Source organism: Panthera leo, chromosome D3, assembly GCF_018350215.1.
Source record: "Panthera leo isolate Ple1 chromosome D3, P.leo_Ple1_pat1.1, whole genome shotgun sequence".
Taxonomy (NCBI): Eukaryota; Metazoa; Chordata; class Mammalia; order Carnivora; family Felidae; genus Panthera; species Panthera leo.
In genome coordinates, this window is record NC_056690.1 from 30,791,149 (window position 1) to 30,935,327 (window position 144,179).

Genomic DNA, 144,179 nt, shown 5'->3' on the forward strand with positions numbered 1-144,179 from the left:
AGAAAAGGAAGGAAAACTTCCAAATTCATTCTGATGAGGCAAGTATCACTCTGATACAAAACAAGATAAAGACACTACAGAAAAAGAGAACTACAGGCCATATCTCTCATGAATATGCATGTAAAAGCCCTCAACAAAATATTAGCAAACCAAATCCAACAATACATTAAAAAAAATCATACACCATGATCAAGGAGATTTTATTCCCAGGATAAAAGGAAGAACAATCAATGTGGTATGTCAGATCAGCAAAAGAAAAGATAAAAACCATATGATCATTTTAATATATGAAGAAAAACCATTCAAAAAGTATAGTATCCATTCATGATAAAAACCTTTTGCAAAGCAAGTCTACAGGGAACATACCTCAACATAATAAAGCCCTGATCTGAAATCTCCACAGCCAAAATCATACTCAATGGTCAAACACTGAAAGCTTTTCTCCTAAGGTCAGGAACAAGACAAGGAAGTCCACTCTCACTACTTCTATTCAAAATAGTACTGGAAGTTCAAGCATAGCAATTAAACAACACGGAGAAATAAAAGGCATCCCAACTGGTAAGGAAGAAGTAAAACTCTATTTATAGATGACATGATAATATATATAGAAAACCCTAAAGACTACACAAAAAAACTACTTACTAGAACTGATAAATGAATTCAGTAAATTTGCAGGATTCAAAATCAATGTAAAGAAATCCTATACACTAATAATGAAGCAGGAGAAAGTGAAATTAAGAAACAATCCCAGGGGCGCCTGGGTGGCTCAGTCAGTTGAGCGTCCGACTTCGGCTCAGGTCATGATCTCACAGTCCGTGAGTTCGAGCCCCACGTCAGGCTCTGTGCTGACAGCTCAGAGCCTGGAGCCTGCTTCAGACTCTGTGTCTCCCTCTCTCTCTGCCCCTAACCCACTCACATCCTGTCTCTGTCTCTCTAAAAAATAAATAAACATTAAAAAAATTAAAAAAAAAATCCCATTTACGTTTGTACCAAAAATAATACCTAAGAATAAACCTAATCAAACAGGTGAAAAGCCTGTATTCTGAAAACTATAAAACACTGATGAAAGAAATTCAAGATGACACAAAGAAATGGAAAGACATTCCATGCTTATGTGTTGGAAGAAAAAAATATTCTTAAAATGTCTAAACTACCCAAAGAAATCTACAGATTTAATGCAATCCCTATCAAAATACCAACAGCACTTTTCACAGAACTAGAACAAACAATCCTAAAATTTGTAAGGAACCACAAAGACCTTGAATAGTCAAAGCAATCTTGAAAAAGAAAAACAAGACTAGAGGTATCACAATTCAAGATTTCCAGTTATATTCCAAAGTGGTAGTAATTAAAACAGTATGGTTCTGTCATATAAAGAGACATGGAGATCAGTGGAGTAGAGTAGAAAATTCAAAAATAAATCCACAGTTATATGGTCAATCTTCGACAAAGGAGGAATGACTACATAATGGGGAAAAGACAGTATCTTCAATAAATAGTGCTGGGGAAACTGGACACCTACATACAAAAAAAATGAAACTGGACTATTTAATACACAAAAATAAACCCAAAATGGAATAAAGATCTAAATGTGATGAAAAAATGCTCAACATCATTCGTTATCAGGGAAATACAAACCAAACCCACAATGAGATACTACCTCACACCTGTCAGAATGACTAACATTAACAACTCAGGCAACAACAGAGGCTGACGAGGATGCAGAGAGAGAGGATCTCTTTTGCACTGCAGACGAATGCAAACTGGTGCAGCCGCTCTCGAAAACAGTATGGAGGTTCCTCAAAAAATTAAAAATAGGGGCGCCTGGGTGGCTCAGTCGGTTAAGCGTCCGACTTCAGCTCAGGTCACGATCTCGTGGTCCGTGAGTTCGAGCCCCGTGTCGGGCTCTGGGCTGATGGCTCAGAGCCTGGAGCCTGCTTCTGATTCTGTGTCTCCCTCTCTCTGTGCCCCTCCCCCATTCATGCTCTGTCTCTCTCTGCCCCAAAAATAAATAAACATTAAAAAAAAATTAAAAATAGAACTACCCTATGACCCAGCAGTTGCACTATTAGGTATTTATCCAAGGGATACAGGTATGCTGTTTCAAAGGGGCACATGCACCCCAATGTTTATAGCGGCACTATTGACAATAGCCAAAGTATGGAAAGAGCCCAAATATCCATCAACATATGAGTGGATAAAGAAGATGTGGTATATATATGTACAACGGAGTATTACTTGTCAATCAAAAAGAGTGAAATCTTGCCTTTTGCAACAATGTGGATGGAACTAGAGGGTATTATGCTAAGTGAAATTAGTCAGTTGGAGAAAGACAAAAATCATATTACTTCACTCATATGAGGACTTTAAGAGACAAAACAGATGAACACAAGGGAAGGGAAGCAAAGTAACATAAAAACAGGGAGGGGGACAATACAGAAGAGACTCTTAAATATGGAGAACAAATAGAGGGTTACTGGAGGGGTTGTGGGAGGGGGGGATGTGCTAAAAGGGTAAGGGGCATTAAGGAATCTACTCCTGAAATCATTGTTGCACTATATGCTAACTAACCTGGATGTAAAATAAAAAAAAAAAAAAGCTTTCCATAATACTTAAAATACCTCTAATGGTTCTAATAAATTAAACCTAGAAACAAAATTAAATATAAATAAATAAATAAATAAATAAATAAGACCTACATGTGAGACCCAAAATCATAAAAATCCTTGGAAAGATCTGAAAGGCAGTACTTTCTCTGACATTGGCTGTAGCAACATTTTTCTAGGTATGTCTCCTGAGGCAAGGAAACTAAAAGTAAAAATAAACTATTGGGACTACATCAACATAAAAAAGTTTCAGCACAATGAAGGAAACAATCAACAAAACTAAAAGGCAACCTATGGAATGAGAGAAGATATTTGCAAATGACATATCTGATAAAGGGTTAGTATCCAAAACGTATAAGGAACTGATACAACTCAATACCCCAAAAATGAATAATCCAATTTAAAAATGGACAGAAGACATGAACAGACATTTCTCCAAAGAAGGCATCCAGATGGCCAACAGACACAGGAAAAGATCCTCAGTATCACTCATTATCAGGGAAATGCAAATCAAAACTACAATGAGATATCACCACGCACCTGTCAGAATGGCTAAAATCCAAAACACAAGTAACAACAAGTGTTGGTGATGATGTGGAGAAAAAGGAACACTCTTGTATGGCTGGTGAGAATGCAAACTGGTGCAGCCACTGTGCAAAATAGTATGGAGGTTCCTCAACAAATTAAAAATAGAACTACCATATGATCCAGTAATTGTACTGCTGGGTATTTACCCCCAAAATATAAAACACTAATTCTAAGGGATACATGCATCCAAATATTTATTGTAGCATTATTTACAATAGCCAAACTATGGAAGCAGCCCAAGTGTCCATCAATAGATTAATGGGTAAAGAAGATGTGGTGTGTGTGTATGAAATATTATTCAGTTATAAAAAAATGAAATCTTGCCATTTGCAATGACATGGATGAAGCTAGAGAGTATAATGCTAAGCAAAATAAGTAAGTCAGAGAAAGATAAATACCATATGATTTCATTCATATGTGGAATTTTAGACACAAAATAAACCACCAAAGGAAAAAAAGGGAGAGAGAAACCAAGAAACAGACTCTTAACTAGAGAGAACAAACTAATAAGGTTACTAAAGGGGAGGTGGCTGGATGAGGGATGGCAGGAATGGGTGATGGGAATCAAAGAGTACACTTATCATGATGGGAAAATATAGTAAAATAAAAGGAGAAAAAAGAAACAGATCATTTCTATCTTACATAAACCCTTGCAGAGAAGAGAAAAAGAAAGCTACCCTTATAAGGCTGGTATAACATTGTTATCCAAATCAGACAATATAAGAAAATTATAGGCCAATCTCACCTATAAACATGAATGCAACCATGCTATATAGAAACTTTAGTTAATTGAATCCACATTATATTCTTTTTTTTTTTTTTTTTTTTTTTTACAGAGCAACCATTCACTCTCTATTCATTACTGAAAAACCTTTTTACCATGTGGCTTAATTACACTTTACTTAATGCAACTTTAATTAATTATGAGAAACCATTTTACACATATGTGAAATATCTACACAATCTTCATCAACTAGAACACTGGGTGACATAGACAATTAGATGTTAATGTTGAAAAGAAGGTAAAATATTTGCAGGAGACAAAGCCATTTTCAGGAAGAGAGTATTTTATATTCCATAATTATTTGAAGCATCCAGGAGAGCGAGGCTTCTTTTTTTCTGTAAGTATGTATGGGCCTCTTTCTTTGCTTGGCAAAATTCTCAATATTCTTCCTGAATGAGGTTTATTCTGGCTTCTTGGGCAAGCTGACCTTCTGCCACAGATCTAATTACTTCTTTCACTAACTCTAGCAGGAGAGAATTCAGATGAAAAAGTTCTGTATTTGGTGTATGTATGCTTTACTGCTTCTTATTTCAAGCCTGATTGTATTAGAATGGCAACATGATGTCTGTGCTGATAGTCTTACTATTATGAATCCACATTATATTCTGAAACTTAGGGTTTTAAAGCATTTTCTAGGATTAAAGAATAGTAATACTATTTGCCACATACATAAAGGAAGGAGAGACTCCACATGATCTTCCCAATAGATTAACACACATGATTTGATAAAAAGTTTAACTCATTGGGGCACCTGGGTGGCTCCGTCGGTTGAGAGTCCAAGTTCAGCTCAGGTCATGATCTCCCAGCTCGTGGGTTCGAGCCCCACGTTGGGCTCTGTGCTGACAGCTCAGAGCCTGGAGCGTGCTTCGGATTCTGTGTCTCCCTCTCTCTCTGTCCCTAACCCACTCACATTCTGTCTCTGTCTCTCTCAAAAATAAATAAACATTAAGAAAGTTAAAAAAAAACATTTTAACTCATTCATGATAAAAATTTAAAAGACCCACTTGATAGCAAACTCTCCTTACCTTCAAAAAGGTATAAAACTAAAACAAACAAATAAAAAATCCCACTCGGGGTGCCTGGGTGGCTCAGTCGGTTAAGCGTCTGACTTCAACTCAGGTCATGATCTCATGGTTCGTGGGTTTAAGCCCCACATAGGGCTCTTTGCTGACAGCTCAGAATCTGGAGCCTGCTTCAGATTCTGTGTCCCCCCACCCCACCTCTGCTTCTCACCCACTCGTACTCTGTCTCTCTCTCTCTCTCAAAAATAAACATGAAAAAAAAATTTTTTTTTTAAATCTACCAGAGGAAACTAGAGTAATGTTCCCAGAGGGAGCACAAGCCCAGGAGATAACTGAGTAACTGCAGGTGCTCTTGGAGATATTCCCTTTAAGGACAGGAAAGCTAGTCAAAGTGGTTACAGAAAAACTGAATAGACTTTTAAGTCAAGAACTTGGGCAATTAGAATAGATGCCTTCGGGGCGCCTGGGTGGCGCAGTCGGTTAAGCGTCCGACTTCAGCCAGGTCACGATCTCGCGGTCCGTGAGTTCGAGCCCCGCGTCAGGCTCTGGGCTGATGGCTCGGAGCCTGGAGCCTGTTTCTGATTCTGTGTCTCCCTCTCTCTCTGCCCCTCCCCCGTTAATGCTCTGTCTCTCTCTGTCCCAAAAATAAATAAAAAATGTTGAAAAAAAATTAAAAAAAAAAAAAAAAAGAATAGATGCCTTCACGTATTATTAAGTCAGTGTCCAGGTAAAGATTTTTGTATCTCCTGAGCCCTAGGGAACCAAGAATTTCTAGAGTTAAATCTCAGAAGAGAAGCACAGAAAAAGGAGAAACACTAAAATGAATGAGGGAGGACCAAAGTGATTGACCCTAAGTCCATGTGGGGTAATGGGAGAGAATGAATTCATCCAATGGAGGTGAAGGTGGGCAAGGTTAGGTGAACAGTTGGTGGTTTGATAATTCAATAACTCCTTGGCTTCATATTTCTGCCTGTGGGAGCCTTCCCAAAACAAAAATAGAATCTGTTAGGGAAAAAACCAATGTCTGAGCCCTAAATCAAGGGGAAGTAATAGAGAGAGAGCAGCCAGTCCCACCAAACAGGGCTGCTTGCAGGTTTTTGAGAAGGAAAGGAATCACTGTGAGGGTCAGGATAGGATTTATAAAACTAAGGGAACCTTCCTGAAAAGAGTAGAAGAAATGTAGCCTGGAAGAGTGGGTAGTTTTGCCATGGATCTCCACCACAGAAATCAGTGTGACAGAGGAAAGAGTTCCATCCCATTCATGTGAAGTAAGTTTTTAGAGTATAGAAAATCCAAAAGCTGAAAAGGGTTAGTTTTTTGCAAGAGAGAACATGGCAGTAGGATTAGTCCTCACTAGGCTCAAGGGGTAAATACTTCAGTAGTGTGAATAACAGATTCTGTTCAGAAATCTGCTGAGGATGATTCTACAACTGAAACGGATGTGGGGACCTCAGGGTAAAGCGTCCCTAGGACATAGATTCTAGGGCCTACACAGATTCTGCTCAAATAGGACTAGACAGAATCCACACTCAATCCAGGAGTACATGGTCTACACAGGCAATGGAAGTTCAGCGGTATTGGATAATTTTCAAGGCATTATGGCATGTTAGTTAAAAGTATGGACTTTGAGGCCATTGTGCCTGGGTTCCTATCCCAGCTCTACCTCTTACTACCTGTGTGATTTTGGGCAAGTTTACTTAGCTTCTCTCAGTCACATTTTCCACTTGTCAAAGGGAGAAGATAGTACTTCGCTCGTGGAGTTCTTAGGATTAAATTATTTAATATGTGTGAAATTATTTAAAACACGTGAAATTCAATAAGGGCTATTATTATTAGAAATATTTTCACCATTGAATGGGACTTTAAAAATGCTTTTAATGTTTACTTCTGTTTAATGTTTTTTTTATGTTTATCATGACCTGAGCTGAAGTCAGATGCTTAACCAGCTGAGCCACCCAGGCACCCCACCTGTTAGATTCTTTTTAAGACTCTAGTCACTCTCTCCAGCCAATTAGTTACTAAATTATTTCCCTCCTTATAAAGTCCTACTCCATAAGCTGTCCAGTCTGGTTGTTGTTGCTGTTTTATCCTTTCCATATGTTTAGCGTGACCTTCAAGATCTCCTTTTTCCTCTTCTGTTTAATGTGTTCTCCCAAATTCCAACACTTCCATTAAGGAAATCTCTATTTCTCTTTTCTCCAGCATTTTCCAACTTGTCTTCTGCTGTTTCCTGAGCCATCTTTTTAGGTATTGCTATACTACAGAAAAGGAGAAATTCATCTTATTATATAAAAAGGAATTTAAGGGCACCTGAGTGGCTCAGTCCGGTGAGCATCTAACTCTTGATTTCCGCTCAGGTCATGATCCCAGGGTCGTGGGATTGAGCCCCACATCAGGCTCCACACTGAGCAAAGAGACTGCTTAAGATTCTCTCTCTCTCTCTCTCTCTCTCTCCCTCTCTCTCTTCCTCTGCCCCCTCCCCTGAGCTTTCTCTCTAAAATAAAATTAAAAATTTTTTTAGAAACTTAATGAAAGCCAATGATAAAGTAACTACTTCAAAGAGTTTTACCATCAGCATTATGAACCCCAAGTCCATAAAAACCTGAGCTCTCTTGCTTCCAAGCCAATTTCAATGTACAAGAACTTATCAACTTTCGGCTGTGTCACAGTTGCTAATGTCCCATTGGACCAAGTAAGTCACATAGCCAAACCCAGAGTCAATGTGGGAGGGAACCATGACAAATCATAAATTCTTGGAGCCATGATTCATTGGAGACCATCAATATAAGAGCCTACCACCCTACCATAATATGTACATGCACCTTAACAATATGTTTTGTCTGCAACACTACATTCATGGTCAGTTCTTTCTGCTGCCTTTTCTTCAGTTTCTTTCTTCATTACTCGTGTTTCAGTTTTAGAGCTTCTTCTCAATGACCAATCAATTTATTAAATCTTTACATTTCAGTTTAGAAAAGGAAAACTGAGTGACCCCATAATGCTCTGTGACAGATTATTATACAAGTTAGGAGAAACAGCTATACTGTGTTAATTTTAACAAGGAAAAAAGGAAATGGCAAAAAGCTTAAGATAGGGCAGGGGAAACAATGCAAAAAGATACCTCATGTCTCAGTGAGAACACAGGCATCTGAGAAGACCCTATGGGATCTACAGAATACATTTCAGCCATGATGTCTGCCATATTTGAATTAGATAATTTCTAGAGCTATGGAAAGATAAACAGGACCACCTAAGTTATGACTAACATTTGAGTGTCCTCTGAGTACCTCTGAGTAGGCAGGGATGAATGAGACAGAGCTTCTCTGAGGAGCTCATGGTCAAGTGTAGGAAACAGATTATCATATAACTAAAATACACAGTTAAAACAAAAACATCTTATAAATATTAATGGGCAAAATTTTTAATAAAAAATAAAATTCCCTTTATTTATATCAAACTCAGTTTGGCTAATGTGAGAGAATAGGTGTTAGAAAAGGAGAAGGGGTGGGAAGCAAAAAAGAAGGGAGGAGAAGAGAAAAAAAATGGAGCACAGGGGCTGCTTGAGAAGGACTGGGGAACAGAAGGAAATGGAATCTACATGGTGATAGAAGATAAAAGGAATGCTTTGTCTGCTTCATTTTATCTAGACTGAAGGTGGAGAAGTAGACTAGATAAAATTTTAAGTTCTAAACTATATTCTTGAATTCCCAATACCCATCCTCTCCTCATACAAAAGGCATTTTCTGAAGTATGGAGAATCCTATCTTGACACAGTAGACACCATTCTCAAATTGAAGGCCAGAGGGTCTTCCTGAATTGAAAGGAAGAGCCTTTAGAGACTTCCTTAATTAGAAGCCATGTCACTTCTAGGCCATGTGACAGCTTCACCTGGAGAAATGTAGAGTTCTGAAAACAATCTTTCAGAGCCTTTCAGGCTTTTATAACTCAAAAATAGGCAATGAGCTCATTTTGGAAATGCTACATTCCTTTTATGAAATGATACAGGAAAACTGGTGGAAAATAACTAACAGTGGTATTTTTGATTGACATTCTAGACCTGCACAAACATTAGTAATCTAGATAATGAGATTAATAAAATAATCTGGAATCAATAATCTATAATTAAGAAACTAGATAAAATCAAATCCCAGGGTACATATTTTACTATAGAATTTATTCGCACTTCACAGTGCCTGATTTAGGAGAAATTGTAGAAATGTACTTGTGTTTTGAGGTGAAAAACACACACTGATGTTGTGCTAGAGAAATACTTTATAAAGATGGGCAGGAAGAGGCCCTGTGTTTGGATGTGTACATTATAGAGTACTTGTGAACACCTTCACCCTACCATTTCCTCTTAAATGTTTAGGAGAACAGCTGAGCCATTCTCTCCATAATGTAGACATGGTTCAACAAATGGAATTCTCAGGTCAGTTCCTCTATCTACAGACTTTAAATGTGATACAGAAGCCACTAGCTTTATAGCACACCAGCGATGAACTCAAGATGTAGCTATAATTAGGACTTGGAAACACAGACGAAAGAGAGAAGGAATCTTCAGTTTCCTTTACCATAACTTTGAAAATAGAAAACGGGTGCCATCTTGTGGTTATTTTAATAAGGTCGGTCTTAAACAATGACTTTCTGGAGAGGCAACTTAACAAAATCTCCTATTTCTTTCTCCTTGAAAATACTGTTAAAGATATCTTTCTTAAACTCTTGGACTTGGTACGCTTACAATCTGGAGATTTCATTAAAACGCTAGACCTACCCACATAAAAACACAATCACAATAATATTAGGTGACTACCAACCATGAAAAACATGGCAAGCAATTTTCATAATTCTTAAGAACCGCTGAAGACCTGCCTCTCAGTTGCGTGCATGTTAAAAGGTGGGTAAAGGTTTTAGTAAAAACGGTGACATGAACACAGGGGTCCCTCCATCCTGGGAACTGCGGGTGGAATAGATCCAAGATAAATACCCACTTTTCAGCCCACTTATTTACTTCTAACTTTTTACAAGAAGAATATACGTTACGTTTGTAGTTAGCAAAAAGAATCACTAAACCAGGGGTACGAGGTTCACCTTACCCGAGAACTGTGTTACTGGATGCTCCCCGGAAAGGTGACACCACGTGTGTGTGTGTGTGTGTGTGTGTGTGTGTGTGTGTGTGTGTGTGTGTGTGTGTAAGTCTTGTAGAAGAGGCACGCATCTTACCGTTAAGTAGTGTTTGTGTACTAACTTCCTGGGAGCATCAGGCACACCACAGACAAATTTGGGGCTGGATGGGCTATGAGTCAAAACACCTGCTCCCCAACGGAAGCCTCCGGGATCCGGGCGCGAGCCGCCAGAACTCAAACAGACTTCCGCAGAATTTCTCCAGGAAACCGTCGTGTGGGGCGGAGACAGGCGCTCGGTCCAGTGGCTGCTTTCTAATCTGTCACGTTTGAGACCCTGGCCTTTCCTTCCCGGAAATGAGCCTTCATCCCTGCAAGGTGGCGCCAGAGGCCTGGCCAGAGGCGGAGGCGCCGGCGGAGTGGGAGCCCCCAGCGGAGGAGCCGGAGCCCAGGTCGGAGGCGAGGGGTCAACCCAAGGCAGGGCCGGGCTCAGAGCCGCTCCCGGCCTCTAAGCACGAGTCAGAGCAGTTCTTCGGTGGAAGACAGGAACCCGAGATGACCTGGGCTTCGGGGCAGTTGCCAGAGCCCGCTGGGGCGCCCCATTCACATCCGGTGTCAGTGAGGGGGGATTCCTCGCTGCCCGCATCACCGTCGGAAAACCAGGTGTCCGAGAGACCCCGTTGCCACACCGACTGCCTGGAGGCGCCCCTCTCCTGCCTCTTCCGAAGGCTGGGATGCGAAGTGGGCGCGCACCCCTGGATCTTCCTGCTGGTGCCCATGGTGCTGACGGCCACTCTGGGCACCGGTTTGATTTACCTGCCCAAGGATGTAGAAGAAAACCTCAAGGAGTACACCCCAATAGGGAGCCCAGCCAAGGCTGAGCGGCGCTTTGTGCAGGAACGCTTCACCGCCAACAACTCTTACCGCTTCTCCATCTCCAGGAAGAGCACCGAGGTCAATTTCGCTTGTATTCTAACGGTCTCCAACACCACCTCCCTGCTAGAACCAGCAATCTTATCAGAAGTTAGTAAAGTGGATGACGTGATCCAGGATCTGTATGCGAGGGGGGAAAACGGAACCCAGATCCACTACAATCAGGTGTGTGCCAAGCACCAGGGTCTCTGCGTGCCTTCCAACCCACTCCTGTATGCCTGGCAGATGAACAGGGACCTCGACCTGAAATGTCACTTTCCCAATCTACAACCACACCGGTCAGCCCATCTACCTGGCTGGCACCATTGGAGGAACCTTCTTAGGTGAGAGGATGGGAATGAACCAGTTACTCCTGGAAGCCAAAGCCGTGAGGCTGCTCTACTACCTGAAAACTGAGGATGGAGAGGACAACGAACGTGGTAAGAAATGGTTGACCCATTTCTGAACCAATTTAGCAACATTGAAAAGAGTCTGGCCTCAAAGAGGATCCAGGTATCTGGTGGCTGAGTTTTATAGGGAGACCAGGAGAAGGTGGGAGGGGTAAGAACACGTTTTCCAAGTAGTAGCACTCCTGGATTATTTGTTGGAGTCCTTGACTTGCAGCTGGGAGTGCTCTACTCTGTTTGGCACTTAATCCAACTTCCTTAATCTCACACACCAAAGGATGCCACACAGCATAAATCCTTAATAATATTCTGGTGGAAAACACAAATCCTACATCCTTAAGGTAGGTCTGCTCAGTGCAGACATTGATCATCAGGTTTTCCAGTCAAATTACTTTAAAATCCTTAAAGTCTTTGCTCTTCGGGGGAACCCTCTGAAATGTGTTTGGGGTTCATTTGAATAAAAGCAACAAACTTTTAAGAAGTTCCATGGTATTATTGAAAAGAGAATTAGCTCACTGTTTACCAAGTAAGTTATATAGCCTAGTGCCAGGCACATGCTAGCTATTCTGTAATAATAGTTGTGAATAAGCCTGGTCAAAGTGAGACAACTATTGGAAAAATACCAGATCCTTCTGAAATATCGATGAAATTAAAATAGTAAAAGACAACGACCTACTAAAATATTAGAAAAAGCCACAATTTCTGTAATTATGAATTGTTTCACAATCTTAGGTAGATCTCAGATTTTGTGTATTCAGGAGGTTTAAACCTTGGGTTTCTGAAAGAAACTTTGGAAAGCGTGCCACAGATTTGTGGGAAGAAGCACACCTATGTTAATCTTTATTCTAAAATCACGATTCACATATTTTGATCTTTTACTTAATCTTAACATGTTTCAATCAGTAAGCTATAGTGTTTCAATAGTGTTTGTAACTCACACAAATATTGGAATGAAAAGTTATTTACTTGACTAAACTTTTGTGGCAGGTGTTCTACTTTACATCAATTTCTACACAACTGGAACTTGAAGCAACTTTGATGACAGTGATCCCTTTGTTTCACTTGGCATACCTTCTAATCATATTATTTGCAATCATATGCTACAGGTAAAATGGTTTCATTGTTTCTTAACTCTTTTTAACAGATATTTTTGGGTGGCCAAATACATATAACTGATATAAAATATGCCATTCTAATCATTTTTAAGTGTATATTTCAGTGGCATTAATTACATTCACACTGTTGTGCAACCATCACAACTATCTTTTTTTTTTTCATTTTTATGTTTCTACGTTTATTTATTTTTGATAGACAGAGAGAGACAGAGCACAAGTGAGGGAGGGGCGGAGAGAGAAGGAGACAGAATTGGAAGCAGGCTCCAGGCTCTGAGCTGTCAGCACATAGCCTGCCGCGGGGCTCGAACCCACAAACCGGGAGATCATGACCTGAGCCAAAGTCAGACGCTTAATGAGCCACTCAGGCGCCCTACAACTGTCTGTTTCTAAATCTTTCCATCTCCCCAAACAGAAACTGTATAACACTTAGGCAGTAACTCTCCATGGCCTCCCCCCTGTCCCGGCTAACCTTCATCTACTTTCTATCTCTATGAATTTGGTTATTCTAGAGATTTCATACAAGTGGAATCACACAATATTTGTACTTTTGTGACTGGCTTATTTCACTTGGCATAATGTTTTCAAGGTTCCTCTATATCCTAGCATGTATCAAAACTTCATTCATTTTTATGACTGGTATTTCACCGTATACATACAGCACTGTTTTTTTATACACTTAACTGTTGATGGGCACTTGGAATGTTTCCACTTTTTGGCTTTTGTGAATACTGCTGCAATGAACATTGATGTACAAATATTTTCTTGAGCTCCTGTTTTCAATTATTTTCAGTATATACCTGGGAATGGAATTGGTGGGTGGAGTGATAATTCTATGTTCAGTTCTTTGAAGAACCGCCAAATCCTACCAGCAACGTATAAAGGTTCCAATTTCTCCGCATCCTCACCAACACTTGTTTTTTGTTTTATTGATAATAGTCAACTTAATAGTGACAAAGTGTGGTTTGATTTACATTTCCCTAATTACTAATGATCTTAAGTATCTTTTCATGTGTTTATTGGCCATATGTACATCTTTGGAGAAATGTCTATGCAAGTCCTTTGCCCATTTTTTAATTTGGTTGTCTTTTTGTTTTTGAGTCCTATTGTTGGTGAGTACTTTGTATATTTGGTTTTAAGTTTATTTATTTTTTTTTATTTCGAGAGAGAAGAAGTATGAATGGGGGAGGGTCAGAAAGAGAGGAGAGAGAGAGAATCCCAATCAGGCTCCACGCTGCCAGCACAGAGCCTGATGCGGGGCGTGAACCCACAAACCATGAGATCATGACCTGAGCTGAAGTTGAAGTCAACTGACTGAACCACCCAGACACCTCAGTATTTTGTATGTTTTAAATATTAAACCTTTATCAGATATATGATTTATAAATATTTTCTCCCACTCTGTGTATTGTCTCTTCACTTTCTTGATAATGTCTTTAATGCACAAGAGTTTTTAATTTTGATGAAATCCACTTTATCTTATTTTTTTCTTTTGCTACTTATACTTATATCTAAGAATCCATTGACAAGTTCAATGTCATGCACATTTGCCCTGTGTTTCCTTCTAAGAGTTTTATGGTTTTAGCCCTTTATATGTAGGTGAGTAGGGGTTTAACTTCATTCTTGTGCATGGAAATCCATGTGGAAATCCATGCTTCCATGTTGATTGCTGGAAATCCAGTTTTCCAAGTCCCATGTGATGAACAGACTATTCTTTCCCAGTTGATTGGACTTGGCATCCTTGTAAACAATCAATTGGTTGTAGATGTATGGGTTTATTTCTGGACTCTAAATTATATGCCATGAGCCTACATGTCTGTTGATGTGCCAGTACCACAATGTTTTGATTCCTGTGGCTTTGTTATGAGTTTTGAAATCTGGAAATCTCAGCCCTCCAATTTTTATCGTCTTTTTCATGATTATTTTGGATATCTAGGACTCCTTGCAATTCCATATGAATTTGAGGGTTGACTTTTCCATTTCTGGGGTGGGGGGAAGGTCACTGAAATTTTGATAAAGATTGTGTTGAATCTGTAGGTTGTTTTAAGTGAGATTAACATTTTAACAATACTGTCTTCCTCCCTGTGAACTAAGGTTGCATTTCCATTAACTTAGGTCTTCTTTAGTTTCTTTCACTAGATTTTTGTAGCTTTCCGTCTTTCACCTCCTTGGTTAAATTTATTTCTAAATATTTTATTCTTTTAGACACTAAATGGAATTGCTTTTTTCATTTCATTTTTGGATTGTTCATTGCACGTATATAGAAACACAACTGGTATTTGTGTGTTGATCTTGTATCCTGCAGCTGTGCTCAATTTGTTTATTATCTCTATTAGTTTTATTGTGGTTTCTTGGGAATTTTCATATATAGAATCATGTAATCTGTGAAAAGGGATAGTTATACTTCTTCATTTCCAATTTGGATTCCTTTTATTTCCATTTCTTATTTAATTCCTCTGGAAAGCACTTCCACTTCAATGTCAAGTGTCATTGGTGAAAGTGGGCATCTTTATCTTGTTCCTGATTTTGAAGGGAAATCTTTCAGCTTTCACTTTGGATTATATTGTTAGATATTCAGTTCTTATAATGGTCCCTATCATTTTGAGGAAGTTCCTTTCTATTCCTTGTTTTTGAGGTTTTTTTTTTTTAATCATAATTGGGTGTTGGATTTTGTCAAATGCCTTTTTTGCATATATTGAGATGATCATGTAGATTTTATCCTTTGTTCTATTAGTGTGATATGTCACTTGATTGATTTTTCCCATGTTGAACCAGTCTTGCATTCCTGGGATAAATCCTAGTTGGTAATGATGTATAATCTTTTTAACGTGCTATTGAATTGGGTTTGCAGAATATTATTAAGGACATTTGAATCTACATTTATAAGATATTGATCTATAGTTTTCTTCTTGTAATCTTTGTCTGGGATTGGTATCAGTGTAATGTTGGTCTCATAGAATGAGTTAGAGAGTGTTTCTTCCTTTTCAACTTTTTGGAAGGACTTGAGAAGGATCGGTGTTACTTCTTCTTTACATGTTTAGTAAAATTTACCAGTGAAGCCATCTGGTCTTGGACTTTTGTTTTTGGGTGGTTTTTGATTACTGATTCAGTCTTTTTACTTATTCAATGTCTGTTGAGATTTTCTATTTCATCTTGAGTCAGTTTAGGTCATTTATGTGTTTCTAGAAATTTGTGCATTTCATATAGTTTGTTGGCATAAGTTGTTTATAGTATTCTTTATTTTTTTAATGTTTATTTATTTTTGAGAGAGAGTGCACGAGAGGGAGAGAGGTGGCAGGGAGTGGGGGCAGAGGATCCAAAGTGGGCTCTGCACTGATAGCAGTGAGCCCCATGCAGGGCTCAAAACCATCAATCGTGAGATCATGACCTGAGACAAAGTCGGAGCTCAACCAACTGAGCCACCCAGACAACCGTATAGTGTTCTTTTATAATCCTTCATATTTCTCTAAGGTTAGTAGTAATGTCTTCAATTTCATATCTGATTTAGTTATTTCTGTCTTCTTTTTTCTTTGTCACTCTAGATAAGAGTTTATCAATTTGTTGATCTTTTTAAATAATCAATTTTTGGCTTTGTTGGTTCTCTCCATTGCTTTTCCTAGTCTCAATTGCATATATCTCTATTCTAATCTTTTCATTTCCTTCCTTGTTAGCTTTGGGTTTTGTTTTGTTTTATTTTGTTTCTATTTCTGCGATATGTCTAGTACCGTAAGGTGATTGAAGACCTTTTTTTTTCTTTTTTAATGTAGTATAAATTTACCAATGAGCACTGGTGTTGCTATATCCTGTAAGTTATATTTTGCTGTGTCTTTATTTTCATTTGTTGCTAAGTATTTTCTAATTTCCCTTGTGATTTATTCTTTGACCCATTGGTTATTTGATAGTGAGTTGCTTAATTTCCATACATTTTGAATTATCCAGTTTTCCCTCTATTATTGATTTGTAGCTTCATTCCATTGTTGGTTAAAAAGATACATTGGGTAATTTCAATATTTTTACATTTTCAGACTTGTTTTGTGACCTAACATATGATCTATTCCAGAGAATGTTTCATGTTCACTTGAGAATAATGTATATTCTTCTATCATTGGGTTGAGTGTTGTATATATCTCTGTAAGGTCTAATTTATTTAGTGTTGTCCATTTCTTCTGTTTCCTTATAGATTATTGGCCTAGATGTCTTATACATTATTGAAAGTGGCATATTGAATTCTCCATCTATTTCTGTCTACAAGTCTGTTAATATTTGTTTCATTTTTGGGTCTCTATTGGCAGTGCATGTATGTTTGTAGATGAATCTTCTTGATGAATTGTTCTTTTTATCAATATAAAATGCCCTTCTTTGTCTCTTTTAACAGTTTTTAAAATAAAATCTATTTCGTCTTATAGAAGTATATTCAATCCTGCCCTCCTTTGGTTATATTTATATGGAATATCTTTCTCCATCCTTTAGCTTTCAATCTATTTATGTCTTTGGATCTATAATGAGTCTCTTGTAGACAGCATATAGTTGAATCATGTTATTTTATCCATTCTGTCAATTTCTACCCTTTTATTCAAGAGTTTAATCCATTTACATTTAAAATAACTTCTGACAAGGAAGGACTTCTGCTATTTTGCTATTTGTATTCTGTGTATCATACAGTTTTTTTGTCCCTCACTTCATCCATTATCCCTTTTTCTATGTTTAGTTTCTATTTTTCTAATGAGTTGTTTGATTCTCTTCTCATTTCCTTTTACAATGATTTTGTGAGATTTCTTTATGGTTACCATGGAGATTCATATAATTCTAAGTTTAAAACAATCTACATTAAACTGATACCAACTTAACTTCAAAAACACACAAATGTGCTGCTTCTATACACCTCTGTCCCCCACTCTTTATGTTGTTGTTGTCACAAATTATGTCTTTGTACACTCTATGCCCAATAACAGAGTTATAATTATTTTTATGTTCTAAATTCTGTAGGTAATAAAATGTAGGATTATAAACCAAAAATATAATAATACTTGCTGTTATACTTGACCAAGACCTATGTTTCCTCATATGACTTAGCATTACTTTTTATTGTTCTTTCTATTCAGCCAGAAGGATTCCTTTTACCATATCATATAGGGCAGGTCTAATTAACAAGCCCGCTTAGCTCTTGTTTATCTGGAATGTCTTAATTTCTCCTTCATTTTTGAAGGACAGTTTTGATGAATACAGAATTTTAGTTGATGTTTTTTTTTCTTTAAGCACTACAAATATCCCATTGTCTCCTTGCCTCCATGGTTTCTAATAAGCAATCAGCTTTTACACTTATTAAGGGTCCCTTATATTTGGTGAGTTTCTCCTCTCTCAGTGCTTCCAAGACTCTCTTTGCCTTTGGCTTTCAATGATTTGATTATCATGTTCTCAGTCTGGGTCTTTTTGAGTTCATCCTATTTGAACTTCATTAAGCTTATTGGATTTGTAGCTTCATATCTTCTACCAAATTTGGGAAGTTTTCAGCCATTATTTCTTTAAATATTCTTCCTGCCTCCTTTTCTCTCTCTCCTGGAACTCCCATAATGTGTATGTTGATCTACTGGCTGGTAGACCCACAGATCTCTGAGGTTCTTCTCACTTTTCTTCATCCTTTTTTCTTTGTGTCTCTTAGACTCCATACATTTCAATTGTCCTATTTTCAGTTCACTGATTCTTCTGCCTATTAGACCTGCTGTTGAATGCATCTAGTGTTTTTGGGTTTGTGTTCTGTCATTTCAGTTATTGTATTTTTCAGTTCCAGAATTTCTGTTTGGTTCCTTTAAAAAATTTCTACCTCTTTATATTATTTTGCTCATACATTGTTTTTCTTATTTCCTTGTCAGAGCTCTTCTTTAGTTCTGTAAGCATATTTAGAAAAGCGTTTATAGTCTTTGTCTAGTAAGTCCTAGCTCTGTCTTTCCTCAAGGATGATTTCTGTCTATTTATTTTGTTTCACACATATTTTGAACCACACTCTCCTCTATCTTTATATACCTTGTGATTTGTTATTGGTGGTGGTGGTGGTTGTGTAGAAAACTGGACATTTGGCTAACTGGAAATCAGATTCCACCTTCCCCAGGGTTTTCTGTTGTTTTCCTATGTGTTTATTTAAGATTAGTGGTCCATTTTCTTTGTGATTTTCCGAAACTATTATTGAAAGACTGTAATTATTGTTTTTTGTGGTCACTGAAGTTTCTGTACCTTAGCTAGTGTTTTGACATAGATTTCCTTGGATACCAGGAGCTCTCCCAGTGTTTGCAAAATGGTTCTGTGCCTGGAACCTCCAACACTTACCAAGGCTTACACTGTAGGGATCAGCCCTAGGTGAAAGCTTAGGGTCTTCTTAGGTCTTTTCTGAGCATACATCTTGCCCTGGGTAATTTTCTAAATTCCCCAGTATAACTGAGTGCTTTTTAATATCCTAAATTCCCAGAGAAATGCTCCTCATCTTTTTCCATAGGCAGTCTTTTGTATTTTTGAGCTATAATCTTTTGCTCTATGCACATGAGGTTTGTTAATTCAACTTGTGGGGTTTCCAGCTTTCTCAACCTGAGTTTTGAGTTAGACAAAACAGAGGAGTGCCTTGCATCAGTCCTTCAGGTAGCCCCCAAATAGGTTAGAACAGACATATAAAATATTTTAGGAATAATCTCTGCTCTGCTTCCTCCAAAAACAGGGAAATGGCTCCATCATGGTAACATGAGCTGTTACCACTTTAAGATCCCTGCTGTCTTAGGGACAGTTTGGGACTGGGGCCACTTTAACACATCTGTCACATTATGATCACTGCCACTTTAAGACTACTATCACACTGGAGAGGGAGACAGGGCATGTAAAATCACTACAAAACATTCCTACTATTTTGAAGTACTCCCCTGATTTTCTTTCATTTAGCGCTTGCTTAGTTGCTGTAAGCTTTTGACTGCTTTCCAGAGTTCACAGAATTCTGAAAATATATGCCCGTTTTTCTATATTTCTTTGTCGGGATGAGACTTGGGAAATTCCTATGCCATGTTTTGCTGATATCCAGCACTAAACTCTTATTTTTTAAACTTTCTTTTCTCCCCACCCCCCATTAGCAATAGTGTGCAATCAGATGGAATAGTAAAAACAAATAAAGAAATTATGGCCAGTTTTGTTTGATTTGGCATATGTTTTTTACTTTACATATTGAGCCAATTGTGAGTAATTGTTCCATTTGGAAGCAGATATGCTGATAGTATTAAACAAGTCCTTATTTCTGTATAAATTTGAACTAGTACTTTTAACTATATAAAAAATTAATCTCTAATTTAATTGACTTGGGTGTCCCCATTGTTCGGATGTGGGGTTTACCTTGTTAAGCACTTAAAAATTGTTATCTAGGCATTAGGATTAGTTTGAGCTCTTGTAATCAGAAAGCTAAAATATTGAAAATATCAGCAAACACCAGTATTTAGTTGTAGAAGTAACCCCATAGAATATATTAATTTAGTGATTCTCACAGAAGAGTTCCAGAGAGGACTCTACACCTACTTATTCTGGAGCCACCTATTGAATCAAGTCTCTGGGGTTTCAGTCTGAAAATCTATATTTCAAAAATGTCTTTAATTGATTCTCCTTTATAGGTAGGTTTGGGAACAGATGATATAATTCAACTCTCTAGATTTTAAGGTAGAGAAACATAAGGCCCCAGTAGGTAGAGGGAGTTAACCATGATGGGTATCTCGTTAGAGTTAATAAACTGCCTCGCAACTTTGTTATTTTGGAAAGAAAGACCACATTCCCTAGAAAACAAACAAAATCAAAAAACTAAGAAGGAAGGGTGAGAGGGAGGGAGGGAGAAAATAGGGGAGGAAGGATGGGAAGGAAAAAAAGACCAAATTCAGTCTTGTTAAAGTCATTAGAGTATAAAAATAATGTTAACCTAGTGTGGAATCTCCAAGGTACCAACAATTGGCTTGACAAAACTTTCCTACTAGGTAGTTGGTTCTGAAGATACACATTTATATCAATTCTTGCTTATCTTTACTAATAATTATGGACAGTAGTACAGAAAATCTTATACTGAAGGCAATTAGAAAATGATTTTTTAAATATTTAATTTGAAAGAGAGAGCATGGTTCAGTGAGCAGAGGAGAGGCAGAGAGAGAGAGGGAGAGAAAGAATCCCAAGCAGGCTCTGCGCTGTCAGAGCAGAGCCCGACACAGGGCTTGAACTCACAAACCAGGAGATCGTGACCTGAGCCAAAACTAAGAGTTGGATGCTTAACCAACTGAGCCAGCCAGACACCCCTAGAAAATTATTTATATTTATTTGTCTTTGAAGACTTTATGTTTATGTAACCATCATATGAAACATATAGGACTCATGAGGTATAAAGATAATGCAACTTTATTTTTGTCTCCCTTTTTTCCCTTTAAGTTTTGTGGGTAAGAGCAAGATCTTCCTCTGCCCCATGAAAGCTCAGACAGGCTATGTGACTTTTGTGGTCATTAGCAGGTAGGACAAAATCCTCCAGTCAGAGTTAAAATGTCCATGTCCATGTCCATGTAATAAACAAAATTGGTAACTTGATTTAAAGTTAAGGTGCCCTTCAGCACCCTTTGCTAGAGCACGCTGCATGGGATAGCCCTTAATGGGGATAAAGGAGCTTACCAGTTCTCTTCTTCTTTTTTTTTTCCTGAATATAATTTATTGTCAAGTTAGCTAACATACAGTGGACACAGTGTGCTCTTGGTTTCAGGGTAGATTCCTGTGATTCTTCGCTGACATATAACACCCAGTGCTCATCCCAACAAGTGCCCTCCTCAATGCCCATTACCAATTTTCCCCTCACCTCACCCCCCCAAATCAAGCCTCAGTTCTCTGTATTTAAGAGTCTCTTATGGTTTGCCTCCCTCTCTGTTTGAAATGATTTTTTACCCTTCCCTTCCCTCATGGACGTCTGTTAAGTTTCTCAGATTCGACATATGAGTGAAAACATATGATATCTGTCTTTCTCTGACTGACTTATTTCACTTAGCATAATACCCTCCAGTTCTATCCATGTTGTTGCAAATGGCAAGATTTCATTCTTTCTCATTGCCAAGTAGTATTTCATTGTATATATAAACCACATCTTCTTTTTTAAATTTTTAAAATTTAATTTATTTTTGAAAATTTACATCCAAGTTAGTTAGCATATAGTGCAACAGTGATTTCAGAAGTAGATTTTTTAATGCTCTTACCCATTTAGCCCATCCCCCCTCCCACAACTCCTCCTACAACAGTAACCCTCTGTTTGTTCTCCATATTTAAGAGTCTCTTATGTTTTGTCCCTTTCCCTGTTTTTGTATTATTTTTGCTTCCCTTCCCTTATGTTCATCTGTTTTGTATATTAAAGTCCTCATATGAGTGAAGTCACATGATATTTGTCTTTCTCTGACTAATTTTGCTTAGCATAATACCCTCTAGTTCCATCCATGTAGTTGCAAATGGCAATATTTCATTCTTTCTCATTTCGAAGTAGTGTTCCATTGTATATATAAACCACATCTTCTTGTTTTTTTTGTAATTTTTTAACCTTTTATTTATTTATTTTTGAGGCAGAGAGAGACAGAGCATGAATGGGGGAGGGTCAGAGAGAGAGGGAGACAGAGAATCTGAAACAGGCTGCAGCCTCTGAGCTGTCAGCACAGAGCCCGACGCGGGGCTCAGACTCACGGACTGCGAGATCATGACCTGAGCCGAAGTCGGCCGCTTAACCGACTGAGCCACACAGGCGCCCCATAAACCACATCTTCTTTATCCATTCATCAGTTGATGGACATTTGGGCTCTTTCTGTATTTTGGATATTGTTGATAGCACTGCTATAAACATTGGGGTTCATGTGCCCCCATGAATCAGCACTCCCGTATCCTTTGGATACATTGTTTTCCAGAGCAGCTGCACCAGTTGTGCATTCCCACCCACAGTGCAAGAGGGTTTGCATTCCCACCACAGTGCAAGAGGGTTCCCATTTCTCCACATCCTTGCCAGCATCTGTTGTTTCCTGAGTTGTTAATTTTAGCCACTCTGGTGTGAGGTGGTATCTCACTGTGATTTTGATTTGTATTTCCCTGATGATGAGTGACATTGAGTATCTTTTCATGTGTCTGTTGGCCATCTGGATGCCTTCTTTGGTCTAATCATGTCTTCTGGTTATTTCTTCACTGGATTATTTCAGGTGTTGAGTTTGGTAAGTTCTTTATAGATTTTGGATAATAAGCCTTTATGTTATATGTCATTTGCAAATATCTTCCCCCATTCTGTTGGTTCGCCAGCCCTCTTCTATCCCTTCTCTTCCTGCTTCCCATCTTGCTAAGTTAGTTGGAGCATGTCCAAGGAGAAAAAGAAAGGGAGGAGGGAAATCCTTAAGGCACAGTTGCTGCCACGATGCTTCAATACATGCCTTTTCTAGGCTTTAAAATAAAACCAATTCTCCTTTGAGTGTGTTTGTGAATTCCTAGGACATCTCCCACTCCTACCTCTCTGTTATCACTGAGAATCTCTTATCTCTGGTCTGGACAACAGCCTCCTAGACAGTCCCTAAGACATTGCCCATCCTGCCTCATTTACACTTACATATGAAGGTTATCCTTGCACATATGCATTTACCTCACACAGAACCCTTATTTGCACCTATTTTAGGGTTCCGTATTTATTGTCTGATTGTGAAGTCATATGAACAAACTTTTTCAAGTATATGCTCTGGCCTGAACCTCATTCTACAGCAAGTAGTGGTATATTGATCTTCTTGTCTCCTTCAAAATTGTCTCACATTTTGGACATGACAACATTTACACCAAATATTAGATCCGTTTCTGAAACAAGCTTGAAAATCTTTCCCTTCTCAAATACACTGTAAACTGTTGTTTACTTATGAGAAAAATCATTACCTTTGAAGGAAGATGTGGATCTCTTACCAAACATATAGATTGTTGTCTAAGAACAATAAGTTCTAATTTAGCCCTTCCCTGTCAGGTAAATAAAAAATTCAGAAGGTTGGCCATCTTGCTGCCTGCACTGGAGTCATATGGGGAAAGTTTTAGACATAAAGATTCTACAGCTTCCCTACCAACCTACTGAATCAGGATCTGCATAGCCAGATTCCAGGAGATCTAAAGTTCTAAGACTTCCCTAGGTCATTCTGATAAACTGCTTAAAACAAAATCCTCCTCAGGGGTGCCTGGGTGGCTCTGTCAGCTAAGCATCTTGACTCTAGGCTTCGGCTCAGGTCATGATCTCGTGGTTCATGGGTTTGAGCCCAACTTCATGTTCTGCACTGACAGTGTGGAGCCTGCTTGCCATTCTCTCTCTCTGTTTCTCTCTGTCAGCCTCTCTCTCTCTCAAGAGAAATGAACTTAAAAAAAAAAAATAACTTTCTTGGAGACCGGAATATCTGCAAATGTATTCACCAAACTCCTACAGTGTTCCATCTTAAGATCTTTCCTTCCATTGTCTATTGCACATTAAAGGAAAGATCATTTAGACAAGGTCAACTCAGCACGTAGTCAATAAAGTCACTATAGGCAATAATAAATATACTTCACTCCCTCCCTTACATCATCTGAAAATTTTATACCAAAAAATCCAGAAACTTGAAAGATGGAATGTCATATGTAACTCATTCATCTTTCTGATTTCAAAGTTCATCTTTGTTACTTTCTTATTTCAAACTGCTATAAACCAACATTGTTGTTTTAAGAAAGTATTCATTATAATCAAATTTTATTCTAACAAGGAATTTTACTTTTGCTCTGGAATTTTGCACATGTGGTTGGTTTGGGGCCCTGAGTTTAACTCATAGCGCTGGGGTGTTGAAAAAAATAAATAAATAAAACCATGGTGTAGAAATTTTTTTGCAAAATAAGAAAGTTTAGCTATTTTACTGTTGTCTTGCCTAAAGGTCATGGTCATGTTGCTGTATTAGAATCAGTGCTTCTATTTCCATAGTTGACTCTCCTAGTCTTCCATCCAAACTTAGTTTCTCTCTCCTCCTAAAAATATCTAGAGACAAGTATCAGTCATTTGTTTTGAAGCAGTTAACAAAAAAGCAAAATATAAAACCAGAGGTGGTTGTCAATATTTTCAAATGTAATATTGTGGTTATTGGGTAGGCAAAGTGCTGAATCCATACTTTAAAATGCTGCCTATATATTCCCATTTTTCTTGGTCCAGCAAAGAAAAAGGCACAGGCTGTGTTATTAAAAATGGACTAGAGGGGCGCCTGGGTGGCTCAGATGGTTAAGTGTCTGACTTTGGCTCAGGTTATAATCTCATTGTTTGTGGGTTCAAGCCCCACATCAGGCTCTGCACTGGTAGTGTGGAGCCTGCTTGGTAGTCTCTCTCTCTCTCTCTCTCTCTCTCTCTCTCTCTCTCTGCCTCTCCCCCACTTGTGCTCTCTCTCAAAAATAAATAAGTAAACAACATTTTTTAAACATTTATTTATTTGAGAGAGAGAGAGAGAGAGAGAGAGAGAGAGAGAGAGAGAATATGAACAGGGGAGGGGCACAGAGAGAGGAGACAAGTCCAAAGCAGGCTCCCAGGTCCAAACCATCAGCACAGAGCTGAACATGGGGCTCAAACCCACAAACCATGAGATCATGACCTGAGCCAAAGTCAGTTGTTTGACTGAGCCACCCAGGCGCCCCATAAATAAACCTTTTTTTTTAATGGACTACATTTCTAATTCTTTTGTAATTACTAGCAACTTTCCTAGAGCCCTCTTCACCAGTAGACAAGAATCCTGAAAACGTTTTAGGAGGAGACTTTCATACATTTTGTTAATCACAATACATATTGAACTGGTTTTGAAATACAAGAGCTGTTTAGAATTGCATCTATGGCTACTTGGAGTCAAGGGTGGGTGAAAAGAGCACTAAATATGGATACTTTCTCTGCTAGAGCTTGCCCTCCCTTTGCTGTTGTATTCCATTTACACCCTTTGAAGATCAGGGTGTAATTAACCATCTGAAGTATTTGGTATATCTTTATGGCTCTGAACTGGTGGTGAGTGAATTTGTACTTGCCCAGCTGCAGAAGAATTGCTCAGGAAGTTTGGTAAAAGTACTGATTCACAGCTTTTCTGTTCCCTCCGCCCTTTTTCCCACTTGGTCTGGGACAGTGCCTGGGAATTAAAGGTCTTCAGCAGACAGGTATGGGAATTATTGCCCAAGAGCTTTCTGAACAGATGTCCAAGTAGAGAATGTTATAACCTGATCGAATTTCAGTGTGGAAGCTACCACCACAAATTCCATGATTTTTCCCTCCAAATGTACAGGTGTGACCGTGTATGAAACAAAATGTGGGCTGCAACCTTGGGAGTGATTTCTGCTGCCTTGGCAGTGGTGAGCGGCTTTGGCCTGATGTTGTACATTGGGGTGCCATTTGTGATCATAGTTACAAATTCACCATTTCTTATTCTAGGTGAGTAAAACCAAATGTGAAGCTACACATTGTATATATGGGGGTATGGGGTAGATAAGGGAAGGAATTTATGTTAGATTAAGCAAAATAATTATATTCAGGTGGCTCCACAGATCCAAAATGAGGTGACAGGAGAGAAGAAAATCAAATTGAAGTGTGTGTGTTTAGAGGCAGAAAAATCTAGTACCCCAAATGGAAAAACACAGACAAGAGACATGAACGGGCAGTTCACACATACACACAAACACACACACACACACATCCCTCACTGGAAGTAGAGGGAAAAAATAATTTGACTTCTCAATTAATGAATGGATGCAAATTAAACCAAAAGTGAGATACCTTGTCTTCTTATTAAATTAATAAATACTAGCAAGATTGAAGATATGAGGAAGGTTGTATATAAATGAATACTCATTCTGCTGGGAGAAAATTATAAATTGTTACACACTTTTTTTTATTATTAAATTTTCTTTAACGTTTATTTATTTTTGAGACAGAGAGAAACAGAGCATGAATGGCAGAGGGTCAGAGAGAGAGGGAGACACAGAATCCGAAACAGGCTCCAGGCTCTGAGCTGTCAGCACAGAGCCCGACGCGGGGCTTGAACTCATGGACCATGAGATCGTGACCTGAGCTGAAGCCGGTGCTCAACCGACTGAGCCACCCAGGCGCCCCTTACACACTTTTTTAAATCCAATTTTGCAGCAAATCAAAAGATTTAAACATCAAACAGCAAATATCTTTGGCTTAGCAATTCCATTTTTAGAAATTTGTCTTAACAATTAGACAAGTACTCAAAGAGCAGAACGAGTATGTTCACTTCGGCATTATTTAGAACGGAAAAGTTTTGAAAACTTAATTCCATATCAACATGGGATTGGTCAACTCAAACACAGCATATTAATACTTTTGAATCATATCCAGTCTTCAAAAGGAGGTAGATATATAATGTTAAATGAAAAATGCTGGTATTGAAACCAGGTGTTTGAAATAGAGAGATACAGTTATATGTGCATATTTGTATCGAGCAAATTCTCGATGGATATACATAAAAATGCAGGGTGGAATTACTGTTGTTTACACTTTTTGTCTGCATTTTCTTGTACTTCCAGAATTTATTTGACAATAAGCATGAAAAACAAAGGTGTTTATATTATATTTTATTTTTTTTAATTTGAAGAGATACGAATTATTTTTTTGTTAAATATAATTTATTGTCAAATTGGTTTCCATACAACACCCCGTGCTCATTCCAACAGGTGCTCTCCTCAATGCTCATCACCTGCTTTCCCCTCTCCCCACCCCCCCATCAAACTTCAGTTTGTTCTCAGTATTTAAGAGTCTCTTATGGTTTGCCTCCCTCCCTCTCTGTAACTTTTTTCCCCTCCCCCCTCCCCTGTGGTCTTCTGTGAAGTTACTCAGGATACACATATGAGTGAAAACATATGGTATCTGTCCTTCTCTGCGTGACTTACTTCACTTCGCATAATACCCTCCAGTTCCATCCACGTTGCTGCAAATGGCCAGATTTCATTTGTTCTCATTGCCAAGTAGTATTCCACTGTATATATAAACCACATATTCTTTATCCATTCTACATTTTAGAAAATAAGGAACTTAGAAGGAATAGTATTTGGTTTCCATGGGGAGACAGTGGAAAAGCTGTTTGCTGGATGTAAACTTATTTACTCTAACTCTTCAGGACACACCTACCTAGTACGCACCCACGCTTAGCCACTCAGTATTCCCCACAGCCATAAACAACTATAGTTAAAGTGTATATAATTGATTTAATATAAACCAGCACTGAATAGTCCGTGTGTACATAGGAGTGTGTGTGTGTGTGTGTGTGTGTGTGTGTGTGTGTGTGTGTGTGAGATTTAAGCAACTCAAGCAAGAAATGTTCAAGGAAAATTTCTGAATAAGTTTCTATAAATCATAAAACTAGTTTTTCAATACCTAATACATATCAAGAGTTCATTCTTGGTCCCTAGTACTTCTGATTCTTCCCTTTTGTGCTGCTGAGCCCAAGTGAAATCCTCAAAGCTGGTAAGCCATGGGATGTCAGGATGCAGTTTATGACAGAATGTTTAGACTTGTGTCAATACAGATTCTTCTATCTTCTTGATCATACCTGTAAAACATCAGAGGCAAAGTTGCAATTCCCAGTACCCTCCCATGTAACCCATGCACAAGATCCCCCCAAATTGAAATTAGATCAGCATTTTATTGCAGTTTATTTCCTTATTTATTTTATTGAGTTTGCATCAATATACATGGGAACAAAGGTATACATGAGTGAAAGTAGTGTCAACTCTAGTAGAAATCTTGAGAGAGGTGCAAACATTGCTGGTTAGATGCTAACTGTAGAATAGATAAGTCCAGTTTATATTTTAAGCAACAGAATGTTGGCTTCGTGTGTTTGTGCATTCATTAAGATGGTTTATGAGAGAAAATGGTCTTTCAAGTCATCCAGTAGAATCAAAGATACAATGCTAATCCTGCTTCGACTAACACCTACAACATGTTTCCTGACTCATCATTACAACACCCTAAATGAAGAGTAGGAGTAGAGTATCCTGTGCTATGTACAAATAATAAGAGTATGAATAAAGCACAGAGTTATTACAGAGGAAGGGGTGGATTCTGTTGTGGATTCAGAAGCAACCAGAGAAAAGTGACAGAGAAAGTAGTAGTATCAAAGCACAGATCAGGCAAGACAAATAAGATCTAAGAGATGGAAAAAGAAGATGGTTCGAGTTTATGTGTTTAATTTTTCATAGATATTAATATGTATGCAAATTGTTTCTTTGTTTTTTTAACACGTGTTGGGGTTGATGACATGTTTATAATGATTTCTGCCTGGCAGAAGACCAGCCTCATGGATAACATCAAACAGCGGCTGTCCAGTGTCTATTCCAAAGTGGCAGTGTCCATTACAACCACCACTATCACCAACGTCCTGGCCTTCTATACAGGGATTATGACCTCTTTTGGGTCCGTACAATACTTTTGCACTTATACAGGAACAACCCTGCTCTTTTGTTATTTTTATAACATCACCTGTTTTGAAGCATTTATGGCCCTGGATGGTAAAAGAGAAGTAGTCTGTCCACGCTGGTTGAAAAAGCCAGAAACTCCTGACCAAAAGTGTTCTTCATTTAAAAAGTCCTGCTGTGTCCCATGTGATTCTCTCCCAGATGAACAAGAAACTGATGTCCATCCAATGAATTTGTTCTTCAGAGACTATTTTGGCCCTTTTCTCACAAGCACTGAGTCCAAGTTTTTTGTAGTGCTTCTATACATTTTGTACATCATTAGTAGTATATATGGGTGTTTCCAAGTGCAGGAAGGGTTAGACCTTCAAAATTTGGCAAGTGACGATTCCTACATCACACCATTTTTTAACGTAGAAGAAGACTATTTTTCGGATTATGGCCCCAGGGTTATGGTTATTGTTACTGAAACTCTTGACTACTGGGATAAAGATGCTAGGCAAAAACTGGAAAAATGTCTGGCAGATTTGGAAAACAGTGACTATGTAGATAAAAATGTTACAGAGTTTTGGTTACGAGAGTATGTGCAATATATGGAAAATAGCGGGCAAGATGTAAATGATAAGAATACTTTCATAAACAGTTTGCCCAGTTTTTAAACAAATTTTACACTTTTTATGTATGATATTAATATTTCATCTTCACATGAAATCATTGCTTCCCGGGGCTTCATTCAGACCATCAGCGTTTCTTCTTCAACCAATAAGAAGATGATGTTATTCCAGTTACGAAGCATAGCCGAAAAGTGTGAAATTCCCCTAATGGTGTACAGCCGGCATTCACATATTTTGATCATTACACTGCAATACTAGAAAACACTGTTCGGGGCGCCTGGGTGGCTCAGTCGGTTAAGCGGCTGACTTCAGCTCAGGTCATGATCTCGTGGTCCGTGAGGGATGTGAGTTCGAGCCCTGCATCGGGCTCTGTGCTGACAGCTCAGAGCCTGGAGCCTGTTTCAGATTCTGTGTCTCCCTCTCTCTGGCCCTCCCCTGTTCATGCTCTGTCTCTCTCAGTCTCAAAAATAAATAAATGTTAAAAAAAATTAAAAAAAAAAAAAAACCACTGTTCGAAATGTCATTGTTGCATCCTCAGCTATGTTCATTGTTTCCTTATTGTTCATTCCTCATCCACTGTGTTCCTTGTGGGTAACTTTTGCTATTGCTTCTGTGATTGTGGGAGTAATAGGGTTCATGGTATTCTGGAATGTCAATCTTGATTCCATATCCATGATTAATCTTGTCATTTGTATAGGGTTTTCTTTCGATTTTTCTGCACACATTTCTTACGCATTTTTTTCCAGGTCTGAGCCCTCAGTAAACCAAAAAATAATTGAGGCATTGTATCTGCTAGGCTACCCAGTGTTACAAAGTACAGTTTCAACAGTAATAGGGGTGGGTGTTTTATCTTCAGCTAAAGCATACATCTTCAGGACATTTTTTAAGATTATGTTTCTTGTTATGGTATTTGGGGCTGCTCATGGCCTAATTTTTATTCCAGTATTCTTAACCTTTTTTTGAAGGTTTATTTGAATATCCACTAACAAATCAAAGACCAATTATAGAATTCCTGCTTGCCACAATCCAATCTGGTAAAAACACACTACTTGAAATAGTCAATAAACTAAAAACAAAGGCATGTTTCCTTGGCTTGGAAATCCCATTTAAAAATGGTTTTAAAACTGAGGGTTGATGGGGGGTAGGAGGGAGGGGAGGGTGGGTGATGGGTATTGAGGAGGGCACCTTTTGGGATGAGCACTGGGTGTTGTATGGAAACCAATTTGACAATAAACTCCATATATTGAAAAAAATAAAAATAAATAAAAATGTTACTTAAAATATCCTGAGAAAAATTAATTAGTCTTACATTAAAATATCTTTACTAGGGGCCCCTGGGTGGCTCATTCGATTAAGCATCCGACTTTGGCTCAGGCCATGATCTCGTGGTCCATGAGTTCAAGCCCCGCGTCGGGCTCTGTGCTGACAGCTCAGAGCCTGGAGCCTGTTTCAGATTCTGTGTCTCCCTCGCTCTCTGCCCCTCCCCTGCTCATGCTCTGTCTCTGCTGTGTCTCTCTCTCTCTCTCAAAAATGAATAAACATTAAAAAATAAATAAATAAAATATCTTCACTAAATTAGGAAGTGTTATCATCTTTATTATAGTCTATACAATCAAGCATAAGGTATAACTCTCCAGTTATTTTTTCCTTTTGTTTCATTGTTAGAAGTTTATGCCTGGAATTCAAGTATTTTATATATTATAATATAAATGGAATATTAATTTCATTATACTTCCTATATCATTATTATGTAAAAGTACAACTTATTATTAATCCTCCCAGTGTGGGGCTTTGTATGCCTTTTCTTAATGGTGTATTTTGACAAACTGAAGTTTTTGAAGTTTTGAAATCAAATTTATATTTTTTTTTGGCTAGTGTTTTCTGTGTCCTCCCTAAGAAGTCTTTGCCTATTCTAAGATCACAAAAAAATCCATCCATGTTTTCTTCTCAAGGCTAATAGTTTAATTTTACATTTGGGTCTATGATCCATAGATCTATATTTGTTGAGAAGTGTGGATAAAATTCATTATGTTCCCATAATAATTATCCATCCAGTTGTCCCAGCATCATTAGTAAAAAGACTACATTTTCAGCACAGGATTAATTTGGGACCTCTGTCAAAGAATCAATTGACAATTTGTGTGTGGCTCTGTTTCTGTGCATTGATCTGTTTCTCTGTTCTAAAGCCAATGCCACAGTGCCTTGATTACTGAAGTTTTATATTAATTCTTGAAGTCAGGTTGTATAATTTATCCAGCATTTTTCTTTTCCAGATTGCTTTGGCTATTCTAGGTTCTTCCCATTTAGATACTCATTTTAGAATCACTTGTCAATTTACCAGAAAGCCTTCTGGGTTCATGATTGGGTTATGGTGAATCTACAGATCAATTTGGGGAAAACAGGTATCTTAGCCATTTGCAATATTCTAATCTGTGAACATGGTTATCTCTCCATTTATTTATGTCTTCTTTAATTTCTCTCAGGAATATCTTACAGATTTAGGTAGATTTACTTCCAAATATTTTTATCTTTATGGCATTGTAAATAAATTCCTTTTCCATTTTGCTTTTACTACTACATAAAAATACAATGGAGTTTTGTATGTAATGGATTTTTGTACCTTATATGTGTAACCTCCTTAGGTTCATTTATTAGTTTGTGTGGATCTTTGTAGTTTCTGTAGTTTTTATCTGTGCAATTATGTAAAGGTCACAGAAAGGCCATTTTATTTCTTCCAATATAATCTTTCTCTCTTACTTGGCTTACTGCTTAAAACATCCAGTAAAAGGTGGGAAAACATTCTAAAGGCCACATCTCACTGCCTTGTTCCCAACTCTACAGGAAATGTTCAACATTTCATCACTAAATATGATGATTACCTGAAGATATTTCATAGTTATTTCTATCAGTTTGAGGAAGGTCCTTTCTAGTCCTAGTTTGCTGAGATGTTTTACCATGAATAGGTATTGAATTTTGTCAAATAATTTTTGTCCATCTGTGAAGATTATCATGTCATTTTTTAATTTTAATCTGTGAAGGTGGCAATTTATGTTGAATGAATTTTTAATATTACACCATTTTGCATTCCTAAGTTGACTTACATTTGGTCATGGCATATTATTATTTTCATATGTTGCTGTCTTTGTGTTGTTCATATGTTGTCAGTGATATTTGTTCCTATGATCATGAGGGATATTGGTCTACAATTCCCTTTTCTTGTAATGTCTTCCTCAGGTTTTGATATCAGGGTTATGCTGCCTTCAGGAAATGAGCTGGAAAATATTCCTCTTCTGTTTTCTGAAATATATGACATATGGTTGGTACTATTTCTTACTTAAATGTTTGGTAGAATTCACCAGTGAAATCATCTGGGCACAGAGTTTTCCTAGAAAAGTTTCTTATTTAAAATTTACTTTTTTGGGGGTGGCTGGGTGGCTCAGTCTGTTAAGGGTCTGACTTCGGCCTCAGGTCATGATCTCATGGTTTGTGAGCTCGAGCCCCACGTGGGACTCTGTGTTGACAGCTAGGAGCCTGAAGCCTGCTTCAGATTCTGTGTCTCCCTCTCTCCCTGCCCATCCCCCACTCACACTCTATCTCTCTCTTTCTTTTTCTCTCTCTCAAAAATAAATAAAACATTTAAAAAATTTCTAATAAGTAAATAAAATAAAATTTACTTTCTTTAACAAATATAAGGGCATTCAGATGTTTTCTTCTTGGATCAGTTTTGGTATGTTTTAATGACCACTTTTTATTAAGTGGCCAAATGATTATTTTCTTATTATCATTTTAATGTCTCTAGTGATGTCCCCTGTGTAACTCTTGATACTGCTAATTTGTATTATATCCCTTCTATTTCTTTTTTTTAAATTATTTTTATTTAGAGAGAGAGAGAGAGTGAGCAGGGGAGAGGAGCAGAGGGAAAGAGAGAGAGAATCCTAAGCAGGCCCCACACTCCGCATTCAACATGGAACCCAAAGTAGGGCTCCATTCCACGACCCCAGGATCATGACCTGAGCCAAAATCAGGATGCTCAACCAACTAAGCCACCCAGGGCGCCCCCCACCTTCTGTTTCTTGATAGAGGGATTCTCAATTTTATTAAATTTTTCCAAGAACCATCTTTTGGCTTTATTGATTTCCTCTATTATCTTTATCTTTCTGTTTGCTACTTCATTGGCTTCTTCTTTTTGTTCTCCTCTGGTTTCCTTATTTATTTATTTATTTTAAAGTAAGCTCCTTGCCCTATGCTGCACTTGAATTCTTGATCCCAAGATCAAAAGTTGCATGCTCTACCAACTGAGCCAGCCAGGAGCCCCATGTTCCTCCTTGTTTTCTACTTTAAGTTTAATTTTCTCTTAATTTTCCAGCTCTTAAAGGTAGTAAGTTAAATCACTGATTTGAAATATTTAAGAAAACATTTAATACTATAAATTTCTTTGTAACTACCATTTTAACTGTATGCACAAATTTTTATAGGATAGGTGTTTTTCAACATTTCTTTTCAAGATAAGTTTCCATTTCTTTTGTGATTTCTTCTTTGGTCATGGAACAAACAATGCCTTTGCTTTCTCTTTAGTTTTTTGTTTTTTTTTTTTGTTGTTTTTTTTTTTAAAGAATTCTTTAACTGGATATAGAATTTCAGGGTTTCTTCAGCACTTTAAAAATGTCATTGTAGAGGCACCTGGGTGGCTCAGTCGGTTAAGCGTCCGACTTCGGCTCAGGTCATGATCTCGCGGTCCGTGAGTTCGAGCCCCGAGTCGGGCTCTGTGCTGACAGTTCAGAGCCCAGAGCCCGTTTCAGATTCTGTGTGTGTCTCTCTCTCTCTGACCCTCCCCTGTTCATGCTCTGTCTCTCTCTGTCTCAAAAATAAATAAATGTTAAAAAAAAAATTTTTTTTTAAATGTCATTGTATTGTCTTCTTGATTAGAATTCAGCTTCCATTGTTACATTGTTCATATGGAATATGTCTTTTTTCACTAGCTGTTTTTAAGATTTTTCCTTTATTGTTGTTTTTCAGCAATTTTACTATGATGTGGTTGTGTGTAATGTTTTTCCTATTCAGCCTTCTTGGGTATCTTGAGTTTTTAAGACCTGTAGCTTGATGTTTTCCATATTTGGAAATACTTTAGCCTTTATTTCTTCAAATGTTTCTCTGTCACATTGTCCCTTCTCCTTCTGGGACTCTAATTACAAATACGTTCTTGTTATTTTTAGTTGGTACATAATAATGTAATGTTCTTCAAGTTTGCACTTCATCACTAATAAATTTGTTGACACCTTCAACAGACTTTTCTCTGTAGCCCATATTGTATTGAAAAAATAGTCTTTCTACATATGGTGAGATTCCTGGTAAGCTCAGAAAAATTCTGCTATGTGAAGGTTATTGATTATGCCTTTGTGTATGGAAATATTGGAATATTTCAGTCAATATATGTTCATCGTTACTGTCCTTTTTTATTTCATTGAGATTGCCATTCTTTGACAAATATTTTATTACAAAACATTCATCAAATAAGATGTCTCTATTTCTGATTATCTTGAATGTTTGGCAAACCAGTTGGAGATGTTGTAAAATAATAAGTCTTTTCCATTTAATTCCATTCATTACAGAATGTAAATTTTTCTCCAAAATTGAAGATCATCAAAAAATTCTTTTCCCAACTTAAGAAATTACAATGTACAATTATAAAATTGCAAAATTAAATCAGGTACACTGTCTGAGCTCTCCTTGTTTGATTTGTTCCTTTCCTTCCTTATTTTTGTAGTGATAAATTCAATGGCTTCCTATTCACACACTTCATTTCCAATAATTCCAGTTTGCTAAAGGCTTCAAAACTTTAAGTTTCTTTGGTGTTCCCTTCATTGAACATTTAATTAAAGATTCACAACGAATTTTGAACAAATTGCAACAAGAACAAATGGTGGACTCACTCACAAACTAGTTCAACACCGTTGTAGGGCGCTAGATTGATTTTCAAAGTAGTTTTTCAAAGAGTCAAACATTTGTAACATCTGGCTGATGGTGGACAGCTGAGAGGAAAAAGTACATACTGTCATGCTTGAATATTTTTAAATTCAACCTCAGCTTAATCACCAACTATTTGTCGTTCATTTACTTTACATATTTTATCAGCTCACCTTGTTCCTTCTGCATGTATTCCTCAGATGTAATCTTTGGTTATCCATTCACATTTACAAATGAAACCTATTTTGCTGAGTATAGGTCATTATTAATTTGCCTATGTGATTGTTAACTCTATCTCCAGCAGCCAAAAACTGGTTTTCCACTGTTGTCTTGGTATGCCACCTAATTTAAATTTGGATGTCTTATTTTAAATGAAGTATTAACACTAACAGTTCAATTAAAATAAGCCTGGATTGGTTTGATATACCTCTGCTTTTTGCTTTCAGATTCTGCCACGTATGGTCTAGTGATGTGGATGACACAGGAGCAATAAATAGAATTCTCACTTTAACATGTAGTTAACTCTGAAAGTTAAACTACCTCCCTTCCAGAGCCTTTACAAATGCTGTGTAACTAACACTTCCCTTTCACTGGAAGTTGGCAGAGTACTCACTGAATAAAACAAAGTGAGCTCAGACATGAGCGGTCAGGGTCAGCTATCTCTTCATTGGATGCCTTATTGGTAAAGCCATACTAACCACTTTAATAATAGGTTCCAACACTTTAGTGGCTTATCCCAGTGGAAGTATATTTGTCACTCATGTACCAGTCACAGTGGATGTTCCTCATCAGTGAGTAGCTATCCTGATCATGGTGGTTCAGGGACCCAGATTCCTGCCGACATATGGTGTCACAATTTAAATAGACTCCTCTGTTGTGTGTCTAGATGGCAGATGGAACAGAGAGCCTCTTAAAGGTCTTGACCTGTAGGTGACACACATCACCTCCACTTATATTCTGTAGTTGATTACAGACTACATGTCTACACATGTAGGTCAAAGGGACTAGAAAATGCAGTCGTTAAATTGGGCAGCCATGTTTCAACTGCCATTCCTTATCGTAGAAAGATAGCACAATTTTTGGTTGACAGCAAGCACTCAATGTCATTGATTCTTAACCTCTTACATTGTACTAAAACAAATTCCAGATGGTTATTAAAATTTTTTTAAGTAGATAATTATAATCAAAGGGAAAAGTCTTTGTATTATGACACAAAATGTAGAACTCATGAAACCAAAACATTAATTAATTCACCTAGAAACATACACCAAGGTAACCAGCAAGTTGGCAGGGGTAAGTAGGTGGAGGGAAGAGCTCATGACTCAAACCACAGGTAAAAGTGATCACTTCTTTAATATATGAATGGTTCCCATAAATGAAGAAGAAAACCCAACAGCCCCAAAGGTAAACCAGAAAAACACATAAGGTGATAGTTCACCCAGGAGCACCTAGGTGGGTCGGTCAGTTAACCTTACAACTCTTGGTTTCGACTCGGGTCATGATCTCACAGTTTGTGAGCTCCAGTGCGCTCATGGCCTGGAACCTGCTTGGGATTCTCTGTCTCCCTCTCTCTCTGCCCCTCCCCTGCCTGCTCTCTATCTCTCTCTCTCTCAAAATAAATAAACTTAAAAAAATAACAAAGCCTATGCTTTTTTAAAAAATAAAAGATGATAGTTCACCCAAAGAGGAAATATGATGATTCTAAGCAATAATTTAAAAATAAAACCAGCAGGGTAGCCTGGGTGGCTCAGTTGTTTAAGCTTCCAACCCTTGATTTCTGCTCAGGTGATCTCACCGTTGTGGGATCAAGCCCTGTGTTGGGCTCCATGTGAAGCCTGCTCAGGATTCTCTCTCACCCTCTCTCTCTCTCTCTCTCTGCCCCTCCCCTGCTCACTCTCTCTCAAAATAAACATTTAAAAATAAATAAATAAATAAATAAATAAATAAATAAATATTTTTAAAAAGCTGTTAAAATTACTAGGATAAACCATTTAAAAAATTTCCAGGCCTCTCCAACCACATATCCTTCTCCTCTCCACCTTGCTAAGCTGGCTCCTGGCCTGGAGCACAATGTAGGAGGGGTTACACAGCTTCTCAAGGTTCTCTGATTAGGTGTCCTAGTGATGTGGGACTGGGCTATAACCTGCAGTACACAGGCTTTGAATTAACTTCCTTGCCTGGGTGTAGTGGTAGAACAGGCTCTCCAAGACTGGTATGACTGGATGGGTATTGGAATCAGGAAGCACTCCCCACCAAGTTCCCTGACCCGACAGACAAGTGACTCAGCTCTGTAGGTTGGCAAAACCACTGGCTGGGCTCTCTGTGCAACTCCTACTATGTATATATGGGGCTGTAGGATTGTCTGTGCAGCTTCCCCGGTAATCTGGTTAGGCTTCCTGTTCTGGCAGGTGGGAATATTAGGCAGGGCTTTGAGCCGGATTCCCTGCCAAGGCATGAGTATTGAACAGGCTCCAAGATGTGTATGGCTTATTTGCTGTGGACCTAAATCCCCAACCAGACTGGGCCACCAGCTCATCTCAGCAGATGGTCAGAGCCCCTGGCTACCATCTCTACTTGGTTGCTCCTCCAGGGAAGAATGCTGTCAGCCAAGCTCTGAACACTGGTTGCTGTAAACCCCACCCCCACTCCTCCATCTCAATATGATCCCCAGGGATCAAGCCTCACAGATTTTCCCTATGATCCTTATGAGATTAAGACCCACGTGGGCCTCCCAGAAAGCATTCCACGGTGCTGGGAGAGCTGGATGTTCAGCTTGGGTTCTTTTTTCCCCAGTGGAAAAACTGTAGGTCTGGGCTGGGGTGAGGTGCCTCTCAGTGCAGTGCTGTGCTAGCCTGTGCAATCTGAGCATAGCTGCTCCTCTTACCCTGCTAATGTGATCCTTTTCAGTCTCTGTGTTGTAGGGGGGTGCTTCAACCCTACCCCCATGCTGTGGGATTTTCAAATGGTGACTGAAATTGGGAACGATCTGTGTTGCCATCTTGATGACATCCCTCCCCTGCATGCCTGGTTTCATCTTTAGACCATTCTTCCATAACAGTTCCTTGGATTTGATCTTTTCCTGGAGCCATTTCTTAATATTAGCATTGTTAGCTATTTGAAGATGCTGTTTGAAGAACCTTCAAACCTACAGTTTCTCGTGTTTAACAACTTCTCTCTCTCTCTCTCTTTACTTTACATTGTGCAATAAACCGCACCTTCAACAATCTGCTCAAGAGGATTCTTAGTTTGGGGCACCTGGCTGGCTTAGTCAGTTGAGTGTCCAACTTCTGCTCAGGTCATGATCTCTCAGTTCGTGAGCTCAAGCCCTGCATGGGCTTGCTGCTGTCAGCACAGAGTCTGCTTCAGATCTTCTGTCCCTGTCTCTCTTTGTCCCTCCCCCACTCCCACTCACTCTCTCAAAAATAAAACATTTTAAAAAGTTAAAAAAAAAAAAGATTCTTAGTTTAATCATCCAGTCAGTGTCTTTTCTAGTTTTCATGATACCCCATGGAACAGTGCCTCTCAACTTTTTGCCACCACAGAGCAGGGATTTTCTTTTCACCAGTCTCCAATAATATTCTTCTCACTTACCTTATGGCCTCTGTGGCAACCTCCTTGAGGGCCACAGAGTTGATGATAGCAATTCCAAGGCCTTTTGCCTTTCACTAAAAGTCTCCTTAACACGTTCTAGCTTATGAGGCGCCTGGGTGGCTCAGTCGGTTAAGTGTCCAATTCTTGATTTCAGCTTAGGTCATGATCTTATGGTTTGTGGGTTAAAGCCCCACATTGGGCTCTGTGGTGACAGTGCAGAACCTGCTTGGGATTCTCTCTCCCTCCCTCTCTCTCTCTCTGTCCCTCCCCTGCTCACTTTCTCTCTCAAAACAAATAAACTTAAAAAAATTTTTTTGTAATATTAATGAAAGTTTTTTTAAAAAAGATGTTCTAGTTTTTCCCTACTTGCTCAGTCCCAAAGTTACCTCTACATTTTTTGGGTTCTGTTATACTAGCAGTACCAATGTCTATACTAAGTCCCCTATTATCCCCTAACAAATTACCCCCAAACTTAGTGGCATAAAACATAATCACATTTATTGTCTTTCATATTTTCTGTGGTTAAGGAATTGGGGAATGGCTTTGATTAGATATACTATCTTGCAGTTCTCATGAGATTTAGTCAGAGGTCATCTGGGGACATGTATATCTGAAGGCTTGACTGGAAATTCAAGGTGGCTAACTCATGTGGCTGGCAAGTTGGGCTGCCTATTTGGGAGAGGCCTCAGTTCCTCTACATGTGGCCCTCATCACAGGGCTGCTTGTGATGTAGCATCTGGCTTCTCCCAGAACAAGGGATCCAATTGTGCTAGCCTAGAATGTCACACAAGAGCACCTCTAATGCACCCTACTGGCTGTAACAACTAATTCTAACTCAATGTGCAAGGAGACTAAAGAGTGTGAATATCAGGAGGTGATGATACTTGAGAGCCATCATTGATTCTGGCTACTATTTACCATTTGTTGATTTTTACCATAGCTATGGGTCATATTTTCCTTCTTTGCATGCCTAGTAATTTTTTATTGGATGCTGGACCTTGGGAGTGTATATATGTTGAGTACTAGATTTTTTGGCTTCCTTTAAATACTACTGGACTTTGATCTGACAGGAAGTAATTTATACCAGGTTGATCCTTTCAAGACTTGTTTTTAAGCCTTCTTACGGCAAGTCTAGAGTAGTCTTTAGTCCAGGGCTAGTTGTGCCATAGTATTAGGCAAAACTCTCTGGAATTCCTACTGAAAGCCCCAAGTGGTCAATGGGGACTCTGCAGTCTGACTGGTCAAAACTTAAACATCTCCCAGCTCTGAATGAGCTCTGGCAACTTTTTGGCATATATTTCTCTAATTCTGTTTTGCTCATGGAGTTTTATCCCATGCATGTGTGATTAAGTATTTAATAAAGGACTCCAGACAGGCTTTGCCTGACTGCATGGAAGTTCCTCCTCCAAATCTATGACTGAGTATTTAAAGACAAACTGAAGGGAACCCTGTGCACATTTCTGAAGCACTTTATTTCCATAGTTTCCTCCTCTCTGGCACTCAGCTTCACATCTTCCGGCCACCTCATTCCCCCTTAATTCAGCTTGGTCTCCTCAGCTTAGAGAAAATGCTGTGCTTTGCCTAGTTTCTCCTTCCTGAGCTGCAGTCTGGGAAATGTCTCCAAGAAGAAGGTCAGAATGGTTCTATGCTTCACCTCATTGTTCTTTTTTTCCAGAGATCACAGTTCTCCACTGTTTGTTGTCCAATTTCTGAAAACAGTGGCTCAACACATTTTGTCCCACCATTTAGAATAAGAAGACCATCTTTCTCTCAATTATCTCATTGGAGCTGGAAATAGAAGCCTCCTATTCTTTTTCCTATTTATGTCATTCATTTTGCTATCGAAGTTTCCAGTTTGGGCTCACTCTAGTTCGTCTCCTTGAAGTAAGCTTTGAAGTAATATAGGACTTCAACATATCTGGGAAATCCCTTTACTCTCTCTTGATAAATTAATAACAATGTAATATTTTTAAAAAAGATCTTATAATCCCCTTGATTGGCTCTTACACCTTCTAAAATAACAACAGAAGGACTCTGCTTTAACAAATAGGTTTCCAAGGAAATTGCAAGAGAGACTGATGTATATACTATGCCAATTGCCTGGAAAGTTCAGAAAAGTTCTTCCATATAACATTTTTGTCTTCAAATTTCAAAGAATAAGTCACCACTGTAAATAATATCCTTTTATGCTGCAAATCTGCAAAACAGTATGACTCTCAACCTCTATTCTTGCCTCCCCCACCCTACTTTTTTCCTTTTCTTTATGGAGAAAGATCTTGGGGGTGATATAAGTATAACTTTGTTAGTTAGTGTTCGTCAAAGTACATGGTCATACCGCCTAAAGTTAAAGAATTTGTTGACCGTATAAAAAAACTACAGGGGCACTTGACTGGCACTTTACCATGCTTGGTAAAGCATATGATCAGTTGATTCAGGTTGTGAGTTCAAGTCCCAATTGGGTGCAGAGGTTACTTAAAAATTAAAAAAAAAAAAAATAGGGGCGCCTGGGTGGCTCAGTTCATTGAGTGTTTGACTTTAGGTTAGGTCATGATTTCATGGGTTTGAGCCCCGCATTGAGCTCTGTGCTGACAGCTCAGAGCCTGGAGCCTGCCTCAGATTCTGTGTATCTCTCTCTTTGCTCCTCTGCCACTCATGCACTCTCTCTCTCTCTTTCTCTCTGTCTCAAAAGTAAATAAACATTTAAAAAATTTAAAAAAAAATTTAGGTATCAGCTGAGAGTATCTAAAAAGAGAGAGAATAAATCACAACACAGCTATACTTATAATGAAGAACATATAAGCATTTATAATTATTTTGATTTGATATTAAATTCATAAATGATATCTGTTATTGTTTTATGTGTGTGTGTGTGTGTGTGTGTATATATATACATATATATATACACATACCTTGAAAATACCATGTAATAAAATACTTATTATCTGATGCTGTGCAGAGAAGAGCTGATATTCCTGGAAATTGTAGGTTTAAAATGATTTTACTGTTTTTCTAATATCAATAGAGAATATTAGCATTCTTTTCCTCTTTTGCATAAATAATTGAAAAGAATATATGATGTTCTATGAAAACAAAAAGGCTTTAAGAATTCTAAAGTTCAAGATTTTCTCGAGGGCATCTGACCTGAATCACACACTGGAATTACTGTAGGTCTCATCATCTTCACACTTCCTGGATGATGCCTTGAGACACAATCCTTCAGCCCAGAATTTCTTCAAGAGGCAGGGCACGGATTGGCAAATGGAGTCAGAATCCAGGAAGAGCCATTAAAACCACATTTCTTGTTAGCCATTTTGGTCCTGATAGGAAGAACAGTCTCACAGATTACCCTACGAAAAGAGGGAGGGTAGAAAAGAGGTGGATGTTAACACTTCTTTCTTTTTGACAACAGTAATAATAAGCCTCCATTCTGGTGTTAAAAGTGTGCCATCAGTTCTCTCACTTCACAAGTACTTTTTGAGCATTTGCATTGTGGCACACACTCCTCTGGGCACAGACTGTAAGCAAGGTACGAAATAAACAGAAGTCGCTAGCCCCATGGAATTTACGTACTAGTGGCTGAGGAAGAAAACACACAAGATAGGAAGTTAGGAGGTGATCATCATCATGGAGAAACCTCACAGCAATTACCATGAAGTCCAGCAAAATAATGTGAGACCTCATCACTAAAGAAGAATTTGTGTGTACTTGCACCCACAAGTTAGTGTCCACGCATGCATACACATGTGTTGGTGGGCGGGGCAGGAAATTGCCACAGTGGTATATGACCAAACTAGGCTGATTCTTATAAGTATATTAACATACATTAACCTGGAAAGTAAATTTAGGTAAAGTAAGTGCAGTACTCCTACATAGTATCAATCATGATTATTGTTTTATTCCTTTTTCTAAGATGGCTTGGGATCAGCATCAACTTTCTGGATATCAACAAGAAAACTGATTTTGAATTATAAAGTATGTACTTTATTTTAGCAGAATTTATTAGATTTAAGAGTTCACTCTAAGGTTTTAAGTAAGTAGAAAAACAATCAAATAGAACTGACATTCCAGGGGGACTCCATAATAAAAAGCCCACACCTCATTATTTTGCCATAACAAAATTCTTCACTCACTGGACACTCCAGCCAAGCCCTCAAGATCTTCAACACACTCTGGTGTGTAGAATACTCTAGTAAATGCAGGAATTGTTACATTTGTTTTATGGACGACTACCTTTTTGAAAGTAGAAGAGAAAAGGGAATGCCATAATGTGACACAACAAAATCCAAACAAAGGTACATTTTTCTCAAGTCCAGTGCAATATCTGTCCCCTAAACTTTTGTGGAAAATCAGCATATCAGACACAACAAAGCATGTGGAGGTAGACTGACTTCAGAGTTATACAAAATTCAGTATCTAGCAAGACAGAAATATAGCGAAAAAGCACTGATATATGCTTTCAGGCAAAATAGGAGATTATGTTTTGTACAGACATGTCAAATGTCCAGAGCCTTTCTTAAGGGGTTCAGAATGGTACAATTTTTTTTCATCCTCTGTTCTAATGTTGGTCCAACAAAATAAAACACACACTTAAAGTTTCAGGTCGGTGGAGCCCATATGACAGTCAATTCATTCAAATAATAACTGTCATCAAGAAAATAATGGGGAAAATCATTAAGGTCATGATGTTAAAAGATCTTGAAAAAAATTAATAAAATGAAATAAATAAGTTTTCCTCCTCCAAAATAAAAACTATATTCCAGGTGTTAAACTGCTACGGAAATCATAAAAGAAATGTTAATAGGAAAAACACACAACTCATCAATAAAAACCTAAAGCCAACAAAATCTTGAGCCAAGAATCAATTGCAAGCCATGATAGAGCTATTGAGGTTTTTTTTTAGGTCATTTATTGAAGAAACAGATATTTGGCATAGAGCTGGTTGAGCCTAAAACACCCTTAGTAGGTATGCGTAGTTTTTGAATAGATGTTACCAAGAGAGGTAGCAGCATTATTTTCTCTCTCTCTCTCTCTCTCTCTCTCTTTCACACACACACACACACACACACACACACACGGGATTGCAAACCAGATTCCCAAATATATTAATCCTTTAAGGTTTTACTTTCCATTTTTCTCTTTGTATTGAGCTATTTTCCCCACGATTATTTTCTCAATAGGTAATCTCTGAGCTAGACAACTAATGAAATCATACAAATATACACCTACACAGACAAACACAGACTTTTTTCTCAGTTTTTGTCTTCTACACATACTGCTTATATCTCTAAAGCAGTCTTTTACAATGTTATTTATATAACAGGCCACCAGTTATCGTTCCCTCTAAAAGCACACCTGTATCTTTCATCAACTCTAATGGAAATTCTGTGAGCACACTACTGCTGCTGGGTTCAAGAGTCAAAGACGGGACAAGGTTTTAGGAATTTTTCAGACTGCTGACCAAGAAATATAGTTCATTTCCTCCATTATCAATACTATTTCAAATGAAGCTCATAATATTTCTGGAAAGGAAATTTGGTACCTTTAAAAATAAACAACAACTTCCTTTTATTTCAATACTCTCTCTGGTGCTTAAAAGGAAATACATTATTGATGCCTTTTGCCAACAATTTGTTAGTAATAAAATGAATAAAAAGCTAGTGCGTCACCCAGTTCCTTCACCAGTAATGAATAAATATAATCTATAATTTCAATACCCTTTGTAATAACATTTACAGATTTTCCACACAACTGATGGCTTCTCTCATCCTCACACAGACAAATATGTGCAAAACAGGCCACTGTCCCCACAGCTCTTTCTTATTTTCTTGCTGAAACGTGGTGAAATGCAGACAGTTTCAGGTGACTTCAGGAATGTTGAGAAATACTTTGTCCGTTCCCTGAGAAAAGGCTTCATTATTTCTTCATACGAATTCTGCTTCCAGTTGATTCACTCCTGTAATAGCGTTTTGAGACCAAAAACTTTTCAGCAGATTGGTTTTCTGGGGTAAATCTCTCCTTATCACATGCTGTGTTTTCCTCACTTTGTCCTCATTGCCATTCATTAGAAGGAATAGGTGATTTTGAAAGTCTCTAATCAACAATGGCTACTTGCCTCAGTTTGGCCAAGGCATCCTCATCCGACCAAAGGAAGAATCTTCAAATCACTGATGGTTGGCAGCGTAAAAGTGTGCGTATGTAAGATCCAAGCTCAACTTAGGATATGTTGTACTGTATATTACTTTACATTCATTCTGGGATCTGTTGTGCTGGGAAAGCAGTTGCCTAGCTACTCTTACAAATGAAGTTTAGAGATCCCAGATTTGCATGTACCTGTTCAGAAATGCAAAGATGATAGCCCTGTCTGTGCCTTTTGAAAAGAGCAGAGGTAGTCATCCTACATAAGGGTGATCGTAAGGGCTTTCCTCCCTTTATCACCCCCTCTCCTGGCCATTTCCAGCCATGGGTCTCGACAGACCAATGCCACTGTAGACAGAAACAGTGCCCATCACTAAGAGAAGAAATTGTTTTATCTACTGTGACACCTCGTTTTATTTCCTAAAGATCAGAGACCAGCTCTGCAACAAATCCCCAAAGCAAAATGACAAAACCCAAAGTGTAGGATCATGCTATGTCTATTCACAATTATGAGACACAGATCTTGACATACTCGTGTCAAGGTACGAGCCTCCCCAAGTCCGGGTTATTTATTTCAAACTATGGATGTGACATCTTGTGTTTTTTTTAAATGCTAATGGATATAGCCTTTTAAATACAAATTATTATACTGAAAGTAATATCATGAAGAAGTGAGGAATCACGTGAATAACAAAGTTTCTAAGGCAGGAGCCTGACCTCTAAGGTACAATTTGAGCCTAATTTAGACTTAGAAACCCACAGACCTGAGTTTGAAATACAATGCATTTAAAATGCAAAGTTGTCCTTTAGAGGACCATTTAGCACAAAGTTGGTCATGAAGACAAAAGAAAATGCTGGCACTGAAATTGGGGAGGGCAGTGGGGTAGAGGGTTGTGTCTGGTCTTTCTTCTCTCCTCTGCTCCTCCCCCACCCCCATCCTGCTGCTGGCTCCAAGAAGGGGCAAAATCACATTAATTGTCAGCTTTCCCTTAGATCTCATTGGTGGGGTGTTTGTATCCCCCAACACAGATACTCTTCCAGCTGGCTTCTTTTAAAATCCCTTTTGTGGTTCACTCCACACAAACTCCTCCCCTGCCCTCCAGAGAGGGACCTGTCTAGCACACTCAAGGGTAGCTCCTCTGTGCAATAGCTACTGATCCATGAAATCGCATATCCTTCCTTCCCAAATGGTATGTTTTTCTGCTGCCCTTCCTCTTTACCTTTTTAACAGATAACTCCTGGCAAAGTCCTGCCTTTAGAATTCTTTTTTCTTCTGCTATAGAAATTCTTAAGACAAAAGTCATGCACTAGTCTCTCCACCAAGAGAAGAAGAGGCCACTCACATACTCATATACACTCATATGTATGTATTCCCAAGGCATGTCAAAGAAGACTTGAGAAATCTTTATGCTCTTTAGACTGTTGGAAATGACAGCCACTGAACTTTATGGATGCAGTAAAGATTCAATCACCTACTGTTCCCAGCTGAAATTCTGTGAGAAGAGGAAAAGCCCCACTCCTATTTTGTTTTACGTGCCTGTAAGTGATTGTAAAACAAAAACAAGACCTGGATTCTTCATGCATAAAGCATTCACTGATATAGAGGAAAAACCACTGGACAAGCAAGAAAATCACAGCTCACATACTGTCTCCATTTCTCTCCAGCTGTGCACCTGGATAAGAGGAGCTTTACCTCGGTACACTTCCAGTTACTTTGCTATAAAATGAAAACCATACATACACATACATACACCTAGAATATCTGGAACAGAACATCCAGGCTTTTTAGAATAATTCCTCTCTTATCATTAAATCCAATGCTAAGAATTATAACATTTTCTGAGAAAGCAATCACTAAATGATCACCTCCTTAAATGCAGGGACCCTGTCTCGTTTACATTTCTATAACAAGTGCTCAAATGTTAATCAAATGGATATATTTTTTAATAAACTCAAAACGGAAGAAATCTTTAAGATGGCAAGGATGTGAGTGACACCCAAATAGGTCTATGTCCTAATCCCCAGAACTTGCCCATATGTTTGTTATGTTATGTACAAAAAGGGAATTAAGGTGGCAGATGGAATGAAGATTGCTAATCAGATGACCTTAAAATAAGGACAGTAACCTGGATTATCCAAGTGGGCCCAATGTAACTTCCAAGTTCTCTTTTTTTCCTTCATTTTTTTCTAAAGTTTATTTCTTTACTTTGAGAGAGAGGGAGGGAGAGAGTGCACGCACAACTAGCAGGCATGCTGCGGGGGAGGGGGTTAAGGGGCAGGGAGGGACAGAGAGAGAGGCAGAGAGAGAATTCCAAGCAGACTCTGCACTGCCAGCGCAGAGCCCGACGTGGAGCTCCATCTCACAAAACCGTGAGATCATGACCTGAGCCACAATCAAGGGTCAGATGCTTAACCGAATGAACCGCCCAGGCTCCCCACCAATGTCATCTCCAAGTTCTTAAAAGTGGAGAGACCATGACAGGCTGGGAAATGTTTCAGCATTTGGCATTCCACAATTTTTCTTTCACCTGTAAATGAAATTGATGAAAATGGTTAATTTTCACTTTTATTCCCGAAGCCCAGCACTATTAGATTCTGTTCCATGATGGGGACAGTTTGTACATATATGCACGCAGCAGTAGAAGGAAACTGAAGCACAAGCTGCTTTACCAAGTTCGGTGCTTTACATATACAAACATGTGATTTTATGTGTGTGCATGTCCAGCAAAATGTGTGTCTACCCAGTCACACCTGTGAGGAGGACTAGCCTGCGGCCCAGTGTTTCTATCTTTCCTCTCTGCCATACTTGGTATGCCTCTCGTCCGCAGACTAGTTCTCATGTCACAAGCTGGCTGCAGCCTTCTCAGGAACACATTCAGACACAACTGCATTGAGAAGGAAAGCGACTGCTTATCCGTGTGCCTCTTATAACGAGTGAAGAGCCTTTCCTCCAAGAACCGAAGACTTCTCACATCTCACTGGGCACAAATGCAGTGGCATGCCCACATCCGATTCAATAACTGGCCAGCAAAATTGGATCACAAGAACTGGCTTAGATCAATTAGAATTTATTCCCCGGGACGTGGATAGTATGATCCTTCTCAAGTCACATGAGTTAGGACCACACACTGCAATGCAATAAAGGCTCTACATCAAGAGAAAAGGTAGGAATGACTTTTAGGTAGGCAAACAACAAGATTTTTTTCCAGTAACACTCCTTGAAACTTCAACATGTTTCCTAATGTGTAGGGAAGAAAACCAACTGCTCGTATCCATAGCCGATCTTAGATCATGTTAACTATCCCATAATGGTAGCCCATCCCAGGAATAGTGTGAGACTTCATCTGAAAGTGTCCTAAATAAACTTATTCCATTTAGTATGTTTTTTCCTTTGGCTATAGAGGAAAGAAAGTGGAAGCAACAATCGATACTTGAGAAATTGTGCTACTATATCCACAACCTCCTCTAAAAGAACATTCACAATAGCCGGCTACACTCCCTTTCATGTTTGCCCATCAAAATTTCTGTTGGTCATTTCACAATGACACTCAAAACAGCCCAAACTAAACAATAATGACACGCAGCTTTCTTTTAGATAGAAAAAATATGTTGTAAAGTAACATAAGCCATCTTTCATCTAATAAATACTGAGCTCCTTTTATATTCTCTTGTTTGGGACTACAGTAATAATAATTGGCAAAAACAGACCTAAAGCACGACCTCGTGGAGCTGGAGTCCAGTAGGGAAGACAGGCATTACTGGCTAACAACAGTAATAAAAACAAATGTCAAATTGTCGGTGATAAGGGCCAAGAAAGAGAGATGCAGTGAGGTCCAGGAAGGCAGACTCAAGGAGGTGAAGCTTAAGCCTGTATTGTGGGTAGAGAGAAGCCACCTTGGTAAGCAGTGTTGGGGTAGAAGAGTGACCCAGAAAGAAGGAACAGCATGTGAGAAGGCTCTGTGTCAAGAGAGACACTGGCTAGAGAGGTTGTGCAGGGGAATTTCTGAAATGTCTTATCTAAGGAGTGGTATAATCAGATTTATATTTGAAAGGGTTATTCTGCCAGGGTAAAGGTCAGATGGCATGCAAGAAGGCCACTTTTAAGGTCAAGGTAATACACCACATAAAAAAAAAAGGTACTCCCTCAGATTAGGGTAGAAACTGACAGAAGAATTCAAAAGATTTTCAGGAGGTAAAAATTTCAGAATTCAGTGATACATAGGATGAGAGATAAGCTAGCACATTCAATGATCGGTGGTACCAGTCAGTGAAAAGAGAACGTACAAATAGGACTTGGGGCAGTCAGGGGGGACATCCAAAATACGTAAACATCTCATATAACTCAATTATAAAACAAAACAAGAAATAATCTGATTTTAAAATGAACAGAGGCACTGAACAGACATTTTTCCAAAGAAGACATACAGATGACCAACAGGTACATGAAAAGAAGTTCAACACCACTCATCACTAGGGAAATGCAAGTCAAAGCCACAGTGAGAAACCTATCATCTCACATCTGTTAGAATGGCTACGAACAAGAAGACAAAAGATAACAAATGTTGGGGAAGATGTGGAGAAAAGGGAACCCCTGTGTACTGTTGGTGGGAATGTACATTGGTGCAGTCGCTGTGGAAAACAGTATGCATTTGGCATTCCGCATTAAAATAAAATTAAAAATTAAAAATAGAACTACCATATGACCCAGTAATTCCACTTCTGGGTATTTATCTGAAGAAAACAAGAACAGTAATTTGAAAAGATAGATGCACCCCCTTGTTCATTGAAGCATTATTTATAACAGCTGAGATATGGAAACAACCTAACTACCCATTAATGGATGAGTGGATGAAGAAAATGTGGGATAAGTATAAAATGGAAAATTATTCAGCCATAAAAAGGAACAAACCTTTCCCTCTGCCATGACGGATGAGACTTGAGGACACTATGCTAAGTGAAATAAGTCAGAGAAAGACAAATACTGCATGATCTCACTTATATGTGGAATCTAAAAACTGGTGACTTCAGCAACAAGTGTTGAGAATACTTCTGTTGAGGCAGAGGCTAAATGGGAATGGATTGGGCAGTACGTGGAAGGTGAGAAAATGGATGCCGTGACTTCAAATCATCTCTGAAGGAGTTTGAGTGTGGAGGAGAGAGATACAGAAGGATAGCTCGAACGGTGTATGAGAACCAAATATAGTTATTTTAATGAGGGAGTCTTTAACATATTTAAATGCTACCAGGAGGATTCAGTGAGTAGAGACTGACGTTACAAGATAGAGAAGGAGTTATCAATACCATAAAGAACTGGAGAAAAAAACAGGAAGATGGAATCCAAAATACAAGTGGGGGGACTGGCCGCTGACAAGAGAGAAATCGAAGTTTGGAATGGTAAAAGGAGAGGCTGGTGCACTGGGAGGAATAGAGCGTGAGGAACTTGTCAGAGCCAGTGAAGTTCAAAGTGCTGGAAAGTGATGACCATGTGATCTGGAATAATGGGCGGTTGTGGTCAGAGGGTAAAATGCCATCCCTTCTGACTCTGGAGGTGAGGTTAATGGAATACGCTCTGTCTCATTTCCTTAAGACCCATAAGGGGATTTACAGGCTAAAAAATTGTGTTTAAAAGCCAGGCTTCTTCTTCTGCTTTTTGGTTCATAACCAATCAATCGGAACCTTTCTTTCCACCGTTTTGCTGTCAAAGTAGATGTTAAATATTCTGAGGATGCTGTCCAAAATAGCATAGAAAATGTCAGTGTGAGACTTGCAATAACCCAGATTCGATTCTCTCAGAACTAAAGCGACCTAGTTTTCATAGTAGGTGGAAAAATGTATTATTAGTCTGTTTCCAAGATTTCCACAAGAAAAGCACAGTCATTATGTTAATATAGTGGGTTGAGCTTTTATAAAATAGACTTGGAAAGCGTAAAATATACGAGTATATAATTAATCTTTGCATTATGCTGTTGAGCTCTACAGAAGCTTCCAACACCTGGCACCAGGAATCTTTTACCCAGAAGAACTCTCCTCTTCACATATTCATCTCCAGATATGGTGAGAGCCATCCTCCCAGGCACTCACTACAGAACACTCATTATACTTTGTGAGATGGAACTTAAAGGAAGTCAACACTAGTAGCTATATCTAGAGCTTTTGTTATCAGCACAATTATATGACCACACATCAGTCCAAGGCAGCATCCCCAGGCCCCACTTTGAGCACAAAGATTTTAGACTGAAGATTTCTGTTGAATGCCTCCATTCCAGGCTTCTGAGCAAGTACCATATACAGTGGGTCAAAGGAAATCCAGTCACATTTGGTGACTGGGTGGAAGAGGTATGGAGGGAGAGACAGAGAAAGGGAGAAGGAGAGGGAGAGCTATCGATTTTAGGTTAGGAGGCTCTGAGTCCAGAAATTTTTCTGAATTCAACCTGCCCACCATTAGGCTCACCCATAGAGGTAAACGGCTAAAAGGAACAGGAAATACTGGAGAGTAACAACAGGTCACGTATGTAATTCTCTCCATGAGACTTTCCTCCTAAGATGAAGATCTCCAGACTTAGATCTAGTCCTCAACCATAATTATAAGCTGTGCATTTTCACTGCATTTAGTAATGTAGTTCCTACTGCATTGGGAACATTGGCCTGGGGCCATGCTATAGTCTTGATACTTTCCTAGGAAGATCTAGTGGACATGGGTTACATTTAAAATCTGCCCATAAACCTTTTCTGTTGGTAATTGCACCTTATATGGTCCATATAATTCTTACACAGCTGCCAGTCAAGTGGACACATAACCCAGATCAATCAATGAGGGTCCTTTATAGGAATACCAGGAGAGAGACTAATGGCTTCTGGTTTGAGGGCTGTGAATATCATGAAAATCTAGTGCTGCTGGGGCAAGCTTTCCTGGAACATGGACAGATGTGGAGGAGGATGAGGACAATACAAAGAAAAACAGAGCCAACAGTGGAGCATCTATATGGAACTGTTTGAAGTCATTCAAGTCCTGAACTTTTAAGTCTCATGAGTTGATAACATTCACTTTTGCTTAAGATAGTTTGCACTGGGCTTCTATTACTTACAACAAAAAGGGATCAGACTGACGAAGAGGAGGAAAACACGTGGTAAAGGGAGGGAGAGGAGAGGAAGTTCCCAGAACTAGAGCTAGACAACAACTTTACAACAGCATTTAGAACGGGAAGATAGCTGGTTCCCCACTGGGATCCCTTCCTTTGTCTTCTGTAGGCCCAGGATGATATGCTAAACCAGAATATGTTAACAGAGTCAGGTCGGAGCTGAGATCTCTTCCTTCTCCTTCCTCAAACACCTTCAGTATGCCTCTCACTTACAAATAGCATTGCTAGAAGAGCTTAACTCTAAGCACAGCTGACATTCTTACTGTCTTTCTCATCCTGCCTGTATTCTCAGCCAACTCGTACCCTTGGGCCAGACAGGGAACCCTGGCCAAGATCACTTTGTATCTGACTTCTCCTCACATAACCCAAATTAGGTTACTCAATGCCCGTTCACTTGCAAAACGCCCAGAGACACTCCTTTCCCTCCCACTGCAATTCCAGCCATGTATATTCCACCCCTATAACCAAAGAGGCTTCCATACACCATCATAGCATTTGCCTTGACAGCATTTGTGAATTCTCATTATGCACACACTTAAGTGGATCATAGCATTTGTATACTAAGGAAAATATAATTTAAAAATGACATGGCCCTTGTATATATTTGGGCAACATTATCTCCTCTCTAAACCTTTTGAGTAAATTATAGACCATATCTGATATTATTTATTATTCTCAATTAGATACGTTCGGACACTTTCTCACTAATCTAACCTTACTTAAATGGAACCAACCACACTTCACTCCCTCTCCTCTCTTTACCAGGACTGGACCATTCAATACCCACAATTGACAGTAATCGCACGTAGTCACATTTCACCTATGCAGCCCTTTCTCTTTCTCTGGCACAAGCTATTAGTTCATCCTCTGATCCAGAAAAAAAAAGAAAACTCAGAGAACACATACTGTTCTGCCCCAAATTATTTTGAGAGTGTAGTAAATAGCTAATATGGTCCTCAACTACCTCTAAAGAATGAACAAAATAACTAAGAAGGATTAACATGGCCCAGATAAGGAAATACAATTTGACAAGCACCAAAACAATACTTCAGTAGTGACTTTTACATATGGGCTACAGTATTGGCCTTAACCACCACACGCTATAATATTTGAAGATCTATAATTAGGCAGGAAGATTAGGGATTCTTTGTCAGAAGAGGCAGATGTTTCCAAGCTCTGAAAAGCACAAATTGCTGGTCCCATCTCCCTTAAGTTTTAAATCTTTATTATTCCTTCATTCATTTTACTGACATATATTGAGAGCTAACATCAGTCACAGAGAAGGATAAAACACATTCCACATAATAAGTTTACAACATAATAAGTCATACAGGCATGCACAGAAGTACTCAATATTATTGGTCATTTTTTGAATTAAAGCATTAAAAGTCCAGGAGGTAATATCTAGCACTTAAATTATACCAAACACAGAATGGTATTCTGGAAAGGTGAGGGTTTTTTTTGGCAGGAAGTAAGCAAGTTTGGGGACACACAGGTATGCAGAAGTCTAGGTAACTGATACCTCCACAAAATATATTCAGAAGCATAGAGATCTCCTCTGCATCCAGTACTGCTTTACCTTAGGCTCAGGGCCGTGTAAGACGGTTCAAGAGTAAGATCCTGTCACCGCACCCATTTTCATAACAGCCCCCTATTTCAGTCTGGGGATTACTCCTCCCTCAATCTAGTCCACGTACTCTGGGTGGGTTCTACCACTGCTCCACTGGTGGACCATATGTCTCAGATCCACATTCCCCTACCCATGGAGCTTGGTTCTTGGGTGGGCATATGTGTGATTCCCAGATCTCTCAGTAAAGGGTCTTGTGTTCCCGCTAGGCTTAAATCTTGAACTCATCTGAGTCTAGAACTGATGTAGTCATTTTGCCATGAAGAGGGAGACTCTAAGTCCCAGTGGCCATGAAGGGGAAGCTCGCATATAAAGCCAGCCCAGTGCAAGGCAGAGAAGAGGCATGGAGGGGCTGGATGTCAAGCCCTAATGATATTGAGCCCAGAATCCAACTGTCCTGGAAGCCAGGTTATCTGTGGACTTTTCAGTTGAATGAGAAAATTTCATTTCTGCTTTATGTCCTTTGGAACAGTTCTAACACTTGTAAACTAATGTGGAAAACAATTATAACATACCTGCTTTGTCAATGCCTTCTCACCATCTTCTGGGCCCTATCCAAGGTCGCCAGGGCTTAGAGTCTAACAAGGATGTCACAACTTCCAAGTTGCTTTAAAAGCAACATCATAGAAAATGTGATTGTGGAGTGTTTAGCCCAAATCTATTTTGTAGGTGTTTTGAGAAATCCCAATTTTATTTATTGGATAATCTACAAAAGCTAGCAGGAAGCAATTAGATGCAATATACTTTGATTATTGGTCTTGGCCATCCAAACTCTTAAATGCATTAGAATTATGGTAACAAAGACAAGACATATAGCCAGATCCTGAAGCATGTAAATAGATTTCTAGTATTTATTGCTTTTTAGTAGCTGGTCTGTAGTCATAGATATGAGTTTGTATGAGAAAATGCTAATAAAATTGCCAATATGAGGCTTTAAGTTTGAAACTTACTCTGTAATTTAACATTTGTGAGCAAAATTACTGCAGTGTTCCACCTTATTCATTAGTCACTCCCTCCACATTGAAGCTTTGTTGCAAGCAATGAAAATTACAAATCTTATTCTACCTACAAATTCTTATTTAATGCAGGAACTCTAAGTCTTATAATCTATGAGCCCATATTTGAGGGAAAGTTATAACCAAACATCACCCAACAGCTTGTAATCTTAGAAAAAAATGTAAAAAATGAAAAACAGCAGTGTCAAACTTTAAAAAAATGGGAAAATGGTGCCATCTTGTGGTTATAAAGGAGTAAAAATAAAAATTTTATCTTCCTTTTTTCAATATTTTAAACAATCATTGCCAAAATCAGGCCCACCTTAAACAATTATTTCCCTCAGTGTTCTGAAATACCCAGATAAAGACTCTTGATTCCTCCTTTAGAATATTGTTAATGTGTAGAATTTTCCTTGACAATCAGATTCATTGCTATCTCAGCCAGGAAAATCTAATTTCCTGAAAAAATAGTTCCCATGACTATACTTTGATCTTTGAATTGGAGACAGATCTAAATCCCAAATGCTAAGGTAATGCACTCATAGAAAAAAGCTCTAAAACAGTTTTTAGGCATTAACATGGTAATCAGCAAATGTCTTTGAGAGATGCTTCCAAACACCAGAAACAGCATGTGATTTGATTTTTAAGAGTCCATGAAAGTGCAGGTTGACTTCAGAAAACACAGTGCCGTAAGAAGCGTTAAAATACTTCTTCCCAGAAATATTTGGATTGACCAAAGAGATAAGATGAGCATGAGCCAAAATATCCCAAATGCCCCACATCTTATATACCAGACTGAAGGAAAATGCCAAGAGCTGACTCATATGCATCCTTACTTTGAATACAAAATGGTGCCAGGAGAAGCAGAAGCAGACCTTCCTCCACATTATAAATGCAATCTGGTACATCCATGGGCACATCAGTCCATGAAGACTCTAAAGGAATCTCCTCGTAAGTGATAATATTTGGGTGATATGCATTTGTGCTAGCATAAAGGACCTCCTAGTCTAAGTTGATATAGTAATTTAAATAGTTATGCTTAAATTTAATAATATACTTCAATAGGAAAGACATTTGAACTTTATAGGACTAGGAAGTAAATATACAAATTTGCACTACTTGCCTGGTACAATTATTGATGGGAACAGTGAAAATAGAAATAGCAGCAGACTCAGGGCACCTGGGTGGTAAGCATCTGGCTCTTGGTGTCAGCGCAGGTCAGGATCTCAAGTTTTGGGGGTTGGGTTCAAGTCCTACATTGGGCTCTGAACTAACAACGGACAGGATGGAGCTTGCTTGGGATTCTCTCTCCCTCTCTCTCTCTGCCCCTCCCCATCCATCTCTCTCTCTCTCCCTCCCTCCCTCCCTCCCTCCCTCTCTCAAAAATAAAAAAAAAAAGTTTACTTACATGTTAGTTCTTAGGCTCACACACATAACTTAGTTGCGCTAAATTCTTGGCCTTGAGACCTGGTTGAAAGTCAACTTGTAAAAACAGTAAATAATTATCCCCAGTCAAGATGCTCTTGTCCTTTTGAATGAATCCCTTGCTTCAGAAGCACTTGTTACTGAGACGCCAATGGCCCACTGTCTGCAGAGACCCTGTAAGGCTATTAAACACCAGCATCATTCAGAATAAAACTGTAGTAATCCAAATTCTAAAGCCAATCTCTGCTAGGTACCAGGACCAACCACTATTAGCTTAAGACCAACATCTGTAACACGGGCTATATAAATAGCCACTTCCCCGTGGTCAAAGTGGCCATAATTACAGTGACTCACCAGCGTCAAAATCTCACATTGCCCAAGACTTTAAGTGTTTGCCAGGGGTCATGAGAAGTTAGAAGAAAAAAAAATTATCACAATCACATCGCACACAATAGGCCACTGCAAACTTCTAAAGACATGAATCCTCATGCCTGGCTCTACAAAAGCCAAGTCTGAATATTATTTTCTTCCTGATACACAAACAGAAATGGATGAAATATCTGTAACTTCCTATGTAACCCAAAGCCCTCAAACCTTAACTAAACACAAAGCTGTCTATATACAATGATCCCAATGGCTTTAAAAATATGCATCGAAACCCTACAATCCAAAACAGAATATACAAAAATGGTGGTAACACCTGTCTTTAAGTGATTGCATGATGAATGATTTTTATTTTCTTTTTAACCTCCAAAACTTTTCTATAAAAATTGTAATTATTTACACAATCAGAAAACTGACTAACTGCCTTTATAAAGCCAAGGGAGAGACACCCTTCCTGCTCTCACCTCCAGAAGCAAAGAGATGGTTATAATTCTGACATGTTCTAGAAAGTGTCTAGAAAATGCAGCCTCCAGATATTGGAATGAGTCTGGATCTCACAGCTGTATCACTGCTAGCCTAGCAGCCTCTATTTGTCCCATAAAATTATGGAGTTTAACATAGAATCCCTGAAATTATAAGCAAAACAAAAATAAAGCAAAGTGGCCAATTATTTGGTTTTTATCTCCAAGTACCAGATAGGCAGGAAGTTCAGGAAAGCCTTGACTGTCTTCCAGAGACAGTCTTAAGAGAATAGAGAACACGCCCTGGTTGCACCTTCACTAGCTAAACAAGTCCACAAGGTAGGGTTGTGATGATTTTCAATGTAAAACATTAGTGGTACAAGGAGAAGAAATCTGAAGCAGGCATTAAACAGCTGCAATGGTAAAGTCTGTAAAGATACATTTTAAAGTAAAAAGAACACATGGCCAAACTAAATCAACTGCTAGCATGATGAAAAACATGCCTGTGTATGCAAGTACAGAGCCCCCATCCCTGGAACCAACACTTGGCAATGATTCTCAATGTATGGGTTAAAAAAAAAAAGTGGGCACCTGGGTGGTTCAGTAGGTTAAGCATCCAACTCTTGGTTTCGACTCAGGTCATGATCTCATGATTCCTGATTTCGAACTCCACATTGGGCTCCGCCCCTGATTTTTTTTTTTTTCCTGCTTCTTTCTTACCTCAGATCTCTGCACTTTCTCCATTTACTTCAAAAACTACTTCTCAGGCTCTTTGGCCCTTTCTCAGGCTGGCTGTCTTCTTCTCATCCTTCAGGTTGTTCCTAGTGAAAGTAGCATGTATACATACCTTAATTACTCTGTTGCATTACATTGTTTTCTTATTTGTCACAGTGGATATTATAATCCGCAATCATCCTGTTGCCTGTGCCTCACGTATTGTATATCAACCCTGCCAGACTCTCTACCCATGAGGTCCTTTATCGTGTTGATCTTCTTCATGCCTCTGTTTCCAATACCTCACATAACAAGTCACAAAGCCAATTGTCAATACATATTTGTTAAATGAAATTAATACACATCCATAAAACATCACAAGTTATTTATAATAAAAAATAAGTTCACAATAAAAATCTAAGTAGATAATTGGTCTGTTATACCTCAATAAAGCTAAAAAAATATATATCATATACATTCAGTATTTATACATTATATAAATATAAATTATATATATATATATATATATATATATATATATATATATATATATATAAAGACAGTTGCATACAAAAGAGTAAAAGGATGTCAAAACACTGACAGTAGTTCTTTATGAGCATGTGATTTGCAATTGACCTTCGTTTCCTTCTTTCCATTCCTCAACTTATTTTTTGTAATAGCAGGTATAATTTTTACACACAAGAAAATTTTAGGGGTGTTTGGGGTGGCTCGGTCAGTTAAGCATCTGACTTTGGCTCAGGTCACCATCGTGTGGTTCATGGGTTCTAACCCCACGTAGGGCTCTGTGCTGACAGCTCATAGCCTGGGGCCTGTTTCAGATTCTCTCTCTCTCTCTCTCTCTCTTCCTTTCCCCCCCTCATGCTCTCTCTCTCTCTCTCAAAAATAAATCAACATAAAAAACTTATGAAGAAAATTTTAAAGGAAGAAAAGGAGAACAAAGAAGAGGAAGACAAAGAAGGCTGTTAATCATTGTATTTTCATCTCTCATAATAGGCATCAACTCTTCAAGGCAGTAGCATTAAGGTTGAAGATACTTTGGCTAGAGGTTCACTCCCATTGCATCCAATGAATTTATCCCTTGCAAAGCAAGGGAAAGAGCTGTCCTAGTTAAGAATGGTCTCTTTTAGCAAAGCAGAAAGCTGATCTTCAATGGGATTTTGGATGTGTAAAGATCTACTGACTGTAGAGAGAGCATTTAGAGATTGGCTGGTCTTTATCTGTGATAGTGTAGTTACTGGAGTGCATCTGTTTGGGTTTACTGGCTTCCAGAAGCCTGGGGCTGCCACTGATTGGCTAGTTCTCAGATATGTGCTTATTGATGTAAAGTTGTCATTAATCAAGTGAGACAGGTTTCAAACCAGTTCTGGTGGTTAGTTCTTGCCGTAGCCGAAAACAAAGAATAGGAACCACGCATCCTTAGTATCCCCTATCCACATCCTCTCAGCCAAAGCTTCAGGAATTGTCCACATTGCATCACTATTGTTGATTCCCCTTGAAGTGAGGTTTTGTTTGTAGAGGGCTGGTTCTCAGTTCGAGAATCAATCAGCATGATTTTATCCTGTTTTGTCTTCGTATCATCTGTTGATCCATTGGCAGAATAGTGTCTGTGCATGAACATTTAAGATTCTGGACAGCAGATATTGATTATGAGACATATAAAAGTGTTATTAAAGAAAAAAGTATTGGGGCACCTGGGTGGCTCAGTAGGTGAAGTGTCCAACTCTTGATCTCAGCTCAGTTCTTGATCTGAGTTCAAGCCCAACGTTGGGCTCCGGGCGGGGCTTGGAGCCTCCTTTATTTGAAAAAAAAAAAAAAAAGGTATTAAAAAAAAGTACCTGAAAGATACTCCAGAACCATGACCCAATATTTTCCAGCACTGGCCAATAAAACAAATCCCACACTTACCTGAGTCTATCTTAGTATCAAGTTGCCCTTTTCTTTCTTTTTTCTTAAAATGTGGCTTGTTCCATCTTGCTGGTGGTGTTAACCCAGGTACGATAAAGTGTGCTGGCAATGGCAAAGACACCTTCCAGTTTAAAAGAACGCTAAAGCTGATACTAGGATCTATAATATCTTTAGCGAAAGACGACAGCCGGATTCGGTGTGCCTCTGAGCATGAGCTGCACTGTCTATTAGATCTGCTGACGTGAAGGACAAATATTTGATGACTTCTCCAGTTGCCCAGCTACATGGATGGAATCAGTGTGCTCAGGAGTCTGTTTTTCCTTTTATCGCCTATACCCCCAGGGAAGATTTTGTCCCTTTACATCCTTTGTAAGGAGAGATAGTCCTCCCAAGAGGTTGGGAGCCATGCACTTGGAATGGTCTATTAGCTCCATATAGAACAACTAGTTTTGGCCCTGGATTAGCATTGACAAGTCTGGTTTCTCACAGGAAAGAGAACCTAGAAGCACACTAGGGAGTTGATCTTTTGTGTCAGTGTTGTGACAAAGTCATTGTTACATTACAAGGATATTTATATCTATTTCTTCTAATGTGAGAATATTTTTCTTCACTTATGTGTTGGTCATTTTGATGTAATATACCTTCATACTATGCTCAGTTAGTTCTAGGCATGAATATTTTTAACTTTTGTTCATCTAGTTTGAATGACTCATGGTCTCAAATGTCTGATTTATAGTACTGCTACCAAGAAAACCGCCAACAATGGTTAAGCCAGTCTTTATCAATTTGAGCCATGGTGTCTACATTAAGATCATTGTAGCAACTCTGTCTTTAATGTTATCAAAAGATACAAGTCCATCGTTTCTTAAGATTATACGTTATTGTTATTGAAAATCATTTTAGTAGCAGATTTGGCCATTGTTTGGGTTTTCCAAAACTTGGCATGGGAGATATATCCAATAATTCTTCAAATGTGCTGTGCTAGCAATAGCTTGGGAGAGCCAAATGATCGGATTATGTTGGAGGGTGTCTCTAATAAAGCCTAGACTTAAGTAAGTAATTAGTTACTGGCAACAGAAAAAATAAACTAATACAGACTTGGATAATCATACACTTATTAAAAGGAAAATTGTGGCCAAGAAAATCAAGAGCAAATGTATGCCAAGGAGAGTGTGACCATCAGTGGTTCCATTCATCTAGGAGAATCTTGTTCGCAATGATCTTGAATGGAAGGTATATGCTTCCAAGAATATTTCAGTCAGTAGTTGACTTCCAAGGACTGTGTGCTTCTGGAGGTGCTTTTAAGAACCTAAGTTTAGGATCCATAATGGCTATAACTCTCCAATTATTGCATTTGAAGATGACGAGTGATGTTGTTTTAGTTGAGAAATATGTTCCCAAGGATCGATTGATTGTGATTTAGTTTCTGTAATGGAAGCCAAGAGTACCTGGAAATCATTCCAGCAAGTTTCATAGAAAGGGTTTCTCAGGTGTCTTTTGCAGAACATCCAATCACTCTGTCTTAGGTTATGCACAATGTATCAAATAACTGGCAAGGAAAATAAATCTGTCACTGTTGATGAAAGGACTGAGTGTATAGTCCTTTACAATACTTACCTAGATCAGCTTGTGAAGGATTGAAACCAAGTATGGATAGAACTATTATCAGTCTCATAGGGAAACAATCCATGACTTGCTGAGGGGAGGAGGCTAAATGTGAATGATAGTTTAGGTAGTTTGGCTTTAATATTCCATTTGTTCCTTTTGTTTTTCTAATCAATCAGTGATGATAAGGCCAATGAAGTTTCTAAGTAAGAGGCAAAACCTTGCACAATTCGCAAATAACTATCCCAGTAAAATGTGTTCCTATCAATGGATAGATAAGTCAGAATTACCCATGTAAGATAAGGGACATAAAATCTGATACTTTTTACCCTTGGAGAGTACTGTGGCCTTTTTACAGGGGAATGTTTCAATACATTCCTCCCCACCCCCAAATATATATTGCATTACTAACAGATATTCAACACCTATAAAAGGAGGAAATTGTAGGAAATTCATTTGGAGATGCTCAAGGGGTCTCTTAGACATGGTTCGAGTCCATGACTCACAATTCTCTGCTTTTCCAGAATTGTATCGGTTTACAGGTGTGACATGAGTGGTCCATATCCTCTATCCTCCTTACAAAGTGTCCCCATCATGGGGCACCTTGGTGGCTCAGTCAGTCGTGTCCGACTTCGGCTCAGGTTTTGATCTCATGGTTCATGGGTCTGAGCCCTGCATCTGGCTGTGTGCTGACAGCTCAGAGTCTGGAGCCTGTGTCAGATTCTATGTCTCTCTCTCTCTCTCTCTCTCTCAAAAATAAATAAATGTTACCAAAAAAAGTGTCCCCATCAATGTTTATTTTGTATCACAGCCAATTTGTCCCTACCATGATGGGTTATCTAATGGAAAATCTTAGCAAATAGCCATTTACATTTATCTGGTACTACCATATGGCCAGCCTGGCTTTGCCAAAACCTATAATCATGGATATTATAATCTAATTGTTCCCAGTACGACTGTCCAGAATTGCAGGCCACTTTTTGTGTGTTTCTGATGGAATCCTTGAAGACCTTCATGGATTTTTCTTTCAGTTCTTATGAAATCCTTGCAGGCAGACTTTTATCAGGGCAGCCTATTTAGCATGATGGCTAAGATTTAGAATGTGGACCTGGGCATGATTGTTACCATTATGCAGTAATTGCTGTAGAATGCAGACTGGTATTGGTCACATAGGAAGACAGCATCTAGAAGCATGGAAGGCCAGTGAGTGTTTCTTTGAAGAAACACTCTAGAGTTTCTCTAGAGGTGACTGAAAAATAAGTGCTTGGTAGCATTCTACCTTTTGCCATAGAAGAGCAAAGAGGGAGAGAAGAGCGCCCCACCTCCAACCTACTTCCCTAGCAGCCAAGGTCAGCACATCAGCTAGTACTGACCCTGGCTGTGGGGACATAACCTAAAGTATGGAGAGACAGTTGGCATTTGGTAATATCTGGGTGAGAATTTTCCCAGCTACTATAAAGTATGATGTACATGGTACATTTCTAACTGGAAACTTTTTTGCTGTGAAAACACACGATGTCAGGAATTAGACCTTTGATGATGCCACAACAGGAAAAGAGGTGGCAATATGATCACCAATCTTCACTTCTCTAACATCCTGGCTTATGGCTGTAACTGTACCACTAAAGTTCAGCACCAGTAATTTATGTTTCTCCATTGTGTCATCAGCCCCATATAAAGTATTGCTGAAATATTAGCTGGAGGTGCTGACAGGAAAATAATCTTCTGGGGCGCCTGGGTGGCGCAGTCGGTTAAGCGTCCGACTTCAGCCAGGTCACGATCTCACGGTCCGTGAGTTCGAGCCCCGCGTCAGGCTCTGGGCTGATGGCTCAGAGCCTGGAGCCTGTTTCAGATTCTGTGTCTCCCTCTCTCTCTGCCCCTCCCCCGTTCATGCTCTGTCTCTCTCTGTCCCAAAAATAAGTAAACGTTGAAAAAAAAAAAAAAAAAAAAAGAAAATAATCTTCTGAGTGGACACATATTTTATCAGTCTCAGCTTCCACAACGGATCATTGAGCAATGTGTTTGTGCCTTTCTGTCTCAGCTGTCACCTCTACTACACTGTAGGGATCCAAGGTGTAGCGACTAGACATCTGAGTTCTGTTTGCCTTTGTGAGGTTTGCTATCATAAGCCTTTCCAAGGAGAGTACACCTGGATTCAGGAGTGAATAATTTACTCTGATCAATAGAGAGTTCTGGATAATCCTTCCCCTTACATTTAATAACAGCTTCTGCTATACTTGCCATGTCCTATGGGCTTGTATCATCAATATGTATCATCTGAAATGTGATTCTTGGCACTTCAATCAAAGAGACACTTGTCAGGCTAGAGAGGACAAATCCTGGAATAATGTCATCCACATTTCTCATTGTTTTATAAGAATAGATTACTATCACAAAATAATCAGCACTTTGGTCTTTTATGGCCAAAATAAGTTGCTGAAATGCCTCACAGCACATTGGTGGGTACTGAAGACGTATACCTGGGATTTCTTCGCTTAGTTGTTTAATTCCTCACATGAATACAGATGACACAGTCTTTTATTTCAGTCTTTATCTTATCACCTACTCTCATCTCAGAATCTTGGCTTGCTTCCCGTTCCTGAAACCTAACATACTCAGAATCATAAGGCAAATATTTTGTAAGCTCTTGAGCTATTGCAAATATGTCAGCTAGAATTCGTAATAGAAGCACTTCACCAGCCCCATGCATCTCAGTGTGCGATACGTGTTTCCAATGGCTTCTAGAAGAAAAGTATCATTAGATTGTGTTTTGTTTACTATACATGAATCCCATCTCTTCTAGTTTTGCTAAAACGTAACCATATTTGTCCATAAAGAACCCACACCCTTCCAAATAGTTTTCTCTACATTCGGTGACCTTTATGTATGTATTCATTTCCCCTTCCAGATTTTTGAAAACTGTCAATTTGTCTATCGTTGATGAAACACCAGTTTTCCTCCAATATTTCTCTCTTGTGGCCATGACAACTGTCATTCCTAAGAAAGAGTCTAACAGTATTGAATGTATATGATATTCATACGTTTCTCTCTACAGACCTTTATTAACTGTGATGATTGTTATGGCTTCCATTATTTCATCAGAAAGTAAAATGGAAGGCTGCTAACCCAGAGAAAAAGGTAGAGAGTTAGCCAAAATGCCAAGACAGAGGAATATATCCCAAATGAAAGAACAAGATAAAGGACATGGACAGAGATCTAAGCAAAACATATAACTAACATGTCTAATGGAGAATGTAAAGCAACAACCATAAGATACTCACTGAACCTAAGAAAAGAATGGAAGACATCAGTGAGACCCTTACAACAGAGATAAAAGAGTTAAAAAAGAATCAATCAGATTGGGGTGCCTTGTTGGCTCAGTCAGTTAAGCGTCCAACTCTTGGTTTCAGCTCAGGTCATGATCTTACAGTTTCATGATTTCAGGCCCCATCTGTGCTGATGGCATGGAGCCTGCTTAGGATTCTCTGTCTCCCTCTCTCTCTACCCCTCCTCAACTTGTGCTGTCTCTATCTGTCTCAAAAATAACCTTTATGAAAAAAGAATCAATCAGAGATGTAGAATGCAGTAAATGAGACTGGGAACAAGCTTGATGTAATGAACAGCAGACTGGAAAAAGCAGAAGAATGAATTAGTGGCCAAGAAGATAAAAGAATGGGCAAAAATGATGCTGAACAAAAGAAAGAAAGACGAATATGCAACACAACAATAGACTTAGGAAATTCAGTGACTCCATCAAAAGTCATAACATTCATATTATAGGATTCCCAGCAGAAGAGAGAGAAAAGGGGGCAGAAAATTTACTTCAATGAATAATAGCAGTAAACTTCCCCCCGCCCCCCATGAACACTCATAACATCTGCTCTTGTCTTTGTTTTTTAACAGTTTGACTCTGATATGTCCAGGAGCAATTTTCTTTGTGTTTATCCTGCTTGGAGTCCCCTGAGATTCTTGGATCTGTGGGTTGGTATCATCAATCCAAGAAATTTCTCAACCATTATTTCTTCAGATTTTTCCCAAATTCTACTCTCTCTTTTCTCCCTCTGGGACTCAGTTACATGCACAACATTTAGTCATTATTGTTATTGCCCCACAGAACTCAGATTCTCTCTTGTTTTTAACCCCCTTCCACCCCTCCTCACCTCCGTTTAGTTTAATTTTAATAATTTCAATTGACTTGACTACAAGCTCACTGGTTTCTTTTCCTCTGCTGTGTCAAGTCTGCTGAGTCTCATATCTGTTATGTTTTTATTTCTAACAATTCTATTTGTTTCTTATAATTTCCTGCTCTCTGTGGATATTGCCCATGTATTTATGCATTGCCCAATTTTTAATCACTAGATCCTTTTACATATTTTTATAGTTATTTTAATATTGAGAGAGACAGAGACAGAGACAGAGAGAGAATGTGTATGAGGCAGAGGAGGGACAGAGAAATTGGGAGAGAGACAGAATCCCAAGCAGGCTCTGTGCTGTCAGGGCAGAGCCTGATGTGGGACTCAAAACCACGAACCATGAGATCACGAGAGAGAATGTGTAACCCACCTCCAAAACAGCAGGGGACAAGCCCACAAATGGAGTAACCCACTTGCCAGGGGCTTTCAGGGATGGGGGGCGGGGGGAGTCTCTTGGCTCCTGGGGGTGGCTCCAAGCACTGAGAATTTGCGGGAAAGGGGAGATCTGGGATGAGGGGCATTTTTCCACAGTGAACCTTTCCCCTCCGAAGTTTGGTCTTCCTTCTGCAGCTCCATTCAGACCCCACCACCCAATACGCCCAGTCAGCAGCGCCAGGCGCTTGCCTCACCTTACTGAGATCCAACCACCGGCTCCTCCACAAGAGGAGGTCCGACCCAGACATATCCAGGGGTGCCCCACACCCGGGGGGGCCCTCCCGCTGCACCCGCCCCTGCACACAGCATAAAAACATCCAGAGTCCCCCTATACTCCAACCCCCAAACTCACCCGCCTCCAGTTCCGCGGGAGGTAAATACCCAGCTAGGTGAGCCCCAAACCGGCAATGGCCGTCCCCGCCGCCGCCACCGGCCACCTCTCCTTCGGAGACCCTTCCCTGGGGGCTTGAAAGCCCCCTCCCCCAGGATCGAGACCCCGCCCCCCCCTCCGGCACCCACCTCCTTCTGGACGGTGCGCAGCAGCCTCTGTGGAGTGTCCGCCTCTGTGGGACGAGAGGAGGGGGCAGCCGGGCAGCCAAGGGCTGGGGGCGGGGACCTGGGGCTGCCCGGCCGCCGCTCCCGCGCCCTGCGCCGGCTTAGCCGAGGCGCCAGAGGCCATGGCCGCGCGGGCTGCCTTCTCAGCCCAGACTGCGTTGGTGCCCGCTCTCCGGCTGCGCAGCCGCAGCCGCGGGGGGCCGGGGCGAGCGCCCGGTGACATCAGACCCCCGCCACGCAGCCGCCACGCGCAGCCACCCCGCCCCTCTGGCCAGCCGTCGCCACCGCCGCCAAACGCCGCAGCCAAACGCCGCCGTACACCGCAGCCGCACACCTCCGCCGCAGCACGCCTCCGTCGCACGCTGCCGCCGCTCGACGCTGCAAGCCACCGCCGCCGCACGCCGCCGCCGCCGCAGCCGCACCCGGTCGTCGTACGCCTGGGTAGCTCAGTCAGTTAAATGTCCCACTTCGGCTCAGGTCATGATCTCGCAGTTTGTGAGATCCCCCATCGGGCTCTGTGCTGACGACTCAGAGCCTGGAGCCTGCTTTGGATTCTGTGCCTCCCTCTGTCCCTGCCCCTCTCCTGCTTGTGCTCTGTCTCACTCTGTAATATATAAACATTAAATTTTTTTTTTTAGAAATTATCCAAATAAGGAGAGTAAAAGGAAAAAAGAATGGCAAAGAATAAGGAAAACCTATGAAACTTAAGGCCCCACCAAAAAAACCAAAACAAACAAACAAACAATGTAAGTATCATTGGAGTCCCAGAAGGAGGAGAGAAAAAGGGATAAAAAAGCTTATTCAGAGAAATAATGGCTAAGAACTTTCCAAACCAGGGGAGAGATTTGGACATCCAAGTTTATGAAGCTAATAAATCACCACGAAGTTTCAACTCACAATAATCCTCTCCAAGACACATTATAATAAAACTGAATAAATCAAAGTCAAAGAAATAAGTTAAAAAGCAATGGGAGAGAAAACAAAACAAAACTCCCATACTAGGTAAACCCCATAAAGCTAAAGCAGATTTCTGAGCAGAGAGCTTGCAGGCCAGGAGAGAATGCAGTGATATAGTCAAAGTACTACAGGAAAGAAACTGCCAACCAGGAAGACTTAACTGGCAGGGTTGTCTTCAGAAATGAAGGCAGAATAAAGACTTTCCTTCACAAAGAAAAGCTGAGGGAGCTCACCACCGCTAGACCTGTCTTGTAAGAAATGCTGAGAGGAGTCCTTCACGCTGGAATGAAAGGATGCTTATTACTAACATTAAAACACATGAAAATATAAAACACACTGGTAAAGACAAACATACTCTGATTCAGAATACTCCTACTCCAATATGATGGTGTGTTAACTACTTAATTCTAGTTTAAAGGTGAAAGGACAAAGTGTTTACAAAAACAGCTATAGGTACAATAATTTATTAATGAATATACAACATAAAAAGAAGTAAACTTTGACATCAAGAATATAAAAGGAGGAGGCAAAAGGGTAGGGTTTCTGTATGTGATTGAAATTTAATTGTCATCAGTATGAAATAGACTGTTATATATGTAAGATGCTTCGTGCAAGTCTCATGGTAACCAGAAAGCAAAAACCTACAATAGGTTCACAATAAACAGAAGAGCACTGAAGAAAAACATCAGTTCAGAAAGGAAGGCAGCAAAAGAGGAAGAAAGGTAGAAGGGAACCACAAAACAACCAGGAAACAATAAGATGGCTTAAGCAAGTCCTTACGTATCAGTAAGTACTCTAAGCGAAAATGTATTGAAAGGATTCCTGGGCAGCTCCGTTGGCTAAATGCCCAACTCTTGATTTCCTCTCAGCTCACGATCCCAGGGCCATGAGATTGAGCCCCACGTCAGGGGCTCCATGCTCGCCATGGAGCCTGTTTGAGAGTCTCTCTCTTTCTCCCTCTACCCCTCTCCCCCCATCTCAAATAAAACTTAAGAAATGCATTAACTTCTCCCATGAAAAGACATAGAGTGACTGAATGGATAAGTATATATAAGACCCAAAGTATGCTTCCTACAGGAGATTTACTTCAGCTTTAATGTACATAGTCTAAAAGGGAAGGGATAGAAAAAGATACTCCACGCAAGCAGAAACCAAAAGAAAGCAGGCAGGGGTAGCTATACTTACATGAGACAAAATAGACTTTAAGCCAAAAATAGTAACAAGGGCAAAGAAGGTCATTATACAATGATACAGGAGTCAATTGATTAAGAAGATATAACACTCAAATATATACACACCCAACATGATGAACACCTACATATATTAAACAAATACTAATAGACCTGAAGAGAAAAACAAACAATACAATAATGGAAGACTTTAATACCCTACTTTCCACAGAGGATAGGTCATCCAGACATAAAATCAATGAGTAAATACTGGAAAAGAAGGGAAATAATAAAGATCAAAGCAGAAATAAAGACAGCAGATGGGGCACCTGGGTGGATCAGTTGGTTAAGCATCTGACTCTTGATGTCATCTCAGATCATGTCCTCGTGGTTCGTGAGACTGAGCCCTATGTCGGGCTCTGACAGTGCGATGCCTACTTGGGATTCTCTCCCTCTCTCTCAGCCTAGATACTTAGATAGATAGATAGGTAGGTAGGTAGGTAGATAGATCAATAGATTAGATAGATAAACAGCAAACAAAAAAAGAAAGAAAGAAAGAGAAGCCAGAAAAGCAATAGAAAAGATGAACAAAACTAAAAGCTGGTTTTTAAAAGAAAGGGTTGAGGAAACTTTGCACTGAAAAGAAAACAAAAGAAGACTCAAACAAACAAAATCAGAAATGAGTTTCTATTTCTTCCTGATTCAGTTTTGGAAGATTACATGTTTCTAGGGATTTATCCATTTCTTGAAGGTTGTCCAATTTGTTGGCATATCATTGTTCATGGTATTCTCTTATACTACTTTGTATTACTGTGGTGTCTTTTGTGACTTGTCCTATTCGATTTCTGATTTTATTTATTTGGGTCTTTCTCTTTTTTTCTTGATCACAATGGATCTGAAATAACTAAAGCAATCTTGAGAAAGAAAAACAAAGCTGGAGGTGTCACCATTCCAGATTTCAAGATATACTACAAAGCTGTAGTGATCAAAACAAGATGGTCCTAAAAAAGAAAAATAAATAAAAGCAGACAGACTCTAAAGTTAAAAGGAAGAAAAAGAAATAACAATGAGAATATAAAAAGTAAAAGAAATAAACACAACAGTATGGTGCCGGCACAAAAAAGAAAAATAGATCAATGGAACAGAGGAGAGCTCAGAAGTAAGTATACACTTATTAAGTCAACTCATCTATGACAAAGGAGGCAAGAATATAAAATGGGGGAAAAGATAGTCTCTTCAATACATGGTGATGGGAAAACAGGACAGCCAATTGTAAAACAATAAAACTGAGCCACTTACTGAAACTATACACAAAAATGAACTCAAAATAGATTAAAGAGCCCAATGTGAGACCTGAAACCATCAAAATCATAAAAGACCACATAGGCAGTAATTTCTCTAACATCAGTCATATCAACATTTGTTGAGATGTATCTCCTAGAGCAAGGGAAGTAAACATTCAAAAAAGAGCAAAATCTTGCCATTACATGGATGAAACTAGAGACTATAAGGCTAAGTAAAAGAGAGAAAGACAAATACTCTGATTTTACTCATATTTGGAATTTAAGAAACAAACCAAATAAGCAAAGGGAAAAAAAGAGAGAGACACCAAGAAACAGACTCTTAACTACAGAGAGCTGATAGTTACCCGAAGAGAGGTGGGTGGAGGGGATTGGTGAAATAGGTGATGGGGATTAAGGAAGGCGCTTGTTATGGTGAACTCTGGCTCATTAAAATAAAAACTTTTTATTTTATTTTTAATGTTTATTTTTGAAGAGAGAGGGAGAGAGAGAGAGAGAGAGAGAGAGAGAGAGGCAGAGCACAAGCAGGAGAGGAGAGGGGCCGAGAGAGAAGGAGACAGAATCTGAAGCAGACTCCAGGCTCTGAGCTGTCAGCAGAGCCCAGTGCAGGGCTCAAACCCACGAACCCTTGAGACCATGACCTGAGCCAAAGTTGGATGCCCAACCAACTGAGCCCAAAAAAAACGTTTTTCAAAAGGCAACTTATGAAATGGGGAGAAAATATTTCCAAACCATAACCAATAAGGGGTTAATACCTAAAAACATATACGGAACTCATACAATGCAATAGCTACCTAGAAAACTCAATTGAAAGATGGTCAAAAGACCTGAATAGACCTTTTTCCAAGACATAAAAATGGCCAACACATACAGGAAAAGGTATTCAACATCGCTGATTAACAGAGTATGAGACACAACTTTATACTTGTTAGGATGTCTATTATCCAAAAAACAAGAGGAGAGAAGGAAACACTCATATGCTGTTGGTGGGAATGTAAAGTGCTCCTGCTACCACTAAAAACACTATGGAGGTTCCTCAAGAAATTAAAAATAGAACCACCTTGGGGCGCCTGGGTGGCTCAGTCATTTGAGCACCCGACTCTTGATTTCAGCTCAGGACATGATCTCAGGGTCATGGGATCTAGCCTTGCATTGAGCCTGCTTAAAGATTCTCTTTCTCCCCTTCTGCCCCTCCTCTCTCTCTCTCTGTCTCTCTCTCCCTCTCTCTCTCTCTCTCTCATAAAAAAATATAGAACTACTATATGACCCATCAGCCCCATTTCTGAGTATATTTATCCGAAAGAAATTAAATTATTATTTCAAAGAGATATCTGCACTCCCATGTTCACAACAGCACTATTTGCAATAGCCAAGGTATGGGAAAAAAACCTGCTTCCATTGATGGACTGAGGGATAAACTAAATGTTACACACACACACACACACATACACAGTATGTATATATATGCACATCCCTGGTTGCCACGGATTAGAGAGTGGGGAAAATGGGTAGAGGTTGATAGAAGCAGATAAGCTTTTGTTATAACATGAACAAGGTTTGAAGATCTAATGTATGCCATGGGAGCTATACTTGATAATTCTGTGTCCTATAATTGAAATTTGCTAGCAAACTAAAACTTAAGTGTTTTCACCAATATATACGTATATATATACGGATATATATACGTATATATATACGTATATATATCCGTATATATATACACATATATATATATACATATATATATGGATTGAATATATTAATTGCTCAGCTCATGGAAATCCTTTCAGAATGTATACATATATCAATTCATCACATTGTACACTTTAACACTGAAAAACAAAAAAGGAGCTAAAGTGTAGTCATTCCCATTTTCTGACTTGTGATCCCTACCTTATCCTTTACATCTTGTTAAAAGCACGTCCTCAGTAAATGATATAAAAGATATATTCTTCACAGAGTAAAAAACTATATTATTTGAATAGATTTTTAAATAAAGTTTACTTATTTATTTTGAGAGAGGGAGCATGAGCAGGGGAGAGGCAGAAAGAGAGTGAGAAAAAGAATCCCAAGCAGGCTCCATGCAGTCAGCCCAGAGTCCCACCCAGGGCTCAAACCCACAAACTCTGAGATCATGACCTGAGCTGGAATCAAGAGTTGGATGCCTAACTGAGTGAGCCACCCAGGCACCCCTTTAGATGTGTTTAAAGACCCAAAGAAAACTGTTTTAAAGATGCAACAACCAAAATTTCCATAGACAGTAGATTGGATACAGCATAAATGACAATTAACAAGGAAAATAGAAGAAATAATTGAGAATATAAGAAAGAGACCAAAAAAAAAAAAAAACAAACAAAAAAACAAAAAAAAAACAACCAACCATGGATACACGAGAGACGTTAAGTAACAGGGCAGCTAGATAAGAAAGCCTAAATATATTTAATCTGAGACACCAAATCACAGATTCAAAACGCCAAAATGGATTCAAATTACAAAATATTCATTGTTTATTAAGATAAATGATAAGACATCAAAACCTAGACACATAATAACATAACTGCAGTAAACCCAAAACAAGTGTGGCTCAGTCAGTTGAGCATCCGACTTCGGCTCAGGTCATGATCTCGCGATCCGTGAGTTTGAGTCCCACGTCGGGGCTGTGCGCTGACAGCTTGGACCTGGAGCCTGCTTCAGATTCTGTGTCTCCCTCTCTCTCTGCCCCTCCCCCACTTGTGTGCGCGCGCGCGCGCGCGCGCTCTCTCTCTCTCTCTCTCTCACTCTGTCAAAAATATGTAAACACTAAAAAAAAAAAAAAACCAAAAAAAAAACCAAAAAAAAAAAACAACTAAAATCCTAAAAGTAACCGAAGATTGTGCAGGAAAGGGGCATGGTGGGGAATAAATTATGTTCAAAGGAGAAACAGGTAGACAGCTACTTTCTCAATAGCATGAGAAAGACAAAGGACAGTGGAATGACCCTTCCTATATGATCAAAGAAAATAACTACCCACCTAGAACTGTCTATTCAGTGAAAATGAATAGACAGTAAGAAGAAATAAAAACATTTCTTAAACAGAGATTCATTACCAGGCCATTCTCACTCATGAAAAATCTGAAGTATGTACATAAACCAACAGAAGAAAAATGGTCCCAGATAGAAATTCTAAGATGCAAGGAGAGGAAAAAAATAATTAAATATATAGGTAAGTTGAAACGAACATTGGACGTATCATATCAGTTACAAAAATGTTGAGTATTTTTTAAAGACCCAAGACAGATTTAAAACAAAGCAACAACACACATAAGTGCAGAGCGATGTTAAGTCAAGTTAAAGTGTTCAAAATTCCTTGCATTATTATTATCCATAAATAGAGACAAGAAAATCCTCACCAAGATATTAGCATATGGAGAGTAGCAATGTATAAAATCAACGAATGAGGCGGAAGGAACTTCCAGAAGGGCGGGAAGCGCGTGGGGGCCGCCTGGGAGCCCGAAGCAAGATCGTGAGGGGCCAGAGTGTGAAGTGGTGGGCGCTTGGAGAACCGCTGGTGGCCAGGTGGCAGGAGAGGAGACTCAAGAGGTGGGTAGAGCGACGACCATGGGAGTTTTAGTGCCCGCTGAGGGGGGCGAGGGAGGGGGAGGTTTACGCCCTGGACTTCCAGGGCCAGGAGTCACGGGGCCACGATGACTCTGGGCATATATAGCGATGGAGGGAGTCAGAAGGATACAGGTGGACAAAGCCCGTGGACCAGTGGCGGTATACTCTGGCCACCTGCACAGACACAGACGTGTGTAGACTCGGTAAAAGGCCTAGCGCCATGCACGCACCACAATAGAAGCCCAGGCCTCTGCACACGATCATGGATGGGTGTACACGTAAGCACAGCTGCCCAGAGCCACGCACGCATACAGGCCCCAGAGGCCTCTCCACGCGGTCACGTACATGTGCACACAATCCCGGCTCAGGTACACGCAGGAAGGGCCTCCAAGACCGGGCACACACCATACCACAGATGTACACGCCCATGCACTCCCGGGAGCTGTAGGTCACACAGTCCCATGCACACAGCAGAACAGGGGCGCACACATCCACGCACACACCAGAACCAGACACGCGGACCCTGGCACACGCCACACACACACACACACACACACACACACACACACACACACACACAGACACATTTGATCGCACACGCGGGAGGCGCGGAGCTGTGGCCAGAGACTGCGGCCAGAGGCGCCCCCCGGACCTGCGCAACGCGGCGAAAGGAGTGGAGGGGGATCCGGTGGGGGATGGGGCAGGGGCCTGAGACGCCAAGCCCAGCGGGAGCCTGCACTTCTTTTTTTTTTTTTTTAATATATGAAATTTACTGTCAAATTGGTTTCCATACAACACCCAGTGCTCATCCCAAAAGGTGCCCTCCTCAATACCCATCACCCACCCTGTCCTCCCTCCCACCCTGCCCTCCCTCCCACCCCCCATCAACCCTCAGTTTGTTCTCAGTTTTTTAACAGTCTCTAATGCTTTGGCTCTCTCCCACTCTAACCTCTTTTTTTTTTTTTTTTTTTTTTTTCCTTCCCCTCCCCCATGGGTTTCTGTTATGTTTCTCAGGATCCACATAAGAGTGAAACCATATGGTATCTGTCTTTCTCTGTATGGCTTATTTCACTTAGCATCACACTCTCCAGTTCCATCCATGTTGCTACAAAAGGCCATATTTCATTTTTTCTCATTGCCACGTAGTATTCCATTGTGTATATAAACCACAGTTTCTTTATCCATTCATCAGTTGATGGACATTTAGGGGGAGCCTGCATTTCTGCTCGCCGCGCTCGGGCCTCACCTCGGCACCCCTTTCCCCCCACGCGCGCCTCCCGGGGGGCCCCTACCCCGCGCCCCTCCGCTCGCCGGCCCCCCGCCGCGGCCCCGGGGTGCAGCCAGGCGGCCTTGCCTGAACCGCGGGACGGGGTGGAGGTGGGGGTGTGGGGCGGAGGTAGGGGCCGGGCCGGGCCGCGCCGCCCGCGTTGCCGGGAGCCCGCCGAAGCCGCCGCGGGACCCCGAGATGGGGCGAGAGGCTGCGGCGGACTCCAGCATCTCACCGCCCGGGGCCGCGGAGCCGCCGCCGCCGCCCCAGCCGCCGCCCCAGCCGCCGCCGCTGCTGCCCCGCGCTGCTGAGACGCGGTGGGAGATGGGTGAGTTGACCCTGGCATCCTGGGGAGCCCGCGCCGCAGCCCCTGCATCCCCTCACTCCTGGCCCTCCGCCTCCATCTCCGGGCTCGCGGCGCACCAACCGCCCCCCCACCACGCCGTCACCGCTCGCACAGCCCCCTCCGTCCCTGAGCTTGACCATAGAGGCGGGGACGGGAGTTCCGGGCCGGGGGTTTGGGGACGTCCAGACAGGGAGGGGGGCGGGATGCCAGGGAGACTACTGGGCTCCGACTGCGCTCTCCCCCAGCCCGGTTGCCCCCAGGACCTTTCCCAGGCCCCAGAGGGCAAAGCCTCATGCCTTGGATCCCCTCCCTCGGCCTGGGCAGGGGGCGTCCCCAAGGCGCTGGGTTCAAAAGGCGCTTTATGCGCTGTGCCCCCCACCACCCAAGCCTCAGGCGCGGTTCCAGAACAGGACGGGTGCGGAGGCTGGGAATGTGGCTGCTTGTGGGGACCAGGCGGAGGGGCATGGGGAGAACACCCTTAGTCCTTCCATTGGGGTTGGGGCGGGGGGGGGGGGGGGGGGGTGGTGTCTCAAGGCTCAGGCACTTTTCACTGCACTGCCCAGGGTGGGGAAGGGAACCTGGCTGGGGGAGGGAGCTATCAATATCTGCAAATAGTGAGTTCTGGAAGCTGGGGTGGGGAGGGGTGTTTGGGTGTAAGTGGGAACCGTGGCGCCTGAGCTGGGGTGCCACGAGAAGCAGAGGTGGGTCTCAGCCAGCCCTGGTAGCCTGGTAGCGGGAGGTCAGGTGACTCTCCTGGCTCTGGAAGACTCCTTAGAAGGCCTGTGGGCAGGAATACTACCCCAGAGAGACCCCTCCATGGCCCCCCAGAACTGGCACTGCCCCATCCCCATAGCACTCCTTGCCACTCCTGGGACACCAGTCCTGACCTGCCTTGATGGGAGCTGTGGATACTGGCGGGTCACCTCCCCGGGCAGGACAGGTACTGAAGATGCAGGCCTCCGGGTGCTGAGGAGATAGGCACAGGGTCTTGGGAAAGTTTGGAAGAGGTTCTGGCAGCCCAGGGAGGAGAGAGAAGTTGCTGGAAGAGTTGGCTTGCTCAGCACTGAAGGGAAGGGCACTCCAGGTAGAGGGAATGGCTGGAGCAGAGGCTGTGAGATGTGAGCGCCTGGTCAGGGTGGAGAGTTGTGGAAGGTGGGGGGGGCTGGTCAGGCACGGGAGTGACCCACGTGAACTAAGGGAAGGAGGGCCCGGTGGAGGTGAGGTGTCAGGCCATCCCAGTGAGCTGGCACAAGCAAGCTCCCAAGGACAGCGAGGCACTGATGGGGCAGGCAGTGCTGGCATCTGGCTCAACAGGCCCTCTGGAGTCTGCCCAGGGTCCCTGCTGTGGTCAGGACTGCTTGGCCCACATCTGCCGGTGGCTGGACCACCCCAAGCAAGTCCGCTTTCTGAGTCTCAGTGTCCACATCTGTCAAATGGGGGGACTCCTCCACAGGGTTGTGGGGAGGTCTGCATAAGGTGATGAGTGTAGGGAGCCCAGCACCTGAGAAGGCCTCGGGAAATCCTTGGCCGCTGTGCCAGTTTGTGTACCTGGAAAACGGGGGCGTTGATGTCAGCTGGTGGGCCAGGCTCACTTTACCCGGTGACGATGAGGATCCCGTGAGGGCTGGATGTGAGCCGGGGAAGCCAGGGGCTGGGGGCACTGCAAGTCCGTGTGCTCATGCTATTCTGGAAGAAGAGAGAAGCAGTGGGCGGTGGCCGGGGCGGGGTGGTCCTCCTTGTGCCCCCATGGGCACCTTAGCCATGGCATTCAACGGACCCTGCTGTGTTCCCCAAGGCCAAAGCCTCTTTGTTCTCCATGCTGCACGATGCACCCCTTCCTCCTAGTCAGCCCTAGCCCTGCACATGGGGGACCAGGGCTCCCTTTCAGAAGGGTCTTCAGACACTGAGACCAACAAACACAATATCTTCCTGTGAGGGGCACTGTCATGGGCAGCTGGGTGGAGAGGACACAGACCTTAGCCCCAGGAGAATGGAATGTAGTTGGGCAGCAAAACCAGTCGTGTCTCCATGGTCTTGCGTAGCCCTGTGCTGGCTGCTTAGGGGTGTGTGTGGGGGGGGGGGCGGGGGTAGAGGGGTGGGGGGTTGGGAGTTGCAATAATTGCACCATGGGACAGTCAAGGGCAGAAGTGAAAAGCAAGGACTCCAGTTCCAGTGGCCCAGGTTCAAATCTCAACTCTGCCACTTCTCACTGTGTGAACGTGCACTGGTGACTCCGCCTCTCTGTGCCTCTGTTTCCTTGCCTCTAGAATGGGAACGAGGCACACTAGTGCTATTTGAACAGCTTGGTTCAGTTTCTAGTGGGCATTTACACCCCCTTTTCCAGAATGGGTCTCCCAGTTCACCCCTGCCTCCTGGAAGACTACACAGTCTGCTCCAGTAGGCTATCGTCTTCCTTTTGTGTGTGAGTCCCTATAGGCGGGGGCCTGCCTTTCTGTGTCCGTTGCTTGGGCAGGGGGCAATGGTGTGCTGGCAACAGGCCCTCTGGGAGAAAAAGGTACCTGATCAACAGCGTTGGCAGGTTTCCATGGTGCAAATCTTCCAACAAGGCCCATTTGAGGCTACCAACAGCTTCACCATCTCGCAGTGGGAGCTGGTCCATGCCAGCTTTAGCACCCAGGCATTCAGCAGGTGCTTAATAAATGATGGTTGAATAAGGAGAGAAGGCTCCAAAGACTTGGAGAGCTGCCAGGCCATACTGTAGCTGAGAGAGGGAGGCATCAGACAGGCTGAGGCCAGGACAAGAGACCACTCTGAATAAGTAACCCGTGGTGAGATGGAGGGCAGAGGGGAAGGAGGACCGATGTCCTCCCTTCCTGGGAACCTCTGCACCTCTGACCCTGCGTCACTTCTGCTCTGGATCCTCTTGACCTTGGCCTGGTTTGGGCTGTCTGTCTGCACAGAATGACCTAGCTGGATCCCAAGCATTAACCTGACAGAGCTCTGAGAAATGGTCCAGACGGGCCTCAAACATCAGATTCTGTTCCCTTGCTTATGCTGTTCCCTCTGCCTGAATGTCTGTTCCACCCACCTCTTCCTATGTGCCCTGAAACTCTGTCACCCTTCAAAAGCCTCCTCCACCCCAAATCCCACAGACCCTTCTCCCCTTCTGCTGTTTCTCTGGCCTTACAGCCCCTCTCGTGTGCACCCTGCCTGCCCATAAAAATATTAGTAGCTAACATTGCATCTGTACAGCAACCTGTGATAGAGGTACCGTGATAATCCCTTTTGTAGATGGGGGAATGGAGGCTCTGTCTTGTTAAAGACCACCCATCCTTTGCCTCTCGGCTTGAGCATCTGTTCGTTGTGCAGGGAGGCTCCTTGCTGTGGGCTGGGCAGAGCACCACTTCTCTTTCTTCAGTGTGTTTGCTGTGGCGTGTTCCACTAGGCCGTGAGTTCCCTATCCTATAGGAGCTCAAATGAATGAATGAATGAATGGATGAAAATGAATGAGTGAGTGACTGACTTTCAGCCCCAGGGAGCATCCCTGTTCTTTTACCCATTCCTCCTCCCTTTCCATCCCTGTGGGAGGAGACTGACCCTCCAGAGGGCAGCCTCACACCATGGAGGGATGGTCACAGGGACCCTGCTTGGCCACACCTGCCAGAAGGGAAGGGGAAGTGAGGCTTTGGGCGGGGCCGAAAGCAGGCATGGTAGAAGGGTAGTGGACCACCCTCCTGTGGCCTAGAGCAGGGCAGACATGGGCCCACAGCCCTGCCTGTAACCCAGGAAGTTAACGAGGTCCCAAAATACTTTTTCTTGCACCGACCCAAGTGGAAATTCCCCTGTTGGCCCACTTATTTTCGTTTTATCTAGAGAAACAAAGTTGGAAATAATCATTCACACACCCTAATTACCCCGTTGCTTTCTGAATTTAGAGCCGTTTTGGCTCTAGACTTTGGCTTCTGCTGAAGGAGGAATCCCCTGGGAGGGGCAGGGTGAGGGCCAAGGCAGGTGGCCAGAGTCTGCGCTGACACTGGGGCCTCCTCGGGGTCTGCCCTCCACTTGCCCTCTCCTAGCAGGCTGGGAACTTCCCAGAAGCAGCAGCCCAGATGGGGGTCTGAGCGAGGGAGGGTGGCCAGAGGCAGTCTCCAGGATTCTGGTTTACCGAGACCCATAATGGATGACTTCCCAGGCTGTTCTACCCCACCTGGACCTCTGAGTCATAATAATTTGCTGCTATTTATCGAGCACTTACTATGTGCTGGGCGCTGGGCCAAGCACTTTGTCTGCATCATCCCAGCTATGCCTGCTAACTTCCCTTGAAGCAGGTACTATTATTCTCCCCATTTGGCAGTTTGAGGGTGCCTGGGGGCCGGGGCTCAGGACCGGGAAGTGGTGGGGCTGGGATTGTGCCCAGCCTGTAGGACCCCCAGAGCCCGAAGGGGCCCCTCGGATAGGCCCCTCAGCCACTCAAAAGGGAATGGTCTCTGAAGCCTGGACGCCCGAGACAACCACATCACTGGTGTCCCGGCCTCCAGGCCACCCTCCTTGTGGCCCTGACTGCCACTCCCTTCTTCCCCATACTCCTGGGGCTCTGCCTCTGGAAGCCCCATGTAGCCTCACCTGGGTGGCTTGGGGAAAATACAGATTTCCCAGGCCCTGCCACACCCCGCTGAGTCAGAATTCCACTGTGGGAGAGGGGGCTGGAAACGCAGATTTTAAAATGTTGTCCTGGGGATACAGAGGCCTGCAGACTCCCAGAACCACTGCCAGGCCCAGTGGAGTTCAGGCTGCTTTAAGAGACTCCCTTGCCCTTAATCCAGATCCCTATGACCCTGCCCCCACTTGTGTTCTCAGCCTCTGCCCCCTGCTACCCTAACGCAGCTCTGCACACACCACACCACACTGACCCCCCACGCCCCAATTTGCCTTTATACAGGCACCTGCTGCCACTGTTTCCTTCTGGAAACAGGTCCCAGCTGGCCACAGACCCCACAGAGCTTGTGTAATACTCTGGACCGGTCGATCGCGGCCCCGCTCTTGCTAGCCAGGGCCTGGCACACAGCCTGGGGGAATCGTGGTGGGTGAGCGATGGTGGCCGGGGAAGGCAGAACAAGGGAGGGCTGCCCATGACAGGTGGGGCTTCTAGGCTGGGCCCACAGGCACTCTCTGGGGGCCGGCACCTTGCCTAGCATGCAAAAGGCAATTGATGACTGTTTCTTAACTGCTTAATGAATGGTGATGGGTCGTGTGACAGGTGAGAGCCACTTTCGGAAGCAGTGCAGATTGGCCGGTTCAGGCAAAAGATGGAGAAGGTGCCTTCCGGGCCATCTCTGAGGACCGTGAATATTAATGGTCCTAACTCATTTATGTCTCGGATGGGAGTGAGGGGCTGGTGCTTTCTTGCTTGATTTCATTTCAGTATCTCAGGAGCCCTGGGAGGGGGTGCTGATGTAATCCTTATTTCGTTCAACAGAAACTGAGCCCTAGACAGGTGACTTAGTAGGGTCACACAGCTGGGAGGGGGTCCTGCAGAACAGAGCCTTGCCCGTTGTGTGAAAAAAAAATCAATGAGTCTGCACTCTACAGTTTATGAAGCAGTAACATATTATCTCAGTTGATTCCAGCTGTGGCTTGGAGGTGTGGCTCTACGTTTTCACCTATGCCCACATCCCAGGGTCAGAAAACCTGCATCCAGGGGCCTTCTGTGTCTGTAAGGGGCGGTGGTGGGAAGAGGTCCCCGCCTCCGCGCTGGCGGGAGAGAGAAACAAAGAGGCAGTGTTGGGGCTCTGGCACATAGTAGGTGTTTGGGGACCCCTGTGGTCAGTTCAGGCAGAGCCAGCTCTGGTCCCATCTGGACCTTGGAACAGCCCAGATCAGTCTTCAGTCTTTGAGCCAAGGCCCACAGGGTGTGGGTGACGGGTCCAAGGTCATACCTGCCATAAGGACTAGAGCAGAGGGTGTGAGGCTCCTCCACCACGGCCGAGAGGTCCAGGGAATGGGTCAGGGGGATTCTGTCTGTGCGGGATGACCTCTGTCAGAGCCAATAAACCACAGAGCCTGGCCCCAAAGGGTCCCCAGGCAAACCCCTCTCGGGGGTGTCCAGGACTGCTGTGGGGCCTGGCGTGTTATTGCTGTCACGGAAGTTCGGGGCCATACCTGAGTAGGGGCAGTGGTCCTGTAGCCACCAGTGGGGGATGTAACAGACTCTGTGGTCTGCCTCCAGGCACTGGCATGTAGGGATGGCAAAATGCACCAGCACCGCACCCAGACTAGAAATCCAGGTGCTGGCTTCCCCCACACACACCTCCCTCACCCCGCCCCGCCCCGCCGCCGGCCTTTGCAGATGCTATCCCTCTGTCTGCAGTGGCCTTCCCCTCCTCTCCTGGCAGGTGCTGGCTCATCCTTTAAGACCCCTCCAGGAAGCCCTGCCTGACTCCCACCCCAAGGGCCAGGCTGATCCGCCCTGCCAGGATTTCCACCTGGCTGCTCCACAGGATGCTGAGAACCCTGAGGGCCTGGTCTGAGATGCCAGTGGAGTGGACAGGGAAAGCAGCTGTAAGGTGCAGCCCAGTTCAGGCGACTGTCGCTGCAGCCCACAGAGGAGACCAGGCTGGGGAGCCTTGAGGCCAGATAGCTAGCCAAACATGCCCATTTCACGGAGGGAACGTGGAAGGCCCGAGGTGCTTGGGACTGACCTAGAGCACTCTGGGGAGTGGTTGGTAGTCCCTTTGTGGCTTGTAAGAGGAGGCTATGTGGCCGTACCCCTCCCCCACTCCGGTCCCCAGCTGGAGCATTTGTCTGCAGGATCCAGGTCAGGTCTGGGGGGGATGGGAAGAAGCCCAGGAGAGCAAAGTCCCCAGGGCTCAGGTCTGCACTCGGTCTTCCCATGGGGAGGACAAAGCTCCTTAGAGAAAATGCTTGCTGTCCAAAAGCTGGCAGGAAATGCACATCGATAGCTCATTCCAGCAAGAAGGTGCGCGGGGGGAAAAAAAGCCTGTGAGAACTTAGGCCAAAATGTTAGCCCCGGGGATGGTGGGCGATATTAGCCTTCTTACGCTGTGATTTTCACATTTCCTAGGTTGTAGGTGAAACCTTTATAACCAGAAAAATGAAGTTACCATGGAAAGGAGAGAGGTCTAAGAAAAGGTGCCCTGAGAACAGCCAGCTCCCCATTCATGAGACTCTGGGGTCACCATGTGTGAGTGGCTTCCAGAGGGACCCTGGCCCCGGGCCCATCCCCCGGAACAGGCGCGCCTGGGGCAGACAGCTTAGCCCGTGTGTCTCTCTTTCTCGGAATTTGGGTCAGCGAGAGTCCAGACCTGGGGCTACTGGGATGTAGCACAGCCAGAATGCCATTCAAACCTCTGCTGTCCTTCCTGTCGTGTGGGTTAGGCCTCAGGGCCCTCGCCTTCCCACCTCCACCTGGAAAGCCACCCCACCCCACCCCACCCCAGGCTGTCCTCTGCCCCTCCCAGCCAGAGGTGGCCCTAGGGCTATTTGCTTCACCTCCATCCGGGTGCCCAGGTGGGTGCGTAGCACTGTTGACTGCCTTCCTTACCAACTCCGGCCCCGAAGTGCCTTTCCAGGGGGTCCTCCTACAATGTAGTCAAGTTCGACCTCGTGCAAATGGTCTTTGGAATCACAGCTGAGCCTTGATCCTGGGTGAGGATCCGATCTCCGTCTCCCCCATATACCTAGTACAGAGCACGCATTCATTCGGTCAGCTGTTATTCAGCCAAGTGCCAGGGCCCAAGCTAGGTGCCAGGGGCACAGATCTGCTGACTTGAGGGTGTGACGTGTCTGTGTTTTTGAGCACGTGTTTTGTGCGCATCACCTGCACGCACACACAGCGTGAGCATCTCTGTCATATGTGAACTCTGGTCTTTGAGGCTGTGACAGTGTGTAATCCTGCCGGGACTCTGGGCACACCTGGTTAATTCATTCTGCAAGTGTTTAACAGACACCCACTAAGGAAGTACCAGGCTCTGACCCCAAAGAAAAATGACCCAAGGTCTCTGTCCTCAGGAAGTGCCGTCTTGGGGGCTGTCGCAGTGCGGACTGGTGGGGGCAGAGGCCGGCAGGGCTGGGGGTGGTCAGAAACGTGGTCCTGGAGACACGGGGAAGAGTGGGGAAGGGTGTTCCTGCCCAGCTATGAGGATGATCTCCAGTATCCCCTTCAGCCCAGTGATCTGGGGCCTGGGACAGGCCTCCCCAACCATTTTCATGCCCTAAAGCACCCCCGAGGGCCGACGGAACCGGAGCTCCAGGTGGTGACCCGTGGGCCCCGACTGCTGGGGGCTGGGAGAGAATACAGGGAATGAAAATGAAGCTTGTTGGCTGGAGAACCTGCCTGGGCTGCAGACCTTTCTGAGAGGCGAACTTGGGGACCAGGCACCAGAACACAGCACCTGGAAAGTAGAACCCCGTGATCCAGACCAGAGAAGCGGGATCATGGAACTTAGAGGAGGAAGATGGAGCAGCAGACCTAGAATGTGGGCCTTCTAGAACCTGGAACACTCAAGTCGGCCAGAAGCTGGAAGATCCAGTCTGTGCCCCCGGTGGTCAGTGCGGGGAAGGTGGAGGTCCGGCAGGAACGGGGAGGCCTTGAGCATTGGTGAGCTGCAGTGGCACGCACGTGGTCTCTGGTGAGCCAGGACCTCCCCACAGCTCGCTGCTGCCTGACCTCGGGCAAGTCCTGTCCCCTCTCCAAACCTCAGGTTGCCCCTCTGTGAAATGGTCACGTGACGGTGAGACAAGATGGAGCACTTCACCTGGTGCTCAGGCTCTCCCGGCAAGCTAGTGGCATGGCTAAGGCCTGGACCCTGGCCACCTGACTCCTGAATGACTCTGTCCCCTTGTGGTGATGGTCTGGTCACTGCTGTTCCTTTCTCTTCTTTCTCACACTCAGTGGGACATTTGGGCACTTGCGGCCCTTTTCCGGAATGCTCTCGGGATCTAGCAGAGGGAAAAGACTAATCAGAGGAGCAAGAACAGACCGGTGGCTCTATAGGAAGGAGCAGGGGCCGGGTGCCTACAGCCCTGCATGGTGCCCTGTGCCATTTGGTGAGGGCTTCTGGAGTGTCCCCCGGTGGAGACGGTCGGGTCCTGAGCCGAGGGCGCCGCGGACCCTCGAAGGCAGGGGTGGGCAGAGGTGGGTTGGGAAGGGAAAAGAGAAAGGACTCATTGTTCCAGCTCCACGGAGGCTCCCCAGGTGCACCTGCTCCAGGCCACCTCTCCTGAAGGAGGTGGATGACCTTGCTCGGGCTCCCAGAGAGCTGGAGCTGTAGGATCTGGGCCAGGAGCAGCCCGGTCACTTCCCCAGATCCCTGTGAGGCAGGGCTACCAGCCCCCGCTTTTCTGCCTCCAAGAGAGCAGGATTCCAGAGTTGGGGGTGGGGGGGCGTTGGAGCCAGGGTTCCAGCCCATCCTTTGAGGCAGCAGCAGCCTGGCATGGTGCCAGGCACTGAGCACCCAGGGGGGAACCGAGATCCCTTCCTGTTTCCCCTCCTTCCTTGCCGGGTCTCCTCCGGACCATCAGCCATCCTGCTCAGAGCGCTTGGAGGGCTGGAGTCCTTCCCCGTGTCTCCACTCTCCGCCACTTCCCTCCCATTGTGGGGGACCCGTCGAGTTCCTGTACATGAGCCACCTCATCGGGGTGTGCCTTGCCCAGGCAGGACTAGACGTTTTCGAACCCCAGACCAGTTCTGAGAGCCCAGCAGCACTGACTGCAGGTGCAGGTGTGTGGATTTGGGGGCGGAGAGGGGGTGTCGTTTATTCATTCAAGAGGCCAAGGTCAGCGCCTCCTTTGCATCAGGCTCTGTGCTGGGGCCCAGGAGAGTTGGGCAGCACCACCCAGTGTGGGGTGAGGAGCCCTGGGGGGCAAGCCAGGGGTGAGGCAGCTCAGTCCTTCCTCAGCCTGGGGGAAGTGCAGTTCAGCTGAGCCTCCCTGGGCAGGGAGTGAAAGATTACACAGAAACTTGGAGCCTCCTAGAGGATTTGGACTTTATCCTGGGAGCAGGTGTTCCAAGCTGAGAGGGGCAGCATCAGATGTGGCTTTTGCTTGGCTCGTGGGGCTCAAGCCAGGAGCCCCTTCCCTGGCAAGGCTGCTGCTGTTGTCCAGGTGAGCGTGGATGCTGGCGCAGGCAGCGTGGGCCAGTGGCACAGGGGGCCAGGTGGGACGACAAGTACCTGGGCACGGAAGAGATGTGCCTGGCGATGGGGAGCGCGAGGTCAGCGAGAAACCAGATTCAGGATGACTGCAGGGCTCCTGGCCTGGGAGACTGGGTGGATGGTCACATCTCGGGTTATCAGCTCAGGTTTCGGGAAGCACTATTTGAGCGAGTTCTTTGTGGCTGGTTTTGCAGCAGAGGGTCCCAGGCAGGATGGGAGTGGACTCTGAGCCCAGGCCTCTGCCCTCCAGCTTGGCCCAGACCCCGCCGGGTCTGTTCCTCTCTCTCCCTTAACCCTGCAGGCACCTTAGCCTCTTGAGTGCCACGGCTGCACCTCGCAACTGTGCCCTGTCCACATGGGGGAGCGCCACTCCACTCCCGCTGCCTGGGTCCATGGGGACCGCCCTCTGTCCCTGCACGCCGACCCTGTGCTTTGATGTGTCTCATCCCCTCACTGTGCAAGGGCATCTCCCCCACGCCTCAAGGCGCAGCTCCTGGAACAAAGCCTCTCCCCACTACAGCTTGAATCTGTCACCCTCCTGGCCCAGTGCTAGAGCAGGCTCCATGAGGACAGACGAAGGCTGGGGCACACCCTCCCCTCCCCTCCCCCACCTCAGGCCTGTGGGCTAGAGATGGAGCTGAAGCTGCGTGCTGAAGTGGCCCTTTGTACATTGTCCCCCTGGGGCAGGGGGGAGCCTGGTGGGAGGGGCTGGCACTGCCCGACACCCTGTGCTGATCTCAGGGGCACTGAGGATCCAGGTGGGGAGTGCGGGGTGCGGGGGGGGGGGTGTTCTCTGGGCCTGGGATCAGGGGAGAACACCCTGCCAGGTTGGGCTCGCACTGGCTGGGCCTGCCGCCCCACACTAGAGGGTACTTGTCACTCAGAGTCTGTCATCACTTCTCAGGCCAGGTGCTTCGTCAGGCCACAGTTGTTTAGGGAGCGCTGCTCCGGGCCAGGCTTTGTCCTAGGGGGTAGGGGCTGGGGCGCCACCGCGACCTGTGACCGATGACTGAGGCTTACAGGCTTAAGATGACCCTGCTCTCCTGTTGACATTCTGAGCGCCAGGGTGTGGGTGGGGGAGACAGACCACGAACAGGTAAATAAGGAGCCAGCTAGCTTCCGCTGTGAGTGCCGGGGAGCAGAAGACCCGGGCGGGGGACAGCCGCTGTAGCTGGAGGGCCAGGAGGGCCCCTCTGAGCAGGCAGCCACATTCCAGGCCTAGGAGCAGCCAGTGGGAGGACCCTGCGACTGAAAGGTGGGGACTGTGACTGGAGCTGAGTGGACGAGGGCGGCGAGGGCAGCAAAGATTCGAGGACCAGCTTGGCGGGGTCTGTGGGCCCAGAGAGGAGTTTGCATTTCATTCTGAGGGAGACTAGTGTGCGGGTGGGGTCGAGGGTAGGGGGGACGTGGCCTGGTGGGGACTTTGCAGTGACAGAATTTGTGGGGCCCAGTGCCAAATGAAAATGTAGGCCCCGAGGGGCGCCTGGGTGTCTCAATGGGTTAAGCATGCGACTCTTGATTTCTGCTCAGGTCAGGAGTCCAGGGTTATGGGATTGAGCCCTGCATCTGGCTCCGCATCGAGCCCGGAGCTTGCTTAAGATTCTCTCTCTCTCTCCCTCTGCCCCCCTCCCCCACTCTTGTGTGTGCGCTCCCTCTCTCTCTCTCTCTCTCTCTCTCTCCCAAATAAAATAAAATAGGGGCACCTGGGTGGCTCACTTGGCTGACCACTTCTGCTCAGGTCATGATATCGAAGTTCATGAGTTTGAGCTCTGCGTCGGGCTCTGTGCTGACAGCTCAGAGCCTGGAGCCTGCTTCAGATTCCGCGTTTCCCTCTCTCTCTCTGCCCCTCCCCTGCTCACGCTCGGTCTCTCTCTCTCTCTCTCAAAAATAAACATAAAAAAATAAGATAATGAAAAGAAAAAAAAACGAATGAAATCACAACTATGTTCACTTACTCTGAGAAATGCAAAGTTGGTTTATCATGAGCAAATAATGTAATTCCCCACAGTAACAAATACTTTATTTTTTTTATTTTTACTTTTTTAATTTAATTTTTCATTTTTTAGAATTTACATGCAAATTAGTTAGCACAGAGTGAAACAATGATTTCAGGAGTAGATTCCTTAGTGCCCCTTGCCCATTTAGCCCATCCCCCCTCCCACTACCCCTCCAGCAACCCTCAGTTTGTTCTCCATATTGGTGAGTTTCTTCTGTTTTGTCCCCCTCCCTGTTTTTGTATTATGTTTGTTTCCCTTCCCTTATGTTCATCTGTTTTGTCTCTTACAGTCCTCATACGAGTGAAGTCATATGATTTTTGTCTTTCTCTGACTGACTAATTTCACTTAGCACAATACCCTCCAGTTCCATCCATGTAGTTGCAAATGGCAAGATTTCATTCTTTTTGATTGCCGAGTCTAGATGGAGTCTAGATACTCCATTGTATCTAGATACCACATCTTCTGTATCCATTCATCCATCCACGGACATTTGGGCTCCTTTGCATACTTTGGCTATTGTTGATAGTGCTGCTATAGACATGGGGTGCATGTGTCCCTTCGAAACAGCACACCTGTATCTCGTGGATAAATGCCTAGTAGTGCAATTGCTGGGTCGTTGGGTAGTTCTATTTTTCGTGTTTTGAGGAAACTCCATACTGTTTTCCAGAGTGGCTGCACCACCTTGCATTGCCACCAACAATGCAAAAGAGATCCGCCTTCTCCACATCCTCGCCAACATCTGTTGTTGCCTGAGTTGTTAATGTGAGCCATTCTGACAGGCGTAAGGTGGTAGCTCAGTGTGGTTTTGATTTGTATTTCCCTGATGATGAGTGATGTGGAGCATTTTTTCATGTGTTGGTTGGCCATCTGGATGTCTTCCTTGGAGAAGTGTCTATTCATGTCTTTTGCCCATTTCTTCACTGGATTATTTGTTGTTTGGGTGTTGGGTTTGAGACGTTCTTTGTAGATTTTGGATACTAACCCTTTATCTGATATGTCATTTGCAAATACCTTCTCCCCTTCTGTCAGTTGCCTTTTCGTTTTGCTGATTGTTTCCTTCGCTGTGCAGAAGCTTTTAGTCTGATGAGGTCCCAGTAGTTCATTTTTGCTTTTGTTTCCCTTGCCTCCGGAGACGTGTTGAATAAGAAGTTGCTGCAGCCAAGATCAAAGAGGGTTTTGCCTGCTTTCTCCTCGAGGATTTTGATGGCTTCCTGTCTTCCATTGAGGTCTTCCATCCATTTTGAGTTTATTTTTGTGTATGGTGTAAGAAAGTGGTCCAGGTTCATTCTTCTGCATGTCGCTGTCCAGTTTTCCCAGCACCGCTTGCTGGAGAGACTGTCTTTACGCCATTGGATATTCTTTCCTGCTGTGTGAAAGATCAGTTGGCCATACGTTTGTGGGTCCATGTCTGGGTTCTGTATTCTGTTCCATTGATCTGAGTGTCTGTTCTAGTGCCAGTACCATACCGTCTTGATGATTACAGCTTTGTAGTATAGCTTGAAGTCTGGGATTGTGATGCCTCCTGCTTTGGTTTTCTATTTCAAGATTGCTTTGGCTCTTTGGGGCCTTTTCTGGTTCCATACACATTTTAGGATTATAGGTTCCAGCTCTGTGAAGAATGCTGGTGTTACTTTGATAGGGATTGCATTGAACATGTAGATTGCTTTGGGTAGTATCGACCTTTTAACAATATTTGTTCTTCCTATCCAGGAGCATGGACTCTTTTTCCATTTTTTTGTGTCTTCTTCCATTTCTTTCATAAGCTTTCTATAGTTTTCAGTATATACATTTTCCACCTCTTTGGTTAGATTTATTCCTACGTATTTTGTGGCTTTTTGTGCAACTGTAAATGGGATTGATTCCTTGATTTCTCTTTCTGTTGCCTCGTTGTTGGCATATAGGAATGCAACCGATTTCTGCACATTGATTTTATATCCTGCAACTTTGCCGAATTCATGAATCCATTTGAGCCGTTTTGTGGTGGCATCTTTGGGGTTTTCCATATAGAGTATCATGTCATCTGCGAAGAGGGAAAGTTTGACCTCCTCCTGGCCGATGTGGATGCCTTTTATTTCTTTGTGTTGTCTGATTGCAGAGGCTAAGACTTCCAATGCTATGTTGAGTAACAGTGGCGAGAGTGGACATCCCTGTCTTGTTCCTGACCTTAGGGGGGAAACTCTCCCATTCTTCCCCACTGAGGATGATATTAGCATCGGGTTGTTCATATATGGCTTTTAGGATCTCGAGGTATGCTCCTTCTCTCCCTACTTTCTTGAGGGTTTTTATCAAGAAAGGATGCTGTGTTTTGTCAAATGCTTTCTCTGCATCTATTGAGAGGGTCCTACGGTTCTTGCCCTTTCTTTTCTTGATGTGATGAATCACGTTAATTGTTTGGCGGATATTGAACCAGCCCCGCATCCCAGGTATAAATCCCGCTTGGTCGTGGTGAGTAATACTTTTCATGTATTGTTGGATCCGGTTGGCTAATATCTTGTTGAGAATTTTTGCATCCACGTTCCTCAGGGAAAGTGGTCTATAGTTCTCCTTTCTAGTGGGGTCTCTGCCTGGTTTTGGAATCAAGGTAATGCTGGCTTCATAGAAAGAGTTTGCAAGTTTTCCTTCCATTTCTATGTTTTGGAACAGTTTCAAGAGAATAGGTGCTAACTCTTCCTTAAATGTTTGGGAGAATCCCCCCTGGAAAGCCATCTGGCCCTGGACTCTTGTTTTGTGGCAGAGTTTTGATTACTAATTCGATTTCCTGACTGGTTATGGGTCTGTTCAAATGTTCTATTTCTTCCTGTTTCAGTGTTAGTAGTGTATATGTTTCTAGGAATTTGTCCATTTCTTTCAGATTACCCATTTGATTGGCATATAATTGCTCATACCATTCTCTTATTGTTGTTTTTATTTCTGCTGTGTTGGTTGTGATCTCTCCTCTTTCATTCTTGATTTTATTTATTTTGGTCCTTTCTTTTTTTTCTTTTTTGACCAGACTGACTAGTGGTTTATCAATTTTGTTAATTCTTCCAAGGCACCAGATTCTGGCTTGATTGATCTGTTCAACTGGTATTTTTGTGGGGTTTTTTGTTTGTTTGTTTGTTTGTTTCGATAGCATTAATTTCTGCTGTAATCCTTATTATTTCCTGTCTTCTGCTGGTTTGGGGTTTTATTTGCTGTTCTTTTTCCAGCTCCTTAAGGCATAAGGTTAGGTTGTGTATCTGAGATCTCTCTTCCTTCTTTAGGAAGCCCTGGATTGCTATCTATTTTCTTCTTATAACCACCTTTGTTGCGTCCCAGAGGTTTTGGGTTGTGGTGTTATCCCTTTCATTGACTTCCATATACTTTTCAATTTCCCCTTTAACTGCTTGGTTGGCCCATTCGTTCTTTAGTAGGATGTTCTTCAGTCTCCAAGTATGTGTTACCTTTCCCAATTGTTTCTTGTGGTTGACTTCGAGTTTCATAGTGTTGTGGTCTGAAAATATGCACGGTATGGTCTCGATCTTTTTGTACTTACTTAGGGCTGATTTATGTGCCAGTATATGGTCTATTCTTGAGAACGTTCCGTGTGCACTGGAGAAGAATGTATATTCTGCTGGTTTAGGATGAAATGTTCTGAATATATCTGTTAAGTCCATCTGGTCCAGTGTGTCATTCAAAGCCATTGTTTCCTTGTTGATTGTTTTGATTAGATGATCTGTCCATTGCTGTGAGTGGGGTGTTGATGTCTCCTACTATTATGGTATTACTATCGATGAGTTTCCTTATGTTTGTGATTAATGGATTTACATATTTGGGTGCTGTCACATTTGGCCCATAAATGTTTACAATTGTTAGGTCTTCTTGGTGGATAGACCCCTTGATTATGCCATAATGCCCTTCTGCATCTCTTGATACAGTCTTTATTTTAAAGTCTAGATTGTCTGATATAAGTGTGGCTACTCTAGCTTTCTTTTGTTGACCATTAGCATGATAGATGGTTCTCCATCCCCTTATTTTCAATCTGAAGGTGTCTTTAGGTCTCAACTGGGTCTCCTGTAAACAGCATATAGATGGACCTTGTTTTCTTATCCATTCTGTTACCCTATGCCTTTTGATTGGAGCATTGAGTCCATTGACATTTAGAGTGAGTACTGAAAGATATGAATTTATTGCCATTATGATGCTTGTAGACGTTGAGTTTCTGGTGGTGTTCTCTGGTCCTTTCTGATCTTTGTTGCTTTTGATATATATATACACATATATATATATACACATATATATGTGTATATATATATGTATATGTATACATACATGTATATATATATATATATGTATATGTATACATATTGTATGTATGTATATGTAATTTTTTTTCATCTTTTCTTCCCTCAGAAAGTCCCCTTTAAAATTTCTTGCAAAGCTGGTTTAGTGGTCACAAATTCCCTTAATTTTGGTTTGTCTGGGAAACTTTTTCTCTCTCCTATTTTGAGTGACAGCCTTGCTGGATAAAGAATTCTTGGCTGCATTTATTTTTTATTTTATTTGTTTAATGTTTATTTTTGACAGAGAGAGAGAGAGAGAGACAGAGCATGAGCAGAGGAGGGGCAGAGAGACAGGGAGACACAGAATCCGAAGCAGGCTCCAGGCTCTGAGCTGTCAGCACAGAGCCCGACAGGGAGCTCGAACTCACAGACCGCGAGATCACGACCAGAGCTGAAATCGGACGCCTAACCGACTGAGCCACCCAGGCGCCCCCGCACATTTTTCTGCTTCAGCACACTGAATATATCCCGCCACTGCTTTCTGGCCTGCCAAGTTCTTGTGGGTAGGTCTGCTGCAAACCTGATCTGTCTTCGCCTTTAGGTTAGGGAACTTTTTTTTTCCCCTGGCTGCTTTCATGATTCTCTCCTTGCCTGAGTATTTTGTGAATTTGACTATGATATGCCTTGTTGATGGTCGGTTTTTGTTGAATCTAATGGGGGTCCAATGTGCGTCCTGGATTTTGACGTCTGTGTCTTTCCCCAGGTTTCGTACATGTTTTCCGCTATGATTTGCTCACATTACCCTAATACCCCTATTTCTCTCTCTTCCGCTTCTGGGACCCCTATGATTCTGATGTTGTTCCATTCTAATGAGTCACTGGTTTCTCTAGCTTAAATTGGGCTCTTTTGCCTTAATCTCCCTCTTTTTTTCTGCTTCGTTATTCCCTATAAGTTTGTCCTCTATATCGCGGATTCTCTGTTCTGCCTTGTCCATCCTTGCCGCCACTGCATCCATCCATGATTGCAGCTCAGTTATAGTATTTTTAATTTCATTCTGGCTATTTTTTACGTCTTTTGTCTCTGCAGAAAGGGATTCTAATCTATTTTGGACCCCAGCTAATATTCTTATTATCGTGATTCTAAATTCTGGGTCAGACATCTTGCTTCTATCTGTGTGGGTTAAATCCCTGGCTGTCGTTTCTTCATGCTCTTTCTTTTGGGGTAAATTCCTGCTGAATTCTGTGGTTCAGGTTGTGCAGATTGTTGTGTTAGTCCTCCAATCAGTGTTCTAGGTGTGTAGGATGGTTTCGTGTTGGCCTGGCTGTATTTCATGGATGGGAGACACACACAAAACTTCCATGCTGTTCCACCATCTTGGCCCCTCCCCCCATTCACAAATATTTTAAAAACTTATCTCAGGGTGCCTGGGTAGCTCCGTCAGTTAAGCATCCAACTTAGGCTCAGGTCATGATCTCACAGTGTGTGAGTTACAGCCCCACGTGGGGCTCGCATTGAGCTCGCCACTGTCAGCGCAGAGCTGGCTTCAGATCTTGTCTCCCTCTCTCTCTGCCCCTCCCCTGCTGGCTTGCTTGGTCTCTCTCAAAAGTAAAGAGTTAAAAAACCTATCTCAATAGACGTGAAATAAACATCTGTTAACATTCAATATTCATTCATGACAGAACTTAGAAAACTAGTATTATGAGGGAACTTCCTCAATATACTTGTAGCAGAAAGACCCTAAGTGACTCCATAATATCTGCCCTTTAGTGTTGTCACCTTTTGTTTATAATTCTTTTCTCTTAAGATCTGTGACTTGACTCTAGCTATTAGAATATGGCAAATGTAAAGGAATGTTGCAGACATAATTAATTCAGTTAATTCAGAGTCAATCAAAAGGAGGATTATGCTAGGCAAACCTGATCTGATCACATGAACACCCTTCAAGGAGGACTGAGCCTTCTCTGAAGTGACATTCTCCTTGCTGGCCTCCTAAATGAAGCGGCCACATCGAGGAAGTCTACGTGGCCACGAACAAGGAACAGCCTTGTTCTAGGCTGAATATTGTGTCCCCACTCACCGAAACTCATGTGTTAAATCTTAATGTTCAACGTGATAGTATTTAGAAGTGGGGGATTTGGGAAGTGATTAAGTCATGAAAGTGGAGCCCTCATGAATGGGATTAGTGCCCTTATAAAGGAGGGCTGGGAGAGCTCCCTTGGCCCTGCGCCAAGCAGGAAGACCAGCGTCCATGAACCAGGAAGCAGGCCGTCGCTGGACACTGAATCTGCCAGTGCCTTCATTTTGGACTCCCCAGGCTCCAGAACTGTGAAAAATAAAACTTTTTTTCATAAGCCTATGGTATTTTCTTTAGAGCAGCCCAAAAGGACTAAGACAAGTGCCTGGGAACGCTTAGGACCTAAGCCTCCAACTAGCCGACAACTAGCAAAGAGCTGTGGAAATGAGTCCAGTCATACAGTCACAAGGAAATTCTCTTAAAAACAAACGCAATGGGCTTGGAAGCAGATTCTTTCCCATCGAATCACCCAAATGGGGAAGGGCAGTCTAGCGGACACCTTGGGAACAGCCTTGTGAGAACCTGAACAAAGGACCCAGCTAAGCCATTGCTCAGCTTCTGACCCATAAAAATGTGAGATACATGTGTGTGGCTGTAAGACACTGTGTTGATGGTGCTCTGTTGTAAACGGCAAGAGCAAACTAAGAGACTGATAAAAGATATACACTTAAAAAAACCCCACTATCTACATAGTTCTAGAAAACTACTTTTACGTGTTGGAATTTCAAGAAGACATGAAAACTCACTATCCTCACATTTACTCAACGTCATTCTTGTAGTAGGAAAGAAAAAAAAAATGAAAGCTCTAGGAATTGGAAAGAAACGAAAATGCCACTATTTATAGATTGTATGTCGCTGCATGCCCCAAATCCAAAGGAATCTGCAGATAAAACACTCGAGTAAGAAACAATATATTGTGGGGAATAAGCTTAGACAATTAAAAGACTAGTTGTTTGGAAAAATCAGTATAAGAAATGTCTTTCCTTACAACTATTGGCAGATTCAATGCAATTCCAATGAGAAACGGCTTTGGAGAGCTTGCCAAGTTGATTAAAGAAGACCTGTGGAGCCCTTCCTTCCTTTCTTCTTTCTCATCCCCAACATTTTAGTTCCCAGTCCTAGAAACAGAGGCATGGAGTTGTGGGGGTCCCAAATGAGGTGCTGGAGCTTAGACAGAATGGGGAAGGCATTACGTGTGGGACAGTCACCCTGCACAGTGTTGGAGCTCAAGTGAGAGCATGCCTGAAAAGTGAATGATATAGAATAATGAAGTATCACAGACTGAACGGGTGGGGAGGCATCCGCACAGGGGAAGAATAGCCCAGCGTGGGTTTTCAGAACCTGCAGGGGGGCATGTCATCTGCAGAAGAGGTGGCTTGGCACAGGGTGTCTGAGAAAGGAGATATGTACATGTCTAAAAGTACCTCCCCACAAAATACTAAATAATTGGAAAGTGGAAAGTTAACATTCCAGGTGAGAAACCTGGCAGATACTACCTCTGGTGGCCAACATTAACATCACCAGTATTGGGACAAATCAAAATTGTAGGTCACACGATAAGATGCAATGAAAAGAGTAGGTTGTAGTGATACTCTTGCTAAAAATGTATGATCTGAATTTTACCATAAGGAAACCTAAGAAAAATCGACATTGAAAGCATTCCACATTACTGGAATTTACTCGTCAAAAGGTTAAAAGTCATGAAAGTCAAGGAAAGACAAAGGAACTGTTCTAAAGTGAAACAGACTAAGACACACAACTGAATTCAATACATGGCTCTGAACAGGATCTTCCTTGGTATTGCGTATACTACAGATAAGTGAGCAAACTTAAAAAGAATTATGAGGAATAAATGATAGAATTATACTGAACCCTTGAACAAAAGAGTTTTAATGGGTGCACTGACAACACACAGATTTTTTTTTCAGTACTGGAAATGTACTTTATAATTTTCTTCATGGTATTTTTTTTCTGTAGCTTACTCTATTTTAAGAATATGGTACGATACAGATCATATACAAAAGATTATTGGTAGTAGTAGTGGTTAAGTCTTTGGGGCTCAAAAGTTTTTCATGGCTTTTTGACTGTGGGGGGCAGGGGTCAGAGCCCTTAACCCCATTGTTCAAGCATTGAGTGTATTAATGTTCTGATTGTGAAGGTTGTATGGTAGTTATGTGGAATGTACTGACTTGTAGGATTTAAATGATACAGGAATCAGGCATCCCATTAGCAATTTACCTGCGAATGGCTCTCGGGCGGGGGGAGGAGTTCTTTTTTTTCTCTATTTTTTCTTTTCTCTAACTTTGTTTCCAAAAAGCAAATCAAAAATAAATAAATAAATAGATAAATAAATAAATAGAAAAGGTGAAAAGCCTTAGGCAAATCTTATTTCTCCATGTGGAAAGAGCTATGAATCAGTGTTTACAATTAAAATTATAAATAGATTTTATGGCACTATAAAAAATTGTAATATGTACAAACATTGGCAATAGCCATAGCAGGAATACATCAAACTAACGTCTAAATCTTTAGGCCCACATATAGTGATAAAAATTGGAAAATACAAAAACGCCATCCATGAACACTACTGAAGTATTAATGACAACTTCGTTGTTTGGGTGCTGTTCAAACAGCAGGGAGTGGAACAGTCTGATGTATGTCAAACCCTCTAGTGCTGGTTTCCACGTACAAAATGTGCTTAAAAGTTAATAAGATGCCAAGAAACATAGTTTAAAATATTATACAGATTTTCATTACACACATATGACACAAAAACATTTTATTTTAATGAAGATTTTGCCATATAGTGTGTTCAATTGGGAAACAATGACAATGTTTTGTAAGCATCCAGCAAATTTTTTCTATTTATTTTTCAAATCATATAATTTTTGTTCAAAATCTGTACATATTCTCGTGACGCTTTCCATACTGGATCTTGATTTAGAATTGAATCATCAGTAGATACTAAAGGAGTTCTACAGGATCCTCGTTCAAATTCGGTAGCAGCTGAAAAGGAAAAGAAAGAATTATCTTCTTTCTCCAAAATACTTTTCACTACAAGTCCTTAAAGAAGAAAAGAAAAAAGAAAAGAAAAGAAAAGAAAAAAAAAAAGAAAAAGAGAAAGTTGGGGCCTTTATGAAAAGTTGTTAAGAAAAATGAAAAATAACTACGTACAACTGCAATATGAAACCCAAGATTAGTATTAAATATATTTTGCTCAGGGTTGCACACTGAATTAATTGCTATTGTGGATAAATATCAGAGTTTCTGGTTTTTTCATTACAAGGTGAAATTACAAATGGGGACACAGTCCACCCTGAACAGTCATAAACTATAAACTGAAAAATCAAACAAGCATTTCCAAACATTTCTGAACAGGACCTTCCTTGATATACAAATGTAAGTGACAGGTATAAAACACAGCACTACTGGAACATACAGAAGGGACATCCCAATTTTCCGTCAATATTATCTGCTTTTTGGAGAAGGTGATATGTAAGCTGACACCTGAAGGACAAGGAAATAGTATGCTAGGTAGAGGGAAGAAGCACATACAAAGAGCTAGATGTGAGGAAGAACACTTGTGCAATTATGAGTAGTTTAGTTTGACAAGGTGCTAGAGCAAAGCAGCAGAGTAGGGCAAATAGTGAGACAAGGCTGAATAATCTGGCAAGAAGCAAACTGATTTGGCTGTTTTCATTCCATGCTAAGGAATTTGAAGTTTTACCCAAGGGCAAAAGCAATGACAAAGTCAATGAGTGAAGATTGAAACCTGTTACCTGTCAAGTGACAGCTATATGACTTCTAATTACTTAACCAAGCATTACTAAGATGACTTTGGCTTTTTGGGTCTTCTATCACTAGCGGAAACAACAATTTGATAAAGCACACCTTTTTTGAGACTTGTGCAGGTTGACAGTTCCATAGGGATGGCACCAGTGAAGGAAGATTATCGCCAGAAATAATAACAGATATATAGACTTAGGGAGATTGAAAAAACTTCTTTAACGTTTATTTATTTTTGAGAGAGAGACAAACCACAAGCGGGCAGGGGCACAGAGAGAGGGAGACACAGAATCTGAAGCAGGCTCCAGGCTCCAAGCTTTCAGCACAGAGCCCTCTGTAGGGTCTGAACCCACCTGAGCTGAAATCAGTCACCCAACTGACTGAGCCACCTGGGTGCCCCTGACTTTTGGGAGATTTTAAAAGAGCTATGAAACATGAGGACTAAATGAGGAAGAAGTGTGTTCTTCATTATGCTCATGCTTTTACATTTTGTATTAGATATATACAAAAAAAAACGTGAATGCAGTATCCATTATCCAAACAATGGAAAGGGATGCCAGTTACTATTTATAGTTTATTTCAGAAATCAATGATATCCTAACTTCATACATTTTTGGCAACATACCTTCTTCTAGTGCTCTGGTTACTCCTTTCTCCAACTCCTGCTGCATCTGAAATAAGTCAAATATTATTTAGAATGTGTAAGGTAAACAAAAGACATTGTAGGAATTATATATAGCTTACAACATGTGGTCTTCAAACAATACTTGTAGAGATTAAACCAAAGTTAGGGATTGCTTACATAGAAAGACAATCACATGAATAAAATAAATTCCTACATATTTTATGTTATTTTTAGATAATTGAGAACGGATACATACATATATACACACACACACGTATATATGTGTATATATACATGTGTGTGTGTATGTATATATACGTATATATAATATGTGTATATTATATATACATATATAATGCTATTTAAGTGAATCTGATAAAAATCACAATTAATATTGATCTATTGAATGTGTATAATCTCTGAAAGGTGATGTTTGATCTTACTGGTACAAAAAAGTTTAAACAAGAATCATATTGTATACTGAATTATTACTTGGAAATGATTAGAAACCCTGCCATTTATGAAAGTTTAATCAGTTTTTTACCTTAATGAATTGTTCCTTAAAATGGGCTTTCCATTCTTTCACTTTTAGAAAAACAAAATTTGAAGGAATGCTTTTACTATGAATTTTTCAGGACTGACTCTTAAATACATATAAAATGAAGAAAGTGGGACTGTCATACTGTCATGTGGAAATTCTCCTGGCAAAAAATTGAGTAATAATATTTTGCTATCTGTATTATGACTAAAACACTTATTTCTTTTCATATGCACACAAAGATTTCAGAAAATCTCTTTGAAGAAAGGAAAAATAGAGGGTTACAACAATTTTCAAACTTAGCTTCTGATTTATAACTTTCTCAATTAAAGTTAAGGAAAACAATATACAATTTTCAATTGTAACTTTGTTTCCTTTGTCCAAATTAGGACCAAGTTTGGAAACACTTGACTTATTAAAGTTATGGTTGTCTACTTACTTATGAAATGTGTACGAATATTTCCAACCAGAGGTGACCCTTGAAAAACACAGGGGTTGGGGTGCAGTCAAAAACCTGCATATGAGTTTTCATCCCCCCAAAACTTAATTACTAATAGCCTACTGTTGACCGGAAGCCTTACCGGTAACATAAACAGTCGATTCGTACATATTTTGTACAGTAGAATAAGCCAGGGCAAAAAAATTGACATTGAGAAAAACAGAAGGAAGAGGAAATACACTTACAGTACTATACAGTATCCAAAAATAATCCATGTGTAAGTAAAGTAGACTCGCACAGTTCGAAACCATGTTGGTCAAGGGTCAACTGTATATTACAACTGTTCCTGTCTAGAATGTTCTTATTTAGATCTTTCTTATACAAGGTAGCCTCTTCCTGAATGCCCCAAACGGGCTCCAAAATAGTGTACTGAACATAATCAACACTGGTGATAAGGATTCCAATGTCTTTACAAATTTAGGTGTGAGGACAAATGTTTTGGCTGACATGTTTCCCAATATTTTCAGAGACTGTTTTCCCTAATACCTTTTTTTAATTGAAGTATAGTTGACAGACAATGTTACACGAATTTCAGTATACAAATTCAGATTGGACAATTGTAGACACTATGCTATGCTCACTACCATACGTGTAGTTACTCTCTGTCACCATACAACATTAATACAATATTACTGACGATATTTCATATGCTGCATTCTTCATTCCTGTGACTTATCTTTTTTATAACTGGAATTTGTACCTCTTCCTCCTCTTCACCTATTTTGTCCTTACTCTCTACCCACCTCCCCTCTACCAACCACCAATGTGTCCTCTGTAGTTATGATTCTGTTTGTTGACTTGTTTAGTTTTTTTATATTCCACATGTAAGTGAAATCAGATGGTATTTATTTGTCTTTCTCCAATTTATTTCACCTAGCATAATACCCTCTAGGTCTATCAATGTTGTCACAAATGGCAAGATCTCATTCTTTTTGATAGCTGAGGTATATTTCATTGTATACATATTACACATCTTCTTTATCCATTTATCTATCGATGGACACTTAGATTGCTTCCATATTTTGGTTATTGCAAACAATGTTTCAATAAACATAGGGATGCACACAACTTTTCAAATTAGTGTTTTCATTTTCTTTGGGTAAATACGCAGTAGTGGAATTAATGAATATCTATTTTTCAGTTTTTGAGGAACCATAACACTTTTTTGATTAGCATTATATTCAGGCCTTATAAAATGAATGGGACAACATTACTATACCAGGCTTACAAAATTAATAACTCAATACCAGATGATGGGGGAAGGCTTTATTCAAACAATTTTATATTACCATTAATAAATACAATATAAAATATAAACCACGTTTTTTACATGACATGATTTAAGGAACTACCAAGGTAATGTTGCATCTTTTCCCCAAAAGCTCTTTTCCTAAATATTTACTTCTGCGACCTTTATGTTTATTTCTAGGTAAAAACTGTGTTTCGTTGGTGAAAATAGCTTTCAAGTCCATGAATAAGAACACATGTGTACTTACTTTTATGTATACCTTTCCATTTATCAGAAATATAAGAGGGTTAGAAAATTATACACAGAAAAACTATATATCAGCAAATTTTAATTCAAAGAACATTTTTAAAGAATTTTTAATTAGAAGGATTTTCTCATTAACTGTTAGCATTCAAATATGGCCCATAGAAATCTAAGGTTCGGTTGGAGACACTGCAGGATTGAGGGACACTGCAGGATTGAGTCACAGCCATAGTCTCCATCGCTCCTTTAGTTAGACAGCTCTACTTCTCTCTGTTTTACACAATACAGTTTAATGCAAAAAAAAAAAAATATGTTCTATTCTTTGAAAAAAAATTATGTTGAAGGTATAAAAGTCACTAATTTAGTCAAAATCCCAAATTTTGCGTAATAGACAAAAAGGGCTCAGAGAGAGTGTACTTTGCCTGCGGTCATGAAACCAACTAGATGCAGATCAGGAATACACTTCTGGTCTTACCAAGCCTAGAGTTCTATGCCAGTTACTTCCTTATAGTCAGGAAAAATACGTATATTTTAAGTATAACTCAGAGAAAATGAATACATAAAACTTTGTCATGTGGCTCAATGATGTTTAGGTATGAGGCACACAAAAGTAGCTCTCTAACTAAATTACAAATTTTAAAGTCATGAATAAAAATAGAGGAACAGAAATTATGTTAACTCCTTTTAGTAGCAGTCAATTTTTAAGCACAACTTTTTTAAACCACAGGACAGAGAACTTGAGAGAGAAAATCTTTAGGTGAAGCAAGCAAGCTGAAACTGAGGAAATTCTTCCTGAAAGAATGATGTATTTCTTCCAAAGAAAATTTGGTTTTTCAAAATCAATCAACAAATGAGTGAACCCATGGTGTGGTTATTTATAGCAAAATTTAAAACCCAACACAGATTTCTCTTTCCCATCTAGCATGCTTCTGTCTAACCTCTCATCATTAGTTGGTATGTACAAAAGACACAATTCGCTTTATTTATAATTTAAATCCAGTCAGAAATAATAGGTGAACCTTCACTTCTCACATGTGGACTTATCTCTCTCTCCCTCCCGACAGGAAGGGAGACTTACCTAACGGGTGAATTTGGGAGAAGGAGCTAAGCAGTGCTTATGTGTTTCTGAATCTCCTCTTTGAAAAGATGTGCCTGCCCACAGTAACATGAATTTGGGTCAGCTCTCAGCTCTGTGGTAAGCACCCTGCCCCCAGGGTGGGTGTCAAGCATTTGTTTCCTCAATTTACAACTGTGTGGGGAAGTGCCCAGTTTGGGAGGAAGCCCAATGTGGCTAACATAACCTAAATCATATCCTCCAATTTGTTAGTGTGTATTAGTAATAAAGCTACTAAGTTTCTCTCCATCTCCCTGTCTCCTGTGTTCTGAATTTAGAAAGAGAAGAGCAGTGTTACTTGTCACCTACCCAGTGTCACCTGTCACAGCTCCACCAAGAAAAATGACTAGACAACACTTACAGAAACATTCTCTTCTTCCTTGACTTCATAACTAATGTACATTGTTCAAAAGCAACGCCCACTCAAAAGAGGGAAAAAGTTGAAAGAAACCATTTTAGAAACAAACATAGAAAGTCAGACAAACTGAGGACACAGAGGAATACCTTCCAAATGAAAGAACATGACAAAACCTAAGAAAAAAAAAAGTGAAACAGAGATAAGTGATGTACCTCATAAAGAGTTCAAGGTAAAGGTCATAAAGATGCTCAGTGAACTTGGGAGGAGAATGAATGGATCCAGTGATAACATCAACAAAGAGATAGAAAATATAAAAAAGAACCAATCAGAGCTGAAGGATACAATAACAGAAATGACAAATACACTAGAGGGAATCAACAGCAGAGAAGAAGATGCAGAAGAACAGATCAACAATTTGCAAGACAGGGTAGTAGAAATCATCCAAGCTGAAAAACAAAAAGAAAAAAGAACTTTAAAAATGAGGCTAGGTTAAGGGACCTGTCGGACAATATCCAGTGTAATAATACTTGCATTCGAGGGGTTCCAGAAAAAGAAAAGAGAAAGGGGCAAAGAACTCATTTGAAGAAATAAAAGCTTCATTTTAAAAATTCAAATATTTGCTTGATTTAGCTATTTATAAAATGCTCTACAATCGCTCAGCAAGATATTTTATAAAAATTGAAACAAAGGTGCTATAAGTCAAAAAAAAAAAAAAGGAAAAAAAGTGCCATAAGAAAGCAATTAAAGATGCATTCTCATGTAAGAAAATAGCAAAAATTTAATTTAAAAGAGAAATTAACCTTTTTAGTGTTACGAGTTGATTTAATTCATAAAAAGGACTTACTGTGGATTCGTTTTTTTTTTTTTTTAAAGTAGCTTCCATGCTCAGTGTAGAGCCCAATGCAGGACTTGAACTCATGACCCTGAGATCAAAACCTGAGCTGAGATCAAGAGTTAGACGCTGAAATGACTGAGCCACCCAGGCACCCCCTGGGATTCTTTTAAATAGTAAACATTCATATGTTGTTAAGTGTTTGGAGGACGATCATTCACTGACATACAGTGGTGCAAAAACTGGATGATAGCAAAACCTTCAAATGTTTATGAACCACTGCCAACTGAAAATAAGTCCAAGCATCTAAGTGTACCTGTGGTCAGCAGGCAATAACATTTACTTTCTAAAATCAAATGTAAGTGAAAGCTTTTCAAGAAATTTAACATGGGTCAGTTTAGTTATATTTATTGAATACAGTTAATACTAGGTGTCTCTTGTGGCGCACCTGGGTGGCTCAGTTGTTTTCAGTGTCCAAATCTTGATTTTGATTCAGGTCATGATCTCATGGTTTTGAGACTGAGCCCCACATTGGGCTCTGTGCTGAGCATGAAACCTGCTTGGGATTATCTTTCTCCCTCTCCTTTTGCCCCTCCCCTGCATGCACTCACTCATTCTCTTGCTAAAATAAAATAAAAATAAGTATCTCTTGGAAATGAGAGATCAAGGGACTAAAATATATATATATATATACATATATATATATATATGTATATATATATATACACACACACATATATATACACATACATATATATACACATACAGATATATATATATATATATATATATATATATATATATATATATAATTTACCTCAGTTCTTTCTTAGCACATATAATTATGACTTTTACTTTGTATGTATTAGTTACTTAAACAACTCAGAATTTCACCAAATTAAAAGCAACAATTATATCAGATATCTGAAACCCAAAGTAAAACAGATAATATAACTAACCTTCCACAAGGAAGTCTCCCAGTAGGCATATGACGGCCGTGGGGATAAGGTAGGAATCACTAAGTTTCCTCTTGGAGTAAGGTTTCCATTGAGCACTGAATTATTTTCAAAATGTCCACAATAAGGTGTTTCCAGGCCTGAGCTCATAGTAAGAGTCCTGAGTAAAGTTTGATGCTGCTGTCTCTCCACAAAAAGTTTTGTATTGCTCTCTGACAGTCTCTCATTAGTCCTGTGAACATTAAAAAACACAAATACATTTTCTTTTTCCCTAAATCATTCCTAAATGACTTACATCTTTTTAAGTTTCCATAATAGTATATAGCATTTGCCATTGAACAGTGTTTTAACACTGAACATGTGACAGAGCACACCTACTATCTAAAATTATACTTTTAAAATTGTTCTAAAGAAATATTTGTGTTTCCAGGGGGATCTCTAACTAACAATTCAAATTAGGGAAGGGAGAGAAGTGGCTATCAGTGATGTACATGGCTTAATGAATAATACTTGCTGTCTTCTGGAATGGCTGTACTGACAGGATCCTTCAGGATGCCAGTATATATACATACTTATATTTAGTAAACCTGTTTACAGATATAAAAATAAACCATCCCTCAAAGACATTTTCAAGCGTTTGCTTTCACCACTCTTGTACATTTCACTTACTATCTCAAAGAAACTGAGCATTTGACACCGAGGAATCACTGAGACCAACAATCTCTAGGGGAGATAGTAGATGGCAGACGTGTGATCAGAAAGAATTAAAACAGCTACAGAGGCAATTAACTTATAACAGTTACCAAGGCATTGGAGGCAGAATCTGCCCTTTCTGTCTTCAGTCTTCCACATACCTCCCTCCCACCACGGTGCTCTTTTTAGCCACTTTGGGAACTATACCCCCCTTCAGCCCTGTGTGAGTCTTTCTGAATTTCGCATGTGTGCCATTATGTAAAGTAGAAAAACCATAAAGGATAGTTTGTCTCAAGGCCCACTCTAGTAATAATACCAAAGTTCACAATCAAGAGAATAAATGTACCAAGCTGCCAGGATGAGTAGTAGTAGTACTTGACCTTTTAGGTTAAAGATGTCATCTTCCAAAAACAAACTCATTGACATTTCTATTTAGTGTACTTCTGACAAGCAATTTTATAATAATATGCTTCTAAATGAGAAAGCTTCAAACAATGCACTTAAAGACTAGCAGATCCGATCATTGGAAAATATACAGGGCAGGGGGTGTGGGGGGGGTGGGGTGGGAGAAGAGGTCCTGTAAAACCAAAAAAAAGAGGAGGGATGCAAACTGTCCTGGACTAACATTTCAAAGGTAAGTTCACTTAGAAACATCATTTTCCAAAATTACACGATCTAGTTGGCTTTCATTTCCTACTCATCTCATGAACTTGGCTCCACAGAAATTATGCTTTAGAGGTAAATTAATAAGCTAAATTTCTTGTCTATGATTCTGTTTTGACTTACCTGTTCAGCTTATTTCTCAAGGACTTTCTAACTTTTAATTCTTCTAGGTAGAGTTGCCTGTAGGTTTCCAACTCTGTTTTAGTAGAATCTTCTTGAGACGTCTTCATTGTAGAGACCTGAGATTCCAGATCTTTAATTCTAAGTTCCATTTGACTTCTCGTTGAAGCATGAGCATTTTCTCTTAACTGGTCCAAGTTTTCTTGAGCTGCTGCTTGTGCCTAAAGCAAATTCACGGGATAGTTTTAAAATAGCTATAATCTGAATAATTAATTATACCTGTTTCCTTTAGTTCTGAGTCAATGATTCAGAGCAATTTTAAATGAAAAAAAGCTCAAGTGTAAATTATTTATCATCAATGTCAACTGAATTAAATATGATTTATAAAATTAAAGTTCAATCATTCTTGTATTAGTATTCACGCAATCTGATAATTCAAATAATAGAATCAATGACAAAATTTTAAAAGTCAGCAATAAACTTAAGAATAATCCAAGTACAGTGCAATTTTTAAATCATAATTTTTCTTTTCCTCTTAATAGTGAGACTAGGTGTTTAAATCATCTTTTTTTCTTATCCTCTCGATTTAGTGATAATAATGATGAAAACTGAAATCTTTAAGGGGAGGAACAAATGCCTCCAGAAATCTACAAATTACCATAAAGCAAATAGAGGAAACCCATACAATACATCTATCCAAAATGTAATTTGCAGTGAAATGAATGAAAGCACATTACAGATCAATCAATTAACCTGTAAAAACAGGTTGACTTCGTGTAATTTTTCTACTATGTCCAGTCGTGCTCTTTCTTCAATCTCCCATTTATACTGTTCCACTTGACTGCGTTCTACCATATTCATTTCCATAAATTGTTTCAATTTTACTACTTCTTGTAACTTCTTGTTATTGCTCTCTAGTTTTTCACGTTCTTCTTTGAAAGCTTTCATTGATAATAACTCTTGTTGAAGAACTTGATTTTTTGCATCCAGGTGTAGACATTTTGAAGATGTAGTTTCCAGTTCTGTTGTAAGGACATCAGCCTGCATGAATAAAACACTATAGTTTGGAAGTGGAGTGAAAAGAGTCTAACTCAAAACTACTATCAAAATTTTTTTTCAGATTTTAAGTAATCTCTCAGCCCAGTGTGAGGCTTGAACTCACAATCTCAGGATCAAGAGTAACTGAGCCAGCCAGGCACTCAAATTTTTAAATAAACTCATTTGCAATAAAATGTTACCTGTCTTAGAATGTGGAACCTTAAACAACTCAGAAAATCAAGAGCAAAGTTAAAGCCATCAGGTGTTACTGAAATAGATCTTTGCTATCGTTGTCTTTACTACACAACATTTGCACTTGATACTATGCCTTTATTTTTCTATGATTTTTTCATATCTTTCTTTCATAAAATAAGTCCCCCCTTAGGAGAAAGTCTCTTAGCCATTCCCCCATCTTAACACTCCATAGTTTTTAAAGAAGATTTAGCAAAATCATATTGACTTATGTATGCCCGAGTCCAAAAATACGTCCCAAGATAAAACTCTGAAAATAAGACTCTAATTCATGAATCTATAAGTAATGATTCTAATGCCACAGCCTTTTTATGAACTGCAAATGTTTTATGCTAATTTGAACTGCATTCCCAGGAGAAATGATTCTTCGGGATGTGTTAAGAAATCACATCTCCCAGTATAAAACTTTAATTGGATGATCCACATATTTTTTTGAGGCAAAACAAATTTTTAATTCAATACTGTTATCTTGTAATCCTTTGTTACTTTCTAGAAAATAAGAGATCATACTAAACAACAACAACAACAACAACAACAACAACAACAACAACAACAAAACTGGCTGGAGTTCAGTGATGCTGAATTGGGAAGGACTTCGATCCATTATATATGATTGGTAAGACAAGGTGAGTGGATGTGGTGGTTTTATAAATTCATTGATACTTCTGTGAAAATCCCTCCCCTTAAATGTATGCTGGCTTCAGTAACTGGTTCCTAGTGAACAGAATATGCAGTACTGCTGTGATTTTTATGGCCAGGTTAGAAAATGTGATACAGCTTCCATCTGACTTTCTTTCTCTAGGAAAGCTCACCCTTAGAACCCAGTCACCACGTTGTGAGGAATCCCAGGCTACCTAGTGAGTCTTCATGTAGATAATGCAGCTGAGACTAGCCAACATCCTAGACAAAGGCCAGCCTCAACAGCCAAACACGTGCATGAACAAGCCTTTAGATGATTCTAGTCTCCAGCTTCCAGTTATGCCAGCTGATGCCAAATGAAGAAGAAATGAGTTGTCCTACTCTGCTTTGCCTAAACTAAAGATTGGTGAACAAGGTAAATGCTGTTTTGAACTACTAGGTTTTGAGGTGGCTTATTATGCAGCAGTAAATTACTACCACAGATACGAATACTAAAAATGGTGTGCTGCTATTCAAAAAAACCTAAAACTAAACTTCCTTTGAACCAGGAGGTATGTGGAACCTGGAAAGATGTAGAAAAGCATAAGAGTGAGACCCAAAAAGGGCCTCCACGAGACTCTTAGTGGAAACCTGATGGCCTGTGAAGAGGCTGACAGCAAGGGTTTCTAAGCAAGTGAAGGAAATGACACTGGAGGAAAGGGAAGTCATGCTACAAAATACCTGAAAGTAAAACGGATAGGAAAGAGAAACTAAAGAAAGACTATGCAACTGAAAGGAACCAGGACTTACTGGGTTCAAGTATCTGTTTCTCATTTACAGCCTCTCTACATGTGGAACTGTCAAATAATGCTAAAATAAAGAAATGGCTTTTGGGTTAAAAGAAAATCAAAACAGAAAGATTTAAGGTATGCCTCCAATTTCTTTAGGGATCTTAAGAGTATAAGATTTTTTTTTAAAGTAGGTTCCACACCCGACATGGGGCTTAAACTCAGCACCCAGAGATCAAGTGTCACATGCTCTACCAACTGAGCCAGCCAGGAGCCCCAAGAGTAGACGAATTTTAAAGGCATCATCATATAAGAGCTTCACAGGAAACCTGAAGCAAAAAGCTTATCTCAAAAGGACTTGGGAAGGTTGCTTTGCTAAAACACAGCATGAAATCCAGTAATATTTACAGGAAACTAAAAAAAGGTAAGAGATTTATAGTAGCAAACATACTATTTGCTACCTTGGACTAAAAGAGACCAAATAGTGCAAAATGAAAAGAGGCCTTTGGGTCTTAGAAGTCCCACAGGGAGGAAGCAGGATGAAAAAACAGCTGCAAATACAGGTCATTCCTTATGAAAAGGAAGGAACCAAGAGCTCAAAGAGTAAAGAAAGGGAAGAGACATGGAGAAAGTATTCCCGTGGTTAGGACTAAGTCTTAACTTAAGAACTGACAGCATGCATCAGGCCATATTTCAAAACTCTTATGGACTAGGGTGCTTCCCATCTTCTTTTTCTGAATGGGAGAGTCTTCAGCAGTTGACTAGAATGTTGCATTTGTGAGTGGTCAATAACTGTCTCTTTCGTTCTCAAGTCCTCATATTGAGAACCCTTGCACTCAAGGGGCTATACTTTAGATACCATAACCCAGGCAGCTTATCCCCAGTGCACCTGATTAAGATGGTAAGATCTTGGACTCAAGCCCTGAACCTGATGCCATGATAACTGAGACTTGCAGGAGGTATTGGAGGGGGAGGGGAGTGAATGCATGTTTCAGGTGGGAGGAATACAAACATTTGTGGCCAGTGGGTAAATTATACTGCTTTTTAAAGGTGTCCATAGGTTTCAAATATTAATTCAATAAAAAAAAGACTATGGAACAACCTTAGTGACTTGCTCCTAATGAACAGAATATGTGACTATGATGCTGTGTGTATTCCAAGCCTAGGTGACAAAAGGCGATACAGCTTCTGCCTTGCTCTGTATCTCAGGCTGCTTACTTGGAATCTAGCTCCCCATCTAGTGAGGAAGTCTAGGCCACAAAGAGGGTCTAGGTGTGTCAGTTTAAGTGTTTCTGCTGCCTCCTGAACTGAAGTCCCAGGCAACAGCCAGCATCAACAACCAGATGTTAGTGAACAAGTCTTCAAATGGATCTAGCCCCAAACCTTTCAGTTGCCCCACCTGAAGCTGAGCGGGGCAGAGACTAGCTGTCCTGGCCACACTTTTCCTAACATATTTGTGAACAAAAGAAATCTAACCTTTGGGGAGTTTGTTAAGAAAAAACCAAAAATGATAAATTGAAAACTGGATGAAAAAAAAAAGAGATAAGACACATAAACTTGTATAGGAGAAGTTGGTCTCCATTAAAGTAGGATGTAATAAATGTTAAGATTAATTTATTAACAACCAATAGTGCTAATGAGAAGCAGATAACTAGAAGCAAGATCTAAGAAGTTTTTCTCTGTTTTTCCCCAGTTAGGATCATATTAGCTGCTCATTTCCCATATATGGCCGTTATTATGTTGAGGTATGGTTCCTCTAAGCCTACTTTGTTGAGGTTTGTATCATGAATGGATGTTATAGTTTGTCAAATTCTTTTTCTGCATCTATTGCAATGATATGATTTTATGCTTTTTTGAAAATTAATATGAGGTATCACATTCATTGATTTGCAAATATTGAACCACCCCTGCAAACCAGGAATAAATCCCATTTGGTTATAGTGAATGATTTTTTTTAATGTTTATTTTTGAGAAAGAGCACAAGCAGGGGAGGGACAGAGAGAGAGGAAACACAGAATCTGAAATAGGCTCCAGGGTCCAACCTGTCAACAGAGCCTGACACTGGGCTCAAACTGACGGACCATGAGATCATAACCTGAGCTGAAGTTGGATGCTTACCTAAGTCACCCAGCTGCCCCTGCCCCTGGTGAATGATTTTTTAATGAATTGTTGGATTCAGTTTGCTTGTTTCATTGAATATTTTTGCATGTTCATCAGAGATGCTGGCCTGTAATTCTCTTTGTGGTGTCTTTATCTGGTTTTGGTATCAGGGTAAAGCTGGCATAGAATGAATTTGGAAGTTTGCCTCCTGTTATGTTTTTCTGGAACAATTTGAAAAGGACAGGTTAAACTTTTTCTTTTTTTTTTCTTTTTTTTTGTATTAGCTCTTTACATGTTAAAATTTATGTCTGAAGTCATCTGGTCCTAGACTTGTGTTTGTTGAGAGTTTTTTGATTCCTGATTCAGTTTCCTTGCTGGCTATTGATTTTTTTCAAATTTTGTATTTCTTCTTGTTTTAGTTTGGTAAGTTATATGTTTCTAGGAATTTATTCATTTCTTCTAAGTTGTCCAACTTGTTGGCATACATTTTTTCACAATATTCTCTCATAAATGTTTGTATTTCTGTGGTGTTGGTTCTTATTTCTACTCTCACATTTGTGGTTTTATTTATTTCGGTCTTTTCTATTTTCTTGTTGATTACTCTGGCTAACGCCTTATCAGTTTTATTAATTTTTACAAAGAACCAGCTCTAGGTTTCATTGATCTGTTCTAGTTTTATCTGTTTTTTGTTTCTCTATCATTCATTTCTGCTTTAATCTCTTTTTTTTTAATTTTATTTTGAGAGAGACCACACATGAGTGGGGGATGGGCAGAGAGAGAGAGAGAGAGAGAGGGAGAAAGAGAATCCCAGACAGGTTCCATACTGCCAGCAGAGAGCCTAACACGGGGCTTGATCTCACAACTGTGAGATCATGACCTGAGCCAAAATCGAGAGTCAGACACTTAAGCAGTTAAGCCACCCAAGGGCCCCCTGCTCTGATCATTATTACTTGCTTTCTTCTTCTGGCTTCAGGCTTCATTTGTTGTTCTTTTTCTAGCTCCCTTAGGTGTAAGGTTAGGTTGTTTGAAATTTTTCTTGCTTCTTGAAGTAGGCTTATATTGCTATGTACTTCCCTCTTAGGACCACTTTTGCAGCATCTCAAAGGTTTCAGACCATTGTTTTTTCATTTCCATTTGTATACACGTATTTTTTTAAATTTCTTCTTCTATTTCCTGCTTAACCTATTCCAGTGTAGTAGCACGTTATTTAACCTGCATGTATTGTTTTTAATAATTAAGGCCTGTTTTTTGTTTGTGATCCATTCTTGAGAATATTCCATGTACACTTGAAAACAACATGTATTCTGTTTTAGGATGGAACATTCTGAAAAAATCTCTTAAGTCCAATCTGGTCCACTCTGTCATTCAAAGCCATTGTTTCTTTTTTCTTTTTTTAAATATATGAAATTTATTGTCAAATTGGTTTCCATACAACACCCAGTGCTCATCCCAACAGGTGCCCTCCTCAATCCCATCACCCACCCTCCGCTCCCTCCCACCCCCCATCAGCCCTCAGTTTATTCTCAGCTTTTAAGAGTGTCTTATGCTTTGGCTCTCTCCCACTCTAACCTCTTTTTTTTTTCCTTCCCCTCCCCCATGGGTTCCTGTTAAGTTTCTCAGGATCCACATAAGAGTGAACACATAGGTTATCTGTCTTTCTCTGTATGGCTCAAAGCCACTATTTCTTTGGTGATTTCCTGTTAAGATGTATTTTTTCGTGATTTTTTTGTTAAGATCTATTGATGTAAATGGGGTGTTAAAGTACCCTATTACTGTATTATTATCAATTAGTTCCTTTATTTTGGTTATTGTTTTATGTACTTGAGTGCTTTCATGGTGGGTGCATATATATTTACAATTGTTAGATCTTCCTATTGGATTGTACCCTTTACTATGGTATAGTAGCATTCTTTGGCTCTTGCTACAGTCTTTGTTTTTGGTTAAGTTTATTTATTTTGAGAGAGACAGAGTTGGGGAGGGACATAGAAAGGGGGAGAGAAAATTTCAAGCAGCCTCCATGCTGTCAGCCTGGAGCCCAACATGGTGCTCAAAGCAACCAGCCATAAGATCATGACCTGAGCCAAGACCTAGTCGGTCGCTCAAATGGTTGAGGCAAGCAGGTGCCCCACAGTGTTTGTTTTAAGGACTCTTTTGTCTAACAAAAGTATCGCTACTTTTTTTTTAACGTGATAAATTTTTCTCCATCCCCTCGTTTTCATTTTTTTTTTAATAGAATTTATTGTAAACTTGGCTAACATACAGCGCGTACAGTGTGCTCTTGGTTTTGGGGGTAGATTCCCGTGGTTCATCACTTATAGACAACACCCAGGGCTCATCCCAACAAGTGCCCTCCTCAATGCCCACCACCCAATTTCCCTTCTCACCCACCGCCCCCCTCCCCCATCAACCCTCTATTTGTTCTCTGCATTCAAGAGTCTCCTATGGTTTGCCCCTCTCCTTCTCTGTTTGTAACTATTTTTCCCCTTCCCTTCCCCCACGGTCTTCTGTTAAGTTTCTCAAGTTCCACATATGAGCAAAAACATATGATATCTGTCTTTCTGTGACTTATTTCATGTAGCATAATACCTTCCAGTTCCATCCACATTGCAACAGATAGCACGATTTCACTCTTTCTCCTTGCCAGGTAGTATTCCAGTGTATATATAAATCACATCTCTTTATCCATTCATCAGTTGATGGGCATTTAGGCTCTTTCCACAATTTGGCTATTGTTGAAAGCACTGCTATAGACATTGGAGTACATGTGCCCCTATGAATCAGCACTCCTGTATCCTTTGCATAAATTCCCAGTAGTGCTGAGGGGTCATAGGGTAGTTCTATTTTCAATTGTTTTGAGGAACCTCCGCACTGTTTTCCAGAGCGGCTGCACCAGTTTGCATTACCACCAACAGTGCAAGCATCCCCTCACTTTCAATCTGCAGGTGTCTTTATGTCTAAAATGAGGTTTTTATAGGCAGCATACAGATGGGTCTTGTTTTTTAATCCATCCTGTCACCCTAGGTCTTTTGGTTGGAGTGTTTATTCCATTTATATACAAAGTAATTATTGACAGGTATGTATTTATTGTCATTTTACTACTTGTTTTTTGTTGTTTCTGGAGATTTTCTCAAATCCTTTATTGTTTTTCTCTCTTTGATGTCTTTCTAATTTGCTTTAATGATATATTTGGATTTCTTTCTCTTTATTCTTTGCATGTTTATTAGTGGGTTTTGGTATATGATAAGCATTAATTTGTATATCACCTCTTCTGCGTGTAGCAGTCTATATTAAGTTGATGGTCACTTAAGTTAGAGCTCAGTTTTTTTTCTCCTCTCCATGGATTAGATAAGCTATTATATTGTATATCCTTTTTTGGGGCATTCCTTGACTGATTTTTTTACAGAAATATACATTTTTACTGCTTTTACATTTCCTGCCTTTATACTGTCACTTTTGATCTCTCCTTTCCACTCAGAGTCCCCGATAATGTTTCTTACAGGCTGATTTAGTGGTCACAAACTCCTTCCATTTTTGTTTGTCTGAGAAATTCTTTATCTCTCCTTCTATTATGAATGATAACCTTACTGGATAGAGTATATTTGGCTGCAGATTTTTCTCATTCAGCACTTTGAATATATCTGCCTTGCAAAGTTTCTGTTGAAAAATCTCCTGCTAGCCTTGTGGGTTTCTCCTTGGAAGTTAATGACTTGTTTTGCTGCTTTTAAGATTTGTAGCAGTGGGGCGCCTGCGTGGCTCAGTCGGTTAAGCATGACTTGATCTTAGTTCAAATCTTGACCTCGCAGTTCATGGGTTTGCACTGACAGCACAGAGAATGCTTGGGATACTCTCTCTCTCTCTCTCTCTCTCTCTTTCTGCCCCTCCCCTGCTTGTGTCTGCGTTGTCAGACACAAGTTGTCACAGAAAAAAAAAAACAAAAACAAAACAAAAAAAACAAAACACTAAAAAAAAAAGATGTTAGCAATATGTTTTGCAGATTTAATTACATGTCTTGGGTGTTGATTTTGATGGAAGTTCTCTGTGCCTTCTGGATCTGGATGTCTGTTTTCTTCTCCACATTAGGGAATTTTTCAGTTATTGTGTCTTCAAATCAATTATCTGTCCCCTTCTCTCTGTCTTCTTCTTCTGGGACTCCTATCATATGAATGTTTTTACATTTGATGGAGTCACCGTGTTCCCTAAGTCTATTCTTGCATTGGATAATTCTTCTTTGTCTTCTTCAGTTTCACTGCTTTCCATTACTTTGTCTTCTAGGTCATTAATTTGTTCCTCTGCTTCTTCCAGCTTGCTATTCATTTTTATTGCACTCTTCATCTCTGATTCTTGAACTCTTTTATGTCTGTGGTAAGGGTCTCTCTGATGTCTTCCATTCTTTTCTCAAGTCCAGTGAATATGCTTATGATCATGGTTTTAAATTCTCCATTAGGCATGTTATTTACACCTGTCCCATTTAGGTCTCTGGCCATGGCTTTATCCTGTTCTTTCATTTGGGATAAATGCCTCTGTTTTTCATTTTGTCTAAGTATCTGCCAGCTTCTGTGTATTAGAGAAGCCAGTTATGTCACCTGCTCCCGAAAAGTAATGGACTTAGGGAAAAGACATCATGTAATGCCCAGGGTCTAGCACTTCAGGGAGTGTCACCAGTGTGTGCTTCATGTGTCCTGCTGTTGTGTTCTGGCTATGCTATCCTTCAGGCCAGTCATCTGCAGAGGCTCTCCTTGCCTGGTCTGGTGTGTGTTTGGTCCCTGGCCTGAATGTAGCGAGTTTTAACCAGGTGTGCTCTGGTCTGCTTAGGAAATGAGACCTGTCACCACCTCTACTGGAACTGAGGCCAAGAGACACTCTCTGGTTGGGAGATGTGTGTGGGCAGGCATTTGTCCTGGTCTTCTGGGGGAGGGGTCTGCTGTGCTGGAACTCAAGCAAGAGTGATTGAGAAAGGTAGTTCCACCAGAGTGCAAGGGGGTGGTGCTTGGTGTAAGCAAGTTAGGTAGCCAGTGATAGCAATGCATTGCTTCCTGCAGGTGGCTTTATGTTTGTGGTGAGGGGCAGGAGAAGGAGATGGTGCCAGCCAGCGGCTTTGTTCTTACAGACAGGTCTCTCTGAACTTTGCCTCTGAGGGACGTGCTCTGAGAAGAGCAAATAATTTCCCCACTGTGTGCCCCAGGCACTCTTCAGACCACGGTATCCATGCTGTATGCTTCCACGTTGTTTGCTTGCCCTCTGTCCAGAGCAGTGTAGTACCTCAGGGCTCTAACCCAGCTAAACCGGATGCCCTTTAAAACTCCAGACTTTAAGCACTACTGGTTGCAAGAACTCATGCAATGCAGCCCCTCTTGTTTTCCAAGCCAGCGGGTATGGGGAAATGTTCTTTTTGTGCATTTCCCTGTGCGTTCCTCTCTCTCACCCTTATCCACAGCCTCGACTCCCTCCCCTCTGCAGCAGCCAGGATCTGTTTCTCTTCTAGATGACATTTCTGCATCAAGGACCTTCTTTGATGTGGCCTCTTCTCTCCCTTTTGTTGTGGAGTTTGTTCTTGTGGAGTTTGTTAATTTTAAGTAATCCAAAGCAGGGGCACCTGGGTGGCTTAGTTGGATAAGCGTCTGACTTCAGCTCAGATCATGATCTCATGGCTCATGAGTTCAAGTCCCGCACTGGGCTCTGTGCAGACAGCTGGGAGTCTGGAGCCTGCTTCAGATTCTTTGTCTCCCTCTCTCTTTGCCCCTCCCCCACTTGCACTCTGTCTCTCTCCCCAAAATAAAATAAACATTAAAAAAATTAAATAATCCAAGGCAAACTAAAACAACACATTATTATCATTTAAGCCAGCATTTTCCAAACTGTGTTATGAGCTATATATACACTATGGATAATTTTGAACTAAATGTATTTATAAGTGCATAAGAAAAAAATATAAAATGTATTTAAGTTTTGTTATTATGAAATTATAATAATAATGCACTTTTAAGAAAGAAACGGTATAGTAGGTACAAGAATACCTGGAAGTTGCATGAAAATGCTTGATTCCTTTTGAATTTAGTAACAGAAAAACTATATAATTCTAATTATTGGTTATTTTCATTGTTATAAAGGTTTTGTAAACTTATGTGAATTAAGTATTTGTTATTATATAGATATGACCATTTTTATAGTCTGCTTTCTTCAAAATATAAGTTATAACTAGTTAATTCTTTATAGTATTCTCTCAATAAATATTTTTTAAATTAGCATTAAAAATAAATAAATTAAATAAAACTTAACCATGATCAATTAACTTGGGAAATACACTGCCAGAGTCAAAAGGGATGGGTCCAAAGCAAAGTTCAAATAAACAATTTTATACTTTCAGAGACTGTACTTTGAGGCAAGAAATCTGTGTTTTTGTAGCTAATGTTAATTCAGATTCATGCTGTATTTCAGTTACACTGATTTGTAATTATTTCTTAGATGAAAGAGGGAAGTAAGTGGATGCCCCTTCCTAGTGCAGCAATAATTGCACATTTAGATTCTTAGTGTTTATTTTAACCAAAATTCCTTAGAAGAATATAAACACTGTTACCTTTATTGAAAAGAAGTTTATTTCAAGTGGCAAAATTCACTAAAAGTTTAACTGTTTATTAAGTATAACAGCACATAGTGTTAAAAAATACTACTTGTCTAGAACCGTGATTGAAAATTTTTTAGAAATGGCCTGATAATAACTTTGACTTTGCCCTATGACCTCTATTGTATCCATTCCACTCTACTATTACAACATGAAAGCAGCCACAGATAAAAGGTAAAAGTCGGAGTATAGCTGTATTCAAATAAAACTTTATTCATGAACACTGAAATTTAAGCATAATTCTCATGTGTGGCAAAATAGTGTTTTATAATTTTTCCCCAACCATTTTAAAATAAAACATCATTCTTAGCTTGCAGGTCCTATCAGAACAGGCTACAGGAAGAATTTGGCCCTAGAGCAACAGCAAAACCAGGCCTCCTTAGAGACTACTATTCCAAAACAGATTGATTGTACTAGCCATGTGCCCAAAAATAAGAATACTGAAAAATAAAAGACAAATTAGCAAGGGCTGACTAAAGTGTGAGAGATCAGGTCCTCACCCAGGATGTCTACCTGCCCTGCTGATGCATGGCCACCTCCCCTTGGCATTCCCAGCCACCAGCAGCGAATGAAAGCATCCAGACCAGGTGCACACAGTCCTGCAGCATGCAGGCTGTCCCATCTAGTTCTGAGCAGCATTTACTTGCTGAGCAAGGTTTTCTCATCCATCAAGTCGCTGCTACCTACTGTGGTTCCCAGAGGGACAGAAAGCTGCCTTTCTGTCCCTCACCTGCTGGGCTTGTAGTCCAAGACAGAGTCCAGCTTCTCTGGTTGCTCATGGCCCAGTGGAGGTAGCAGCTGATTTGTGCTCTTCATACAAGTGAGTTGGGGGCTGTGACAGGCCCATGGGGATCACAGCCAAGGTGAATGGTTGACTCTGGCGCTTCAAATTTACTGAACATCTTATTTGGTAGAGGATAGACTGCCTTCTAGAAAACATGTTTAAAGAATGTTTTTTGCTCAGTACGGGATATTTGGGCCCTTTCCCATCAGAGACAGAGGATCAAAGAAAGGGCACTCTGGGTTTAGTGTGGGAGTGGCCCAGTTTGTTTTCCCAGCAAACGTCCTGGGCACAGCTGGAACACAATGGTGCAGTAGATAATGTGCCCCCCACCCCGACCCCCGCCTTCCCTTCCTTGGACTTCAGGCCTGAAGAAAGCAGGAGAAAGCTCCTCCATACCCCCCAACCCAGCAGAGAACCCCAGCAGCTCTGGCTGTTGCTGCGTCCACCTGTCCTGGACAGACCGCCCTAATTGCATGTGGTAAGCACCGCCGGGGCCCTGGGCCCCGGCTGCCAAGTACTTGGCTGGAACCCCTCACTCTGAGCTTCAAGACGCCCAGGGAACAGGAGCCCTGGGCACATCGCTGCCTCTGTAACAGCTCAGCGGAAGGGCTGGAATCCTGGCTGGAGCACCAGAGGCAGCACGGAGAGAGGGCGCAGGGAGGGAGACGGGGAGGGGGGGCATCGGAGGCCAGGAACAGGGTGGACTGCCCCTGCCGCTCTTGGCCTCGCTGCAAGGCTTCCCGCCTTGGAGGCTCCGCCGCCAGCGCCTCCGGGAACTGCCCGGCTTCTGAACATTTGGCTGGGTCTCTGCCGCTGCTTTTGGGACCTGGCGGCCTGCACGCTAGGGTTGGCGGGCAGCGCGGCCTTGAAGTGCGCGGCGGCAGGGACTCCTGTCCCTCCAGAAGTCTGTCCCGAAATGAGCGTCTGAGCTGGGGCCTGGTGCCAACACCGACCTCGCCACCCTCCTTTAGAGGACAGGGCGGGCAGCTCCTAGCATGCGGTTGTGAGTGTGTGTGTGTGTGTGTGTGTGCGCGCGCGCGCGCGCAGGAGAGTCTCCGCAGGACTCAGGATATGGGGCTTTCAAACTTAGCAGCGGAGCCTCCAGGGTCTCCGTGTCACCTTCCTGGCCCAGACTAGTTCAGGTAGCACAGCCCTAGCCAAGATTCCCCTGGAGACTGAACTTCTCTGGCCCTGGCTCCTCCTGCGGCTAGGAAGCAAGAGGGGGCCCTGAGTGTTGAGTCCCTGTTTCCTTCTCTTCCTTTCTTCCCCGACTCTGGGCGCTGGGCCCCCATCCCAGACCTGACCAGACGCAAGCGCTGGCCTGTGGCACTTCCAAAATCTGGGAGATGAAGTGGCAGGTTCAGTGATGCAGGGTAGGCGTTTTGAGTTTGGGGCAGGAGGGTGGCAGAATGGTGGCAGCCAGGCTGCCAGCTGCCAGAGGCCATTCACCCCTGGCCAGAGCCCTTCCCCTTCCATAGTCTCAACGTCCATGTCTGGAAATAGAAGCAGTCTTTACAGTTCTCACCTCAAGGCCTTGCCTTTGGTGTCTTTTCCTTTATTCTAGTGGTAGGGATCTCCCTCTGTGGTCCTCATCTTGCTGCTGCCTTTTGTTTTTGTTTTGAATCCACTCTAGATCAGGAAATCAAGGTGACAGCAGATGTTGAGGAGAGCAGGGTACTTGTACAAATCGCTGAAATGAGGAGTCTTAGCCTCTCAGAAAAATCCACATCCATAGCTGCATACCAGCAACCAGGCCCATTGATTCCAATGTCTTGGTTTCAACCTGAATAAACTCTGGTGCAGGACTGGGTGTCCTTTAATGCACCTGTGTCCACTTGGTCCTCTCCTTGCTCCTCCCAAGCTATGCAGATCCCACCTGCCCTTCCCTACCTCCTTTTCCAATGTATTTTCTCCTGCCAGGGCAGGTATTATCCACCAGAGTCCTCTCCGTATTTCCTGCTGGTGAAAAATTAAGAAAGCATTGTACTAGCCCCGTTTATTGTGGATCACAATCCACTCTCATCATCCCTATTGATTTATTATCTGTAACTTGTATTTTAGTTCTTGATTATATTCTGGACTTATGTAAACAAACTTTTTAACCATATAAAATAATTTTCAAGTTGTGTAGAAAGGGTGGTGTGCTCAGCAGAATAATGAGTCCCACAGAGTAGTCCTACTTCCTAATCTTCAGACCTGTGAATATGCTATCTCACATGGAAAAAAAAAAAGACTGTAAGGATGTGATTAAATTAATGATCCTGATATAGAGAAACATTCCCCATGGATTATTTATGTGGGTGCAATGTAATCACAAGGGTCCTCAGAGGGCCACAGTCAGAGAAGGAAATGTCGGGACAGAAAAAGAAACAGAGGCAGGAGTGAGATGAGAGCTGCGAGGGGCAATGAGTCAAGGAATGTCAATGGCCTCTGGAAGCTGGTTAAAGCATGGAACAGATTCTCCCACTAGAACTTCCAGAAGGAGCCCAGCCCTGCCAAAATTTTGATGCTAGGATGGTGACACCCATTTGGAACTTCTGATTTCTAGGACTGTAAGAGTATAAATAATGTGTTAATTTGTTACATCAGCAATAGGAAACTGATGTAGGTAGTGAGATGCATTTTTTCTGAAGCAGAGATTTAGTATAATATTGGTAAGTGAAACTTCCTTGTATCAAGGAATTAGAATGAAGAAGGGTGACTCTGATAATGTATTTTCTCTGAAAATCAATTCTGAGCCACTCCTCTCAGAAGAGAAGGGGAACTATGGGCAGATGCTAAGGACCCATCCCTGAAGACAGGCTGGGACTGTGAGCAGAGGAGCCTCAGGGGACAACACAGGAAGGAGCTGTGTGTGCAGGACCTTGTTGAAGAGCTTCCAGGGGCATCTACAGCTGGGACAAGGACATGCCAAGAGGGCTTCCTGAGGGCTTTGCATCTTTATCTTCACCAGCAGCTGAGCAGGGATGATGTCTCATTGGTAGAAGAAAAAAGTTAACCATGGTGACTAATATGTTTTATTCAACTCAGTTTTGTCTCTTTCTCTTCCATATTATACTAGGATAAAGTGACAGCAATATTTTATTTAATGCTTAAACTTTTTAAAATGCCAATATAGTTAACATACAGTGTTATATTAGTTCCAGGTATACAATACAGTGATTCAACACTTCCATACAATACCAGTATGCTTAAACTTTTATAATTTTTTTTTACACAAAGTAAGATTAAGATAAATAAAAACACATACCACATGATTTTATTAATATGTGGAATTTAAGAAACAAAAGAAATGAACAAAGAAAAAAGAGACATAAAAAATAGACTATTGGGATGCCTGGGTGGCTCAGTGAGTTGAGCATTCAACTCTTCATCTCAGCTCAGGTCATGATCTCATGATTGGTGAGATTGAGGAGCCCCGGGTTGGGCTCTGCACACTGACCCATGTGGAGCCTGCTTGGGATTCTCCCTCTCTCCCTCTCTCTCTGCCCCTCGCCTGCTCATGCTCTTTCTGTCTCTCCAAAATTAAATAAATAAACTAAAAAGAATAAATAGGGGCACTTGGGTGGCTCATTTCGTTGGGCATCTGACTTTGGCTTAGGTCATGATCTCATCATTCATGAGTTCGAGCTCCACGTCTGGATCTGACAGCTGGGAACCCGGACCCTGCTTCAGATTCTGTGTGTGTGTCTCTCTCTGTCCCTCCACCTCTCACACTCTGTCTCTGTCTTTCTCTGTCTCAAAAACAAATAAACATTAAAAATAATAATAATAAATAAACAAATTAATGTTTTTAAAAAATGACTCTTAAATTACAAAGACAAACTAGTAGTTGCCAGAGGGGAAGTGGGGAGAGGGATGGGTGAAATAGATGAATAGTATTAAGAGGATACTTATCATGATGAGCACTGAATAATGTACAGAATTCCTTAATCACTATATTGTACACTTGAAACTAAGGTAACACTGTATGTTAGTTATACCTCAATTTAAAAAGTAAGATTAAGATTATTAAGTAGAAGACCATTGCTTTTCACAGTTCTTTAAGCCTGAATTAAACTGTGCTTGTATTAGACATGGCTCATCCACTTAAAAATGGGGATGCTTTTAAGAAAATACAAAAGCTGGCTCCTAATTACACATTCAAATACTGGCACTACCCCTTCATATTTGTGTGATGTTGGACAGGTCACCTAACCTCTCTGACCCTGGATTTCCTTACTTCTAAATCACAGATAGCAATACTCTAATCACCCAGCTGTTGGAGATATGTATATATTAGCACATATCTAAAGGGAGATAGCAATCTCCAATAATACCAATGAATGATTAGTGATTAATTGTCAAATTGGGCATGGGGTAATCACTCTCAATGTCTGTTGGGTCTGGTTCTGCTTTGGATGCATTTCATCACTTGTGGCCCATTTCTATTTCTACATGCCCCTTGAGCCACACTGATCTAATTCCAGCTGAAACTCTAGTGTGTGGTTGAAGGGATGGACAGGGAAGCAGTCTTCTTCTGTGCCCACCTTCCTCTAAGCCCTTTATTTTGAGGATCTTATTTAATCCTCATAAGCTGTGGGCTAGTACTGTTATTCTCCTTGTTTTCCAAGTGACGAAACTGACAGTGCTTTTAGTACTTGGCCAACATCACAGAGCAAGTAATGACTTACCAAGATTCAACCTGAGGCAAGTCTGACTCCTGGGCCCTCATGGCCACAGCAATTCACTTCTCCTAGGACCCCACTGCTAGCTCCACTCAACTCAGTGATTCTATTCATGGTTCTTTTGAAGTAGCTTTCAAAGATTTCTCTTATTACCAAAGTCCTGTGTAGTTACCATAACAAACTTTGAAACTATTGATAAATCTGAAAGAAAAATTTATATTCACCTGTAACCCCACAACACAGAAAATCTACCCAGCAGAGATAATCTCTCTTCATCTTTTGATTTATTTCCTTTCTGTTTTAAACATTTGTATGTTATAAAAAGGACTATTTTTGTTTAACCAAATCTTTATTTTTAACAATTAACATTATTCCTCAAGTGAAAGTAAACATTCTTATAATTAAAATGTTTTACATAATTATTTCTTTTGTATAAATTTCCAGAAATAAGAATTGAAAATTCTATGTTAAGCAGAAACCATTTTTAAAGTTTTTTGATCTATATGTACCACAGGAAGGACTGTAGAGTATGTAAATCTGCATGGATAAAGGCTAGAGTCTTGTTAACTGGTATCATGTTATATTAAAAGATTCCTATTGGGGTGCCTGGGTGGCTCAGTTGGTTGAGTGTTTGACTTTGGCTCTGATCATGATCTCATGCTTTGTGAGATCAAGCCCTACACAAGGCTCCTAGCTGTCAGCTCCAAGCCTGCTTCAGATCCTCTGCCCCCTTTGTTCTTCCCCTCTCTGCTTATCCTCTTTCTCTCTCTCTCTCTTAAAAATAAACATTTTAAAAAATGAAAGATTCCTGTTACTTCATAGAAGAGAAATAATATCACAGTCTTCATTTGTACAAGCAGGTTGGTTTTTTTTAATGTTTATTTATTTATTTATTTATTTATTTATTTATGAGAGAGAGAGAGGCAGAGCATGAGGGGGGAGGGGCAGAGAGAGAGGGACACACAGAATCCGAAGCAGGCTCCAAGCTCTGAGCTGTCAGCACAGAGCCTGATGCGGGGCGCGAACTCACAAACTGCAAGATCATGACTTGAGACGAAGTCCTACTTTTAATGGACTGAGCCCCCAAGCGCCCCCAGACAGGTATTTTTTTTTTCATTTTTCTTACAACTATTTGTTTCTTTATATGAGCTTTCCAGCTTATGTAACTTGCCAATTTTTATGCTGGAATGTTTATTATATATTTGTAAGACTTATTTATTAGGAATATAATATTTCTTTCACTCTGATGTTTTAGTTCTTCTTTTATTTTTGTACATAAAAGTGTACAAATAGATAAAATCATGAATGAAAATGGAATTATTACAACCAATCCCTCAGAGATACAAGCAATTATCAGGGAATACTATGAAAAATTACATGCTAACAAACTGGACAACCTGGAAGAAATGGACAAATTCCTAAACACCCACATGCTTCCAAAACTCAATCAGGAAGAAATAGAAAGCTTGAACAGACCCATAACCAGTGAAGAAATTGAATCAGTCATCAAAAATCTCCCAACAAATAAGAGTCCAAGACCAGATGGCTTCCCAGGGAGTTCTACCAGACGTTTAAAGCAGAGATAATACCTATCCTTCTCAAGCTATTCCAAAAAATAGAAAGGGAAGGAAAACTTCCAGACTCATTCTATGAAGCCAGTATTACTTTGATTCCTAAACCAGACAGAGACCCAGTAAAAACCGAGAACTCCAGGCCGATATCCCTGATGAATATGGATGCAAAAATTCTCAATAAGATACTAGCAAATCGAATTCAACAGCATATAAGAATTATTCACCATGATCAAGTGGGATTCATTCCTAGGATGCAGGGCTGGTTCAACATTCGCAAATCAATGTGATACATCACATTAATAAAAGAAAAGATAAGAACCATATGATCCTGTCAATTGATGCAGAAAAGGCATTTGACAAAATTCAGCAACGTTTCCTAATAAAAACCCTCAAGAAAGTCGGGATAGAAGGAACATACTTAAAGATCATAAAAGCCATTTATGAAAAGCCCACAGCTAACATCATCCTCAATGGGGAAAAGCTGAGAGCTTTTCCCTGAGATCAGGAACACGACAGGGATGTCCACTCTCACCGCTGTGGTTTAACATAGTGTTGGAAGTTCTAGCATCAGCAGCCAGACAACAAAAGGAAATCAAAGGCACCAAAATTGGCAAAGATGAAGTCAAGCTTTCACTTTTTGCAGATGACATGATATTATACCTGGAAAATCCAACAGACTCCACCAGAAGTCTGCTAGAACTGATACATGAATTTAGCAAAGTTGCAGGATACAAAATCAATGTACAGAAATCAGTTGCATTCTTATACACTAACAATGAAGCAACAGAAAGGCAAATAAAGAAACTGATCCCATTCACAATTGCACCAAGGAGCATAAAATACCTAGGAATAAATCTAACCAAAGATGTAAAAGATCTGTATGCTGAAAACTATAGAAAGCTTATGAAGGTAATTGAAGAAGATATAAAGAAATGGAAAGACATTCCCTGCTCATGGATTGGAAGAATAAATATTGTCAAAATGTCAATACTACCCAAAGCTATCTACACATTCAATGCGATCCCAATCAAAATTGCACCAGCATTCTTCTCGAAACTAGAACAAGCAATCCTAAAATTCATATGGAACCACAAAAGGCCCCGAATAGCCAAAGTAATTTTGAAGAAGACCAAAGCAGGAGGCATCACAATCCCAGACTTTAGCCTCTACTACAAAGCTGTCATCATCAAGACAGCATGGTATTGGCACAAAAACAGACACATAGACCAACGGAATAGAATAGAAACCCCAGAACTAGACCCACAAACGTATGGCCAACTCATCTTTGACAAAGGAGGAAAGAACATCCAATGGAAAAAAGACAGTCTCTTTAACAAATGGTGCTGGGAGAACTGGACAGCAACATGCAGAAGGTTGAAACTAGACCACTTTCTCACACCATTCACAAAAATAAACTCAAAATGGATAAAGGACCTGAATGTGAGACAGGAAACCATCCAAACCCTAGAGGAGAAAGCAGAAAAAGACCTCTCTGACCTCAGCCGTAGCAATCTCTTACTCGGCACATCCCCAAAGGCAAGGGAATTAAAAGCAAAAATGAACTACTGGGACCTTATGAAGATAAAAAGCTTCTGCACAGCAAAGGAAACAACCAACAAAACTAGAAGGCAACCAACGGAATGGGAAAAGATATTTGCAAATGACATATGGACAAAGGGCTAGTATCCAAAATCTATAAATCTATAAAGAGCTCACCAAACTCCACACCCGAAAAACAAATAACCCAGTGAAGAAATGGGCAGAAAACATGACTAGACACTTCTCTAAAGAAGACATCCGGATGGCCAACAGGCACATGAAAAGATGCTCAACGTCGCTCCTCATGAGGGAAATACAAATCAAAACCACACTCAGATATCACCTCACGCCAGTCAGAGTGGCCAAAATGAACAAATCAGGAGACTATAGATGCTGGAGAGGATGTGGAGAAACGGGAACCCTCTGGCACTGTTGGTGGGAATGCAAACTGGTGCAGCCGCTCTGGAAAACAGTGTGGAGGTTCCTCAAATATTAAAAATAGACCTACCCTATGACCCAGCAATAGCACTGCTAGGAATTTACCCAAGGGATACAGGAGTGCTGATGCATAGGGGCACTTGTACCCCAATGTTCATAGCAGCACTCTCAACAATAGCCAAATTATGGAAAGAGCCTAAATGTCCATCAACTGATGAATGGATAAAGAAATTGTAGTTTATATACACAATGGAGTACTACGTGGCAATGAGAAAGAATGAAATATGGCCCTTTGTAGCAACATGGATGGAACTGGAGAGTGTTATGCTAAGTGAAATAAGCCATACAGAGAAAGACAGATACCATGTGGTTTCACTCTTATGTGGATCCTGAGAAACTTAACAGAAACCCATGGGAGAGGGGAAGGAAAAAAAAAAAAAAAGAGGTTAGAGTGGAAGAGAGCCAAAGCATAAGAGACTCTTAAAAACTGAGAACAAACTGAGGGTTGATGGGGGCTGGGATGGAGGGGAGGGTGGGTGGTGGGTATTGAGGAGGGCACCTGTTGGGATGAGCACTGGATGTTGTATGGAAACCAATTTGACAATAAACTTCATATCTTCCAAAAAAAAAGTGTTTTAAAACATGCATAGTAAAATCCATTAAACTTTCTCTATGTACTTCAGTGTTCAGGATAATACCTATCTATATATTTTACTAGAGCTGCCATAATAAAATACCACAGAATGGAGGGCTTAGCAAAAATTTATTTTCTCGCAGTTCTAGAGGCTGGAAGTCCAAGATCAGGGTGTCAGGTTGGTTTTTCCTGAGGCCTCTCTCCTTGGCCTGCAGGTAGCCACCTTCTCACTGTGTCCTCACATGTTCTTTCCTCTGTATACACATCCCTGGTGTTTCTTTTGTGTCCAAATTTCCTCTGCTTATAAAGACATAGGTCATGTTGGATTTAGAACACAGTTGAACAGCCTCGTTTTAACTTGTTCACCTCTTTAAAGGCCTATCTGCAAATAGAGTCACATTCTGAGGTATTGGGGGCCAGGTATTTAACATAAATGGGAGGGGACAATTCAGTTCATAACAGTTTATAAACGTTTTCTCCATCTCAGGATCATATGAAAATATTTAGATTTTGTTTTTGAGGTATTTGACATCAAATTTTATATTTAAATGTCATTTGAAATTTATTTTGATATATGGAACCATCCTTATTGAGAAATATTTACATAAAGAAAGGTTCCTAGATTATATAAGTAGTTTAAAGAATAATGGTAAAACAAGTACTCATGTCCTCATCACACAATTTCATAAATAGAACGTTGTAATTCTTCTGTGTACCTTAATCCGATGATATTCCCTTACTTTCATTAGAGATTTCTATATGTATGCATGTTCCTAAATAATATATTGGCTTTTTCTTTTTTGACCTTTTATGTAAGTAGCATCATATAATAATTATCCTTTTGTGATGTAATTTTTATTCTGTGTTAGAAACTGGTTTCAAAGATTCATCCATGTTAAAGAAACTGTGGTTTATATACACAATGGAATACTACGTGGCAATGAGAAAAAATGAAATATGGCCTTTTGTAGCAACATGGATGGAACTGGAGAGTGTGATGCTAAGTGAAATAAGCCATACAGAGAAAGACAGATACCATATGGTTTCACTCTTATGTGGATCCTGAGAAACATAACAGAAACCCATGGGGGAGGGGAAGGAAAAAAAAAAAAAAAAAAAAAAAAAAAGAGGTTAGAGTGGGAGAGAGCCAAAGCATTAGAGACTGTTAAAAACTGAGAACAAACTGAGGGTTGATGGGGGGTGGGAGGGAGGGCAGGGTGGGAGGGAGGACAGGGTGGGTGATGGGTATTGAGGAGGGCACCTTTTGGGATGAGCACTGGGTGTTGTATGGAAACCAATTTGACAGTAAATTTCATATATTAAAAAATAAAAAAAATAAAAAAAAAATAAAAAAAAAAAAAAAAAAAAAAAAAAAAAGATTCATCCATGTTGATATATTAATTGATTTACGAAGAGAAATAATAAGATCAGAGCAGAAATAAACAGTATAGAATCTAAAAAAACTGTAGAGCAGATCAACGAAACCAAGAATTGGTTTTTTGAAAAAATAAACAAAATTGATAAACCTCTAGCCAGGCTTCTCAAAAAGAATAGGGAGATGACCCAAATAGATAAAATCATGAATCAAAATGGAATTATTACAACCAATCCCTCGGAGATATAAACAATTATCAGGGAATACTATGAAAAATTATATGCCAACAAATTGGACAACCTGGAAGAAATGGACAAATTCCTAAACACCCACACTCTTCCAAAACTCAGGAGGAAATAGAAAGCTTGAACAGACCCATAACCAGTGAAGAAATTGAATCGGTTATCAAAAATCTCCCAACAAATAAGAGTCCAGGACCAGATGTCTTCCCAGGGGAGTTCTACCAGATGTTTAAAGCAGAGATAATACCTATCCTTCTCAAGCTATTCCAAGAAATAGAAAGGGAAGGAAAACTTCCAGACTCATTCTATGAAGCCAGTATTACTTTGATTCCTAAACCAGACAGAGACCCAGTAAAAAACGAGAACTCCAGGCCAATATCCCTGATGAATATGGATGCAAAAATTCTCAATAAGATACTAGCAAATCGAATTCAACAACATATAAAAAGAATTATTCACCATGATCAAGTGGGATTCATTCTTGGGATGCAGGGCTGGTTCAACATTCGCAAATCAATCAATGTGATACACCACATTAATAAAAGAAAAGATAAGAACCATATGATCCTGTCAATAGATGCAGAAAGGCCTTTGGCAAAATCCAGCACCCTTTCTTAATATTAATTGATTTACTTTTACTATTCATTAGTTCGTAATTTAAATATAACCAAACTTATCCAATAATTTTAATGGATATTTGAATATTTCCAGCTTTTGCTATTATGGAAATGGTTCAACCCTCCTGGCTGGGGGCTTCCCCCAAAGGGCTCATCCTGCAGGTGCCTGCCCACGCGTGTGAGCCCCGTCCCGCCCTGCCCACTGGCTGTCCGCCCTAGCGGCGGGTTCGTTCTTGGGTCCTCCGCAGGCCGGGAGGGTCATCTTGGCTGTCAGGCCCCCAGTCCTCCTAAGTGCAGACAATGGTGGCCACCTCCTCCTCCACCGTGTGTTGATTCCCACCGCCCCCCACCCCCACCTGTGCCTCTAGCCCCTGCTCCAGACCTCCTGCTGCCTTCCTCCCTACCAAGTGCCCTTCCCTCCCTCCGGTGGGGGTGGTTGGGTGGGGGCTGAGATCTGGGGTGTGTCCACCAAGGCCTTTTTCCATGCTGGAGGTCCTGCCAGACCACGTGTCTCTCTCCGCCTCACCGGGCTCCTCCCACCGCAGTAGACAACTTCAGATCAAAAGTGAGGACTGCTGAATTTAAGAATATTAGTGGAGGGGTGGGGGGGGGGGGACGCCTGGGTGGCTCAGTCAGTTAAGCATCTAACTTCAGCTCAGGTCATGATCTCCAGGTTTGTGAGTTCGAGCCCTTTGCGGGGCTCTGTGCTGACAGCTCGGAGCCTGGATCCTGCTTGGAATTCTGTGTCTCCCTCTCTCTCTGCCCCTCCCCTGCTCATACTCTGTCTCTGTCTCTCAAAAATAAATAAATAAATATTCAAAAAAAGTATTAGGGGATGAAAAGAAACTAACTAGGATTCCTTCAGCAATCAGGAGTGAACAGGGAAGAACTCAGCACCAAATTCCCACATGGTGGGACAGGAAATGTGTATTGAAGACCCATTCTTGGTTGCTGCTTGTGGTGGGCCCAAGTTCTTCTGAAGGTGGCCTGGTAGTGGCCCTGGAGCACTGGGGCACACACTGGCCAGGTCTTCTTGGAGTCACTGCTTGGGAATGCAGCCAAAAGTGGGTGGTAAATGGCATCTAAGGCTGGAGACTGAGTCAACAAGTACCACAAAGGAAAGTTGCAAAGAGCTTTGAAGAGAGTTCAAGAATCAGGGGCTCATGCACAAGTCAAGGGCTCATAGGAAAGTTGTCCTGGCAAATGAAGGTGAAGGCAGGCACTGCTTGTAGGCCAAGGTGGAATCTGGAGGCCTTTCTGTTGGTGGAGGGCACACCACTGCCCATCTCACCTGTGGCACCTAGGAGGTGGAGCAAGAGTGCACGTGTTAGTACCTGAAAGATGATGAACTATGCTTGGGGAGGTTGAAGCCAGAGGACACTCTGGTGGAGGTCCCTAGAGGTCCTGACATGCAAATTGGTTGTCCAACCTGGATATAGAGGGGAAAGACTAACCAAACCATCTAGTAGCTGGTTCCCTCTGAAGTTTCCCTCAGGATAGCTGGCACTCTTGCACTTGAACCCACACAGTTTTATCTGGTAAAGTGAATGATTAGAGGTCTTGGGGCTGAAAGGATCTCAACCTATTCTCAAACATTAAATGGATAAGAAACCTGGCTCACTGGCGCGGAGCTGGGCAGGGAATGTGAATGCCTAGGAATACTTTTGGTAAGCAGAACTGGTGCTGCGGGATGAACCAAACTCAGGGTTAAGGCACTGGTGCCGAAGTGCATCAGACCCCAGAAAAGGGGTTGATTGATATAGACAGCAGGACAGTGGCCATGGAAGTCTGAATTCTCTAAGGAGTGTGTAACAACTCACCTGCCAATCAACTAACCTTGAAAGTGAATGGCACTGGAGCTCGGGCCCATACCGGCCATTGCTGGCAGTCAGTAATGCGAGAGGGATGGGAGCAGTGGGTGTGTGTGTGGTGGTTTCCCTTTTTGGGGGGCCAATGCCTCCCCCACCCCCCACCCCAAGGATGCTATGCTACAACAAGTAGGAGGGCTGCTGTGGTGAGCCTTGAAGCCTAGGGAGCTCCAGTGGAGCCCCAGGTGGAGCCACCACAAGTGCAGATCTTGGTGATAGTAGCAAATATTCAAAGGAGAACGTTGAAAGCTGAAGTGGAGAAGGGTTCCATGTGAACAGCAGTTTGAACATAGGTCAGTCGGTCCTGAGAGATGTGCAAGTGCCATTCAGAAGCGATGGCTGATGGCATCCCTTACCCTCAACCAGTGGAAAGGGAGTCGGAGTCCAGTTCAGATTCCCCCAATCCAGAGTGGTGGAGATGGGCATCATGAGGTGACCAGTGCAGTAATACAACCCATCCAGGAGAAGCCAGCAGGAGCTCTGGGGAGAGCTCTTTTTTCTTTGTGAAGTGCAGGGTGCTCTGGAATGGGTTACCCTGGACAGAAGGACCTGGACCTTGGAAAGCATCACGGTTCTGGCTGGCATGGATGAGCTATCACTGGCCCTTGAAAATCTGGGGGAGAGGGTGTAAAATCTCAAGCCAGGCTGCACCCATATCTGCAGCAGTTCCCAAAGGTGAACAACCTCTGTCATACTGGAACAATGTAGGTAAGGGAAGTTGGAAAGTTGGATCCTTAACTTTGGAATAAGGGCTGGGTCTTTTTGGGCTGGGGTGTGAAGCAGGGCTGGTCAGGCACATGGCTAGACAAGACAATGTCACCCTCACACACATCAGGGGCACCCCCGCCAGGACCCTCCTCCACCCCACGCCCATGGCTGCCTCTGCTCTTCTCTCCCCCCTCCCTTCTGCGGGTGGAGTGTGGAGGTGAGGGTGGGGCTCCCCTCGGTGCCAGTGGGCCCATGGATCTGGGCCCCTAGGGGGCCAGCGCCCCAGCTGCAGGGAGTGTCACTGCCTCACCTGGGAAGCCTGGCATGGGCGGGGACTGACTCCCCTCTCTTCCCGGGGTTCAAGGCCTGCCCACCCTGCCTGTTGCCCCTGTGCCTCGGTTCTGTGTGGCTGCCTCATTGAACCTCCGGCCTAGCAGCAGACTTAGAACTGGCGGATACCAGGGGAATCCTACTGTTTAATTAAAAGAAAGCATCGAGAAGGCCCTTGGTGGGTGTTAAGGCAATGTGATTTCTGCCCAATGCTTTGAACATCAAAGTGAAGAAATTCAATGACGCATGGGTAAAGGAAGGGAGTAACTATGACTCTCTTAAGGTAGCCAGATGCCTCCTCATTTAATTAGTGATGTACATGAATGGATGAACAAGATTCCTACTGTCCCTACCCACTTTCCAGTAAAACCACAGCCAAGGGAACCAGCTTGGTGGAATCAGTGGAGAAAGAAGACCCTGTTGAGCTTGACTCTAGTCTGTCTGTGTGAAGAGACATGAGAGGTGTAGAATAAGTAGGAGGCCCTCGGCATTCCCCTGTCCCCTTGAGGGAGGCAGGATCCACCAGCTTTGCGGACTGCTGCTGAAATACCACTACTTTTATCATTTTTTTCACTGACCAGGTGAGGCGGGGGGGGGGGGGGGAATCCCCAAGGGGCTCTCACTTCTGGTGCCAAGTACCTGGCCGCAATGGCTGGGTAAGACAGGCTCTGGGCACAGTATGAGGTGGGGAGTTTGGGGTGGTACACCTGTCAAACAGTAATGCAGGTGTCCTAAGGGGAATTCAGGGAGGACAGAAACCTCCCATGGAGCAGAAGGGCAAAAGCTCACTTGATCTTGATTTTTACGCATAAAGACCATGAAAGCACAGCCTCATGATCCTTCTGACCCTTTGGGTTTTAAGCAGGAGGTGTCGGAAAAGTTACCACAGGGATAATTGGCTTGTGGCAGCCAAGTGTTTATAGCAACTCGCTTTTTGATCCTTTGATTTAGGCTCTCCCTATCACTGTGAAGCAGAATTCACCAAGCCTTGGATTGTTTACCTGCTAATAGGGAACGTGAGCTAGGTTTAGATCCTGGTGAGACAGGTTAGTTTTACCCTACTGATGATGTGTTGTTGCCAGGGTAATCCTGTTCAGTACCAGAGAAACTGGAGGTTCAGACATTTGATGTATGTGCTTGGCTGAGGAGCGAACGGGGTTTCCCGGGGCCTGAGGCAACCGGCTGCCCAAAGTCCTGGGAGTCTGTGGATGACCAGCTGCCCAGGACCCCAGTGCGACTGACCACTTAAGTCCCGGAGAGCCTGAGGTCGACCTGCAGGCTGGACCTCGGCATGGTCGGCTGCCCAAGTCCTGGGGTCTGATGTTGAGCTGTGACCTGTGCCCTGGTGTGACACCCCCCCCCCCCCCACCGAACTCACATCTGTCCCTTGTTCCCGTGGTCTTCTCCCTCCTCGAGTCCTGTCGTTGCTTCCATGGACCGAGTCACCTCCCACCCCTTCTGCCCCAGTCCGTTTTGGTCCCCTCATCATGCAGCAGCCCTGTCCGAGCCTCTGAGGATGGAGGACTTGATCCCCAAGCCGACCCCGGCCATCCCTTGTCCAACTGACTATTGCTCTTGGCCACGCATCGTCTTGCCCTGAGTCGTGTTCGTCTGGGTCACAGAACATGGCCTCGTGGGTTGCTTCGATTTCTGTACAAATCCTACAACATCCAAAACGAACGTGCCTATAGAAAAAACAAAGATGTGAACAATTCTAATTTTATCATTCTGGTTGTTTTTATTACTATTCTTGACTTATGCTTCTTTGTTGTAGCAGTGGCGGTGGAAGTTGCATGGTGGCAAAACACTGACCATCCCCAAACAGTGTCTAGTTGAATGAAGAGGACACAGGAAGATCGGGGTCTCCATCGGCGGACACTTCCAAATCTGACCGGAACTGCTCCCACCATTCCGTGTCCTGGGCCTTTGGGGTTGGTGGTGTCAGGGTGCCTCCAATGAAATGTCAAAGTCGGCCCTGCCTGACTGTCAAAGTCGGCCTGGAATGGGCGCAGCCTGGGTCTGAAGGCACGTGCAGGAGGAGCCAGTCCCCTAGCCTTGCAGATGTCCCTGTTCCAGGGAGGGTAGGAGAAAGATCCCCAAGGACTTTGGCTGACTGCGCGCCTTCCGCCGCCCCGAGCACAGAAACGCTACTGACCATGCGGATGAGGAGGTACGATGGAAAGACAAGCCGCACTGCGATCGCGTATTAGTCACACACCGACACCCTCACGCAACCACCATAGAGCGGCTTGATCGAATGTCCCTTGCCCGGTGGTCGACTTTATAACACCCAACGAGGTTGACCCAGTGGCGGGTAGGCTGGATCAAGCCATTGTTAGGGAGAGTTGGGAATCGGAGGGAGGTGACAGTAGGAGTGGGGCATGGGAGATGGCTGAGAGGGACCCAGGAGACAGGATGGGGCAGGGCAGGAGCAGGACTAAGGCGGGGAAGCCGGGGCAGGGAGGGGACAAGGAGGGGTTGGGAGTTGGCCTGCATGGATGGAAGTGGGGTGGTGAGAATGAGTTTGAGGAGGCAGTTCAGAAGTGGATGGATGTAGGAATAGCTGTAGTTAGAAGTATTTTTTTCGTGAGAGAGAGAGAGAGAGAGAGAATGATCTTTTAGGATCATTTGGAAATATTAACCTGTGTTATTCTCTAAGCACCTTAAACAAATTCAACAAACCTAAAACTGTGGGTCACATAACTTTGAGAATGTTAACACGGGGATACAAATGGAAACATGTAAACTCGTCGCTATTGTTCTTCATCTAGCTAGATACAGAGAACTAGATGGGTGGACCCACAGACTGAAATCATGTTTCTCTTTTTGAGAAAGGTGGTGAAAAGAGGACAAAAGAAGGACAATTCAAAACACAATCTCTGCAGTCAAGGGACCCAAACAGAAAGGGTTAGGACTGGAAGGACAGCTTCCCTCATTCCTTGTGCCTAACCTGGGACCAAGAGGGGAAGGCAGCTATGCTCCTCCCTCACCGATTAGGTAGGACAGCCCTCTTCTAGTCAGCTCCAGTTCTCCTCCCCCACCCCAACAATCACTCCTTGTATCTTCCCCTTTTGCCACCATGGAGCTTTCCCACTCTTCTGCCTGCCTTTGATTTGAGGCTCTGCCAGACTCAGGTGGTGGTAGCCGCCCACTTTCTTGCTGTCAATAAGTAATTCCTGTTCTCATGTGGGGTAATCTTTATCTCCACAGAGGTTATTAGTTTGGGGATCCACTAAAAGCACTCAGAATAATACCCATGCCCAATGTCATGAACTCCCTCTCTCTCCCTCTCCCCCTCCCTTCCTTTCCCTTTAAAGTTAGGGAAGGGAAGGGAAGGGAAGGAAGGAGGGATGGAGAGAGGAAGGAAGGGAGGGAGGAAGGAAGAGAAGAAGAGAGGGATGGAGGAAGGAAAATAGGTCAACTCCCTGCCTGCTTGCCTACCTACCTACCTTCATCTACTATATTTTTTGGTCACACATATTTAAGGTGGAGATACAATTAAAATGCCAAAATTGCCATCCTTTTAAAAGTGTACAGTTTGGGGGCACCTGGGTTGCTCAGTTCGCTGAAGTGTCCAACTCTTGGTTTCAGCTCAGGTCATGATCTCAGTGTTCTTGAGTTTGAGCCCCATGTTGGGCTCTGTGCTAACAGTGTGGGGCCTGCTTGTGATCCTCTCTCTCTTTCTCTCTCTCTGCCCCTTCCCTTCTCTCTCTTTCTCAAAATAAACTAACTAACTAAATAAATAAATGTAAAAGTATACAATTCAGTGGGCTTTTCAGTCTACTCACAAAGTTATGCAACCCTCACCACTCATTCCAAAATATTTCCATCACATCAAAAAGAAAGAAACACCCCTCCCCCCTTTCCCGGTCAGTCCCCCACCTCACCCTGGCTCTCTCTCTACTTCTCTTCCCCCACCCACTGATCTGCTTGCACTAAGATTGGACTCTTCTGGCTGGCCTTTTCCTCTCCATGGAATCACAAGGTATTATGTTACTTTGGATGTCTGGCTCCTTTCACTTAGCCTCATGTTTTCAGGGATCACTCATTCATTTGCATGGATCAGTGCTCTACTCCTTTGTAGGGCACCCTTGTTTCCCACCATAAGCCATTAAGACGAATGGACCGATCAAATGAGTTTTCACATACTACTAAGTCCCCTTACCCCTTTATTAAAAGCTTAACTGGTGGTAAAAGAGTACCCTCTCTGATGACAGAAGTCCCAGCATCATCAGCAGATGCCATGGAAAAACACTTGGCCTCATCTGGCAACAAAAACTGCTAGCGTTGCCACTTTTTTCCTTGGGAAAGAAGTCACAGGACAGCCTGTATCCCTCAGGCCTTACAGATCTCATGCTCAGCAGAGCTCTTGTGTGTCTTGGATCTTGTGGTGACCCCTCCCCTGAGGAGAGCTACTGCTTACTATTCATCGGCTCACCTAGGAGTGAAATAAACAGCAAGGCACTTTTTTTTCCCAACCAGCAGACCAAAGTCATTCCTTGACTGAGAATGTTTCAAAACTGCTTCTGGATGCAGGTCAGATGCAGGTCATTTGGTCCTTTGGTCAACAAAGACACTGGCTATGGAGTTGAGGTTGGGGTTGGGGTCTTGTACTTGTCCTTCTGCCACCATAGAAAGTACTTTTCATGGGATCTGAGTTACAGAAGCATACTGCCAGGGGCCATGGTATTTTGGGGGTCTTTTGTTTTTGTTCCCCACCCCAATATATTCATTTTTAAGTAATCTCTACACCCAATGTGGAGCTTACACTCACAACTCTGAGCTCAAGAGGCATGTGCTTTATGGACTGAATCAGCCAGAAGCCCCTGAGCTTTTTGCAGACTAGGGAAAGACCAGGTTTTGTAGACTCCAAATATACCACTTCTGCACATGGATTATTTTGTTTTTTTTTTTTTTTTTCAACGTTTTTTTTTTTTTTTTTTTTATTTATTTTTGGGACAGAGAGAGACAGAGCATGAACCGGGGAGGGGCAGAGAGAGAGGGAGACACAGAATCGGAAACAGGCTCCAGGCTCCGAGCCATCAGCCCAGAGCCCGACGCGGGGCTCGAACTCACGGACCGCGAGATCGTGACCTGGCTGAAGTCGGACGCTTAACCGACTGCGCCACCCAGGCGCCCCCATGGATTATTTTGAATGCAAGGTACTGAAGAAGCAGGAGCCCTAAGTAGGACACTGTCTCTCCCTTTTCTTCCTGACCTGAAAATAAGAACTAAAATTCCCTAGGAAAGCCATGCTTCCTCCCCAGGGAGTAGGAGGAAAAGAAGACATCATCATCCATCCAGAGTGGGCACCAGAGGAACCTGCAAACAAAACCTTACTCTGTTAGTTTCCTCCCATCAATTGACCTTCCCACAGTTTGCTGAGCTCAGAAGCCCAAAACTTCTTTGCTTTCTCCTATCATTTCTCCACAAACATGATCATTCTTTGTGGAATATTCACTAGAAATGGGAATTCAAGGCTGAGGTTCTCAGTTTCTTCTGGTTCGGGTTTCTTCCACCTGAGGTGCACTGCACTGCACATGTCAATCAACTGTTTCTCTCTCCTTGAACTGTCTTTTTGGGACCAGAATCTCAGCCAACCACTCAGAAAGGGAGTAGAGGGAACACTCTTCCTCCTCTACACCTGATGAATGCAAACACACACACCAGAACACAACTGTCACCACCCATCCATTCATTTTTCATACTCTATACAGTCAACATGGGGCTTGAACTCACAACACTGACTATGATCAATAGTGCAAGCATGGCGTGCTCTTCTGACTGACACAGTGTGACCTGGGGCCAAACCTTTTGAGGCCTCAGGCACCATTTTGCTGGCCTAGACAAGAGCCAGAACTCCCAAGCATTGTCACGTTGGCAAGACAAGCCAAGGGTCCCTTTTCCAGACTAGGGACAGGTAAGATTGCACATGCTTCCCCTGACACGCAGCCTGCTTTCCTATATTACACACCTCAAGTGACCTGGGACCAAATCTCACTAGATCTAGGCCACATCTCATAAGATATATGGCATCATGTGGCTGTCCCCCACCAGAGCTGGGACTCCCAAACTGAGCCTCTTTCATGGCTGCAACACAGGCCTGGAAGCCATTTTCCGGACTCAGGACAAATGAGGACAAACCTACTCGCCTTGAAACACAGCCTGCCTTCCACTATTGCACACCTCACGTAACCTGGATCTAATTCTCACAAGACCTAAGCCAAATGTCACGAGATCTCAGGCACTGTTTCACAGATGCCAGACAAGAGCCAGAATTCATCAGTCAGCCTCACTCATGGTGGCAGGAGAGGCCTGGAATCCCTTTTCCAGAGTTGGGATGGGTGGGAACACACCTCCTTCCACTGAAACACAGCCTGGCTTCCACTATTACACACCTCCAGTGACCTGGGGTCAAATCTTGGGAGATCTAAGGCCAAATCTCACAAGATCTGAGACGCTATCTTGTGGGCACTGGGCAGGAGCCAGAACTCCCAAGCTGAGCCTCCTTCCTTCATGGCAGTGAGACAGAGTTGGATTGCCGTTTCCAGAGTTGCGATAGTGGGAACACACCTGTTACCCCTGAAATGCAGTTTGGCTTCCATGATTACACACCTTGTGGGACCCGGGACCACAGAATGCAATACCTTAGGCCAAATCTCACATACCTGATGCCAACTCGAGGGCACTCAGATGAAGCCAGAACTTCGGAGCCAAGCCACATTCATGGAGGCAAGTCAGGTCCAGAATCCCTTTTCTGGATTTGTGATAGGTGGGAACACACTTGTTCCCCCTAAAACACAAGACTGTTTTCCATTTGTGCACACCTCAAGTGACCCCATGGCAAATCTTACAAGATCTAAGGCCAAATCTCCTGAGATCTAAGGCTGCAATCTTGAAGGCACCGGGCAGGAGCCAGAATTCCCAGGTCGAGCCTCCTTCATGGCAGGGGGACAGCCTTGGATTACCTTTTTCCGAACTTGGGACAGATGGGAACACACCTGCTCTCCCTGACATAGTTTGGCTTCCACTATAGCACACCTACTGTGACTGGGGGCAAATATTGCAAGATCTAAGGCCAAATCCCAGGAGATCCCAGGGGCTATTACATGGGCCCCTGGGAAGAGCTGGAACTCCTGGGAAGAGCATCCTTCAGCGACAGGCTTGAAAGGCCTTCTCTGGAATCAGGACAGGTGGGAGCACACCTGCTCCCCCTGAAACACAGCCTGGCTTCCACTAATACACAACTCTCATGACCCGGGGCCAAATCTCCAGAGATCTTGGGAGGCATCACGCTGGCGCTTGGCGAGAGTGGGAACTCCTGAGCCAAGCCTCATTCATGGCCGTTAAAGGTTTGGAAGGCCTTTTCCGGACGCAGGATAGGTGGGAACACACCTGCTTCTCCTAAAAACACAGCCTGGCTTCCACTATTACACATCTCACATGATGCTGGACCAGATGTCTCAAGACCTAAGTCCTAATCTCATGAAATCTCAGGAGTGATTTCACAGAGGCCTGGCAAGAGCCGGAACTCCTGAGCTGAGCGTGGTTCAAGGCAGTGACAAGCTTGAAGGTCTTATCCAGACTCAGGACAAGAGGGAACACACCTGATCCCCTGGAAACATTGCCTGACTTCCATTTTTACTAACCTCACCTGATCCAGGGACAAATCCTTCAGGATCTAAGGCCAAATATCGTGAGATCTTGGGCGCCATCTCGAAGGTGCCTGACAAGAGCTGGAACTCCCAAACCAAGCCTCATTCATGGCAGTAACTGGCTTGTAAGGCCTTTCCTGGACTTGGAATGGGTAGCAAAACACCTGCTGTCCCTGAAACATAGACTGCCTTCCATTATTACACACCCCCTGACCTGGGGCCAGATCTCTTGAGATCTAAGGCCAAATCTCATGAGGTCCTGGGTGCCATCTCACTGGCACATGGCAGGAGCCAGAATTCCTGAGCTGATCCACATTCATAGAAGTGAGACAGGCCCAAGAAGGCCCTTTCCGGACTTAAGAGGGAACACACCTACTCCCCCTGAAACACAGCCTGGCTTTCAGTGTTACACACCTTGTGTGACCTAGGGCCAAATATCACAAGATCTAAGGCCAAATCTTGGGACATGTCAAGTGGTGTTTTGCTGCTTCCAGGCAAGAGCCGGAACTCCTGAGCTGAGCCTCCTTCATGGCCTCAAGACAGACCTGGGATCCCTTATCCAGAATCGAGATAGGTGGGAAAACCTGATCCCCCAGAAATACAGCCTGGCTTCCATTATTACACACCTCCCATGACTTGGGGTCAAATCAAGTGAGATCTAAGACAGTCTCAGGAGATCTGCGGTGCATACCCCAGGGCGCCCGGCAAGAGCCTGAACTCCCAAGCCAAGCCTCATTCATGGCAGTGAGAAATGCTTGGATCACCTTTTCCAGTTCAGGACAGGTGGGAACACAATTGCTATTCCAGAAACAGAGGCTGGCTTCCAATTTAACACATCTCACAGGACACAGGGGCCAAATCTCATGGTATATATTGCCAAATCTTATGATATATTGGACTCCATCTCACTGGTGCTGGGCAAGAGCTGAAAGTCCTGAGCAGAGCCTTGTTCATGGTGGCGACGAGCTTAGAAGTAATTTTCTGTACTCAGTACAGGTGGGAACACAACTGCTCCCCGTGAAACACCCCCTGTTTTCCAATATTACGCTCCTTGCATGACCCAGGGCCAGATCCCGCAAGATGTAAGGACAAATCTTGTGAGATCTCAAGCACCATCTCTGGGGTGCCTGTCAGGAGCTGAAATTCCCACATCAAGCCTCATTCATGGAGGTGAGACAGTGCCATGATTCATTTTCCAGACTCAAGATAGGTGGGAACCCACCTGTTCTGCCTGAAACACAGCCTGGCTTCCACTATTAGAGAACTTGTATGACACCTGGGCCAGATCACTTGAAATCACAGGCAAAATCTCACAAGATCTCAGTCACATTCTTGTAGGTGCCTGGCATGATGCAGAACTCTGGAGGTTAGCCTCCTTCATGGAGGTTAGACAGGCCTGGAAGGCCTTTTCTGGGCACACGGCAGGTAGGAATACACCTGTTCTCCCTGAAACGCAGCCTATCTTGTATTTTTACAAACCTTTTTTGACCTGGGGATCTTGGAAACCACCTCCTGGACAACTGGCAAGAGCTGAACTCCTGGGAAGAGCGGTGTACATAACAGTGACAGGATTGGAAAGCCTTTACCAGACTCAGGATAAGTGGGAACACACCTGCTCCACATGAAATACAGCCTGGCTTCCATTTTTACACAATTCACATGACCAGGGACCATGTATTGCCACATGTAAGGCCAAGTTTTGTGAGTTCTCAGGAGCCATCTCACGGGGCCTGGCAAGACCCAGAACTCCTGAGCCAAGCCTCATTGATGTAGGTGAGACAGGCCTGTAAGGCCTTTTCCTGATTCACAAAAGGTGGGAACACAACTATTCCCACTGAAAGATTAACAGTCTGTGTTTCAGGTGGAACAAGTGTGTTCCCAGAAGTCCTGAGTTACAGGTAGGCCTTCCAGGTCTATCAACAGCATGACAGTAGCTCAGTTAGGTAGTTCTGCTCTTGTCTGGCACCCGTGATATCACAGCAGAGACCTCATGAGTTTTGGCCTCAGGTCTCGATACGTTTGTCTCTGGGAATGGGAGGTATATAATAATGGAATCCAGGTTCTGTTTCAGGGGGAGCATGCGTGTTTCCACCTGTCCTGAATCCAGAAAAAAACATCATGGTCTGTCTGACACAAATGAATGAGCCTCGAGTATTGGCTCTGCCATGGCACCTAGCAGATGTCCAAAATATTAAGAAATTTGTCATTAGAACTCCCCAGATAGGGTGCTGGATCATGCAATGTGTATAATAGTGCTCCCCGTGAAACACCCCTGCATTTCAGGGGAAGCAGGTGTGTTTCCACCCGTCCAGAGTCCAAAAAAGGTCTTCCAGGCCTGTCTCACCCCCAGGAAAGAGACTTGGATTGGCAACCCTTAATGGGTGCCTGTGAGATGGCACTTGATATCTCCTGAGAATTGGCCTTAGATCTCATGAGATTTTATTCAGGAGTGAGGAAAATTTTCTGATAGTGAAAGCCAATTGTATTTCAGGGGGAGCAAGTGTGTTCCTACCTGTCCTAAGTCTGGTGTAAGCCTTGGAAACCTGTTGCCATGAAGGAGGCTCAGATCAGGAGTTCCTGCTCTTGCTTGGCACCCACACCGTGGGGCCTGAGATCTCATGAAATTTGGCCTTATACTCATGATATTTCTTTCCTCCTCACATGAGGTGTGTAACAGCGGAAACAGGATGCATTTCAGGGAGAGAGGATGTGTTCCCAAATATCCAGAATCTGGAAAAGGCAATGAAGATTGACTCACGGCCAGCAATGAGAGGTGGCTAAGGAGTTCTGGCTCTTACTGACCACTGGTGAGATGCAGCCAGAGATGTCCCAAGATTTGGACCTGGGTCATGCAAGGGTGTAATAGTGGAAGCCAGGCTGCATTTCAAAGAATGAAATTGTATTGCCACCTGTCCTGAATATGGCAAACACCCTCAAAACCTGTCACCAGCACAAAGGAGACCTGGATCAGGAGTTCAGGCTTTTAATGAATGCTCAGCGAGATGACTCCTTCCCGATATCTCATGATATTTGGCTTTTGATCTCATGAGATTTTCCCCAGAGTCACAAGAGGTGTGTCAAAATGAAAGCCTGGCTGTGTTTCAGGGGGTACCCACCCATGTTTTCCCACAGATCCAAATTCTGGAAATTAATTATGGGCATGTCTATCCTCCATGAATGCGGCTTGGACCCAAGGGTTCCAGCTCTTGCTGGACACTCTTGAGATGGCGCCCAAATTCTCTCAAGATAGCTCCTTAGATCTCATGGGATCTGGCCTAGAGTCCCCGAGGTGTGTCTAAATGGAAGCCAGGCTGTGTTTCTGGGGATGAACGTGGGTGGTCACCTGTCCCAAGTCTGGTAAAGGCCTTCAAAACCTTTCACAATTAACTAGGCTTGTCTCAGGATTTCTGGCTCTTACTGAGTGCCCAGCGAGATGACACCTGATAGCTCATGAGATTTGGCGTCAGATCTCATGAGATTTGCCCCCAATCACCTTAGGTGTGTCAAAATGAAAGTCAGGCTTCATTTCTGGGGATGAACTAGAGTTGCCACCTGTTTCAGGTGTGGTAAAAGTCCTCAAAACCTGTCCCCACCATGAAGGAGGCTAGGCTCAGAAGATCAAGTTCTTACTGAGCAATCCGCAAGATGGCACCCGACATCTCCCAAGTTTGGCCTGATATCTCATGAGACTTGCCCCCTGGTCATGTGAGTTGTGTCAAAATCGAAGCCAGGCTGTGTTTCAGTGAGTACCCGTGTTTCCCCACTGATCCAGATTCTGGAGAACAAACTCTGGCTCTGTCTATCCCTATCCTCCATGTATGAGGATCAGACCCAGAGGTTACGTAATGGCTCCTGGGCGGGGCGGGGGGGGGGTGGTGCTGAGCTGAGATGGTGCCTGAATTCACTACAGATTATGCCTTAGATTGAATGGGATCTGTCTCCATATCAAGGGAGGTATGTCAAAATGGAGCCCAGGTTGCATTTCTGGGGATGAACTTGTGTTGCTACCTGTCCTGAGTCTGATGAAGGCCTTCAAAACCTGTTACCACCATGTAGGAGGCTCGGCTCAGGAATTCCAACTCTTTACTGAGCATGTGTGGAGATGGCACCTGATATCTCCCTGTACTTGGTCTTGGAACTCACCAGATTGGGCCCCAGATCATGTGAGGTATGTCAAAATGGAAGCCAGGCTGCATTTCTGGGATGAACTTGGGTGGCCACCTGTCCTGAATCCGGCAAAGGCCTTCAAAACCTGTCACTGCCATGAAAGAGCCTCAGATCTGGAGTTCTGGCACTTACTGAGCACCAGGCATGATGGGACCCATTATCTCACGAGATTGGCCTTAGATCTCATGAGATTTGCCCACAGTCACGTGAGGTGTGTCAAAATGGAGGACAGGCTTCATTTCCCAGGATGAACTTATTTTGCCAGCAGTCCCGAAGCCAGTAAAGGCCTTCAAATCCTGTCACGGCCATGAAGGAGGCTGGGCTCAGGAGTTCTGGCTCTTACTGAGTACCTGGAGAGATGGCACCAGGTATCTCTGAGGTTCGGCCTTCAATCTCACGAGATTCGACCCTGTTCTTGTGAGATTGTCAGAATGGAAAACGGTGTGTTTCAGTGGGTACGAAGGTTTCCCCATGATCCAGATTCTGGAGCATGAATTTTGGACCTGTGTCTCCTCCTTGAATGAGGCTCAGCCCTGGGGGTTCCAGCTCTTGACAGGTGCCATTGAGATGGCACCCAAATGTTCTTGAGATTTCGCCTTACATCTCACAGGATCTGGCCCTAGGTAACGTGTTGTGTGT

The 144,179-nt window shown here is 42.1% G+C and overlaps 2 protein-coding genes and 2 long non-coding RNA genes across 6 annotated transcripts; 2 read left to right on the plus strand and 2 right to left on the minus strand.

Annotated features, from left to right (window-relative positions):
* Positions 1-10,322: 10,322 nt before the first annotated feature.
* LOC122203391 (patched domain-containing protein 3-like) lies at positions 10,323-30,637 on the plus strand. The gene is given in 8 exon segments (XM_042910152.1): positions 10,323-11,298; positions 11,300-11,493; positions 11,496-11,545; positions 12,427-12,545; positions 25,862-26,007; positions 28,836-29,837; positions 29,840-29,882; positions 30,127-30,637. Coding segments are annotated over 8 exon segments (2,832 nt in total). The 5' UTR covers positions 10,323-10,477; the 3' UTR covers positions 30,584-30,637.
* On the minus strand, positions 27,925-66,973 carry LOC122203395. 2 transcript variants are annotated; one of them, XR_006195154.1, is made up of 4 exons: positions 66,734-66,973; positions 58,062-58,162; positions 42,317-42,522; positions 27,925-28,144 (listed from the first exon to the last, which is right to left on the minus strand). It is a non-coding gene; the product is annotated as an uncharacterized LOC122203395 (long non-coding RNA). The 2 variants fall into 2 exon arrangements; XR_006195155.1 differs by lacking the exon at positions 27,925-28,144 and adding an exon at positions 35,577-35,649.
* A 19,678-nt stretch (positions 66,974-86,651) lies between these two features.
* LOC122203101 (ankyrin repeat domain-containing protein 26-like) lies at positions 86,652-106,587 on the minus strand. Its single transcript, XM_042909678.1, has 5 exons — positions 106,281-106,587; positions 105,531-105,748; positions 104,055-104,283; positions 98,263-98,308; positions 86,652-86,869 (listed from the first exon to the last, which is right to left on the minus strand). Exons 1-5 carry the CDS (start codon positions 106,572-106,574, stop codon positions 86,652-86,654), a joined length of 1,005 nt encoding a protein of 334 aa, XP_042765612.1. The 5' UTR covers positions 106,575-106,587.
* On the plus strand, positions 100,795-102,834 carry LOC122203511. 2 transcript variants are annotated; one of them, XR_006195212.1, is made up of 3 exons: positions 100,795-100,834; positions 101,856-101,986; positions 102,184-102,834. It is a non-coding gene; the product is annotated as an uncharacterized LOC122203511 (long non-coding RNA). The 2 variants fall into 2 exon arrangements; XR_006195213.1 differs by lacking the exon at positions 100,795-100,834 and adding an exon at positions 101,683-101,745.
* Positions 106,588-144,179: the final 37,592 nt, after the last annotated feature.

Bases quoted from the DNA above. Each gene is read 5' to 3' on its own strand.
- LOC122203101 (XM_042909678.1), bottom strand. From the start codon at position 106,574: ATGCAGGCTGATGTCCTTACAACAGAACTGGAAACTACATCTTCAAAA. The intron at 104,284-105,530 runs GTAAGTCAAAAC...TAATGTTCACAG, and splicing joins TTGAGAAATAAGCTGAACAG to GACTAATGAGAGACTGTCAG. The intron at 98,309-104,054 runs GTTAGTTATATT...GACTTATTTCAG, and splicing joins GGGAGACTTCCTTGTGGAAG to ATGCAGCAGGAGTTGGAGAA.